Source organism: Rhincodon typus, chromosome 2 (assembly GCF_021869965.1).
Source record: "Rhincodon typus isolate 14 chromosome 2, sRhiTyp1.1, whole genome shotgun sequence".
NCBI lineage: Eukaryota > Metazoa > Chordata > Chondrichthyes > Orectolobiformes > Rhincodontidae > Rhincodon > Rhincodon typus.
In genome coordinates, this window is record NC_063333.1 from 110,501,332 (window position 1) to 110,645,510 (window position 144,179).

Genomic DNA, 144,179 nt, shown 5'->3' on the forward strand with positions numbered 1-144,179 from the left:
GTCTCCTGTCCTGCTGAGCCCTGATCTTGAACTCATAGTACTTAAGTATTAATATGGTATGTGCTCAAAGCATACAAAATATGACTGCTTTCTTCGCATCAGTGAGATTTTGTAGCACGCTTTCCCCAGCACTGATAGCAGAGTTGCTATTTTTATTTACTTTTTTAAAAATAATCCTATAGCCATTTCATAGTTTTGCTCTGAGAATGTAAAAATCCAATTCTGTGTCAAAAATATACTAACAAATCGTAACAGTTTCTATAGACTGTTAAAGACAGCATTGTGTTGTCAGCTTTTCTTTATTCTTGGAATGTGGGCTTTATTGATCAAGCTAGCATTTATTGCCCATCTCCAGCTCCCCTTGGTGGTGGTGAACTGCCTTCTGGAGTTGCTGCAGTCCATTTAGTGTAGGTACACCCACAATGCTGTTAGGGCAGGTGTTCCAAGATTTTGATCTAGGACAATGGAAGAAGCAGCAATATTTTTCCAAGCAGCTTAATGAGTGTGTTGGAGGGGAGCTTGCAGGCAGCAATGTTCCCATATATCTGCTGCCCTTGTACTTCTAGATGGTAGTAGGAGTCTTGGTGAATTGCTGTATGCATCTTATGGATGGTGCACATTTCTGCTACTGAGCTTCTGTGGTGGAGGGTGTGAATATTTATAGATGTGGTCCAATCAGTTGTGGCTTTGTCTTGGATGGTATCATGTTTCTTGCATTTTGTTGAACTCATCTAGGCAAGTGAATATTCCATCACAATCCTGACTTGTGCCTTGTAGATAGTGGACAGATACTGGAGAGTCATAAGGTGAATTACTTGCTGCAGGATTCCAAGCCTCCAACCTTCTTTCATAGCCATAGTATTTATATATATACGGCCAGACCAGCATCTGATCAATGGTAACCCCTAGGATAGTCAGAGTTTCAGGGGCAGTAATGTCATTGAATATCAAGGGGCAGATTAGCTTCTCTCTTCTTGAGTATGATTATTGCCTGGTACTTCTATGACATGAATCTTACTTGCCACTTGTCAGCCCTAGCCTGGGTATTGTCCATTTGGACACACATTGGATGCGTTCGGACAAGGTCTGCTTCAGTATCTGATTCTCAACTAGCGCTGAACATTGTGCTATCATCATTGAACATCCCGTTATGGAGGAAAGTGTAGTGATTGTATAAAGGTCAGCCAGGTGAACATGATAGAACATGAGTTTCCTGATTGGGGCTGTTAATCTGTTAGATATCCTGTTCATTCTGAGAGCTGGCTCCAAGGAAGCTGGATCAATGTCAAGGACTCTCCATGTGAAAATAAAGGATGACTTGGTGACAGGATACTGGCCTCTGTGGAGTAATTTCAGAAAGGACATTGATGAAGCAGCTGAAGGTGGTTGTACCTAGAAAACCACCCTGAGGAACACCTGAAGACATGTCCAGGAAGTAAGATGACTGACTTCTTCCAACTACAACCATCTTCCTTTATGCTAAGCATGACTCCAACCAGCAGAGAGTTCCTCCCCACCCTCCCTGATTCCCATTTACTCTACTTTGCTAGAGCTCCTGAATGCCACAATTATTCAAATGCAGCCTTGATGTCAACATGACCACTTTCACCTTCCCTTTGAAATTTGGCTCTTTTGTCCATGTATGAACCAAGACTGTAATGAGATCAGGAACTGAGTCATAGACTGTTGGACATGCACAGCACAGAAACAGTCACTTTGGTCCAAGTTGTCCATGCTGACCAGATATCCTAAATTAATCTAGTCCCACTTGGCCCATATATTGCTATTCTTTCTATTCATATACCCATCCAGAATGCTTTTAAATGTTGTGATTGTACCATCTCCACCACCTCCTCTGCCAGCTCATTCCATACACGCACTAGCCTCTGCATGAAAACATTGCCCCCTAGATCCCTTTTAAATCTTTCCCCTCTCACCTTAAACCTATGCCCTCTAGTTTTGGAACTTTAGTGAAAAGACATTGGCTATTCACCCTATCCATGCTCCTCATGATTTCAAAAACTCCTAAAGGCACTTCTGAGCCTCTGACGCTCCAGGGAAAATAGCCCCAGCATATTCAGCCTCTTCCTATACCTCAAACCCTCCAACCCTGGCAACATCCTTGTAAATCTTTTTGAACTCTTTCAAGTTTCACAACAGCTTTTCTATAGCAGGGAGACCAGAATTGAACAGTGGTTAGGCCAGTTTTGGTGTAATGTCCTGTACAGCCGTAACATGACCTCCCAACTCCTATACTCAATGCACTGATCAAGAAAGGCAAACGTACTAAGCACCTTCTTCACTACCTTGCCTACCTTTGACTCCACTTTCAAGGAACTATGAACCTGCACCCCAAGGTCTCTTTGTTTGGCCACACTCTCCAGGACCTTACCATTAAGTGCATAAGTCCTGCCCTGATTTGCCTTACCAAAATGCAGCACCTTACATTTATCTAAATTAAATTCCATCTGCCATTCCTCAGCCCTATTGATCAAAGTTGTACTCTGAGGTAACTTTCTTTGCTGTCCACTACACCAGCAGTTTTGGTGTCATATGCAAACTCACTAACTATACCTTCTATATTCACATCCGAATTATTTATATAAATGACAAAAAGTAGATGACCCAGTCCCAATCCTTGCTGTACACCGCTGGTCACAGGCCTCCAGGCTGAAAAGCCACCCTCCACTACCACCCTTTGTCTCCTACTTTCGAGCCAATTTTGTATCCGAATGGCTAGCGCTTCCTGTATTCCATGTGATCTAGCCTTGCTAACCAGTCTACTATGTGGAACCTTGTGGATTGCTTTGCTGAAGTCTATTTAGACAATGTCCACCACACTGTCTTCGTCAATCTTCTTTGTCATGTCTAAAAAAAACTCAAATCAAGTTGGTGAGACATGATTTCCCATGCATAAAGCTATGTTGACTATCCCTAAACAGTCCTTCCCTTTCCAAATACATGTAAATCCTATCCCTCAGAATCAGATTCAGGTTTGTCAACCTCAAACTGAATGTGAAATTATGTCATGTTATGATGACCTTTGCCTCCTGCTTCTCCATCCTTGATTATTTGAAGATTGTCAATCCAAGGCTTATGCTGTGACCTTACCATGGAGGGAATGAAAGGATGTGGGCTACTCCAGTTGAAATGGTGATTGACACCCAGATGTTGGCATTATTTTATGCCATCTAGTCAACTGAGCTAACTCAACTGCCCACCCTTCACCCTCACCCCAACATTCTACCCTTGATGATCCTTTACTGTGAAATTATTATGCGATCCTGTCTCATAACACATTAACAAGCCAAAAATAGACTGTACTCTTTTCCTAGTTAGTTCCAGAATGTATTGTTCTATGTTTGAATACACCCTGCACCCATCCTCAAGACTACCTTTGTCAATTTGATTTCTTCAACCTACAATAAGATTAAAATCTCTCATGATCAACACTGTACCTTTCTTACAAGCCCTTTTATTATTTTCTAATTTATTGTCTCTTCTATCATGTAACTGGTAGAAGTCCTTTAAACTTGTCTACCAGTGACTTTCTCACCTATTTCTTATCCTACTAAAGCTGATTCTAAGTCTTGATCTTCTGAGCAAAGATAATTTCTCACTTCTGAGGTAACATAATCCTTTATTGACAAAGCTACCCACACGTCCTTTTCCATTCTCAAATATTTTTGTTCCAGCCTTGGTCACAAAGGAACTATGCCTCTATAATAGTTATATCATACCTTTTCATTTATATATGTGCTATCATTTTTGCACATGACTACATAACAAGATAGACATTCAGGTGATAACTTTTTTTTAACCATTTCCTTACTCAAGCTTATTTCCTGGTGCACTCTTATGTTTGTATACTCTGTCTCTTACTATCACAGTCTGGTTATCTTTACCCCAGTTGCCTTGTCCTCTCTTGTTAACGTTCTAAATCTCCTCTGTATTTAGTTTAAATCCCTTTCTACCACCCTAGTTAGACAATTCACCAGGATCCCGGTGCCAGCACAGTTCAAGTGAAGCTTCTTTGTACAGCTTCTCTTTCACAGCTGGTGCTAGTGCCCTATAAAAGAAAAGCCATTTTTCCCAAAGCAATTGTCGTCATTGTCTGTTCCTCAATTTGCATATGACATGTAATCTTTATCATGGATTTCTTCTGTGGCTCTTAATCATAGAATTCTATACTACAGAACAGGCCCTTCAACCCATCAAGTCAGTACTGCCAAAACTACACTAGATCTACATAAGTGCCACTTTCCAGCACTTGGCCTATAGCCTTGAATGTCACAACATTTTAAGTGCTCATCCAAGCATATTAAAGGTTGTGAGGTAACCTGTTTTTATTGCCCTCACAGACAATGTATTCCAGACCCCACCAACCTCTGGATGAAAAGATTGTTCCTCAACACCCCTCTCAACCTTCTGTCTTTTGCCTTAAAAGGGTGCTCCCTTGTTATTAAAGGAAAGAGCTGTTTTTCTTTCCACCCTGTCCATTTCCCTCCTAATCGTACACACTTTTATCAAGTCCCCTCTCATCCTTCTTTGCTCCAAAGAAAACAACTGAGCTTATCCAACATCTCTTCATAGTTAAGATGCTCCATCCAGGCAACATCTTGGTGAATCTCCAATGCACCCCCTTCAGTGCAATCACATCCTTTCTGTCATGCAGGGACCAGAACCGCACACTGTACTCTAGCTGTGGGCTAACAAAAGTTCTGTACAGCTCCAACATAACCCCCCTCTTCTTATAATCCATGCATTGACTGATAAAAGTGACTGAACAGGCAAATTCTGGGTGCACATTTGGGCACACGAGACAGGATATCCAGTTGGGTACTTGGATATTGAATGCAGGATTTGTTTTATTTTCTTCTCTGAACTAATACTCTCCTTTTCAGTCAAAAATTGTGACATGAAGTGTGCTTGATAGACATGTTGTCTTTATTCCCAGCCATTAAGGTCAATGGTACATATTTCAAGGGCAATTTCAGAGTATCCTTGAAACACTTCCTCTGTCATTCTGAGCATTTATCATTTGAGTGTTCAGTGATTTGGATCTGGCCTAGGAGTTTGTTTGTTTGTGTCTAAACACAGTCCAGTCCAGTCCATCCAAATCCATTTACAAGGGATACAAGATACATTTTACGAATCAATTTTGCCTGAATGCTTTGTACACCTGTCTTCAAGAGGGACATTAGTGTTTTATTCAACAGTCAGCGCACTGAACCCGGAGGAGACATTGCTGATGTAATTTCTCTAGAACTGTTATGTATATTGATACACAATCCAGATGCCACTACAGTACAATAGCGTTGTGAAGACAACTATTCTGAACACCAGGAAATTTATTGATTTGTAGAACTCTTTTTACAGAAGGTTGAATTAGTGTCACTGATCTTGTCTTGGATCTTCTCATCAAATGTGGCCTTTTATGGGGCATGGCTGTCAATGTGTTTCCAACATATTCCAAATTCTCTTCTTCAAAATATGTTGAAGGTGGAACACTTGGCTGATCAGATCCAAGCTGATGTATGAGATTTGGAGGTGGTTACAAGATAAGGAGGGACAGGGTCATAGATTTTTTTTTTAAAAAGGAGAATGAGGATTTTCAAACTAAGGTGTGCCAGACTGGAATATATTGTAGGTCAGTGTGGGGATTGGTCCAACTTAGGATAAGACAGTACAATAATTTACATCACTTCAAGTTCATAGGAGATACACTTGAGTCTTGATGTAATAAAAGAATTGATGAAGGTTTCAGCAACTGCGGGGCTATGAGGCAGGGCACTATGAATGTAAGAAAGATTCTTTAAATAAGACAAACATGCCAATAAAGTCTAATTGATTTAGTGACATCTGTTTGAGAGCTGGTGGACTAGTTTATCATTGTTTATCATTATTGCAATGCATTGGTGGAATACAGAAGGAAAGGTGTAACGAGGAGGATTGGACACCTTTTTTAAAAAAATCCTTCTAAAGATAATGTTTGCCTCCTAAGTTCTCTTCCCTTCTCTAAATCATAAACTTCACAAATACGTGGCATGTAGAGCATGTTGGTAAAATTGTGCTATCTGAGATGAAGTACAATAAGCAATGGGTAGCACACCAGCCTTTAAGACCAGAAACAAACCAAAATAAGGACACAGTAATGCTAACCACTGCTGACAATGTAAATAGCAAAGACAAACGTTCAGAAATATTGGAAAGTTGTTATTAGTCTATGCTGTTAGCAGGAACCATTTTCGACAGCAGTAAAAAGGTCAATCAAATGCACACTACTCAATAGATTCCTCATAGTGGGAAGTGTACTTGAATATCTGACTTGCACTGATGCCATCATTTGAGTTTAAAATTTATGAGTCAAAATGGCTGCACATAAATGTGACCTGTTTCTTCATGTGTTGGTAAAATCATCTGTAAATTACTCTATGCGATTGGAAGTGACTAATGATGTCCATTGTGTGTCTTAAATGAACTACGTCTATCCACTAGTAATTCAAAAGATTGCAAACATGTTACCTACGTTGTCTTATAAATCTACAATATCAGTGGTCATTTTCTTCTAGCTTAGCCAAAGACCTACAGTGGAGGAACTGAGAGAGAGAAAAATCCTTATCCGTTTCAGTGACTATGTGGAGGTAGCTGAGGCCCAGGATTATGACAGACGTGCAGACAAGCCATGGACAAGGCTAACAGCTGCTGACAAAGTAAGATATTATGGTCAAACATTCAGAAATATAGGAATAGCACAGGTATTGAGAATTTTTTCGAACAGAATCTATTGTTTCAGTTTTTGAAGTTTGAATTAGCTGAGCTTCAACAGTTTCTTGAGGGATGAGAATTCTAAAGTTTCACTACCATTTGTACAAAGAATTGCTTTCTGATCTCACGTCAGAAATGAACAGGAAAAATAAGTAGGTACATCAGATAGAATACATAACATAGAAAAGGAGGAAATATAAAGTCCAGTATTTCTCTAACAATTCCAATGCCTTTTAAATTTCAGGCTGCTATTCGTAAGGAATTGAATGAATTCAAAAGCACTGAAATGGAAGTGCATGAATTAAGTAGGCACCTAACAAGGTATGGGTTTCCATCTTACAACATATTGACTGGAATGTCTTCACATCCTAAATAAGTGCCATCTAATAAATATTTGTTGCATTCCTTTCAGGTTTCATAGGCCCTAGCTGTTTATTGTGTATAACCATGGAGTCTTACAAAAACCAGAAGTGCTAGGGCTGTACAAGTGCCCACTAAACCCTCCAGGGCAGAACTCTTCTTAATTACCTTTGTGTATCAGATATTTACAGCAATGCATATTTTCCAGTTGTCTACTAATCTGCTGACCTTCAGGAGTTACTGTGTTGCTCCAGATCAGAAGTGCCACACCCGTAAGCTGCTGACTTCTAATACCATTATTCAGCACTATCTCCCATTGTTAATTGCACGAGATGATTCAAAAGGATGAAATCTAAATCAGTATGTGTGATGGAGCTGAGACAACACAGTACAGTTATTTCTCTAAAGGAATGCCAAGTTTCTCTGCTGTTAATGTTACTGAACTTTTACCATACTACCATTCTTTGGACCCAAACTCAGCCAGCTTGCATATGTAGGTATAGTTGGCTAAATTGCATCAGTTTATCAAGCATTGGTTGCAGGTTCATCAGGTTTGCTGGAAGGGGCTATATCTTTTATGATAAATATATGCTACATAAAAATAAATAGGTAGCAATTGAAATAAATGTTTATGTAATAAGCTGTAATACACCTAACCATGTTCTGATTGATGGAACACAAATTACCCCTGAAGATAGTCCTGGACTGGTAAATGAAGGAGTTTCTTCAGCACACAGATTATATGTTTTGGAACTTCATGTATGTAAGGAGCTTCTCTATGAATACAACTTGCTGGTTGAGCAGAATAAATACTTACAAGTTACTAATTTTAAAAAGCTGGATAAGAGTAATTATTGATTTATAACACTGTTAAGGTTACAGAGGCTGCACCATTTAATATTCAATCTGATTCTATTTTCACAGTTTGGAGGCAAATTTTACCCTAGGCAGTTGAACAATTTACAGCTTAATGCAAGTTTAATAGCCTGGTCATAGGAGAAACCAGTGAGTGCTCCTTTAGCTTGAGAAAAGGCTGAATGTAGGCTGGTGAAAGAAAAGGCCTGTGTCCACAGTTACCTGATGACATCAATTTGTATTATATAAGCTGCACTTTTCAAGGAAGACACTTTACTTTTGCCCATATTAAGTGCATAATTTTGTATACGAAAGAATTGAATTGTGGTGTAAATCAAATGAGACATTCATGTATACATAGTGAAGTATATATATGAATATGTACAAGTCCAAGGAACACTTATGACAGGGTCACAGCTACCATATATCTCTGCTCTGGATGGAATGTTTTCTAATATGAAGTACAGCAGCCAGCTATACATGCTTAGTTATTCTAACAACCTTATCCTGTACGTTGTGCCAGTTTTGCCTTTGACCCCAGATGCGGTGACTGTATCAGTTAGAGGCCTTTAATCTTAATCTGTACCTAACTCGGCTAAAGTCAGGATTTTAAAATTAAGACAAACTTAAAGATTTATTCTAATTTTTCTATTATTCCTTACGCATAATGAAAGGGAAACTCTACCCTCATAGAATTACAAAGAATGGAAAGGTTCCATTCACATCAAGGTTCTGTTTTAAAGCTGTAATTACCCATCAACCAGCAGCATGGTGGCTCAGTGGGTAGCATTGCTGCCTCACAGCGCCAGGAACACAGGTTCGATTCCTTGGGTTGCTGTCTGAATGTTTGCACATTCTCCTTGTGTCTGCATGGGTTTCCTCCGGGTGCTCCGGTTTCCTCCCACAGTCCAAAGATGTGGAGGCTAGGTGGATTGGCCATGCTAAATTGCCCATTGTACTCAGGTATGTGTAGATTAGGTGAGTTATAGGGGGATGGGTCTGGGTGGGATGCCCTGAGGGTTGGTGTGGACTTGTTGGGTTGAAGGGCCTGTTTTCACACTGTAGGGATTCTATGATCTATGAACCCATTACCATACAGTAAATGTTGCTGGTTTATGCTGTTATTTTAGCCAAAACTGTGACTCAATTTACTTTAAAAAAAACTGATGCTGTTGATGTTCAGCTCCTTGAGGTTGGAATCTAAACTGTACTTTTCTGTGTACATTCTCTGAACTGTTTGGAGTCTTTCCTGTCAGTTTAAACTCCAGTTGCTCAGTGGGTTTTCATGAACACATGGTTCTGAACAAATTGTATGAATTAATGAGTGTTGAGTACCTGTACATAATTGTCTTTGTAGAGGAGTGAATGTTTGGCTGTTCCCCCTGTGCTCTCTCAGTATTGTATAATAAACAAATTTTGATGTATGAAAACTGTAAATAACCATAAAAAATTGAGTCTCTAATTTGGGTTGCTCCAGGCGTTGTCATCTGTACATACCGAAATTGCATGTTATTGTATAATTTAAATTACTGTCTACAAGTTTGTTTCAAATGATGTATACAGTTTCTTAAAACTAAATTTTATTTAAAAAGTCTTTTTTAGTGGTTGGCATTCAACAACTGTTTTTACATAAAAGGGGCTTCAATTTAAAGAGTTTGGTTAAATCTAATTTTGCTAAATAACTCAAGCTTTGGTCCCATTAAAAGTTAAAACAAAGGCAAACTGGTGTCTTCATTTTCACTGTCATTTGATGCAAACTTCTTCAAGTTCATTAAGTTTGGAATGGTTAGATATTGTAGGTGCAAGTAATAAAAAGACAAAAAGCTAATTTGGGCAATGTGGCACCTGAACTTTGGCAAATGGAAAGTTTCCAAATGGTCAAAAGTAGCTTCCACCAAGCATCAACACATTTTGGGCGAGAAGTGCACTGGATGTCATATTTTCAAAGAGGTTTGCGTGTGTGCACCTAATGGTCAGCAGGACCATGCAGAACATGGAGACTGTGACGTTTATCACCATGTATGTCAGTACTGCTATTCCCAAACTTCATGCTTTAGCCAATGCAGAGTCTCCTAACCTTGCAAATGTTGTATTAAATGCACAAAAAACTAGTCTCACTATTAATTTATAGGAATCATAAAATATTTAAAGGTTGTTTGCTACAATATTTCTTCGGACTGTTGATGCAGTTCTGTACATTTTGGTCGCTTTCTTATACTTGCATATAGTTTCAATCATCCTTCCGAGACTGATCTGACTGGTGATCAGAGATAGTAGGATCTGACTGGTGATCAGATTTTTTTTGAGTCATAGAGTCAAGCAGCATAAAAACAGACCCTTTGGTCCAACTAGTCCATGCCGAAAAGTTTCTCCAAACTAAACTAGGCCCATTTGCCTGCATTTGCCCACAGCCCTGTAAACATTACCTATTCATGTACCTGTTCAAATGTCTTTTAAATATTGTAACTGTATCTACATCCAGCTCTTCCTCTGGCAGTTCGTTCCACATATGAGCCACACTACTGGAAAAGCTGTCCCTTGGATCACTTTTAAATCTTTCTCCTCTCAGCTTAAAAATATGCCCTCTAGTTTTGAAATCCCCTACCCTAGGGATTCAAAAGAATCTTACTATGCAGAACTGGCTAGCTCCAAAAGTGCAAATAGATTCAGCTCAGCAGGGGTTGCTGATACTGCTATCAGGTCAACTGAGATTTTATCTTGACAGCTTTATAGCCACTTCAAAGCATTATACGTTTTGAAGTGTTTTAACATGCTTGTTCATTTATCTCAAGTTCCCAATGTTATTATAGAGCTCCAAGTGTTCTATGTGAAAATGGATACTGCGTGAGTGGAAGTGGAAGGAATGCAATGAGGACATAGCAGGGGCATGGTAGCTGTGAAGGAGATATGGACCATCTTGGAGGTATGGGAGGTATGCTAATGAGATATACATTGGGGTGATTTACTCATCTGGGCTGATGCCCCAGTAAATGAAGACTGGAATTTTAGCAATTTGGGGCTATACAATGCAAGCGCAGAACCATTGAAGAGGCAGGATTTTGACGTTATGAGTTGATCTCAGCGAGGAAATTTTGGCCCAGTATGCAATTACCTAATCGATTTTCCCCATCCCACTTACCATCATCCTATCATCTCTTCTAAAATCTGAATGGCAAAAATGGAGAGAGCACTAGGAACAAGACACAAATAGAAAACACCATTACTCCACTTCACTCTGTACTCACCAACTTTGATACTGACACTGTGTATACACAGAGGGTCACATGGTGGCAGGAAATTGAAATCTGTTTTGTCAGTCAGTGGGCAGAAGTGGCCTGCTGCCACGATACACAGAATTTTTGCAGAGGATTCAGATGATGACTTTGTTGGGGTGGCATACAGGAAACGGCTGCTGGATAGGCACACTCACATGATTAGTGCATTGGAAGGTCTACCAGGAAGTCTACTACCACTATCAAAGAACATGCAAATTCGGGCTCCAATTTGACACTAGGCTTTGCACATAGCTTGAAATGAATTAATATGACTATGATGCAGCACCATAGCTACAGTGGAGACAAGACATATGTCACAGGGCTTAGCATGCTACAGTATAAATATTTTTGATATGATGCAGACTCAGACTGCTGTCATAATGGCTTTGGAAACTAGTACTCAAAATGGCACCCTCCAATAGATAAGTAGGTTTGCTGAAGCACCATCACAGTTATGCCTGCCTCTTTACGGGGTATGTGGAATGATCCTTGTTCCAATCTCACACTGGCCCTCCCACAACTCTTTTCTCAGTATATCAACAACTGCTTCGGTGCCGCTTTGTGCTCCTGCCAGGACCTTGAAAAATTTGTTTTCATTTTGTGTCCAGTTTCCACTACTCTATAACTTTCACATTGTCCATTTCCAACACCTTCCTTCTTTTCCTTGACCTCTTTGTCTCCATTTCAGGGAATAAACTGTCGACTGCCATTCGCTACAAAGCCAACAAGTTCCATAGCTACCTTCACTACAGCCATGATGTGGAGGTGTCAGTGTCGGACTGCGTTGGACAAGAGCAGACAATCACATGACACCAGGTTATAGTCCAACAGACTATATTTGAAAACATTATTTTTTGGAGTGTTGCTCTTTCTTCAGGTATAGTGAGAGAGGCATCAAGACACAGAATTTGTAAGTAAAAGATCAAAAGAACATACAACTGATTCAAATGTATTGATTAAACCTAAAATGGCTGGCTGACTGACTCCCTCCTGTTAAATCTTTAATCAGTTAGAAAGGAGATGCATTGATTAAAATGCAAATCCCAGAATTTCTTTCAAGTCACTGCCCCAGATAACTAAAGGTCTTATCAGTGTGTACAAAAGGTGAGATCTCAGGTCAGACTCTGCATTTATGCTTAGAATGTGTCTGTGTTTTAACCTGGAGTCAGACTGGTTTTATAAAATGTCCCATTGACTGACTGTCTATAAATTGTGTGCTTTTTGAACAAAATAGAATGTATCTGCAAATACAAATCTGCAAGTGCAAATTCACCCCTAGATTTGTGTGTGTGTGAGTGAGAGATTGTGTGTGTGTGTTTACGTGTTTGAGAGAGTGTGTGTGAGTGAGAGAGGGTGTGTGTTTGTGGAAGAGGGTCTGTGTGAGTATGTGAGTGCATTTGTGTGAGTGAATACGTATGTGTGTGACAGTGTATAGTGTGGTGGGGTCACCTGTAGTGTGACATGAACCCAAGATCACTGTTGAGGCCATTCTCATGGGTACCAAACCTGGCTATCAGCCTCTGCTCAGTGACTGCATTGTATCCCAAAGTCCACCTTGGATGATGTTACCTGAAAATCCAAGGCTGAATGTTCCCTCACTGGGAGACAGCACCCCTGTCTGGCGATTATTGCGTGCTGCCCATTCATCTGTTGTTGTAGCATCTGCATGACCTTGCCAATATACCATGCCTCAGGGCATCCTTGTCTGCAGTGTATGAGATAGACAATGTTAGCCAAGTCACATGGGTTTCTGCTGTGCATGTGGTGGGTGGTGTTCCCACGTGTGATGGTTATCCATGTCGATGATCTAACATGTCTTGCAGAGGTTGCCATGGCAGGGTTGTGTGGCGTCATGGTTGATGTCATTCCTGAAGGTTGGGTAGTTTGCTTCGAACAATGGTCTGTTCAGGGTTTGGTGGTTGTTTGAATGCAAGAAGTGGAGGTGTCGACAAGTTCTTGGCGAGGTGCTCATTGTCATCAATGATGTGTTGAAAGGCTGTGAAGAACATGGTGTAGTTTCTCCACTCCAGGGAAGTACTGGATGACAAAGAGTACCCTATCGGTCGTATCACGTGTCTGTCTTCTGAGGAGGTCATTACCGCTTTGCAGAACATCTATGTTCTGCTCGCAAAAAAGACCCTGAACTACCTGTTGCCTGCCACTTTAACGCGCCACCCTGCTCCCTGGCCAACATCTCTCTCTCTGGCTTGTTGCAGTGTTCCAGCGAAGCCCAATGCAAGCTGGAGGAACAACGCCTCATTTTCCGCTTGGGCCCTACAGCCCTCTGGACTCAATATTGAGTTCAATAATTTTCGGGCCTAAACTCTCTCACATCCCAGCCCCCTACCCAACACACGAGGCCTTGTTACCACTTAGCCTGCCAATACACACACTGTGTTGTTAGTCGCTAACAGTCCCTATTAACAACTATTCACCCTCCCAGCCTGATCGTTAGCAACTCCTTTGTCTGCCCAACTGTCTTTCTCTCTCTTTGGGCTCTATCCTATCGTTTACTCCCTACCTCACCCTCTTGTCTGCATATAAACTGACATTTTCCCAGCCACTATCCGTTCTGAGGAAGGGTCACTGGACATGAAACTTTGACTCTGTTTTTTCCTTCACGGATGCTGCCAGACCTGCTGAGCTTTTCAGCAACTTTGTTTTTGTTCCTGATTTACAGCATCTGCAGTTCTTTCGGTTTTCATTACGGTTTCTTGTGGCCCGTCAGAACTGGCAATCGATGAGTTGAGCATTGTATCCCGTTCTTATGAGGGCGTCCTTCAACACCTTAAGGTGTCTGTCATGTTCCTTCTCATCTGAACAGATCCTGTGTATGCATAGGGCTTGTCTGTAGGGGATGGCTTTTTTAATACGTTTAGGGTGGAAGCTAGAGAAGTGCAGTATCACGAGGTTATCCGTAGGCTTGCGGTAGAGGGGTGTCTATCCTTGATGGAGATGCATGTGTCCAAGAATGAGACTGATTCTAAATAGTAGTCCATGATAAGTCTGATTGATAGTGGGATGAAAATTGTTGATATTACTATGTATTTGTTTCAGTAATTCTGCGCCATGAGTCCAAAGGAAGAAAATGTCATTAATGTATCTAGTGCATAGCATTGGCCGGAGGTCCTGTGCAGCAAAGAAGTCTTGTTCTGCGAAGTGGTAATGACCTCCTCAGAAGACAGACACGGGATACAACCAACAGAGTACTCTTTGTCGTCCAGTACTTCCCTGGAGTAGAGAAACTTGCGCATGAAGATGTTGGCATTTTGGGGTGCAAATCTGGTTCCCATGGCTGTTCCGTGTGTCTGGTTTAAGAACTGGTTGTTGAAGGTGAAGATGTTGTGGCCGAGGATGAAGCAGATGAGTTGTAGGATGGCATCTGGAAATTGGCAGTTGTTGGTATTGAATACTGAGGCTGTTGCAGCAATGCCATCATCGTGCGGGATGCTGGTGGAGAGTGCCGAAATGTCCATTGTGATGAGAAATATTCGTGGTTCGATTGGTCCATGGGTACCTAGTTTCTGTAAGAAATCTGTAGTGTTGCAACAGAAGCTGGGGGTTCCCTGTACAATGGATTTCAGGATGCCCTCAACATAGCCAGAGAGTTCTCACATAGCCTGAGGTTCCATAAGCTGATACAAGGGACATCCAGGTGTGTATCTTCAGAAGGCAGAAGTCCTGTACATGAGAAGTATGTGGGATGAGTTTGTGGAGGGTACCCTGAAGGACTGGATCATACGTCTTGATCAGTCTATTGAGTTCACGGGTATGTTCTTTGTTTGGATTGGCAGGTAGTTTTCCACAGTGTTCCTGATTGTTATCTGTATACTTCCTTTCAGTAATCCATTCTATTCTGTATGACAATGGCTCCTCCTTTGTCTGCTGGTTTGAGAACAATGTTGTGATTGGTCTTGAGAGCATGAATGGCGTTGTGTGGTGCTTGAGTGACGTTTTGTGCTACCTTGTGAGTGCAGCTGATGAATCTGGTGTTCTTGCCTTCCCTGACGGTTTGAGCATACATGTCAAGCCTAGAGCAATGGTTCTGCAGAGGGGTCCAATCCGACTCCTCCTTTGGCCGCTCCACCATAGATCTCTCTGTCAACTGTTACAGTTTGTTGGTTGTCTCACTGGGCTCATTGCGAACATCTTGGAAGAATTCCCAGAGTCTCATTTGTTAGATGAATTCCTCTGTGTCTGCTGCAAGACCAAGGGGGTCCATTTTGGTGGTGGGGTAGAAATTGAGCCCTCGGCTGAGAACTTCGATCTTGCCTGGTTGAAAGGTGTGGTCAGATAAGTTGATGATAGATTTCCCCGTGGTGGTACCATTTTCAACTCTGTGGTACCAGGGGAGGCTTGGCTACTTCAAGTTTCTCCAGTTTCTTGTTCTTGGTGTGTATGTAGGTGGTGTAGTTTCATTGCCTCGTCTGTTTGACAGTGTCTCGTAACTGTACTGCTGTATCTTGAGCGTAAGCTGAGACTATGGACTCCATCCTGATTTCGAGGTTATGGCACGTGCTATAGAGTTGGTATACAAGATGATTGAGGAGTTTGCGAGAGGTGCAATGTCAAAGTCTCTCAGCGTAATCTGTGTTGTAGGTCGACTTGAGTGTGTTCGTGATCTGTGGTCCTTTTGGGATCTTCTTTGCTTTCTTGCATTTCTGTAGAAACTTGATGTCTGTGTTGATATATGCGATCTTCTTGGAGATCCTCTCCACTTTGAGCTGGCAGTTTGTGGTCAATGGTAGCCTTGATGTGGACATGCTAGTGTTGGACTGGGATGGACAAGGTCAGAAATCACACATCAGGTTATAGCCCAACAGATGTATTTGAAGACACAAGCTTTCGGAGTCTCGCTCCTTCTTCAGGTGTCAGGGAGAGAGGTAGCATCATACAGAGAATTTATAAGCAAAAGATCAAAGGGTCATAGAACTGATGCAAATGTTTTGAATGATCCTAAGATAACTGTTAAATCTTTAATCAGTTAGAAAGGATTAATATGAAATCCCAGCATTTCTTTCAAGTCACGGTCCCAAGATAACTAAAGATTTTATCAATATACTAGAGGCGACATCTCAGGTCAGACAATGCATTTGAGGTGTGAGGCCTTGTTTGGAATCTGGCTGTGTATAAACTTGGAGTCAGGCTGGTTTTATTTCCAAATACCTCACTTTATCGTAAGCCTATGGATAACCTCATGATACTACACTTCTCTAGCTTCTAGCCTAAACATAATAAAAAAAGCCATCCCCTATGGACAAGCCCTATGCATACATATGATCTGTTCAGATGAGGAGGAACGTGACAGACACCTGAGGGTGCTGAAGGACACCCTCATAAGAACGGGATACAATGCTCAACTCATCGATCGCCAGTTCCGACATGCCACAGTGAAAAACCATCATGACCTCCTCAGAAGACAGACACAGGATATGATTGATAGGGTACCCTTCGTTGCCCAGTACTTCCCAGTAATGGAGAAAATACGCAATGTTCTTTGCAGCCTTCAACACATTATTGATGATGATGAGAGCCCCGCCAACATCTTTCATACGTCTCCACTTCTCGCCTTCAAACAACTGCCAAAACTTAAACAGACCATTGTTTGAAGCCAACAACTCAACTTTCAGGACAACATCAACCATAACACCATTAAACTCTGTCATGGCAACCTCTGCAAGACATGTCAGATCATCAACATGGATAGTACCAATGCACATGGAAACGCCACCCACTATATACGCAGCAGATACTCATGTGACTCAGTCAACATTGTCTATCTCATACGGTGCAGGCAAGAATTCCCCAGGGCATGGTATATTGGTGAAACCATGCAGACACCACGATAATAGATGAATGGACACTATGCAAAAATTGCCAGACAGCGATGTACCCTCCCAGTGGGGAACAGTTCAGCGGTTAAGGACATTCAGCCTCGGATCTTCGGGTAAATGTCCTCCAGGCGGATTGTGGAATATACAACAACGCAGTCGCCAAGCTGAGGCTGATAGCCAAGTTCGGTACACATGAAGACGGCCTCAACCAGGATCTTGGGTTCATGTCGCACTACAGGTGACCCCACCACTCTAATCACACTCACATATGCATACATATGCACACACTCTCTGACACAAACACACTCAACACACATACTCACAAACTCACACAGACCCTCTCTCATACACACTCTCTCTCTCTCACACACACACACTCACACATTCTCTCTCTCAAGCATGCACACATAGACACACACACACACACTCACTCTCTCTCTCTCTCACACACACACACTCTGTCTCCCTCACACACACACATGCGCAAACACACACAGATACATGTATAAGTCTATGGGGTGAATTTGCATTTGCAGAATTGTAATTGTAGATACATTCTATTTTGTTCAAAAAGTGCACAATTTGTAGACAGTCAATGTGGCATTTTATAAATTCCTACTTTGAAACTAAAACCAGTCTGACTCCAAGTTGATACACAGCTAGATTCTAAACAAGGCCTCACACCGTAATGCATTCTCTGACCTGAGATGTCACCTCTGGTATACTGATAAAATGTTTAGTTATCTTGGGGCAGAAACTTGAAATAAGTGCTGGGATTTGCACATTGATCCTTTCTAACTGATTAAAGATTTAACAGCCATCTTAAGTTTGTTCAACACATTCACATCAGTTCTATGACCCTTTGATCTTTTGCTTATAAATTCTGTACCCTGATGCCACCTCTGTCACTGCCTGCTGAAGAAGGAGCAAAACTCCGAAAGCTTGTGTCTTCAAATGAACCTTTTGTACTATAACCTGGTGTCATGTAGTTTTTGATCTTATCAATCCCAGTCCAACACAATATGTCAGATCATCGACGTGGATATTACCATCACACGTGGGAACACCACCCACCACATGCACGGCGGATACTCATGTGACTCAGCCAATGTCGTCTATCTCATACGCTGCAGGCAATGATGCCCGAGGGCATGAGGGCGAAACCATGCAGATGCTACAACAACGGATGAATGGACACCGTGCAACAATTCAGACAGGGGTGTTTCCTCCCAATGGGGGAGCACTTCAGCGGTCAAGGGCATTCAGCCTTGGATCTCCGGGTAAACATCCTCCAGGTGGATTTCGGGACACACAACAATATAGAGTTGCTGAGCAGAGGCTGATAGCCAAGTTCGGTACCCATGAGGATGGTCTCAACTGTGATCTTGGGTTCATGTTGCACTACATGTGACCCCACCACATTATACAGACTCAGACACACACACTCACACCTTTACACAAATACACGCACATTCTCTCACACAAACACACACACACACTCATACAGACCCTCTGTCACACACACTCACACACATATACTCCCTCACACTACATGCACACGCACAAACACTCTCTCTCTTTCCATCACACACACCCCCGCACAAATCTATGGGTTTGATTTTGCATTTGCAGATTTGTATTTGCAGATACATTTTATTTTATTCAAAAAGCACACAACTTGTGGACACAGTCAGTCAGTGGGGAATTTTATAAATTCTTGCTTTGGAAATAAAATTTCTGGGATTTGCATTTTAATAAATCAAAACCTGCATCTCCTTACTAACTGATTAAAGATTTAACAGGAGGGAGTCAGCCAGCCATTTTATGTTTATTCAATACATTTGCATTAGTTGTATGATCTTTTGATCTTTTACTTACAAATTCTGGGCCTTGATACGTGTCTCACTACACCTGATGAAAGAGCAATGCTCCAAAAGGTAGTGTTTTCAAATAAACCTGTTGGACTTATAACCTGGTGTTCTGTGATATTTGACCTTCACTACAGCTCTTCACACCTTACGTCCTGCATGGATTCATCCAATTCTCCCAGATTCCTTTGCCTACATCACATCTGTTCCGATGATACCACCTTCTTAAACAGCGTTGCTGACATGGCATACTTCTTCCATAACCGTGGTTTCCCACCCACTGTGGTTGGCAGGGCCCTCAATCGCATCCAACTGATCACCTGTGCTTCCATTCTTGCCCCTTGGTTTCCAACTGTTGAAAAACAGTTTTTCCAGGTGAAGCTGCATTTCACCTGTACCTCCTCCAATTTTGTGTATTGTATTCGCTGCACCCAATGTGGTCCAATACACATTGGAGAAACAAAATGCAGACTGGGTGACCACTTTGCAGAACACCTCCAGTCTGTGCATAAGCATCATCCTGACCTTCCCGTAGCTGGTCATTTTAATACAGCGTTCTGCTCACATGTCCACTTGTCTGATCTCGGCATGCTGCAGTGCTCCAGTGTATCACAGCGCAAACTGAAGGAAGAACATCCCATCTTCAGACTAGGCACTTTAGAGCCTTCTAGACTTAATATTGAGTTCAACACATTCAAATTGCGAAACAACTCCCATTCCTTCCCTTTCTTTTGGCTTAACTTGTTACATTCTCTGCCACCATGTCCTCTCTCCCCTCCCTCCATCCCAGTGGGACTGTCCATTCTTTCACATCTGGCAGTTAGACACAGCGTTGTTCTGTCATTCTCACATTCGAGTTACTTAATCTGAACTATCAACATCTTTTCTCCCCCAGCATGAAGGATGTTTTTGATATAGAGGAAGTGCAGCAAAGGTTTACGAGACTGATTCCTGGGATGATGGAATTGACATATGAGGAGAGGTTGAATTGGTTAGGATTAATATTCAGTGGAGTTCAGAAGAATGAGTATATCATGGAAACCCATAAAATTTAAACAGGACTAGACATTGTAGACACAAGAAAGATGTTCCCAATGACAAGGGAGTCTATAACCAGGGGTTCAGTGGTCTAAGGATATGAGATAAACCATTCACGATTGAGATGAGGAAAAATTTCTTCATCCATACAGTGATCAGCCTGTGGAATTTGCTATCATAGAAAGCAGTCAAGGCCAAATTATACTGTGATTTCAACAAGGAGTTGGATCTTGCAGTTAGGGCTAAAGGGATCAAAAACGTGGGGGTAGACTAAGAACAGGCTATTGAGTTGGATGATCAACCATCATCATAATGAATGGAGGCACAGGCTGAAAGTGTGGAATGGCCCACTCCTGTTCCTATTTTCTATGTTTTTATGATAGGCAGAAGAGTTTCAGATGACCTTGGATGGTAGGCAAAGTAATTTGTTGCAGATGTAGTATGTGGATAACAATGAGCTCCAAATAGAAGCCACTTCTGTGGTGAGTGTGTGGCTCTAGGAACTTCAACTCAGAGTTAATGAGCTAGACACTGAGTTTGAGATACTGTAATACATCAGGAAGAGTAAAGGGAGCACTTTGCTCCACAAAGCAATCACATCCCTTTCGTGAGCGCCTTATGATTTAGGCCACGATCAGGGACAGGAGAGTGTGACTGCAAGTGAGGATCAATAAGGTAGAATGAAGAAACCTTGCCTGCCATTCCCATTGTGTTCCAATGAATTAATTATTTTGTTCATTTACAGTTAATTAATACCCCTAGCCCTTGTCATTTCCCTATATTTACTTATTTCTATTAACAGTATGCCTCCACCATTTAAATCCCCTAAATTGTATCAGAGAAAAAGAGAAAAAAAAACTTTGGCTTTTGCAATTGTTCAACCAGTTTAAGGTTCTTGCAGCTTGTGACAACAATAGGTGCTCAGGATTGATAAACTGCTGTTAATGCAGGAAGCTATTCAGTTGGAGAGAGTAACTTGAAATGTACTGGTAGCAGAAGATAATAGTCAGGGGGATAATTTAGATCAACATCAGTTTCTGCAGCAAAGTGTAAGGCCGACATTTGAAGATCCAAGACAGGGTGGTTGTGGAGAGAATGTTTCTTCTTCGAGGAGAATCAAAAAATAGGAGTTACTGTTTAGAAATAAGGGGTCACCCATGTAAAATACAAATGAGATAATATATTTTCTGTCAGACGATCATGAAAAGGTGGTGGAAGCAGAATCTTTCAATATTTTAAAGACCGAGACGGATACATTTGCGTTAGTGGGGGTTGAAAGGTTATTGGGGGGTAGGCAGAAATGCAGAGTTTATGTTGCAATCAGATCAACCATGACTTTTGTTGAATGGAGGAGCAGGCTTAAGGTGATGAGTGGCATACTGCTGCTTCTTTTTTGTATGTTCCCATGTTGTGCATAAACTTGAATGTACCAGCACATAAGGGCAGCGCATATAAGAATGCTGAAAAGATAGATTGAAAGCCTTTGTATCTAAATTCATACACCATTCTTATCAAAACAGTTGACTTGACAGCAGATTCTAAAGTAAATATGAATTTTTGGTGGGGACAGGAAATATGACAGGTGGCTAGCACAACACTTTTCCACCCACCCCAACTCAGCCCTCACTGGCAGCCCACCAGTCAATTTTTAAAAACACAATAAATGGACAATTGGGCATGTTAGTAAGCCAATTGGCCCAAATATTATGAAGTTTGTGCCATAATGTGGTTGATGCAGGCAAGCAGACGAGGCTTAGAAAATTGTTTTTAAGTCAATACCTTGGTGGGTTACCATTGACCAGAACTTGAAATGGACCAGCAAAAATGAATTTGGCTGCAAGAACAAATCAGAAGCTGAAATTCTGCAGTAAGTAACTCACCTCCTGACTCCTCAAAGCCTGTCAATCATCCACGAGGCACATGTAAAACACTATCATTTGCCTGAATGAGTGCAACTCCAACAGAACTCAAGAAGCTTGAACGAACCTGCTCAATTAGCACCCCATCCTTCACATTACTCTCTTCACAATGGCAGCACTGCATACAATCTACAAGGTGCACCAAGGTTCCTCTGATAGCACCCTCCAAACCTGCGACCTCTAACTCCTAGAATGACAAAGCTAGCAGATGCATGGAAACACCATGAGTTTAAAACAGACAATTTCCCTGTTCCAGATGAATTGCATCATTGGCTGCTGTGGGAGGCAAGGCAGGAAATTGCAGTGGTTCTGACACAATTTTTTTTATTTATCTCTGGCCACAGGGGAAGTGCTGGAGGACTGGGGCATGTCTAATGGGGTTCCAGTTTTTAAGAAGAAGGTAGAGATGAGCCAGGAAATTACAGATTAGTTTCACAAATTACATTAATCTCACATCAGTGGCAGGGAAACTATTGGAAAAAATTCTGAAGAAGCGAATTAATACCAACTTGGAAAGGCATGGGTTAATTAGGCTTTTTGAAAATGTGATCAAGTGCATGGATGAGGGAAGTTCAGTTGATATAGTTTATATGGATTTTAACAAAAATTTTGACAAGGTCCCACATGAAAGACTGATTGAGAAGGTTAAAGCACGTGGAATTCAGGAAAACTTGGCAAGATGGATCAGAAACTGGCTTAGTAATAGGACACAAACAGTAGTGGTAGAAGGCTGTTTGAGTGACTGGAGGCCAGTGTCTAGCGGTGTACTTGTTATATACGTAAACAATATAGATGAAAATGTGGGGAGAATTTACCAAGATTGATAGAGTGGTTAATAGCAAAGAAGGTGAAGTAGGTTACAGAAAGATATAGATGGGCTGGTTAGATGAGCAAACCAGTATTTAACCTTGAATAGTGCAAGTGATGTACTTTAGAAGAAAAACATGACGAAGGAGTATTTAATTAATGGCAGGACACTGGTAGCTTAGAGGAACGTGGGGATCTTGGGGTAATTATTCACAGATTCCTGAAGTTGGCAGAGCATGTGACTAGGACAGTTAAGAAGAGATATGGGACACTTGCTTTCATCAGTTGTGGGATAGAGTATAATAGAGAGAACACAGAGGAGATTCACTAGGGTGTTGCTGGGGATCAAGAAATTGAGCTATAAGGAGAGACTAGATAGGCTTGGATTGTTTTCTCTAGAGCAGAGAAGATTGATGAGGGACATGATTGATATGAGGGGTATGGACAGGATGAATAGAGAGCAGTTGTTCCCTTGGTTGAGGAGTCAATCATAAGAGGCCATAGTTTTAGGGTGAGGGGCAGGAGATTCAGAGGTGATCTGGGAAAAAAAATTCAGCAGGTGGTGTGACTCTGGAATGCACTGCCTGGGAAGGTAGTGGAGGCTGGAAATATTACAACTTTTAAAAAATATTTGGATGAGTACTTAAAATATCATAACATTCTAGGGTATGGGACAAGTGCAGGAAATTGGGATTAATGCACTTTTAATGGTAGTTGTGTTAGTGCAGACTTGAAGGGCCAAAGGGCCTCTTCTGCACTGAATGAACCTACGAAACAGTACTGTAAGTGCATATACACCATAATGGCTTCAGCAGTTCAATAAAGCAACTCACTGCTACATTCTCAAAAGGCATTTAGGAATGGGCAATGAATCCTAACCTAGTCAATCAGGTCCACATTTTATGACTGAGATTAAAAAAGGCAAGAAGGAAAGTGATATAACAAGGTGTAGAGCTGGATGAACTCAGCAGGCCAGGCAGCATCAGAGGAGCAGGGAAGCTGACGTTTCGGGCCTGGACCCTTCTTCTGAAGAAGGGTCCAGACCTGAAACGTCAGCTTTCCTATTTCTCTGATGCTGCCTGGCCTGCTGTGTTTCTCCAGCTCTACACCTTGTTATCTCAGACTCCAGCATTGGCAGTTCCTACTATCTCCAAGAAAAGTGATTTTTTTTTGTCCACTCAGGCAATTCTTCTCAAAATGATAGCCTTCCTTTTTTTCCCATCTACCCAGCTTCCAAGGTCTGTCTAAATACAACTCCCTCAGTCTGTCCGTAAGGTCCCTAATCACTTTACACCCTTATTGGCTGAGACTAACTTTAAGTCCTGTTGGATCCATTGCTGTTTTCTTCATGGTCATGCTTGCAGTCCCTGTAGCATCCACTACTAAGTTCTGCCACAATTGGCATTGTTACAACTCTTGAGGATGGAACTTCCTCCCACTGAGGGGCAGAAATCAAACACTCACCTCCACCAGGCCATCTTTAATATGTTCTTGACCTATTAAATGTCAGTTGATGCAACCCAACATCCCTTCTGTAAGTCATCAGTATGACCCATGATTTGAAAGTCATATCAGAGTTATGGTTGCAAGGTGCTAGGAATTGCCCCTGACTTTAAGGGTATTTGAGATTCAGATGGACAGGAAAGGAAAGAACAGGGGCGGCACGGTGGCTCAGTGGTTAGCACTGTTGCCTCACAGCATCAGGGATCCGAGTTCGATTCCAGCCTCAGGTGACTGTCTGTGTGGAGTTTGCACATTCTCCCCATATCTGCGTGGGTTTCCTCCCACAGTCCAAAGATGTGCAGGCTGGGTGGATTGGCCATGCTAAATTGCCCATAGTGTTCAGGGATGTGTAGTTTAGGTGGGCTATAGGTGTGTAGGTCTGGGGGGGATGCTCCAAGGGTCGGTGTGGACTTCTTGGGCCAAAGGGCCTGTTTCCACACTGTAGGGATTCTATGAAAGCTAAGAGACAGTGATGGGCAGCTCTGTTAATTAAGGACGATGTTAGTACAGAAATACAAGGGGACTTCAGTTCAGAAGACCATGATGTAAAATGGGAACTTCTCTACTCTAGAATGGGAATCTTCAAGTTCCCTGCCAAACCACTCACCATTCTGACTTGGAAATATATTGTCATTCCTTCAGTGCCACTGGATCAGAATCTTGGAATTCCCTCCCTCAGGGCATTGTCGATGTACCTACACCAAATAGAATCACAGCAGTTCAAGAAGACAGCTCACTGAAGGATAGCTAAGGATGGGCAATAAAAGCTGGGCCAATGAGCAAGGTCTACATCCCATGAATAATTGAAAAGAAAAGCTGGTTTGGATATAAAATAGCAAAGGTAAACATTATTTGTGCATGTAGTTTATAGGCCCCTAACCAAGGCCTACGTCAGAGGGTACATAGACACCAGTAGCAAGGTCCCAGAGCATTAGTGAGTCTGCTGTATACAGATCAGGGCAGGGTGCTGTGCTAATGTGAGGGGCTAGAAATCACAGCCAACAGCAGCACCAGGGCCCATGATTTCTGTTCCTGGTCTTGCCCTAATGGAAGATGCAGGGGGCTTGTAAGAGAGGTACACAATAATTATGAGCTGGTAGAGGTCTGCAGGCGACTCTCTATCTTGTTCACAGAGCCAAGCTGTTCAACTACCTCAGCACCAATAACATTGTTGCTGGCAGGTTGAAGGCTTTGTTATTGCAGATAACAAGGTGTAGAGCTGGATGAACACAGCAGGCCAAGCAGCATCAGAGGAGCAGGAAGGCTGATGTTTCGGGCCTAGACCCTTCTTCAGAAATGGGGGAGAGGAGGGCGATTCTGAAATAAATAGGGAGAGAGGGGGAGGCGGATAGAAGATGGATAGAGGAGAAGATAGGTGGAGAGGAGACAGACAGGTCAAAGAGGCGGGGATGGAGCCAGTAAAGGTGAGTGTAGGTGGGGAGGTAGGGAGGAGATAGGTCAGTCCAGGGAGGACGGACAGGTCAAGGGGGCGGGATGAGGTTAGTAGGTAGGAGTTGGGGATGGGGCTTGAGGTGGGAGGAGTTATTGCAAGCTGGTCACTACTCCACAGGCCACTAGGATGACAGCTAAATCTCTATAAGTCTACACCCCTTGGATCCAGTTCATCTGCAAACTACACTTCAACTACTGCTTCAACTCATAGATGTGTAAATAGTGTTTTCAATAAGTGTCAGGTTTCAAAATATTCAGTGGTCATCCAGCTAGCTTTGGATTTGAAGCATATCCTTTCTCATTTCAGTCCACAATTAAAAATACAAGAACATAAAATGACATGGCCTGTATACTTAAGAAAGGATATAATTGCATTAGAAGCAGTTCAGAGAAAATTCATTCACTGATTCCTGGGGTGAGTGGTTTTGTGAGGAAAGTTTATGCAGGTTGGGCAATGAAAGTACAGAGGAATAGGACATGATCTTATTTAAACATATAAAATCATGAGGGAATGTAACAATGTTTATGCTGGAAGATGTTTCCCCTTGTTGGAAATTAAGAACCATGCGATGCCACTTAAACATCGGGAGACTCCCAATTAAGACTGAAATGAAGGAAAGAATATTTTTCCGAGAGGATTCTTAGTCTCTTCCATAATTCAACAGTCACGATTATATGGTGTGCAAATAGATTTGAGCAGATTTGAGACCACAATCAGATCAGTAATGTTATTAGCAAATGCTGAATTGTGGAGTCAAATGGCCAAATCCTACACACCATTCTTGCATATTATTCGCAAAACTTTAAATCTATGTTTCAAATTTCTCATAGCATCAGCTATTATGAAGATTTCCCCTGTTAACTTCACTCAAACCAGCCATAAATTTGTATACCTCAATCAAATCTCTCCTCAATCTTTTTTGCTTCAAGGAGCAGAACCTCAGCTTCTTCAAAATAACCTTGTCGTGAAAATACACTAACGTTGTGACTATTCTGGTAAATTGTCTCTGAATCCTCCAAACATCCCGTACATCCTTCCTAAAGTGTGGTGACTAGAACTGAGCATAATACTCTAGTTCTAGCCTTATGAGAGTCTTATAAAGATTCAGCATAACTTCTTTACTTTTCTACTCAATCACCCAAAGTTTATTAAATCAAAGAGAACATTTCATTTGTTAATGACTCTCTCAAATTGTCTTGCCACTTTCAAAGATCGACAATCATTCCTTGTTATCCATTGATTTGCTACCCGCAGATTTGCAAGTTGTCTCCAGATCTGATTTCTTCTTTGCTTAATTGACAGATCATGATGGTTCGCACAGTTCTTCATGGTAGATAAGGGATTACTATTATAGCTCTATCCGCACTTTTATGTTGCCTGCAGGGGGTCTTAACCTCTATACTCTGCAGATAACATGGATTTGGTAATATGCACCAGCTTCCCCAGGTTCCTCTGTCCCTATACTCTTTACAACTGTGCCATTAAGTCTTTAATGCCTGTCTTTCTATCCCTTCTACCCAAATGCATCACCTCACAACTTCCATTTGTCATTTGCCTGCCCATTCTTCGAAAATGCATGGGGTTGAGGAGGTAATGTCAGGGGAAGCAGTCATTGAGGCGACTCGGGCTGCATTAGATGCCAGATGCCAGACTATACTCTAGTATAGTCAGTGAGGGAGCAGCCGATGTGGAGAATGTTCACTGAGGGGACTTGAGCTGCAAACGGCTATTTCCCTCGAGTGGCGGGAAAACAAAATGGCGGGACAATTTGGAGCAATGGGACCATTTGATGAAGAGGTTGAAAGTTGGTCGCTGTATACTGAACATCTTGATGTGTATTTAAAGGAAAATAAAGTGGCTGAAGACTGTTTTTCTTGAGCAAAACATTTTGATTCTAAGAAGTCTGGAGCAACCAGAGAAAGCCACGGAGAAGACAAACCAAGAACTATGTGAAGTATTGGGGAGTTATTTTGCACCAAAGCCTCTGATGATCGAGAATGTTTCTGTTTTTATAAATGGGTACAGCCCAATCTGTCACTGCCTTAAAGGGATTAACAGAATATTGTGAATTCAGAGGGTTCCTCCAAGAAACCTTGCAGGACCGTTTGTGGCATCTGACGCAAAACCATCCAATGGAAACTACTAACAAGGAAGGACCTGGATTTCAAGGCTATCTTTGAAATTGCTACCTTGAAGGAACTGGCTGCCATCAAAGCAATATTTTTGAGTGACCATGATTAGGTGCATAAAATAGCAACAGTGGCCACAAGGAGGTAATTTGTTGGACTCGAGAAGCCTAAAGTTGCGAAGTAAAACTCAAGCAAGAGTATATGCTGCCAGCCATGGAGTAGACCAATTCAGTCAGGGTTGCAGGAGAAGCAGAAGGGCAGAGTCAACAGAGTTTTAGTTAAACATCCTGTTGCATGGAGTGAAGCTGATTGTTTCTGGGTTCTTCCCAAATTAGAGGGTAAAACCGTAAAGATAGAAGTGGATATGGGTGCAGTGGAATCAATCCATAGAAAAAATTTAAGGACACTGCCAGTGAAGCCGACCAAGATTACACTATGGACATACATGGTACAAGTTGTGCCACAAGTGGCTATGTACATAGTGAAAGGTGATTACCCTTAAAAAATTGAATGCTTCTGGTTACAGAAATTATGGATAGGTATAAGGATGTCTTCAAGGAAACCCTGGGAGAAATGAAAGGAGTAGAAATTAAACTTTGGTTGAAGTGGAAGACTCGTCTGAGGAGTCTGAAGGCGTGTCCAGTATCAGACACCATTCGGCATAAAGTGGAGGCTGGTGAATTTGTGAGTGTTGGAACCAGTAACCACCGATGAATAGACCACTCTAATTGTCCTGGGTCTTAAAAACAGATGGAGCAGTGAGGACTTGTTGGAACGAAATTCTCAAAAATAGATCTGATGCAGATCTACTTGCATACTGGGATCGCCCAGCTGCTGCTATTAATAGTGACACATAGGGACCTGTTCCGCTACAAGTTCCACCTTTTGCACAGCACTGGCTCTATTCCAGAGGGGCATGGATCAAATTTTGAGTTGATTGCCAGGTATCCAGTGTTATATGGACAATATTTTGTCACTAGATCCTCTGAAGAGGAGAATTTGAAAAACATAGAATAAACGCTAAACACTTACACAAGTAAAAAGAGAGAAGTACAAGTTTTTTAAAGATTACACAGAGTACCTGTGCCATGTAATTGATGGCGAGGGACTACACAAAATGCTCAAGAAGATTGAAGCTATCATGAAGGCCCCAAAACCAGAGAATGTGTCTCAACTGTGATCATTCTTGTAAATTACTATGGCAAATTCTGGCAACTGTGTTACAACACATGCATTGGTTGCTGGGAAAAGGGAGACCGTGGCAATGGACCCAGGAATGTGATGAGCCTTACTGGGAGGTGAAGCAAGCCCTTTGATGGATGGAAGTGTTGACTCATTTTGACCCAAAGTTGCCACTGCAGTTGCTGTCTGACACCTCACTGCATGGAATTGATACTGCACTGTCACACATCTTGCTGAACAGAGGAGTGGCAAGGTGGATCAGTGGTTAGCACTGCTGTCTTACAGTGCCAGGGATCTGTGTTCGATTCCAGTCTTGGGTGACTGTTATGGAGTTTGCACATGCATCCTGTGTCTGTGTGGGTTTCTTCTCACAGTCTAAAAATGTGCAGTTAGGTGGATTGGCCATGCTAAGTTACCCATTGTATCCAGGGATGTGCAGGCGAACTGGATTAGCCATGGTGAAATGTAGGGTTATAGGGATGGGTCTGGGTGGGATGTTCTTCGGACAGTTGGTGTGGACTTGATTGGCTGAATGACCTGCTTCCACACTGTGGGGATTCTGTGACAGGAAAGGCTCATTGTGTTCGCATTGAGATCACTTTTGAAGACAAAAAAGGAAAAGGAAGGATTGAGCATCGTGTTCAATGTTAAGAAGTTCACTCATTTCCTCTACAACAGGCATTTGTGCTGCTGAGAGGCCATAGCCTGCTAACCTCTATTCTTGGCGCATATATTTGATTGCCATCAATACCAGCAGCATGCCTGCTAGTATGGGTCTTGGTTCTGTCAGCCTACACGTATGAAATCAGAGACTGACAGTCAGAGAAGCACAGCAATGCATTTGCTTTGTCAAGGTTATCACTACCAGGAAATAAGGATGTTCCCAACTGGAACCTGAAAACTTTGTACTTTTCCCAGGAAGACGAGGTAAAACTGTTTGCAATCAGATGTGGAACGCTACTCAGAATGATCCAGTCTCGAGCCTAGAGGTGGACTTAGTCCGGAGAGGAAGGACTTATCATAGAAACCAGAATTAAACACTTACCTGTCCAGGATGTGGGAGTTGTCCATATCAGACGGCTGTTTAATGTGGAGAATGTTGGTTGTTATCCCTCTACCGTTAAGAGGAAAAGTCAGGAAGAAGTCATGGGTACCCTGGCATGGTGCCAATGAAAGAAATAGCCAGGAGCTACTTTTGGTGGCCAAATGTGGATTCACATATGAGGATAATGTGGCTTCAATCACATGGCAGTGGATTCATGGTGATTCCTTGGGACCATCTAGTAGTTGTGGATGCCTACTCCAAGTGGCCCAAGGTGGTGGTCATGAAATTAGTATCAGTGGAAGCAATGATAAACTGATTGGATGAAATATTTGCCAGGTTTGGTAACCCTGAATAAGTCCTGATTGACAATGGTCCACAATTTGTGATGCAAGAGTTCAAGGAGCACCTGGAAAATCACAGAGTCAGACAGGGTGGCATCGTGGCTCATTGGTTAGCACTGCAGCCTCACAGCACCAGGGACCCGGTTTCAATTCCACCCTCAGGCAACTGCCTGTGTGGAGTTTGCACATTCTCCCTGCGTCTGTGCGGGATTGCTCCGGTTTCCTCCCACAATCCAAAGATGTGCAGGCTAGATGGATTGGCCATGCTAAATTGCCCGTAGTGTTCAGGTATGTGTAGATTATGTGGGTTATAGGGGGATGGGTCTGGGAGGGATGCTCCAATGGTCAGTGTGGACTTGTTGGGCCTGTTTCCACATTGTAGAGATTCTATGTGAGATCGCTCCCTATCACCCTGCAACAAGTGGCCAGGTGCAAAAATTTGTACAAACCTTGAAGCAGGCCTTAAAGGCATCATAAGGGGAGGGATTGTTAGGTCAACAACTCAACAAGCTCCTCAGCATGTACAGGACCATGCCATGTGTGATGGCCCACTGTAGGCCAGCATCTTTATGTTCAACTGCCAGCTGAGAATCATGTTTGACTTACAGCAGGTGTAAGAGACCAGAGAGGTGGTGGAGCAAAATCAAGAAGGACAGATAGTCGGAAAGGCAGGAACAGCTCAGGTATTCCGAAGAGGAGAGACTGTGTTGGCCTGGAATTATATGTGGGGGATAATGGATCCCAGCAGCAGTGGCGGCTCAAACAGGTTCGTTGTAATATACGATACAGATTTGGGATGAACTGGTCTGGAGGAGACGTAGACCAGTTGGTCATCACACCTCACCAACATAGTGGGGGAGGTTGCTCAGAATACCCAGCAGGTCGAGATGGGACCAGTGATTTTAACCAATTCATATGTTTCCAAGCCAGGGTTGGCCATGCCCAAGGAGGAGACAAAATAGCAGCATCACAGGACAACAACAGCCAATTAGATGGGGACATACCTGCAGAACAACAGGAGCTTCCAGAAGCTCGGGAGGCTACATTAGAAACGGTTCCTGAGACCAGGGGACGGTCTTCTAGGAATCACAATCTCCCTGACAGAGTTCAGGAAGGGTCACAGGATCAGAAACATTAACTCTGATTTCTCTGCACAGATGCTACCAGACCTGCTGAGCTTTTCCAGCAAATTCTGTTTTCATTTCTGTGTGTTGCCCCTTTAAGAGAGCAGGCCAGGTAACTCGGCATGGGAGCTACAGCAGCAGTCCAAGACCAAGTGTGGAGCTGGGAGGACACACAATGAAGTATTCCCTGTTCATGTTTACCCACCATCTACCTCGCATTCTATTTATGGTTCTAATGAATCACAAACATAATAGACCATGAGTTTGCAGATTGTGTTAGAGAATAATTTGAGGTCCTCGGTAGTATAGTGGTTAGTATCCCTGCCTATCACACGGGAGGCCACAGTTCAATGGGGCAGCATGGTAGCTCAGTTGTTAGCAGTGCTGCCTCACAGCGCCAACAACCTGGGTTCAATTCCACCCTCGGGCAACTGTCTGTGTGGAGTTTGCACATTCTCCCTGTGTCTGCGTGGGTTTCCTTCAGGTGCTCCAGTTTCCTCCCACTGTCCAAAAATGTGCAGGTTAGGTAAATTGTCTGTGCTAAATTGTTCATAGTGTTCAGGGATGTGTAGATTAGGTTGGTTACAGGGGAATGGGTCTGGGTGGGATGGTCTGAGGTTCGGTGTGGACTTGTTGGGCTGAAAGACCTGTTTCCACACTGTAGGGATTCTATAATTCTATGAATAATTCTGTTGCTGATGGCTCACAGCGCCTTATAGATGCCTAGTCTTGAATTGCAATCCATTTGAAGTCTGTCTCATTTAGCACATTGATAATGCCACACTGTACTGTGTAAGATATTCTCAATTTGAAGGTGGGACTTCATCTCCACCTGGACTCTGTGGTGATCACTGTTATTGATAGAGTCACGGACAGATGATTCTGCAGCTTGCAGATTGGTGAGGATGAAGTAAAGTATGTTTTTTCCACTTCTTGACTCCCCACCACCTGCTGCATACCCAGTTTAGAAGCAATGTCCTTAAGGACTTGATGAGCTGCCAAGCACTCTGGGTGGTGGACACTGAAATCTCCACCCAGAGTATATTCTGCCCCTTGTCACACTCGTTACTTCCTTCCCCTTGTCACACTCGTTACTTCCTTCCAAGTGTTGTTCAACATGGAGGAGTGGACAGTCATAGCTGAAAGACAGGAGTTCTCCTTGCCCACGTTAATGGTGGTAGTTAGTTAGCTGAGATGGTTAGAGTGTGGTGCCAATAATGCCAATGTCATGTGTTCAATCCACATTCTTGCCAATGCTGTTGATTTCTAACCAAGACTTCAATTTTCACATTTTTGTTGGGACCATGTGTTTGTAATGATATTTCCTCACATCAGTGATAGTGAAATTATTGGAGAAAATTATTTGGGAAAGGATTTACTCACATTTGGAGAAAAATGGACTTATTAGGGATAGTCAGAATGGGGAGGTCTTGTCTCAAAAACTTGACTGAGTTTTTTGAGGAAGTAACAAAGATTGAGGGTACGGCAGTCAATGTTGTCTGCACAGACTTTACTTAAGTATTTGACAAAGTCCTTCAAGGTAGGCTGGTCCAGGACATCAAGTCAGATGGGATCATGGTGAGTTGGCAATTTGGATACAGAATTAGCTTAGGCATAGAAGACAGACAGTAGTTGCAAAGGGGTGTTTTCCTGACTGGAGGTCTGTGACCAGTGGTGTTCTGCAAAGTTCAGTGTCAGGACCTTTGTTGTTTGTATTATATATAAATGATGTTAATGAAAATATCCATGGTCTGATTAGAATGCTTGCAGACATAAAAATTAGTGGTGTTGTGGGTTGTAATGAAGGATACGGTGGTATATAGATCAGTTGCAAAGTTGGGTAGAGAAATGGCAGATGGAATTTAATCAAGACAATTGGTGCATTTTGGAAGGTCAAATGCAATACAATAAATGGCAGGAACCTTAGGAACACTGATATTGAGAGGGATCTTGGGGTGCAAGTCTGTAGTTTCCTGACAGTGGCAAAACGAATGAATCAGGTGGTAATGAAGGTGTACAGCAAGCTTCCCTTCTTCGGTCAGGGCATTGAATATAAAAGTAAATCATTTTGCAGCCATGTAAAACTTAGGCTAAATTGAGTATTGTGTGCAGCTCCGGTCACCACACTTATAGGGAGGATGCGGAGGTACAAAAGAAGTATACCATGATGTTGCCTGGTTTGAAGTATATTAGCTATAAGGAGAGATTGGACAAATGTGGATTGTTTTCACTAGAGCATTGGAGGCTGAGAGGGCCACCTGATAGGTGTATATAAAATTATGAGGCATGGACAGGGTGGATAGCTGGAGTTTATTTCCCAGGATGTAAATGTCAAATACAGGGGTCATTCTTATAAGGTGAGAGTGAAAAAGTTTAAAGATGTGTGAGCAAAGTTTTTTGCATGAGAGTATGGTAGGTGCCTGGAATGTGCTGCCCAGGGAGGTGATAGAAACAGATACAATAGCAATGTTTAACAGGCACTTAGAACAGGCAGGGAATAGAGGGACATGGACCATGGGCAAACAGATGGGATCAGTTTAGAATGGGAACATGTTGGCACAGACATGGTGGGCCAAAGGGCCTGTTGCTGTTCTGTAGTGTTCAATGTTCTATGTCTGACTTGATGCTGTGAGATTTCCAGGCAAGTCTCTCTTGCCTGCATGCTATGTGCCTTCACCTGTCAGGACATATCCATGATGTGGTGTTTAAGATATTGTAAGGTATGACTGTTTCAGTCTGTTAGATAGTCATTCCAATTTTGGTCCAGACTACTAAGGAGAACTTTGCAGGGACATCAGAGCTGTGTTTACCATTGTTGTTCCCGGTGCCTAGTGGTCTGTCCATCTTCATTTTCTTCTCTCTCTAGCAGTTGATATAACTGAATGGTTGCTTAGGCATTCCTGAGGGCACTTAAGAGTCAACCACATTGGGTCTGGCTTCACATGTAGGCTAGACCAGGTAAGTTCAGCAGTTACCTTCCTTAAAGGATATTAGTGACCAGATCTGACAATCAATAGTTGTGACATTGTCATCATTAGACTCTTAATTCCAGATTTTTATTGAGTATAAATTCCACCATCTGTCCTATCTCTCTCAAAGACAATCACTATTTATAAAGCCATACCTTTGTCTAAACAGTACTGCTATCTCATCTCCCATTTCTTGTACACTATCTTTTTGAACACTTAATATCCTTGAATATCAAGCACTCAATCCGTACAATTTTGAAGATACCCTTCTGTTATTGCCACTACATTTCCACATACCTGTTTGTGCTTGAATCTCACGACCCTTATTCATCATACTCTCTACATTTACATAATTGCATTGTAATCCAGTCTTCAGTTCCTCCAAGTCCTTCTCAGTCCATTTCTATCTAGCATGGCACTTTGGGCTTCTCTAATACTTTCCAACACTCTCAATTTATGCACCTTATTTCTCTTTCTTGCTATTATGTTGGTGCCCATTCTCCCACCAGTTTGGTTTAAATAACCCCCATCACAACGTTCTGAAGAAGATTACTGGATCTGAAACATAACCTCTGCTTTCTCTCCACAGAAACGGCTAGATCTGCTAAGTTTCTCCAGCAATTTGTCTTTGTTCATAATGGTGAATTTCCCTGGCGAGGACATCAGTCTCAATTCCTCAATTTTTCTGAAGAAGGGTCCAGACCCGAAACGTCAGCTTTCCTGCTCCTCTGATGCTGCTTGGCCTGCTGTGTTCATCCAGCTCTACACCTTGTTATCTCAGATTCTTCAGCATCGGCAGTTCCTACTATCTCTCAGTCTCAATTCCCTCCCTTTTCAATAGGTGTCTCCTGCCCAGAACTAGCCCCAATGCCCAAGAATCTGAAATCATCTCTCCTCAATTGTCTTTATCCTTGCATTGATCCCCTTCCTATTACTACTCTCTCATACACATGGCACTGGGAAAAATCCAGAGATCCAAAGAGGATCTTCGAGATCCTACTTTTTAACATTTTCCTAGCACCTAAAAATCAGAAATGACCATATCCACAGGGACAATGGAAGTTGTGAGATTATATTATGGCAAGGTTAAAGGGGTGGCTGTGAACATGAGCTGTGGAGTTTGCATGGAGATTAAGGGAGAATAAGAGGGAGAATAGGAGAGGGTTGTAGTAATCTGGAAAGGACTGACTGGGAGGATAGCAGATGTGGGAAACCTCACAATCTTTTAAAAGTACATGAATAAGCATAACATTCAAGGCTATAGGCCAGGTGCTGGAAAGTTGGATTTGCGTGGTGTAGTGTAGGTTCAGACTCAATGGGCCAAAGGGCCTCTTCTGTGCTGTATGACTATTATTAATAAAAGAGTGAAAATAATATTGGGATCAAAATTAAAATCACAAAGCTGAGAAGTCATTTGGTGCAAAAGCTGAAGGAGGAAAGCAATAAAGACATTACAGCGAGAAAGGGGTGGCACGGTGGTTAGCACTGCTGCCTCACAGTGCCAGGGACCCAGGTTCGATTCCACCCTTGGGTGACTGTCTGTGTGGAGTTTACACATTCTGTCTGTGTTCGCTTGGGTTTCCTCCCACAGCCCAAAAATGTGCAGGCTAGGTGGATTGCCCATAGTGTTTGATGGATGTGTAGATTAGGGGGATGGGTCTGGGTGGGATGCTCTGAGAGTCGGTGTGGACTTGTTGGGCCAAAGGGTCTGTTTCCACACTGTTAGGATTCCATGATTAAAATGTTTATAAGCAGTGGAGCAGTTGGGATTGCCATTGATAATAAGGCAATGCTGAGTGCCTTAATTGATTACAACCAATCAGCTGCATTGTCTTGTGCCAGTCATGTGAGCATTCAAAGCAAGCTGTCTACTCTGAGCTTCATCAGGACAAGAGGAAGCCCTTTGTCTTTGTCCTCAAATTCTACCTTAAAAAAATGTAGTATTCTTGCTGACTGATCAGAATCTCAAACCCATGACTGTCCAAATTGGAGAAGGAGCAAATGCAAAGTTGCCGATATTCTTCATCAGGCCTAGATTGAAACCAAGTGTAAACAACAGGACAGTGTAAAAACTCAAGTAACCCATCCACCCACTTTATTAAACTCCACCAGCCTGATCTATGGCAGCCCAGTATTGCACTATTCAGTCACCTCAGCACCCACTGCATGAAAGTGGATGAAAGTCATCCTAATCCCAAGAAACTGCCGAAAATGAATTTTTTTTTGGAGGATACCAGGAAAGGCAGAGTGTAATCCTACAGGTTTATCAGGTTTACAGGTATTAGCAGCACTTGAAGAGGGTGGTGGAGGAGCACAGGAAGGTTACAGTAGGCATTTGGGAAAGCAGAGTACCTAACTGCAGAAAAAAAAAAGGGAGTATGCAGATAAGGGCATCTAAGGAGGTGTGAAGAGAAAAGAAGTTAGAAGGGAAGAAAATAGCAAAAATAGAACTGATGGACTCAGGTTCAGTGTGTCAACTGAAATGCCCACGATGGGATGAATTTTAAGGAAGGATGTATTCCTTGCCCTTTGGTCAAAATGTCAGTCTAAACCCAGGATAATACAAGGGATTCTCATAATGAGATAAGGGTAGGTCTTCTAGTCCTTACATTTCACCCTTGAAACCTGCCAAAGTGTAGTCCCAAGAGCACCAAAACACATTACTAACCACTACTGGGGATTTCTGAGTGTCCTGGAGAATCTGAAAAGATCTTCTGGTCACATTTTTGTGATCTGAGCAAGGGAGATAGTGGCTGGTTTGAATTTACAGGCCAGGAAAGAGGCTGCCTGTGTGCTGAGCACCGGGGGACCCTCCAAAGAAGATGCTCCCTACCCGTACCTGGCACCTTTATCTTGTATAGAGAACTCTATCGGGCTAATTGCTTACCTTCTGACTCTTAAGACTGCCACTGTACTGGTTTCACTAGTCTACCTCAACATGTTCTCAGCTCCTTTAAAGGAAATTGGGAATTCATGCCCTCCCCATTGTCCTGCAGACTCTGCTGAGCAGAAGGAGAATTGTGAAATAATGCCGATATCTTGATGAATGTAACATCTGTTTAACTCTATTGACGGTTGTTTTGTTTTTGTATAGAATCTAGGCAAGCCTGTTCTATTGTACAATAGAACTTTCCATTGAATGAGGTAACACAGTGGATGTGGTACAAAACAGAAATTGTTGGAGAAACTCAGTAGGTCTGGCGGCATCTGTGGAGAGAAAACAGAATTAATGCTTCGAGTCAAGTGACTCTTCTTCAGAACTGATAAATACAACTTTTTCCATATATTATCATGATGACAGGGAGTTAGGGGTGAGCAGACGGGTGTAGATAGAGCCCAGAGAGGGAGACAACAAAAAAGTTAGGATTTGTCAATATAAAGCAAGGAAGGAAAAAAAGCTGATAATAGGGGCTGATAGTGGGTGAAAATGGGTTAGCTGTCCTGAAAGCAACCCATGTCATAACAAGATCTGGGGTGTTGGGGTGGGTAGGTGGTGTTCGGGCTCTAAAATTATTGAACTCAAATAAAAAAACCTAAAGGCTTCAAGATCCAAGTAGAAAATGAGATGCTGTAACGTCAGCTTGCGCTGAGCCTCGCTGAAGCACTACAAACGGATCGAGACAGAAATGTTAGCATGGGAACACAGTAGTGTGAAGTTCAGGAATATTTTCTTGGACAAAACATAGGTTTTTGCAAGGCAATCACCCAGTTTGCGTTTCATCTCCCTAATATTTGTGTTTCATCTCCCTAATATTTGTGTTTCATCTCCCTAGCATTGTGAGCATCGAATACAATAGACTAGACTGAGTGAAGTGCAGGTAAATCTCTGCTTCACCCAGGTGTCTGGGGCCTTGGATAGTGAGGCAGGATTAGGTATACAGGCAAACGTTGTATCATTTGTAGTTGCACATCAAGGGGTCATGGGGACATGGGAAAGTGTTGGGAGTGCTGGGGTGGAACAGGATCTCCCAGAGTGAATGGTCCTGTGGAATGCTGACATGAGAGGGGAGGAGAATAGGTATCTGATGGTGGCATCCTGTTGGAAGTGGTGGAAATGGCACACTGTATGACCCACTGGATGTGTAGGCTGGTGCAGAGAAAAGTGTGGATCAAGAGGACCCTATTGTTAGTATGGGAAGGAAGAGAGGGTTGAGGGAAAAAGTGCAGGAAACTAAGGCTAAGGCTAAGGCTAAGGCTAAGGGCCCTGTCAGCTACGGTAGTGAGAAATCCTTGCGTGGGGAAAATGGAGTACATTTCTTAGGCCCCACTGTAGAAGGTGTAATCACCAGAACAGATGTGATAGAGACACAGAAACTGAGGGAATGTGATGGATCTTTTCGAGGAAGCAGGGTGTGAGGATGTATATCCAGGTAACTGTGGAAGTCAGTGGGTCTGTAATGGATATTGGTGGTCAGCCTGTTCTCAGAAACGGAAACAGAGATGTTGAAGAAGGGGAGGAGAGAGAGATGAACCAGGTGAAGGTGAGAGCTGGGTGGAATTTGGAAGCAAACTTGATAAAACTTTTCCATTTCCAAATAAGAGGGGGGCAGCAGCACCAATAATGTCATTGATGTACCAGAAAGAGTTATAGGGAAGGACTCAAATTAGAACAAAGAATGTTCCACAAAAAGACCAGCATTACTGAGGCACACCCATAGCTACACCTTTGATCTGAAGAAAATGGAAGGAGTTAAAGGAGAAGTTGTTCAAAATGAAGACAAGCTAGGCCAAGTAGAGGAGGGTAGTGGTGCATGGGGACAGTTCGGGCTTTCTTTTCAGGAAGAAGCAGAAGGCTTGAAAATTATCCTGAAGTGGGGTGGATATGTAAGGGATAGAATGTCCATGGTGAAGAGGAGGCGGTTGATGCCTGCAAATAGGAAACTTTATAACCAAAGTAAAGCATCAGAAGAATCTCAAATGTACATGGGAAGGGACTGGACAAAAGGAGAAAAGAAAATTGAGTCAAGGGCAGAAGAAATAAGTTCCATGGGGCAGGAACAGGCAGAAACAATGGGTCTGCCCCAGTAGTCCTGTTTGTGGATTTTGGGAAGAACTAGAAGTGGGCTGTGTGGGCTTGTTGGACTATAAGGTGGGAGACTTTTGGGGCATGGGTGGGGGGGAAAACCCCTAGTAGATGTAGTGACTGTTCCACCACTTGTCCATAAAAATCTTGAATGTATAATTTTGTAAACAACTATGATCAAGAATCTGTATTCTTGCCACCTCTGTGACTCTTTTCATTGCTGCCACCACTGTTTTCCCATTACACATTCATCCCTGTGTTCCAATTCTTCACCTGCTAGCATATTGTTTTCTAGGAGCAGTTGATAATCAAATTTCCACGTGTGACCTGACTTCACGTGCCCTCATATGGAGACTGTGCTATCTCTGGTGATTAGTGAATTTGGAGCATCGACTGATTCTTTCAGTATGGCAATGTCAGATTCTTTGAGTGACTATTTTCTGAAACTACTCTCTTAACTTTAGCACATACACCAGACATAGTGAGTATTTTCAAGACTAACTGGCTGCAGTGTGCCATTGTTACGTTTGTTGCCTGGGTCAAAATGTGATTTTCCGTTCAGTTTTATAGTTATGAAACATTTATGTCATTCTTTAATGCAATCAAGTAGCTTGCGAGGTGGTGCATTTCAGAAGGCAATTAAGAATCAGTGGCATTGTTGTGGGTCATTTTGTTCGAATTCTGGCTTCATTGCTCAATTCTCTGATTTCTCTCATTTGCCTTTGATTCCACCATCATGCCTTTCAATAATTTGTTTCTTAGTATCCCTACAGTGTGGAAACAGGCTGTTCAGCCCAACAAGTCCACACCAACCCTCAGAGCATCCCACCCAGACGCATCCCCCTATAACCTACCTAATCTACACATCCCTGAACACTACGGGCAATTTAGCATGGCTAATCCACCTACCTTCCACATCTTCAGACTGTGGGAAGAAACCCGAGCAGCTGGAGTAAACCCACACAGACACGAGGAGAATGTGCAAACTCCACACAGACAGTTGCCTGAGGTTGGAATCGAACCCAGGTCCCTGGCGCTGTGAAGCAGCAGTGCTAACCACTGAGCCACCATGCCACCCCAATTTAACCACTTCAATTATTTGCCCCTTAATCAGTGTTGTTCTATGATAAATAAACATGTTCTTTACGTTTATCTGCATGCTTGTATTTCTTTACACCACACAACACCCTAGTGAATTTGCATTGTGCCATATCCAAAAGATCATACCCACCATGGAATGCACAGCACCCTGATTTTCTGAAGAAGGGTCCCGACCCAAAACGTCAGCTTTCCTGCTCCCCCGATGCTGCCTGGCCTGCTGTGCTCCTCCAGCTCCACACTGTGTTAACCCTGAAGTCTTTTGACTTTTTATATAGGAATAATTCCCTCATGGCTTCTACATTTTATAACAGAGAAAGTGAACTACAATTACATTTTTTGGTGGTGGGGGGGGATTTGAGGTTATTTGACATTAATTATTTTTTGTTGATCCTCATTAAGTTAATGAGAGGTCAGCATGTTTCACACAAAGTTTTAGTTGCTAAGGAAGTGACTGTAAATAGTATGTTTTCTTTGATTAAAGTTTTGAAAGTGTTAATTACAGAACATTACCCCATGAAAAAATGGCCATGGTCCTTCTTAATCTATTTCCTTTGCATTCATCTGCAATATTAAGTATTTACAGAAGAATAAATGACTTGTAGGTATAAACTAAGGGATTAATTCGCTTGTCCTATTGCCAATTCTGCTTTCCATTTTTTTCTGGTTTTATGATAAATCCATCAGATAATTCTCTTTTCAACGGGCTTTTATTTCCTAGAGTATGAAAAATAACCCCATAGCATACAGAGAAAAAACTCAAATATTCTGCTCAGCTGATATGCTGCCTTGTTAGTTACAATCTATCCTTTTATTTCGTGATCTTAAAATATTTTCGAATTACAAACATTCCACTATCCCCAGTTCTCCTTTTGTGATCAGTTGGTATAGTCATATGGAAATTGTCAACACTACATAATGGTGAACTAGATATATACTTCAAATATCATAGACAATTCCCCATCACATTCAATCAGAGTAGCGGGATCTTCAGATATGTGATGAGAATATTTAAGTCAGTTTGGAATAGAATAAAAGGTAAAAGTTGCCATACTCCCAGAGGACCATAGGACTAATCTCTCATTAGAGAGATGACTAGTGGTGGTTTGACTTGTGGGTCACCACACCTCAGGTGAGCAGTAAAGTTGTAACCTCAGCCAGTGTGAGAGTTGAACCTGCATTGTTGGTGTCACACTGCATCGCAAACCAGCCAATCAACTGAGTTTACCAACACCCACACAATCCAACAGTTAACAAGTCAAACTTGTGCAAATTCACAACACATTCCCTACAGTACTGTTCATGTTTGACTACACTTGACGTGCATCAGGACCAGAGAACTTACAACAGGATTATTCTGAAAAACATGCATATTGTAGAAATTGCTTGCATTAATACAAAATATGTTGCACTTATACCGTGCTGTTCATGACCCCAGGACATTTCAAAAGTGCTTTTCACATAATAAAGCATTTTTAAATGTAGTCATTAATGCAATACTGTCTTTCACCCGCATTGCTTCATAATTGAAAGCATAGTAACTAATTTATGCACAGCAAGATCTTTCAAATGGCAGTGAAGTAATGACCAGATAATCTGTTTCTGGTAATGTTGGTCAAACAATATACATTGATCAGGATGCTAAGAACTCACCTACTCTTCTTTGAGATAATATCAGATAATGACAAATAGGATCTTAACTGAAGGTTGCGTTGAAAGGACAGCACAACTGAAAGTGCAGCACTCGCTCAAAACTGCACTGGAGCAAGTCTCTGGAATAGAACCCCATGTCTTATGTGAATAGTCAAATGTAATATGTCATTGAACTAGATAGTTATACTGAATTTTTGGGTGAGCAGTGAGTTCCTGACATTAGGCCATATGTGCAATTGTAGCCTGCTCACATCACGAGCAGCTCAACATTCCAGAAGACAGTCTCCCAACTGGTCACCTTCACATTAAATTGAGAGTGATGGATAGATTCTTGATGCTGAAAGCCCACAGGACCACAGTATAGGATGGCTAGTAGCCCCCTCAGGAAAGGTGGCCATTATTAAGCAGAAAGACAATCATGAGGGCACCTCAAAAGGAAGACTTCCTAAGTAGCCTGCATAGGAGTCAGGAACTAATAAGGTCTGAAGCCAGTAGTCTCTCGGCTTTGAGATGAAATCTCTCTGTAGAATTGATTTCGGACAGGTTTGACGTCTTTCATCCACGTGGCTTCATAATAGGAACCTCTGGCTCCAATGGTACCCAGCCTACCACCAATTAACCGCTAGGCTTTGCACCAGACAGGGACCTTGCCAACAGTTGGAAACAACTGATACGATTACAAAATAGTCCATAAGTGAGGAGCAAACACAATTCCCAACCATCCTCCTCCACAGGTGGAAATAATTCGGGGAATAGCCTGGACATACCTCATCACTACCTTCCCACACCATCAAGCTCCCTAACACCTCCAACATTGCTTCCACAAGGTCAGGAAATATAACTTTTTAACTTAATTTCTCTCTCTACAGTTGCTGCCAATATTTGTAGCAGTTTCTGCTTTTATTTCTGAAGTCTGATGTTCAGTGTTTTGCTTTTGCTACATCATTGTCTTGGTTTCTTAAAATCAATTACTCAAAATTTTGTGCAAAATTACTTTAATAAATTATTAAATAGAAGATTTATTTTTACATTAATTTCATTAGGTTTTTAACTACACAGTGTGCAGTGGGTTTCCAACATACTTGTGCCATAGGTCAATAGCCTTGCTGATGATGGCATCTGTATTCTCCTGTGGAATCTAAATGAACACACAATTACCACACTGTCACAATTGGGTAAGTAAAGTAATATTTATTTGGTGGCATAGAATTTGAGAATTGTTGAAAAGACATTTTGTCAAAGCTTTTCATCTTGTACTCATCATGACAATTCTCAAGAATACTAAAGTAAAAGGGCAAACCACATTTATACTGTATAAGGGAAGTGCGTTGGTTGGTTAGCACGTAGATTCTGACTGGTAGAGGCATTGACATGAAAATTGCACCAATTTATGATTTTCCACATAATCCTGAGTATGTGCAGAATTATATTGACAACCAATTTAGGATTGTCAGTTGAGCTTCCAGTGTGATACACTGTTTATACTAGTAGCTATGTATGTTAATACACAGGGCTTCAATCTTTACGGACTGAAAGAAGAAGCATTGAACCTTTTTCAACTCATCAAAGACAGTTACTCTCAGGTTTCATCTCTCATGAAAGTCCATGACCAGAGTTAACCTGCCCCATTTTAATTATAAACAAAGCTTTGCAATTAACTGTCAGTCATTATTAACTAGTGCATTCTCCAGGAAAATACTCTTACCAATCAAGTTCACTTACCAACCAATCAGCACTCTCCCATCACAGTGAATGTTGTTTACCCTTTACTTGCAATTGCTTTCATGAGTGCAAGACAAAAAGCTGCTAAAATGTTATTTTTCAGCAAAACGAAATTAATAGTGACAAGATCATAATTTCCAATTATTTCTTAAACGCTACAATAGCTAAATGACATTTTAAGACGTAAAAATGAGATCTAAAATTGGAGCTGGGGATAGCTGGTAAGGTCAGCATTTAAATTAAAGCAAAATACAACAGATGCCAGAATCCTGAAACAAACTGAAAATGCTGGAGTACCTCAGCAGATCTGGCAGCATCTCAGAGATCCAAAGAAGTATCATATTGGACTTGAAACATTAACTCTGTTTCTCTCTCAACAGATGCTGCCAGACCTGCTGAGTTGCTCCAGCATTTTCTGTCTTCGTTTAAGCTCAGCATTTATTGCCCACTTCTAACTGTTCTTGAGGTGGTGATGAGCTGCCTTCTTGTATTGCTGCAGCACACGTGAATAGATTCCAACAGTGAAGTTAGGAAGAGAATTTATGATTTTGATCTAGTGACAAAAAAAACTACAACATTTTCCAAGTCAGGATGGTGCATAACCTGGAGGAGAATGTGAAGACTTTGGTGCTCCTATCCACCTGCTGCTCGTCTTTCAAAGTGAAATCAATCCAGGGTTTGAAAACTTCTATCAAAGGAGCCTTAACAAGTTACTGCAGTGTATCTTGTAGATATAGCACAGTGCTTCAACTATGGACTGTTAGTGGAGTGCACTTCAGGCCGTTGATGGCTTCACAATTCCCGATTGTTGATCAGCAGACAAGGTTAGGGGGTAAGGGCAGGAAAGTGAATGTTTGGAATGTTTGATCAGCCATGATCCTACTGAATGGCAGAACAAGTTTGAGGGGCTGAATGGCTTACTCCTGCACCTATTTCTTGCGTTCTTATGGTCAATCAATTGGGCTGATTTTCCCTTCGAGTGTTGTTGGAGCTGAGCTTGTCCAGCCAGTTGGACAGAATTCATCATACTCCTGAACTGTTTCATGTAGATGGAAGATAGATTTTTGTGAGTCAGGAAGTGGGTTACTTCTGTGCAGTTCACAGACTCTGACCTGCTTTTGTTGATGTTGATATACAGTGGGAGATTCAGCAATGGCAATGTCAATAGTCAATAAGGGGAAATGCTTAATTTCTCTCTTTTGTTGGCTATGGACACACCTGGTATGCATTTTACCTGCTCATCAGTTCAAGCCTAAGTGTTGTCCAGGTCTGACTACATACTGTTTCAATATCTGAGGAACTACAAATGATAGTGAATGTTGTGTAATTATCAGTGAACATGCCCACTTCTGGCCTTTGGATACAGGGAAAGTGACTGATAAAGTAACAAAAAAAAATCAAATCCTTCCAAGCTCAACAAGATCGATGCAAGATATTTCCCCTGGCTAGAGATCTGAAACCAAAGGACAGTCACGGAATAAAGGTTGTGACTGAGGACTCAGATGAGCAGGAATTTCATCACTCAAAAGAATCTTTGTAAATTTCTACATCAGAGGGCTTTGAAAGCTCAGTCATTGAACATGTTCAAGACAGAGATCAACAGATTTCAACATATTAAAGTTATCACGGGATGATGACTGTGTAGAAATAAAAGATTAGTCATGAGGTAGCTGAATGGCAGAGCAGGCTCGTGGTCTAATGGCCTACTTCTGCTCCTATTTTTCCAAGATGATTGGACCTACAATACTGCCGTGAGGAACTGCAGTGATACCCTGGGGCTGAGATGGTGGAAATGCAACAACCACAGCCATCTTGGTAGCATCTGTGGAGGAAGAAACAGAATTAACGTTTCAAGTCCAATACAACGCTTCTTCAGAACAGCTGTTGAAGAATTGTTTGGAAGTCATATCAGACATTAACTATTTCTTTCTCCACAGATGCTGCCAGATATGCTGGGTTTCTCCAGAATTTTATGCATTTGCAGATTTCCAGTATTTGCAGTATTTTGCTTTTATTACTATGGTGAACTTCCTTTATGTGTGGCGTATTCATGGTCTGGGTGGGAGTGCACATACTGCACGGTAAATGGGGTCAAGCATGTGGTCTGCATGCGCATGTGGCATGCATAAAGGGTGAACGTGTACAGGTGGTATATGCATGGTGTTCGAATGTATATGCTCACCCGCAGCATCATAGTTCTCACATATTCTCAATTACACTATTTTGTAGCTTATGATAATTATATAAAGTTAATTTTTTTTATAATCAAAGACCAGCAATTGATAGAGAAAATCTAGTTTGATAACTAAAATTGCTTAATCTGCCGTCAAGAGAAAGGGACACTAGCTAAAAGATGCATTATGCAAAGCATTTTGCAATACAAACTCCAGACAAAATATTCAGCTTTACTTTTCAAATATCATTACTGGGGAGGCAATTTACACAGGCATGCTACTAATAAACCATAATGTAGTATTATGATGAATTCAAGGTTCAGTGATACTTACATTCTGCAAGAACTGTGCAATATTCTCTGCTTTATTCATGGCCATTAACTTAATTTTAAAAGTTAATAAAATCTCCATGGCTACAAAAACCAAAATTTTGCAAGATCCACTTATGATTTTGTCCCAAACCCTGAAAATTGAAAATCATAAATGCTGTTAGTATGGTTTCACAAACTAAGTAAATAAAATGCCTCATAACATTCATACAACATTTGGAGAGTGTTCATGAGATAACGGGGGTGGCACAGTGGTTAGCACTGCTGCCTCAGTGCCAGGAACCTGGGTTCGATTCCACCCTCGGGCGACTGTCTGTGTTGAGTTTGCACATTCTCCCCATGTCTGTGTGGGCTTCCTCCGGGTGCTCCAGTTTCCTCCCACAGTCCAAAGATGTGCAGGCTAGGTGGATTGGCCATGCTAAAATTACAATTACGAGGGGGCATAATTTTAAGGTGATTGGAGGAAGGTATAGGGGGAATGTCAGAGGTAGGTTCTTCACACAGAGAGTGGTGGCGTGTGGAATGCGCTGCCGGCAGTGGTAGTGGAGTCAGATACTTTAGAGACTTTTAAACGACTCTTGGATAGGCACATGGAGGATATTAAAATGTAGGGTATGCAGGGTAGATTGACCTTAGTAGGATAATAGGTCGGCACAACATCATGGGCCGAAGGGCCTGTATTATGCTGTACTGTTTTAAAATTTGCAAGAAAAAATGTCCCTGATGTTCTGTCTGCGTTTTCTCCCTCAATCTTTAATCCAGTCTTTCTTTCCTCCTCTGGCATGGTTCTATGTTGCCCGTAGTGTTCAGGGATGTGTAGATTAGGTGGGTTTATAGGGGGATGGGTCTGGGTGGGATGCTCTGAGGTTCGGTGTGGACTTTTGGGCTGAAGGGCCTGTTTCCTCACTGTAGGGATTCTATGATCTACTTGGGATTTTGGTGAGCAATGGACTTCATTCTAACCCAGAAGATTAAAGAAAAGACATAAACAGAGGAAGAAGGATGTATTCAAGACAGTCAGTTTAATGCCAGAGGAGGAAAGAAAGACTGGATTAAAGATTGAGGGAGAAAACGCAGACAGAACATCAGGGACATTTTTTCTTGCAAATTTTAAAATTTGATATTTTTAGTATTTGCAACAATTCAGTGCTGCAGTTGAAGAAATGAGATGCCATACTTAATTTCTCATTTTCTGGATACGGAATATTATGAATAACTTTCAATCAAAAACCATATTACAAGGATATTTACTTACATTGTTCATTACTTAACTTTCTGTGGTGCATTTTATGGGCAATTAATGTGCAAATACAGCAACTCCATAAAAATTATGGAAAAGTTTAAAGGGCAATGCAGTTTTCATCAAACATTGGAGTGATACATTGGCTGGCAAATTGCAACACCTTATAATTCATGAGTTACTGCTTCCTTGCTGTACATTGCTACAACTTGTACTTTAATAAAAGCATGCAATGTTTAGATATATGTTCAGCAAACCCGGACCTCAACATTAGCTTAGTCTATGGATGTAAGCTATGTGTGGAGCTCAAGAAGTTACACAACATCCTGCCACTTTTCTTCATCTCAGTTTGTTTTGGCTCTGTATCCACAAGTTGCAGAAGATTAAATATTTGGATTTTTTACAATTAGGTTGTCAAAAGTAACGGTTGCTGTTTTAAAAGTCTGTACAACTTTTTTTGTCATTTATATAAATGATTTGGATGTGAACATAGGAGGCATTGTTAGTAAGTTTGTGGATGACACCAAAATTGGTGGATTAGCACACAGTGAAGAAAGTTATCCAAGATTACAAAGAGATTGGGTCAATGGGCTGAGGAATGGCAGATGAAGTTTAAGTTGGATAAATGTGAGGTATTGCATTTTGGTAATACAAACAAGGATAGGAACCATACCATTAATGGTAGGGTCCTGGGTAGTGTTGCAGAATAGAGAGACCTAGGGGTTCTTTGAAATTTGCATACAAACAAGGAACAAGAGTAGGCCATTGATCCTTTGAGCCAGCTTCATTATTCAGTCAGATCACGGCTGATCTGATTTTAACTTCAACTCTGTATTCTTGCACATCCCTGATAATCATGTATGCATACAGTCATACAGAAATAAGCATGGAAACAGGCCCTTTGGCCCAAACTGGTCCATGCTGCCCACTCAGCTAGTTCCAATAGACCCACATTTGGTCCATATCTCTCTAAACATTTCCCATCCATGTACCTACCCAAATGTTTTTTAAATGTTGCTATTGTACCTGCATCAACCACTTTCTCTGCCAGCCCATTCCATATACGCAACACCCTCTGCGTGAAGAAGTTGCCCTTCAGGTCCTTCTTAAATCTATGCCCTCTAGTTTTCAATTCCCCATCCCTGGGAAAAAGACTGCTTTCATCCTATCCATGCCCCTCATGATTTTATACACCTCAATAAGGTCACCCCTCAATCTCCTACGTTCCAAGGAATAAAGTCTTATCCTGGCCAACCTCTCCTTATAACTCAGGCCTACTAGTCCTGGCAACATCCTCGTAAATCTTCTTTGCATACATTCCAGCTTAACTATGTCTTTCCTATAACAGGGTGACCAAAACTGTACACAATATTTCAAGCGCAGCCTCGCCAACAGCTTATACAATTGTAACATAATGTCCCAACTCCTTTACTCAATGCCTCGACCGATGAAGGCCAGCATGACAAATGCCTTCTTCACCAGCCTGACTACCTGTGATGCCACTTTCAACAAACTATTTACTTGTACTCCTAGGTCCCTCAGTTCCACAACACAAATCCATGCTGACTATCCCTAATCAGACCTTGACTATCCAAATATTGGTTGATCCTGTTCCTCAGCATGCTCTCCAAAAACTTGCCTACCACTGATGTCAGACTCACTGGCCTGTAGTTCCCTGGCTTGACTTTGCTACCTTTCTTAAACAACAGAACAACATTAGCCACGCTCTAGTCTTCTGGAACTTCATCAGTAGCTAAAGATGAAGCAAAAATCTCTGCAAGGGCCTCTGCAATTTCTTCCCTAGCCTCCCACAACGTCCGAGGATGGAGTTGATCAGGTCCAGGGGATTTAGTACCTTAATGTGATCTAAGGCTGCAAACACCTCCTTCTCTGGTAATATATATGCAGTTCAAAACATCCCCACTTGTTTCCCTTATTTCCTTCGCATCCATGATTCCCTCCTCAGTAAACACTGAGGAGAAATATTCATTAAAAATCTCCCCATCTTTGGTGGCTCCACACATAGACAGCCATGCTGATCTTTAAGGGGACCTATTCTCTCCCTAGCCATCCTTTTAACTTGTAATATAGCTATAGAACCTGGGATTATCTTTAACCTTATCTGCCAGCTTCATCTCATACCCTTTTTTTTCTTTTCTGCTTTTCCTCGTAAGTGTCCTTCTATATTTTTTATAATCATCTAGGGATTCACTTGAGCCCGATTGCTTACACCCCGCATTGCCTTCTTTTCCTGACCAGAGCCACAATATCCTCGTTGGCCAGGGATCCTTAAACCTGCCAGATTTTCCCTTACCCTCAGGGACATACTGTTGCCAGATTCTTGATATTACATTTTTAAAAGCCTCCCATTTGCCAGTTGTTGCTTTTCCTTCAAACAGATTCACCCAATTGACCGCTGCTAGATCCTGCCTAATGGCCCCAAAATTGGCCCTGCTCCAGTTTAGCACCTTAACCTGTGGACCCGTCCTATCTTTTTCTATAACTATGTTAAAACTAACAGAGTTATGGTCACTGCACCCAAAGTGCTCTCTGACTGAAACTTCAGTCACTTGCCCAAACTCGTTTCCTAAGAGGAAGTTCAGTGTTGCACCCTCCCAAGTAGGACCCTCTACATATTGATTTAGGAAACTTTCTTGGACACATTTGACAAATTCCACCCCAAACAGGCCTTTTACACTCTGGGTGACCCATTCAATAGAGGGGAAATTAAAATCTCCAACCAATACTACTCTGTTATTGCTACAGGTATCTACAATCTCTCCACACATCTGCTCGTCTAGTACCCGCTGCTATTTGGGGGTTTATAATACAGTTCCAACAGAGTGACCATCCCTTTCTTGTTTCTAAGTTCTAACCATATAGCCTCATTTGATGACCCCTTAAGAATATCTTCTCTAAGCACTGTTGTTATGTCCTCCCCTATCAAAAAGGCAACTCCCCCTCTGTCGCGTCTGTAGCTTCTGTATTCTGGAACATTGAGCTGCCAGTCCTGTCCTTCTCTCAGCCATATTTTTATTATGGCTATAATATCCAAGTCAATAGAGCCAATCCATGCTCTGAGCTCATCTGCCTTACCAGTCAGGCCTCGTGAGTTGAAATAAATGCACATTAAAGCAGAAGTCTATTCCCTCCCTTTACTATTCAGGATAGCCAGGGGCACAGTAAACTTTCTCTCGATGGCTAATATATTTTTCCATGACTTCTAGATGGCCCCTCTCTTATTCAGAGTCCCACCTCCCTGCCACGCTAGTTTAAACTCTCCCTGGTAACACTAGCAACTCTCTCCATAAGGATATTGGACCCCCTCCGGTTCAAGTGCAACACATCCCTCTTGTACAGGTCCCCTCTACCCCAGTAGAGATCCTAATGATCCAGGAACTTAAAACCCTGCCCCCCACACCAGCTTCTCAGCCATGCATTCATGCGGCATATCTTTCTATTTCTATCCTCGCTGGTGTGTGCCACTGGGAGTAATCCGGAGATCACTACGCTTGAGGTCCTGCCTTTTAATTTCTTACCTAACTTTCTATCCTCATTTCACAGGACCCCATCCCTTTGTCTACCTATGTCATTTGTACCAACATGCAATGACCTCTGGCTGTTTACCCTCCCCCTTCAGAATGTTCTGCGACCGCTCAGAGACATCTTTGACCCTGGCACCTGGGAGGCAACATACCATCCTGGTGTCTTTTCTGCGGCCACAGAATTTCCTTTCTGTCCTCCTCACAACTGAGTCTCCTATCAGTATCACTCTGTCTGACTGCATCCATTTCCTCTGAGCCTCAGAGTCGGTCACAGTGCCACTGACCTGTTTGCTGCTGCCAGTCCCTGAAAGGTCACCCCCCACAACAGTATCCAAAGTGGTATAACCGTTATTGAGGGGAATGGCCACAGGGGAATTCTGCACTATCTGCCTTCCCCCTTTAACTCTTCTAGTGATCACCCAGCCACCTCAGGAGTGACCACTTCACTATAGCTCCTATCAAAATTGTTCCCTGCACCCCGGATGATCCTGAGTGCATCCAGCTCCAGCTCCAGTTCCACAATGTTGTCTGTCAGGAGCTGTAACCGGGTGAACTTCTGATAGGTGTAGCTACCACAGACACTGAAAGTCTCCCAGATCTCCCACATCCTGCAAGAGGAGCATGCCACTGCCCCAACTGCCATTCGCCACTGCCTTCAGTCTAGAGAGAAAGAGTAGAGTTTAGGAGCTCTTACCTGTACCCCTGCTCAGCTTCCCCACGGCCAAACCATTCCAGCAAAAGCCTCAGCACTTCCAATCTAACAGTGGCTCACTCTCTTAATGGCTGCTCCCTTGTACACCTTTACCTTGCCAGTCGTCCTCCTCACACAGCCCTTTTTCTTTTGGTCAGAGGAGGGAGTGTGGGAAACATCAATGTAGTGTTTCAGGTCTAACCACACCTTGACACCAGGTGCCCTCTGACCTGCTGTACAGTCGAGATGCCTGTGGTGATGTCTCCCAGAATTCCGCTATGATAACTCTTAGCCGCCCTCTGATTCCCTTAGTAATTGAGAATCTATCTACCTTTGCCTAAAAATATTTAAAGATTCTCTATCTACTGCCTTTGGAAGAGAATTCTAAAAAAACACTCAACCCTCGGAGAAAAAAAAGTTTTCTCATCTGTTTTAAATGAGTGATCCCTTATTCTTAAACTACAAGACCTGGTTCTAGATTTTCTCACAAGTGGAAATACACTTTCAACATCTACCTGGTCAAGTCCCCTCAGAGTCTTATATATTTCAATTTAGTCACCTCTGACTCTTCTAAACTCCAGAGGATACGTTGACATAGAACAGTACAGCACAGTACAGGCCCTTCGGCCCGCGATGTTGTGCCGAACTTTTACCCTAAACCTAAGGTCTATCTAACCTCCACCGCTACCTTATACTATCATCCATATGCCTATCTAATAGCTGCTTAAATGCCCCTAACGAGGCCGACTCCACTACCCTCTCCGGCAATGCATTCCATGCCCCTACCTATTTATGGTCACTGCTACCCAGGGGTGCTTTCAATATGTGATCAGCAATTAATCCTATCTCGTTTGTCAAAACATACTGGTGTAAGAAATTGTCCCAAAAATATTCAACCAACTGCCAATCTAGACTATTTATTACCCATCTGACTTTTCTAGTTTGTATGTAGGTTAAAAATACACATGATAGTTGCTTTTGACAAGCTCCCATAGTTTCTTTGTTGATATTTTGTCCTACCATGTGGTTACTGCATGTAAGTACTTCTACATTTACAACTACTCTATCTCCCCTTCTCCCTCAAAGACACCAACTTCACAGATGTAGTCAGTCTAGTGGTTGTGGAATTCTTCCAGACCACATTTCCTTCTGACCTAGGAGATTGGCTTAAGGATAGTTGACCTTGATTAGGATTTTCTGTATATCACTTCTCCATTAGAGAATCTTTTCTTTCTTAGATATCCTTCATTGAGGATGTTTTCCTGCTCATCCCCATAGTTACCTCATAACATCACCTAGGGGATCTTTAATCTGACGAAGATACACATTGCAAGATGACTGCTCTGATGAAGTAAATACTTTCTTATGATATCCTCCACTCTGAACCAGGCAATTGCTGTTGACTTGAAGTATTCGCTTTTTCGCAGCACGCTGGATGTTCAGATAAGGCAAATTCTTTTTGACTATGTCCTGAATCTATGTATGTTGTTCTGACTTCTATGGAGTTTTACAAAATTCATCTCTACTTTGTACAAGCAAATGTTTACACCTAATCTGCGGAACAATCCAAGCTGAAATAAGTTCTTTACCTTGTTGATTTCATAAAGCATTAGATGTTGGCCCTAATGATCCTATTTGCAGAGTCTCCTACAGGTCTAAGTGCCAGTCTGCAGAATTCACATTTCTATCATGAGAATATTGTTCATTTCTCTGCGTCAGCATGGAAGACTGAACTTTAATATTTGTGTTTCTTCTTTAAAATTCTTTTCCAAGAATATTTTTTCTGCTACCTCTGTCCAACTTCAAAAAAATTTTAAAATCTGTTCATTGACTGTATTCACCTTGCTCCTAGTTTTTCAACTTCCTTTCACCTTATTAAAACTTTGCTTTCATCTAAGGGCTGCTACATGAAACTATGTTGTTAGATCCTCAACGAGTAGATTTGAAATCCGGCTTCTTAAAGGTCAAGTAGGTAAAGACACTACTTAATGCTGCACTAAACCCTACAGGCGTCCAATTTCATTTTCAATTCGTTTTGAGTTAATTCTGTGAGCTGGGACAACAAGTTTCATGAATGAGTTTGAAATTTAAAAATAAAAATTAACAAAAATTGAAGATCTCAAATTCAATCTTATGACTTTAGCAGGCAAATAGGTACGTGTACATGATAAAATAAAAGGATCAGCTTTGAACTGTGGTTGTTTCCACAATCAAATAATAGTCATTTACATACACTCTCTGGACTCAGTTGTCATTTACGGAAGATACTGAAGGCATCTAGTGGCTTCACTGAATGGTAGAAAATATCAACAATCAACATGGCCCAAGTGGAAAAAAGTATTAAAAGACTCAGATTAAAATCGCATTATCAACTAACATACTGACCAAATTGGTGCTGTATGTGCAGGAAGATTGCTGACAGTCTCGCCTATGTACAGGACAGGGAGGTAGACACTTGCCTCATCAGCCTGGACCAGGAGGAGGCCTTTGACAGGATATCTCATACCTACATTAAGGATGTGCTCTCTAAAATGGGCAGATACATTAGCAGGGAAGACAGTAAACAAGTAGCAGCGAACATTTAAGATGGTCATTCATGACTCTCAGCAAAAATACATCCCAGTAACAAGGAAAGATTCTAAGAGAGGGATAAACCATGGCTAACCAAGGAAGTTAAGAAGGTATAAAGTTGAAAGCAAAAACATATGAGGAGACAAAAGTCAATGATAGCCCCAAACACTGGATTAATTCAGAATCTAACGAGTGAGAACTAAAAAGATAATAAAGACAGGCAAAATAAATGAGACCAAACCAATGAGGAATATAAAAATTGACAATAAGAGCTTCTTTAAAAATATAAAAGGAAGAGAGGTCAAAATGAAAAAAGGTCCCTTAGAAAATGACTCGGGGAGTTAGTTATGAGAAACAAGGAAAGGGCAGAGGAGTTAAACAGATATTTTGCAACAGTCTTTATAGTGGAAGATAGTTCAAACATCTCATTAACACTAAAGAATACAGGGGAGGAATTAAGTACCATTACCAGAGAAGTAGTACTAGACAAACGAATGGGGCTAAAGCAGTTAAGTCCCTGACCCTGATGGCTTTAGAACTGAAGAAGTCACTGGACTTGAAACATTTCTTTCCACAAATGCTGTGAGGCCTGCTGAGTTTCCTCAGCAATTTGTTTTTGTTTCAGATTTTCAACATCTGAAGTTCTTTCAGGCTGTGTTCTGAGGAAGTGTCACTCAACCCAAAACATTTAAGTCTGATTTCTCTCTACAGATGCTGCCAGACCTTGCTGAGCTTTTCCAGCAATTTCTGTTTTTAATTCTGACAATAGGGCATACCTTTTTCATATGTTTGATACATACCAACATATAAAATGATTGCAGCGTCATTGTCGTATGTACAATTTTGCATACGATTCCGGTCGCCCTGATCTAGGAAGGATGTTATTAAATTGGAAAGGATGCAAAAATGATTTACGAGGATGTTACCGAGATTCGAGGGTTTGAGTTATAAGGAGAGGTTGGATAGGCTGGGACCTATTTTCCCCGGAGCCTAGGAGGCTAAGGGGTGACCTTATAGAGGTTTATAAAATCACGAGGGGCACAGATAAGGTGAACAGCCAAGGTCTTTTCTTCAGGGTAGGGCAGTCCAAAACTAGAGGGCATAAGTTTAAGGTGAGTGGGGAAAGATTTAAAAGGGACCTCGGGCAACTTTTTCACGCAGAGGGTGGTCCAAATATGAAATGAATTTCCAGAGAAAGTGGTAGAGGCGAGCACAATTACAACATTTAAAAGACAATTGGTCAGGTATATGGATAGGAAAGATTTAGAGGAATATGGGCCAAATGCATGCAAATGCGACTAGTTCAGTTTAGGAAAACTGATTTACATGGATCAGTTGCGCTGAAGAGTCTGTTTCCATGCTGTATGTCTCGACATATCACCATTTCATCCAGCAAACTACCTATTTACTGCTAATGCAATGCACACATTCATTTTTATTTTAAATAATTATGATATTTTGTAATTACTAATGCAATAGAACACCTACCTTTGAAGGCTGGATTCAGGCAAACAGCCTGCAAAACAATGCATGAACCACAAGTCATATGGGAGTTTATTCATAGCCAAGCATGTCTTAAGGTGGGTGAGAAGTTTGCTGTCTTCCAGATTCAGGTAATGTTCAAGGCTCTTCGGCTACTCCATTGGTCAAAGACAAATACATATTTTCAATGATTAGATGACAAGATTAAAGGAGAGAATACTAAGGATTATTGATTCGTTTTCTGCATCTCTTCAAAATATAATTTAAAGTAAGAATTAAGAGTTTCCCTTCTTGGAACAAAATATGAAGTGAACAAACTATACTTCATCAAAGAAATTCCAAAAGAGACAGTACTCAAAGCTGCTCTTAGAAATACTACTTTCATACAACAGTATTTAACAAATCTAGTCTTGCAGCAGGAGACTGAGGGGTGATATGATTGAGATGTGCATGAGGGACATAGACAAAGTTAACAGGAAGAAACCTTTCCCACTGATGGAGGAATCAATGACAGGGGGCACAGATTTAAGGTAAGGGGCAGGAGATTTAGAAGGGATGAGAGGAAAAAATTTTCACCCAGAGGGTGGTCAAAATCCAGAACTCACTGCCTGAAAATGTAGTAAGAGACTGAAACCCTCCTAACATTTAAGTCATATTTAGATGTACTCTTGCGATGCCAAGGCTACAAACCGAACGCTGAAATTCGGTGGTTGTTTTCGACCTGTGCAGACTCAATGGGCTGAAGGGCCTTTTTCTGTCAATGTAAACCTCTATGACCTAATGATTCTAGTATGCAGGGAAAGTTGGTAGTATATGATAAATTTGCAGCAAATTTGATTATTTCTCAAGGTAAAATTCATTTTAACACTTTGAAATAGCTGCACAGAGGACAGAATCCCAACACTAAGTCACCCTTTATTTATATGTACACAGTACATGGCCCTGACCATCCAGCTCAAAGCCATTCCCTAGACTGAGCAGACCTTCTGAATCTCCTGTTTACATCTGTCAGCCAGGACTCCCTGATTGGCCCACGTTAACAACCCAATCAAGGATCTCAGTCAATGATATCCACCTGGCCCTAGTTCTGATCACTACATCCCGTTCCCCATTCCCTGTCCCCAGTTTACCTAGACATTTCCATGAATATGGGAGCACTGCCAGTGGTAATATTTGACCTTACTGACACTCTGGGCACTGCCCTGCCAATACAGCTATGTTGGCATCCAATCCTGGCCACCAGACACAACTTATTGCTAACATCTTCATTTTGGAAACCACTGGATGACATTAGTAGAGTTCAGCCAATATCTGGTGGCAACCATTACTTGGGTCAAATCACTCTTGTTTCCCATAGTACATGCCATCCTCTACAGTGATCTGATCTCGCTGGGCCCAGAAAAGTTTCAATCCTGGTTGTGACGGCCCTTCTGTGTCCCCCATTAGCACCAGCTGTTTTAGTTTTTCCAGGACAGACTCTTTTTGATCCACAGTCGGATGTTGTCAGCAGTGACTGGAAGGGTGTCCAGCAAGTTTAAAACCAGAATGGACTCCTCCAGGGAAGGAACCACTGGTGAAGTATCTGCCAGTGGGAGGCGGCTTAAGGCATCTGCATTTGCCACTTGGCCTCCTGAGAGCGTTCCACCTTGTAATTGTACGCACTGAGAATAAGGGACCAACGCTGACTTCGACCAGAAGCTAAGGGCAGCACTGCCTTGGGGTTTGTGGTCCATTACTATGACGAATTTATGTCCATAAAAAGGTATTGGTGGAACCTTCTCATACCAAAGATGACCGCCAAACCTTCCTTCTCGACTGGGCATTTTTGCATTCGGCCAAAGTCCGGGAAACATATGCCATCGGGCGTTCCACTCTGTTGTGACACCAGTGAGTCAACATTACCCCAAAACCATACAGGGGAGGAATTGCATGTCAGCAACATCTCTTGCTTGGGATCGTAGTAGACCAACACCTTAGATGACAATAGCTGCTTTTTCACTTTCCTAAAGGCTACTTCTTGGCTACGCACCATTTCCACGGCTGACCCTTTTTCAATAGCAGTTGCAAGGGTGCCAAGATGGAAGCTGTGTTACATATGAATTTCCCGTAATTCTTCACCAATCCAAGCAAAGACCTAAGCTCCAGTACAGATGTGGGAGCTGGGGCACCTTTGATTGCCCCCACTTTATCTTCCAACAGGTGTAACTCGATTTGGTCGACTCTGTAGCCCAAGCAGGTCACTTGGGATGCCCGAAATACACATTTTTCCCTTCTAAGGCGTAGCCTACCTGGCAGAAATGTTTAAGCACTATGTGCTCTTTACTGGTCATCCAGATAAATGGCAACCTAGGGAAGCCCTTGTAAAACGTTTTCCATTGTCCATTGGAAAATGGTGCAGCCTGATGTTACCCCAAATGGAAGTCTTGTATATTGGTACAAACCCTTATGGGTATTAATTATGGCATACCTCTGGGACTCCTCATCTAGTCGCGATTGTACGTAGGTGTGGCTCACATCCAGCTTTGTGAAGGACAGCCCCTCTGCCAGATTCGTGTAAAAAGGTCTCTTATGCAAAGGACTGGGTATTTATCCAGCTGCAAGAAGCAGTTTACTGTTTGCTTAAATCCCCACAAAGACAAACTGAGCTGTCAGACTTCACAACTGGTATGACCGGTGTTGCCCATTCTGCAAACTGCACTGGTTTGATGATTCCTTTGTTTTCCAGCCTCCTGACTTGCACCTTTACTTTTGCCCGCAAGGCAAATGACACTGGGTATGACTTGCAAAATTGCAGAATAGCTTCCTGGTTAACACATAAAATGGCTTTGACCCCTTTGATAGCCCCTAGCCCTTCTGAGTATTTAATTAGGACTTCACTCAGGCAGCCGTTTTCTAGTCGAAAAACGTTGAGCCAATCAAGGTGAATCTTTCTTAACCAATTCCACCCCATCAGGCTTGGGTCTGAGCTTCTTACTACAATCAGAGATAACAGCACCAATTGCTTCTCATAGAAGACCAGAAACGAAGTCGTACCCTCAATGTGTAATGGATCCTGGTGTATGTTCTCAGTCTGGCTGAGGTCTTACGCAAACTTAAGGGGTGGAGTCCACAGCAAATCTTGCTAAAGTCTGGTTCTGCAACCACTGATATAGCTACATCAGTATCAACATCCATGAGAACCAGGTGACCATTTGACCAGACATTTATTTTAATTGCTTCTGATTTGGATGTTGCTCAGCAATTTAACATATAGATGGACTTTCCAGGGTATGCACTCTCCTAGATACCAGCCTCAGTTTAAGTCTAGGACTCATTTGCTGTCTCAAGACTGCATACTGGAAGCAACTACAATGGCTTGCCTGTCTGGATCCTGAAGACCCTTTTAGCATTTTGGATGATGCTTGGCTTTGTTATGGGGTTTTGCTGTGGGTTGACCTGGGGTCCCTCCGCTCAGCATATGCTCTGCTTGAGTGCCTGCGATTGCCCACACTCAGGTCGTGTTCCCCAAGTTCAGTTACACAGGTAAGGGTGTCCACTTCCATTGGGATGCCTTGTAAATCTCTGCTTCCGATATTTTCTAATAACAAAGTCAGTTGTAGTGCCTGTTTAAAAGTCCAGTTGGGCTTCAGCTGGTAGATGCTTTTGCATGGTTACATTAATCCCACATACCAAACAGTTTCTCAGCATCTCATTCAGGGTTCCCCAAAATCACATGCTTCTGCCAGTCATATTAACTTCATCAATAATTCTTATTGATTCCCCTCGTTCTCAAACAGCTGAATAAAACTGAAAGCTTCTCAGAATTAGAGGAGGCTTGGGTTTGTAATATTCCTTAACTAAATCCATCAACTAGAACAAAGAAAATTACACTACAGGATCAGGTCCTTCGGCCCTCCAAGCCTGCATCGACACGTTGCCTGTCACAACTAAAACCCCCTACACTTCCGGGTACCGTATCCCTCTATTCCCATCCTATTCAGATATTTGTCAAGACACCCTTTAAAAGTCACTATAGTATCTGCTTCCACTACCTCCCCCGGCAGCGAGTTCCAGACACCCAACACCCTCTGTGTAAAAAATTTGCCTCGTACGTCACTTTTAAACCTTGCCCCTTGCATCTTAAACCCATGGCCCCTGGTAACTGACTCTTCCACCCTGGGAAAAAGCTTCTAACTGTCCAGTCTGTCCATGCCCTTCATAATCTTGCAGGACCCTCCTCAACCTCTGTCGTTCCAGTGAGAACAACCAAAGTTTCTCCTACCTCTTCTCATAGCTAATGCCCTCCATAACAGGCAACATCCTGGTAAATCTTTTCTGTACCCTCTCCAAAGCCACCACATCCTTCTGGTAGTGTGGCGACCAGAACTGAACACAAAATTTGAAATGCGGCCTAACTAATGTTTTATAAAGCTGCAAAATTACCTGCCAATTTTTAAACTCAATGCCCCGGCCGATGAAGGCAAGCATGTCATATGCCTTGTTGACTGCCTTTTCCACCTGCGTTGCTGCTTTCAGTGGCCTGTGTACCTGTACACCCAGATCCCTCTGCCCATCAGTACTCTTAAGGGTTCTGCCATTTACTGTATACTTTCCATCTGGATTAGACCTTCCAAAATGCATTACCTCACATTTTTCTGAATTAAACTCCATCTGCCATGTCTCTGCCCAAGTCACCAACCAATCTATATCCTGCTGTATCTTCTGAAGGTCCTCATCGCTATCCGCAATTCCACGAACCTTTGTGTCATCGGCAAACTTACCAAACAGACCAGTTACATTCTCCTCCAAATCATTTATATATATTACAAACAGCAAAGGTCCCAACACTGATCCCTGAGGAACGCCACTAGTCACAGCCCTCCATTCAGAAATGCACCCTTCCACAGCTACCCTCTGTCTTCTATGACTGAGCCAGGTTTTTATCCATCTTGCAAGCTCACCTCTGACCCTGTGCGACATTACCTTCTGTATCAGCCTGCCACGATGGACCTTGTCAAAGGCCTTACTGAACTCCAGGTAGACAACATCCACTGCCCTACCCTCATCAATCATCTTCATCACTTCCTCAAAAAACTTAACCAAGTTAGTGAGACATGACCACCCCTTCACAAAACCATGGTGCCTCTCGATAATATGCCCATTGATTTCCAGGTGGGAGTAAATCCTATGTCGAAGAATCCTCTCCAATAATTTCCCTACCACTGTCGTAAGGCTCACTGGCCTGTAATTAGCTGGATTATCCTTGCCACCTTTCTTAAACAAAGGAACAACATTGGCTATTCTCCAATCCTCTGGGACCTCCCCTGTAGCCAGTGAGGGTAGAAAGATTTCCCTCAAGGCCCCAGCAATTTCCTCCCTTGCCTCTCTCACTATTCTGGGGTATATCCCATCAGGCCCTGGGGACTTGCCTACCTTAATGTTTTTCAAGACCCCCAATACCTCCTCCCTTTTGATCTCAACATGACCCAAACTATCTACACACCCTTCCCCAGACTCATCATCCACCACCAAATCCTTCTCTATGGTGAATATTGATGCAAAGTACTCATTTAATACCTCACCCATTTCTTCTGGCTCCACACATAAATTCCCTTCCCTGTCCTTGCGTGGGCCAACCCTCTGCCTGGCTACACTCTTACTCTTTATATATGCATAAAAAGCCTTGGGATTTTCCTCAATCCTGTTGGCCAATGACTTTTCATGACTCCGTTTAGCCCTTGACTCCTTGCTTAAGTCTCTTTCCACTTTCCTTGTATTCCACCCTTGCTTTGCATGCTCCCAGCTACCTAGCCTTGATAAATGTTTCCTTTTTCTTGTTGATTAGGCTCAGAATATCTCTCGTTATCCAAGGTTCCCTAAACTTGCCATCTTTATCCTTCATCCTCAAAGAAACATGCTGGTCCTGAGTTCCAAGCAACTTACACTTGAAAGCCTCACACATACCAGATGTTGATTTGCCCTCAAACATCTGCCTCCAATCTGCAGTCTTCAGTTCCTGCCTAATATTGTTGTAATTAGCCTTCCCCTAATTTAGCACCTTCACCTGACAACTACACCTGTCTTTATCCATCAGTACCTTAAAGCTTACTGAATTGTGATCACTGTTCCCAAGCTGCTCCCCCACTGAGATGTCAACCATCTGGCCAGGCTCATTCCCCAATACTAGGTCCAGTACGGCCCCTTTCCTAGTTGAACTATCTACACACTGTTTCAAGAAGCCCTCCTGGATGCTCCTTACAAACTCTGCCCCATCCGAGCTCCATACACTAAGTGAGTCCCAGTCAATATGTGGGAAGTTAAAATCACCCATGACAATACCCCTGTTATTTTTACATCTTACCAAAATCTGCCTACATATCTGTTCTTCTATCTCCAGCTGGCTGTTGGGAGACCTATCGTAAACCTCAAACATTGTGATTGCATCCATCCTGTTCCTGAGCTCTAAACATATTGCCTTGCTGTATGAGCCATCTGAGGTGTCCTCCTGCAGTACAGCTGTGATATTCTCCTTAACAAGTAGTGCAACTCCCCCACACCATTTATATCCCCCTCTATCCCATCTGAAACATCTGTATCCTGGAACATTAAGCTGCCAATCCTATCCCTCCCTTAACCAAGTCTCTGTAATAGCAACAATATTATAGTTCCAAGTACTAATCCAAGCTCTAAGTTCATCTGCTTTACCTGTTACACTTCTTGCTTTGAAACAGATGCACTTCAGTCCACCAGATCCGCTTTGATCAGCAACCACACCCTGCCTGCTCTTCCTCGGACGCTTACTGGCCCTATTCTCTAATTCCCTTTCAGTCAGTTCACCGTTGCATTGGTTCCCGGTTCCCGGTTCCCACCATCCCGCCAAGCTATTTAAATCCTCCCGAGTGACACCAGCAAACCTCCCAGCCAGAATATTTGTGCCCCTTCAGTTTAGATGCAACCCGCCCTTCTTGTACAGGTTCCACCTGCCCTGGAAGTGATCCCAATGGCCCAGATATCTGAAACCCTCCCTCCTACACCATCTGTTTAGCCACGTGTTGAGCTGTACTATCCTCCTATTTCTAGCCTCAATGGCACGTAGCACAGGGAGTAATCCTGAGATTACAACCTTGGAGGTCCTGCTTTTTAACTTTCTACCTAACTCCCTGAACTGCTACTGCAGGACCGCGTCACTCACCCTACCTATGTCGTTATTACCAATATGTACCACAACCTCTGGTTGTTCACCCTCTCCCTCTAGAATGCTTTCTGCCTGTTCAGAGACATCCTGGACCCTGGCACCAGGGAGGCAACACACCATCCTATTTATTTCACCATTTTATGTCCACAGAAGCGCCTATCTGTACCCCGAACTATACAGTCCCCTATAACTACTGCTCTAGTGCTCTTTGTCCTTCCCTTCTTAAGAACAGAGCCAGCCACGTCACTTGACAACAGCCCCTCCACAAACCACTTTCTGGAAGCAGTGACTGCAGTGATGCAGATCTTCTCCACGTCAGCCAATCAGCGTCACCACTCTGCTGGCCTCTTCAAGGTCAAACTCTTGAAAGGTTTTATTATCCAATGCTTGAGGGAAAGTTAAGCTCCTAATGACTGAAAATTCTGCTGGTCTGCGAGCAGTCAGAAGGATTACACGTTGCTTTTCATCTGCCCCAATGTCATTTGCCCAGAAAGAATATCACATTCTTTCCACATACTGGGCCCAGTCTTCAATGGCAGGATCGAACAAGTCAAGCTTTCCAAATAACAGCATAATTCCAGAAATGCTTACTCCAACACAAAGACTGTTGCGAGCAAATTTTCTTCGGGAACGTTGCCTCTGAAATAACTAAACATTGGCCGGAATCCCATCACCAAGTTATCATTTATTTATGGGTATCATTTCTTATCTCAGCCTAACCTGATTCTATTTCTAGTTCCTGAAGTTAGATCATCCCTAATGTACAGAGCAACCACACCACTTTTTCCTAGTTCCCTGTCCTTCCTAAATGGCCTATACCCTTAAAATACTCAGGTCTCGATTGATGTCATCCTGCAGCCGGTAATGGCTTTCAGGTTGTATTTATAACTTACTATTTGCACTAACAGTTCCATCAGCTTGTTGTTCCAAATGCTACATGTATTCAGATACAGAGCCTTTACTTATGTCCTTTGATCTATTTTGTAACCACTAGCCTTATCTGTTGATTTAATCTTAGATCTGTATCCTCCAACCGTTCCTGTCTCAATCACATTGAGGTAGTGTAGATTCCCCCAAATTCCTACTTTCCTTAGGCAAAATAACCTCCCCTCCAATCTACTTTCTTCCAATTCCCTCTTCTATTTTATTCCTCTCCAAATTCAAATCCAATTCACCCCACTTCACTGTACTTCAAGTCTCTTGGGAAAACCTACCTCCCTAATCCCCTCCCTCCAACTCAGAGCCCCTACAAAGCATTTTTCTCCAGCTACAACCTCATTAAAATATCCCCACTCCATCCAGACCAAACTTGCTCCCTGTGTCTCCTGCCAATCTCCTCCAATCAAATACTCTTCCCCTCCAAATCACCGTCTCAATATGGTTACCTCCCACCAGTCACAATATAAACTCCTCCATTCTGCCTCCCATACTCTCACATTCTCACCCACCTTCTCCCCATTTACACACAACGGGCATGTGTCCCTAACGGAGGGGGATTAATGCTCTCAACCACCCTCTTCCCATTTACGCACATTAGGCAGTCTGTTCCCCTTTATTTTGAAGATGCTTCCTTCTGCGAGTATCAGTTGAATGACCTTCTGTGAACCAGCCTCCGAGAGGATGAGTGAAAGCGGGTTACAATGACACAGCTCTCTTGAGGGATGTAGATAGAGGTTTTAATCAGAATGCTGCCTGTAATTGGGATGAACATAACTGAAGACATGAGGAGGGTACAGGAGGGGCCTGGTGTGGACTTCACTTTGATGGATTGTTACGGGATCAAGTCCTAGCTCAAGTGACCTCTCAAGGTGGGAAGTGAGAGTTTCAAAATGGAGCAAAGAGACAGAGGAATGGCAAGAGAACAGGAGAGATAGCAAGAACCCCTGAAAGCAGTAGTTATTAACTGACAGTCATTGAGATGCTGATACAGACACGAGATCTGCCTTAAATCCAGTTAATTCCACTCCATATTGCGAAGAGATTTCTGTAATCTTATCCCACAGTTAATCTAGTGAAACTGACTTATATTCATTTACCAAAAAACCTATTGAGTGAATGAACAGCTCCACTAAGTGCCTCATTATGTCACAGATCCCACTGTACAGTTTCAGTGCTGTTCCAATAGGATGGGATCCACCTGAATCATGCTGAGACCAGAGTCCTGGCAAGTTGTGTAATTAGGGCTGTGGAGAGGGTTTGAAACTAAATCACGAGGGCTGGGTCAACTTGCATGAAAAATTAGAAAATCAAAGGTGAAGGATAAGGTATGATTGCAGGTTAATGATGGAGCTGATCGTTATCAAAAAAATAAAAGGAAGTAACAGAACATGTCAGTGTCATATTGTACCAAGGAACATAGAAGTGTCCCAATGTGAGAAAGTTATAGAAAGGATATTATTAAGCTGGAGAGGGTTCAGAAGAGATTTACCAGGATGTCGTCAGATATGGAAGTTTTGAGTGATAAGGAGAAGGTGGACAGACTGGGACTTTTTTCACCGATGCCTAGAAGTTTAAGAGGTGACCTTTTAGAAGTTTATAAAATAGTGAGGGGTATTGATACGGTTAATGTTATTGGTCTTTTCCCTAGAATGAGAGATTTCAAAACTAGGGGGCATATTTTTAAGGTGAGAGGAGAGAGATTTAAAAAAGACGTGGGGGCAAATTTTTTTCACACAGAGGGTGTGGAATGAACTTCCTGAGGAAGTGATGGATGTCGGCACAGTTACAATGTTTAAAGGACATTTGGATAAGTATATGAATTGGAAAGATTTGGAGTGATATGGGCCAGGAGCAGGCAGGTGGGACTAGTTTAGTTTGAGATTATGGACTGAAGGTTTGTTTCCATGCTGTACGATTATGTGTGCATTGTATATGAGCTCTGAACAGCCAGCTCAAAGCTATTCCCTAGACTGAGGAGACATTCTGAATCTTCTGTTGGGCAGTGTGGTGGCTCAGTGGTTAGCACTGCTGCCTCACAGCTCCAGGGAGCTAGGTTCAATACCAGCCTTGAGTGACTGTCTGTGTGGAGTTTACATGTTCTCCTCGTGTCTGTTTGTGGCTACAGATGTACACTAGGTGCAAAGTGGCTGCTCTTAATTGCTGAGATTAAGCAAGCATGCAGTGAAGGCAAGGTTCTTTTAATGATGAATTTTAACTTTCATATAGACTGGGATTATCAGACTAGCATATTCTGGCAGAAATAAAAAGTAACAAATTTATTTAGTGCATCTCGAGTATTTTCTGCAGTAGTACAAACTTGAATCAGCAGTGGGAATAATATATCAATTCAGCAATCAGCAATGAAACACAATTAGTGAACAAACTAGTTGCTCATGAATGTGTAACCAATGACAACTGTGGTGATGGAAAGCGAGAAACATGCTAAGGTTCAAGTAAAATAAAAGTTCAAGTTAAGTTAAGTAAAAAACGAAAGGTTTTTAAGTAAGACTGTCTTCGACAGGATAAGATAAAGACTGTCCAGCATAAACTGAATTTCTTAATGGATAAAGTAACAGATAATCAATGGGGCGATTCAAACATAATTGAACATGAAACAGATCCAATTTATACACCCATTGGACAAAAGACAACTACTTATCAAAAAGACAACTAAATACATAAGAGACCACACAAAAATAAAACTGCTAATAATAGTACAAATTTGGGCCAAAGACTAGCTAAGGGTAACAAAGCACCTGGGACAAACTACAAAAAAGGAGCACAAAAATGAATCTGGCAAGGAACATCAAAGTCAACACATCAAAACATTAACAATTAATTAGGAAAAAGGACAGTTAGAAGTAATGTGAGCCTCTTGAGGAGTAGGGCAGGTTTGTCAACAACAAATTTTATAGCACCTTTAATGTAATATAACACCCAAGGCTTATCATACGGCTATCGCATGATACTGAGCCACATCAGGAGACATTAGGTCATCTGATCAAATTTAAAGGCATTGTGTCTTAGACACGTGTCTCATGTGTATAACATTTGCAATAAACTCCACAAAGACAGTTGCCGAGGGTGGAATCAAACCCAGGTCCCTGGTGCTGTGAGGCAGCAGTGCTAACCACTGAGCCACTGTGCTGCCCCAAGAATATTTTATCCATTTCCCTATTAGAAGCTATTCACAGGATCCCTACAGTGTGGAAACAGGTCATTTGCTCCAACTCCACACCAGTTCTCTGAGGAGCATCCCACCCAGACTCACCCCCCTACCCTATCCCTGTAACTCTGCGTTTCACGTGGCTAATCCACCCAACCTACACGTCCCTAGACACTATGAGCAATTTAGCATAGCCAGTCCACCTAACCTGAAGGTAAATGAATTAACACCACAAGTAAATATACATGATTATGCCATTACAGAGACACAGCTGCAGGGCGACTAAAGATGTAAACTGAATGTCCAGGCAACTTCAATATTTAGGAGGGATTGACAAATAGGGAACAAAAATGGGCTGTTAGTAATAGAGTAAATAATGCAATAATAAGGAAGCATATTGGCTTGGAAAATCATGGTATGGAATCCGTGTGCATGGTGATGAGAAATACCAATGGGCAGAAAGTATTGGAGGGGTATCACCTATCGGCCTTTAGATAGGTTTGGTGATGCAATGGAAGGCTTAAACAGGAAATGAAAGCCACATGCAGTAACAGTACATTTTTAATCATGGACTTCAATCTAATATATCGATTACATAAACTAAACTAGCAATAATACTGTGGAGGAGGATTTCCTGGAGTGTACACATGATTTTTTTTTAGACCAATACATGAAGGAACTAATTAAAAAGCAGGTTATCCTAGACTGGGCATTGTGCAATGAAAAAAGGATTAATTAATAAGCTTATTATGGGGAGTACATTGTGCAAGAATGACCGTGAAACAACAGAATTGTTCATTAAGCTAGAGTGAAGAAGTTGAAATTGAAACTCGGGCCTGAATCTAAATAAAAGGGAACTACGAAGGTATGAGGCACAGGTCAGCATTGATGTGATTGGGGAACCTTACTAAATGAATCAACGGTGGATATGGATTGGGCAATATTTACCGAACATATGCATGAATTACAGCAATTATACATTCTTATCTGGTGCACACATAAATCAGGAAAGGTGACTCAACTATGGCTTATAAATGAAATTACATACAGTATTCGATCCAAAGAGGAGACATGTAAAATTGTTAGAAAAAGCAGTTAGCCTTACGACTCAGAATAGTTCAAAACTCAACAAAAGAGAATAAAAAGATTGATCCAGAGGGGGAAAATACAATGAGAGTAAACTCATAACTAAATGCAGGAGGCATGATGGCACAGTGGTTAGCACTGCTGCCTCACAGCGTCAAAACCTTGATTCTATTCTAAACTCGAGTGGCTGTCTGTGCGGAGTTTGCACTTTCCCGTGTCTGTATGGGTTTCTATCAGGTGCTTGGTTTTCTCCCACAGCCCAGTGGTGTGCAGGTTAGGTGGAATGAACATTCAAAATTGTTCCATAGTGTCCAGGGATGTATAGGCTAGGGAGATTATCTGTGGATAATATGGGGTTACGGGGAAAGGGTGGGATGCTCTTCGGAGGGTTGATGGAGATTCAATGGGTTAATTGTCTCTATCTGCACTGTAGGGGTTGTATGATTCTATTCTATTTTATGATTCTATACTTGTAGTGGCCATAAAAACTAACTGTAAAAGCTTCTGTAAAAGCGAAAAAAGACTGCTGATGATCTTGTTAGAAATGTGGGAAATTATGATGGGGACCAATGAAAAGGCAGAAGAATCGAACATATATCACAAAACAGGACACAGATAATTTCCCAGAAATAATAGAGAACCAAAGATTCCTAGTGTGAGGGAGGGAATGAAGAAAACCTGTATTAGTAAGAAAAAGTGATGCTACAGCAATTAACAGAGTTAAAGGCCAACAAATCCCCAGCATAATGTACACTCCAGAGTACCAAAGGAAATGATCCTAGAAATAAAGGATGTATTGGTGGTCACCTTCCAAAATTTGATAGATTCTATAGTAGTTACTACAAATTGAAATTGGAAACTGTAACCCTGCTATTCGAAAAGGAGGGAGAAAAAACACACAGAATTACAGACTAGATTGCCTGACCTCAGTAATGGGGAAAATGCTAGAGTCTGTTATAAAAGTGGTGATAATAGAACACTTGTAAAGCATTAATGAGATTAGACCATAAGATGTAGGAGCAGAATGTGAGCTTATCTGGCCATTCGGCCTATCGAGTATGCTCTACCTTCAATCATGGCTGATATATTTCTCAACCCCATTCTCCTGCCTTCTCCCCATGACTCCTGATCGCCTTACTAATCAAGAACCTGCCTTTTTCTGTCTTAAATACAGGCAGTGACTTTGCCTCCACAGTCTTCTGTGGCAACCAATTCCACAAATTTGCCACCTCTGGCTGAAGAAATTCCTCCTCATCTCAGTTCTGAATGATCATCCCTTCACTCGGAGGCTGTGTTCTTGTGTCCCAGTCTCTCCTACAAGTGGAAACATCATCTCTATGTCTGGTCTATCCAGGCTTCTCAGTATTTTGTAAAGTATTCATCTTTCTAAACTCCATGGTGTACAGATACAGAGTCCTCACCGCTCCTCGCATAGGTTGACAGGCTGGAGATTGGGTATAGATATTGCAGGATTGTATGGGCAGAGAAGGCTACAAAAATGGAGAGGAGCAAAGCTATGGAGAGATTGGAAAACAGGGATGGAATTTTAATCAACAGGTTGCTGGGGCGAGAGCCAATGTAGCTAAGTAAACTGCACTTGGCGTGACTTAAAACACAGGCAGAAAATTTTGGATGACTTAAGTTTACAGAGGATAGGACATGGAGAAGCTAGTCAGAATGCACTTCAGTAGTCAAACCTAGAGATTAGAAAGATATGATTTGACATTTTTGGCAGGTGAGCGGAAACAGATGAAGTTGAACAATGTTATGGAGATACAAATAGACAATAGTGATGCAAATGTGCTTTTAATCTCACTGAGGTAAAATATAACAAAGTAGCAGAAACAGAGATGAACTTGATGGCTAGGAAACAGCTTGGATCTAACCAAAAACAAGTTTCAAGTCTATCATATATTAAAAGTCGAATTTTTGCTCACCCACTATTGGATGTTGACTCAACACCTTGATGTTGTCAGCAAACACTGGCAAGTTAACCAAGTCTAGAAGAAGGGACAAGGAATATATATTTTGGAACACTAGAGGTTACTATGTGGGAGTAAGAAGAGAAGCTGTTGCAAGAAGCATTTTGATTGACAGCACAAGGAGAATGGGAACCACATGACAGCAGACACATTAAGCTGGATGGCAGTGGGGAGTCATTGAAGCAGGATGGAGCGGTCATTTGCAACAAAGGTTACAAAAAATTGAGGTGGCTGAGAAAAGATATAGTTTACTTATATCACAATCACACTGGCTGAGATTTAGTGATCCATGTGAGATGGGGGCAGACACCTTCAAGGGTGAAGAACTCCCGAACATTAAGAAAGCACGCCAATCAAGCTCCAATTAGTTATTTAAGAGCTGAATAGTAAGATGCATCCTAGATTTCATCACTGCAGGGTGAAAAGACAAGTGCTTTTCTCTTTGGGTCCTACAGGGTAGTGTTCACAAAAAGGAAAGGGACGGGTCACAGGCAAGGACAGGGGAGTAACCTTGAGCAGCTATCCTCTTCCCACTTCCCCAACTCTCTCACTTCCCAAGATTGGGGCAAATTAAGTAGCCCCCTCCCCCACAACTTCCTTGGTCAATCTGGAAAGCAGGTCTCCCTGGTTTCACAGCTGGGAAAAATTGCCACTCTTCTTGCCTTAGGGAAAGCAGGTAATCATGCCAGTGTCGTCGAGGCCCAAAATTATAGCAAATCAGGAAAATTGGAACTCGTTGCTCAACACTTAATTGTTGAAGCTGCGGTGTTTGAAGAGCATTCCTCCAGCCCAATTATTCTTAACACCTTCCATGTCTCCTCCAGGGAGGAATTATCGCATCCAATGAAAATCTTTTATGATTTTGAGAAGAATTGTTTCAATACTGTAGGTGTAGTTTGGCAGATGGGAAAAACAGTGGGGTCAAAGATTTTTAGAGGAGAAGAGTAATGAAGGCAGATTTGTAACAGAGAGGGATAACACCTTGAGACAGAAACACTGGCAATATTGTTTACCACTGGTACAGGGAGAGGAAGTAGGATGGTCAGCAGTTTATGAAAAAAGGTTGACAGCATAGGAGATGCATCTCATGGATAAGATAGGACACGAACAGAAATGGGAGAGGAATTAGAGAAAGAGACAAATTCGGAACATGACGGGGGAAGCAGCAGTGCAGGTTTGGCCTAGTGGGCTCGTGGAAGGAATGCTGCAGAGGCAGCTGACAGAATCCCGTTATACCCATTGATGGAGATAAGCATGGAGGAAACATGTAGTGGTATAAGATGACACTTTGAAGGATAGAAAAAAAACCCAGGATTATCTATTCATTCTGGGACAATACTGGAGTTGACAGCAGTTTTAGCAAAGAAGGCCAGGACTTTTTTACAGTTCAGCCAAATATGTCAGTGAATGGTTAAACAACTTATCAATTATATCCTAGAAGGTTTGTGTCCTTTGGACATAAGGGAATGGACGTGGAAGTCATACCAGGGGAAAGATCAGGTGAGAAATGCTAGAAATACAGGTTCCAATGGAAAGTCATCGACCTGAAATGCTAATGCTGTTTTTCTCTCTCGGCAGATGCTGCCTCACCTGCTGAGTATTCCTGGCATTTTCTGTTTTTAATGCACAAATTGTACATGGAAGGTTAAAAGTGGTTTGATAAAAGTTTTCAACTTATTAAAGGTAACAGATAGAGTAGATTTGGAGAAAGTACTTCTTCACTCAAAGGCTAGGACTAGGGGACACCATTAAAAAATTAGAGACAGATCTTTCAAAAATAAATATTAGAAAACACCTCTTCACCCAAAGGATGATACAAGTTTCGAACTTCCTTTTACAAATGGCAATTGATGTGACCTAACAATTTTTGTTGGTCAAAAGTTTCAAGTCAGGTTTCAAATCAGACATGATCTCATCAAATGGCAGAACAAACTTGAGGAGCTAAATCCAATGCTCCTACACTCTGCATGAAGAGTACTTGATGTACAGCATCTCCACCAGGAAAAATACACTTGCTACAAACCACGGCTGACAATTTTGCTTCCTGCAATGAAAGGGCTGTCCTACAACGAAAGAATTAGTAGAAACAGGCCTATAGTTTCTGTAGGTTTCAAAATGAGAAACATTGAAACATTCCTAGGAGGACTGGATACTGGGAACTTGTATCCATTTCCGGGGGACCTTAGAACTACAGGTCATCAGATTAAAGAATCAGATAATTAGGACTAAGATGAGGAAAAACTTCTTCACTCAAGGTGGTGAATCTTTTTATGTCCCTACCTGACAGGACTATATTAATGAGAATAAGAATGGTACTATTTGGAAAGTGAACAAATTACAGTATAAAAAAATGAACTTGCAGTAGATTTTCAGCCATAATCTTATTTAATGATGGAGCAGGTTCTGGAAGCTATCATTTAAGCCTTGTTCCAATGACATATTTTGCTGTATGCATGTGCATCTATGCACAGTGTAATCAAGGTGTGCAAACTTGAAAGGTGTATGTCTGGTGTTGAGTGTAAAGAACTAATGTCTACTGACTGAATGTTGTTTGTTGACCCACAAGGAGGATTTCACTGGTCACCAAGTTTAATTCAGTAAGGTGTTTGACAAGATTCCACCTGGTAGATTGGTTAGCAAGGTTAGATCACATGAAATACAGGGAGAACTAGCCATTTGGATACAAAATTGGTTCGAAGGTACAAGACAGAGCGTAGCGGTGATGGGTTGCTTTTTGGACTGGAGACCTGTGATCTGGTGTGCCGCAAGGATCGGTGTTTGGTCTACTGCTTTTTGTCATTTATATAAATGATTTTGATGTGAATATAGGAGGTAAGGTATTTGCAGACGGCACCAAAATTGGTGGTGTAGCAGACGATGAAGAAGGTTACTTCAGAGTACAATAGGACCTAGATCAGATGGGCAAATGGGCCAAGGAGTGGCAGATGGAGTTTTAGATAAATGTGAGGTGCTGCATTTTGGTAGGGCAAATCTGGCCAGGACTTATGCACTTAATGGTAAAGTCCTGAGGAATATTGCCAAACAAAGGGGCCTTGGGAGCAGATTCAAAGTTCCTTGAAAGTGGTGTCACAGGTATATAGGATAGTGAAGGTGGTGTTTGGTATGCTTGCCTTTACTGGTCAGTGCATTGAGTATAGAAGTTGGATTGTACAGAACATTGATTAGGCCACATTTAGAACACTGTATTCAATTCTGGTCTCCCTGATGTAGAAAAGATGTTGGGGAGGTGATGGCCTCGTGGTATTATAGCTGGATTGTTAATCCAGAGACCCAGATAACATCTGGGGACCCGGGTCTGAATCCCGCCATGGCAGACGGTGGAATTTGAATTCAATAAAATATCTGGAATTAAGAATCTAATGATGACCGTGAATCCATTGTCGATTGTCAGAAAAATGTATCTGGTCCACTAATGTCCCTTAGGGAAGGGACCTGCCCTCCTCACTTGGTCTGGCTTACATGTAATTCCGGATCCACAGCAATGTGGTTGACTCTCAACTGCCCTCTGGGCAATTAGGGACAAGCAATAAATCCTGCCTAGCCAGCGATGCCCTCATCTCGTTAATAAATAAAAGAAAAAAAAATCTTGAAAGGTTTCAGAAATGATTTACAAGGATGTTGCCAGGATTGGAAGGTGTGAACTATAGGGAGAGGCTGAACAGGCTGGGGCTATTTTCCCTGGAGCATCTGAGGTTGAGGGATGACCTTATAAGAAGTTTATAAAATCATGAGGGGCGTGGATAGAGTGAATAACCAAGGTCTTTTCCTCAGGGTAGGGGAGTCCAAAACTAGAGGACATAAGGTGAGAGGGGCAAGATTTAAAAGGGCCTAAGCGGCAACCTTTTCACTCAGAGGGTGGTACATGTATGGAATCAGCTGCCAGAGGAGGTGATGGAGGCTGGTACAATTACAACATTTAAAAGACATCTGGATGGGTATATGAATGGGAAGGGTTGAGAGGGATACGGGCCAAATGCTGACAAATTGGACTAGATTCATTTAGGATATCTGATCGGCATGGACGAGTTGGACCAAAAGGTCTGTTTCTGTGCTGTACATCTCTGACTCTCTAATGACAGAACGGATCAATGTCATAACTGATTATCTCATGTTTCTGTGCTGTACATCTCTGACTCTCTAATGACAGAACGGATCAATGTCATAACTGATTATCTCAGTTTTGGCAAAACAAGGAGCTACTGTCACATACTGATTGCTACATCAGCATACTGGACAAGTCAGATCTAAAACATGAAATGTTAACTGTCACCAAAGATGTAACCTGACCTGCTGAGTACTGCCATGATTTTGAGTTGATGGTATTTCATCAGACCTGGAGGCATTAGAGATATATAGTTTATAAGCAAGAATGCGTTAACAGGGTGAGTGACAGCACTGAGTATAGGAGTTGGGATGTCTTGTTGCAGCTGAACACGATATTGTTAAGGCCACATTTGGCTTACTGGGAGCAGTTCTGCTTGCCCTACGACAGAAAGGAAATTATTAAACTAGAAAGAGTGCAGAAAATATTTACTAGAATGCTACCTGGACTGGAAGGTTTGAGTTATAAGAAGAGGCTGGATAGGCTGGGACTTTTTTTTCCCTGCAGCGTAGGAAACTGAGGGGTGACCTTATAGGGGCCTAAAATATCATGAGAGGCATACCTAAGGTAGATAGCCAACAGCTTTACCCCAGGGTAGGGGAGTACAAAGTTAGAGTGCATAGGTTTAAGGGTGAGAGGGGAGAGATACAAAAGGGTCCAGAGGTGCATTTTTTTTTCCCCACACAGTGGGTGGTGAGTATCAGGAACAAGCTGCTGGAGAGGTAGTGGTGGAGGTGAGTACAATTTTGTAAACTAAAAAAAAATTTGGATAGGTACATGGATGGGATACATATCGATCAAACGCAGGCAAGTGGGACTAGTTTAATTGTGAAAACTGGGCTGCATAGACAAGTTGGGCCAAAGGATCTGTTTCCACCCTGTAAATCTCTACGACTCTAAGTGTTTCAAGAAGGTGCAAGTGCCAGAATGATAAACAGCTGCCATCCAAAATGGAAGGAAATAATGGCAGAAAAGCAAACTAGGAAAGAAAAAGAAAACTAAATAGGTAGAGCTTACAATTTAAAATTGAATCTGCAAAGTTGTAAAATAGCCAGTTGAAAGATATGCTGATCTTGAGCTTATGTTAAGCCACTCTGGAAAACAAAGGAGCAGAGGACAGAAAAGAATCAGAGTTGAGAACTAAAATGGCAGGCCACTGAAAGCATGGGGTCAGGATTGCAAACTGAATAATCGTGTGCTGCAAAGTAGTCACCTAGTCTGTGTTTGGTCTACCCCAATTCAAAGAAGGCACAAGGCTGTGAAAAATATTCTGCATAATTGAATAGGGTACAAGTTAATCAAAGTTTCATCCTGAAGCAACGTTTGGAGCTTTGGACAGTGAAAAAGAAGTGGACAAGTAGACGCTGCATCTCATCTATGTGCTTGCAAAAATGCCAAGGAAAAGTAAGGGGTTGTTGGGGCATGACAGATAAAGCAATGCCTTTGAAATGTTGATAAAGGAATTAGAAGACCTGTTCAGTGGTGATATTACAATGGGGTTAGTGAAAGTATTGGAAGATAAAACTGTTAAATACAGAGTCTATTGGATTGAAGGGGAGGACAGAGGGATCTTGGGATGCTTGTAACCACAGATCCCTTAAGGTGGCAGGACAGGTTAATAGAGTAATTAAGAAGACATACAGGATCCTTGTCTTTATCAGTCAAGGCATAGATTATGAAAGCAGGCAAGTCATGCTGGAGCTGTACAGACTTTAGTTAGGCTACAGCTAGAGTAGTATGTGCACTTCTAGTCACCATGCTGTGATTGGATTGGATGGTGTGCAAAGGTTATTCACCAGAATGTTGCCTGGGAGGGAGCATTTCAAAGAACAAAGAACAGTACAGCACAGGCCCTTCGGCCCATCAATCATGTGCCAACACATGATGCCTTTCTAAACTAAAATCTTTTGCATCCATGCAATCCATATCCCTCTATTTCCTGCCTATTCATGTACCTGTCAAAATGCTCTTAAATGTCGACACTATATTTGTTTCTGACTCCTCCGGCAATGCATTCCAGGCACATACCGCTCTATGCAAAAGACTTGCCTCTCACGTCTCCTTTAAACATCCCCCTTCTACCTTAAACATAGTAATTGATATTTCTACCCTGGGAAAAAGATTCAGACTATCCAGGCCTCTCATAATTTTGTAAACTTCTATTAGGTAAACTCCACCTCCAATATTCAAGTATAAACAAACCAAGTTTGTCTAATTTCTCCTCATAGCTAATACCGTCCAAACCAGGTAACATCCTGGTAAATCTTTTCTGTACCTTCTCCAAAGCCTCCACATCCTTCAGGTAGCTACAAGAATTGTACGCAATATTCCAAGCTAAAGTTCTATACAAGGGCAAGAATATTTTCATACACTATGCCCCAAGCAACGAAAGCAATCATGCCATACGCCCTCGACCACCTTATCCACTTGTATTGCTACTTTCAGAGAATCATGGACCTATATGCCTAGATCCCTCTGAATGTTAATGCTTCTAAGGATTATGCCATTTACTGTATACTTCCTGGCTGCATTAGACCTTCCAAAATGCATCAATTCGCATTTGTCTGGATTAAATTCCACATGCCTTTTCTTCACCCAAGTTTCCAGCCTATCTATCCTGCTATATCTTTGGGCAATCCTCCTCACTGTCTGCAGTCTTCCCAATCTTTGTGTCATCTGCATTTACCCTTCCAAAGTTACTCTCTGTTTTATATGTTTCAGCTATAAATAGAGGCTGAATAAGTTTGTGTTGTTTTTCTTGGAGCAGAGAAAGGTGGCGGGGCGGGGGTACCTGATAGAGGTGTAGAAGATTATGAGGATAATCAGGGTGTATAGAGCTTATAAAATGTGATAGGGTTGGCTGAACAGTCAATAATAAGACAGCATAATTTTAAAGAGGAAGGAAAGAGGTTTAGAGGGGATTTAAGGAGAAAGTTTTCACTCAGAGGTGGGTGGGGTTCTGGAATGCACTGCCTGGAAGGGGTAGTTGAGGCAAGAAACCTCACAACCAGAAAAAAGTATTTGGATGAGCACCTGAAGTGTCATAACATTCATGGCAACGGGCCTAGTGTGGGAAAGCAGGACTTGTGTGGGTTTTAGGTATGTTTTTGGGCAATTCAGACCTGATAGGCCGAAAGATCTCTTCTGTATTATGAAGCCTATCGTTTTCAGAAATAGGGTAAGATCAGGGCAGAAGAGCTTGAAATAGAATGGACACTATCAAGGATTCTAACAACACAATGGAGCATAGGAGAGAATCATTGGTTAAAGGAAAAAGGGAGACATTCCACAAGTGCTAATACAGAAGACTGCATTATCGGAACAGATGTGACAGTGATGGAGAAAGGGAAGAATGAAATTGGTTGTGGGATTCACGGGACTTATAGTAAACAGTGTTTGAAAATCTTGCCCTGTAAAAGACAGAGAAATTGAAGGGAAGAGTCATCTAGTTGAGTTATGGTATGAGGGAGAGAAGAGTGGCTGTCAGTGTTAACCATCACAGCATTCGCAGTATTTTGCTTTAACATACTGGTTAAGTCTTATGTCTAGTGGTACCAAAAGTAGCTCGGGTAGATTTACAAATTATACTAATTTATAATTTTCAAAATTGAAGCAAACTAGGTGAGGCACTATAGCTTAACTAGGTATTGTCTACTCAGCAAATAAGGAATTGTTTGCATGCAGACAACACCATGACAAATTCTCCTCCTGCTTTTAGTAGTGAAGCCAGAATAGAAAAAGGTACATGGAAATGCTCATACTGTCTTAACCAATTACCATTCATGACAAATGCGAACTGTGTTAATTCATTAACTTAATTCTTGCTGGACACACAAACAATTTACATTTAGCATGTCACTTACCAAGTGAGCTACTGAATCGCTGTATTTATTATTGAATTGGTTCACAAAGTATTTGACTAGCCAGTAGGCATCAACATCATTTTCCACCATTTCATCCATTGCTTCTGCTATTGCAATAAAAACTGCATCTTCAGGTTCCTGAGTTGAAAAGATTTAATTATAACATTATTTTTAAAGTCAGCATGCCATAATTACTAGAGATGACAAGGTGTAGAGCTGGACGAACACAGCAGGCCAAGCAGCATCAGAGGAGCAGGAAGGCTGACCCTTCTTCAGCGTCAGCGGCCTTCATTTTTCAGTAGCAGAGGGAGAGGCGACAGCGAGGACCAGGGGGCTGCCGGGAAGGTAAGTTTTCCCTCTTAAAGGGCTTACCTCGAGCGTCAGTGGCCTTCATTTCTCAGCAGCAGATGGAGAGGCGACAGCGAGGACCAGGGGGCTGCCGGGAATATATTTGGGCAGCGGCTGAACCCAAGACACTAAACGTGTAGTTTCTCCCACCCGCCCTCCTCCTCTAACCAAAAAAAAAGGACTCTGTGGTATGTTGCTAAGGTAAGGCTTTTATACTTTTTCTATTTCTTCTGTATCGTGTAATTGTTTAAAAATTTACTTTTTTTTTTATTTATCTACGAATTGGTTATTTGAAAAGACCATAGCAGAGAAGTATCAGAAAGTATTTAACTCATAAATTGATATAAAGTAATAAACTAAGTAGAGATGACTGGGCAGGTGATGTGCTGTAGCTGTATGATGTGGGAGCTGGCTGATCCCATTGTGAACAGCAGTGACCACATCTGCAGCAAGTGTTGGTTGCTGGAAGAACTCCGGCTCAGAGTTGAAGATCTGGAATCTGAGCTTCAAACACTGCGGCACATGCGGGAGGGGGAGAGTTACCTGGACGCTTTGTTTCTGGAGGCAGTCACACCTGGTAGATTAAGTAATTCAAATTCAGTTAGTGACCAGGGACAACAGGGTGTGACTGCAAGTGAGATAGGTAGGGGGATCCTGAGTTCAGGAGTGGAGGAGCCTCAGCTTTTGACCTTATCCAACAGGTACGAGATACTTGCTCCCTGTGTGGATGAGGAAAAAGGCTGCGGGGAGGATGAGCCAGCTCACCACGGCACCATGGTGCAGAAGGCCATTCAAGAGGGGGGAGCAAAAAGACAAGTGGTAGTTATAGGGGATTGTATAGTTAGGGGGATAGATAGTATCCTTTGCAAGCCGGATTGGGAGTCCCGCATGGTGTGTTGCCTGCCCAGTGCCAGGGTGCAGGACATCTTTGACCGGCTTGAAAGGATATTGGAGCGGGAGGGGGAGGATCCAGTTGTTGTGGTTCACGTTAGGACCAACAACATAGGCAAGGCTAGGATGGAGGACCTGTTTGGGGATTATCAAGCACTAGGAACAAAATTAAGGAACAGGTCCTCGAGGGTCATAATCTCTGGATTACTGTCCGAGCCACGTGCAAATTGGCTTAGGGATAAGAAAATTAGGGAAGTAAACACGTGGCTAAGGGAGTGGTGTAGGAAAGAGGGGTTCCATTTCATGGGGCATTGGCATCAGTTTTGGAACCGGAGGGATCTGTACCGATGGGATGGTCTCCACCTGAACCGATCTGGAACCAATGTTCTAGCGAAAAGGATAAATAGGGTGGTCACTAGGACTTTAAACTAGTGAGTTGGGGGGAAGGGAAAGGGAAAACGACAGGGAGTATGATGGTAAATAAAAAGGTAACAGCAGGTTAGCATGTGCGCAGGAGGGTTTAAGTTCAAGGCAGAATATGAAAGAAGCAAAAAGGAAGGATAACTCAGGAGATATTATTAGAGATGTTGGAAATCATGTGGGCAAGAAAACTAGCATAAAGGCACTTTACCTGAATGCTCGTAGCATTCGTAACAAGGTTGATGAGTTAACGGCACGGATCATCGCGAATGAATATGATTTGGTAGCCATTACGAAGACATGGTTACAGGATGGTCACGACTGGGAGTTAAATATCCAAGGGTACCAGACTATTCGGAAGGACAGACAGGAAGGTAAGGGAGGTGGTGTAGCTCTGATATTCAAGGACGACATCAGGGCGGTGCTGAGAGATGATATAGGTTCTATGGAGAATGAGGTTGAATCCATTTGGTGGAAATTAGAAATTCTAAGAGGAAAAAGTCACCGATAGGCGTAGTCTATAGGCCACCAAATAATAACATCACATTGGGGTGGGCAATAAACAAAGAAATAACTAATGCCTGTAAAAAAGGTACGGCAATTATCATGGGGGATTTTAATCTACATGTAGATTGGGCGAACCAGCTCGGTCAGGGTAGCCTTGAGGAGGAGTTCGTTGAGTGTATCCGTAATAGTTTTCTTGAACAGTATGTAATGGAGCCGACGAGGGAGCAAGTTATCCTAGATCTGGTCCTGTGTAAAGAGACAGGAATAATTAATAACCTCATAGTTAGGGAGCCTCTTGGAAGGAGTGATCACAGTATGGTTGAATTTAGAATACAGATGGAGAGTGTGAAGATAAAATCCAATACCAGGGTCCTGTGCTTGAACAAGGGGAACTACAATAGAATGAGGGAGGACTTGGCTAAAGTAGACTGGAAACAAAGATTTTATGGTGGGACAGTTGACGAGCAGTGGAGGACTTTCAAAGCAATTTTTCAAAGTGCTCAGCAAAAGTATATTCCAGTGAAAAGGAAGGACTGTAAGAAAAGGGGTAATCTGCCATGGGTGTCTAAAGAAATAAGGGAGGCTATCAAATTGAAAGAGATGGCATACAAAGTGGCCAAAAACAGCATGAAACTAGAAGATTGGGAAAACTTTAAAGGTCAACAGAAAGCCACAAAAAGAGCTATAAAGAAAGGTAAGATAGAACATGAGAAAAAGCTAGCACAGAATATAAAGACAGATAGCAAAAGTTTCTATAAATATATAAAACGAAAAAGAGTGGCTAAAGTAAATGTTGGCCCTTTAGAGGATGAGAAGGGGAATTTAGTTATGGGATATGATGAAATGGCCGAGGCATTGAACAGGTATTTTGTATCGGTCTTCACAGTGGAGGACACTAATAACATGCCAGTAATTGATAAAGAGACGAAGGTAGGTGAGGACCTGGAAACAATCATTATCACGGAAGAGGTAGTGTTGGGCAAGCTAATGGAGCTAGGGATTGATAAGTCTCCTGGCCCCGATGGAATGCATCCCAGGGTGCTAAAAGAGATGGCAGGAGAAATAGCAGATGCACTGGCGGTAATTTTCCAAAATTCGCTGGACTCTGGGGCAGCCCCAGCAGATTGGAAAACAGCAAATGTGGCGCCACTGTCTAAAAAGGGAAGTAGACAAAAGATGGGGAATTATAGACCGGTTAGCTTAACCTCTGTAGTGGGGAAGATGCTTGAGTCTATTATCAACGAAGAAATAGCAAGGCATCTTGATAGAAATTGTCCCGTTGGGCAGACGCAGCATCGGTTCATGAAGGGCAGGTCATGCTTGACAAATCTTTTGGAATTCTATGAAGACATTATGAGCAAAATGGACAATGGGGACCCAGTGGATGTGGTGTACCTAGATTTCCAAAAGGCCTTCGACAAGGTGCCGCACAAGAGGCTACTGCATAAGATAAGGATGCATGGTGTTAAGGGTAAAGTATTAGCATGGATAGGGGATTGGTTGACTAACAGGAAGCAAAGAGTGGGGATAAATGAGTGCTATTCTAGCTGGCAGTCAGTGACTAGTGGTGTGCCTCAGGGATCGGTGTTGGGACCGCAATTATTTACAATTTATATAGATGATTTGGAGTTGGGGACCACGTGTAGGGTGTCAAAGTTTGCAGATGACACTAAGATGAGTAGCAGAGCAAAGTGTGCAGAGGACTGTGAAACTTTGCAGAGGAACATAGATACATTGAGTGAGTGGGCAAAGGTCTGGCAGATGGAATACTTGAAGCTTGTGAAATCCACACTGATACCATTGGGCTGCAGGGTTCCCAAGCGGAATATGAGTTGCTATTCCTGCAACCTTCGGGTAGCATCGTTGTGGCACTGCAGGAGGCCCAAGATGGACATGTCGTCTTGGAATGGGAGGGGGAGTTGAAATGGTTCGCGACTGGGAGGTGCAGTTGTTTAGTGCGAACTGAGCGTAGGTGTTCTGCAAAGCAGTCCTGCAGAATGGGAGGGGGAGTTGAAATGGTTCGCGACTGGGAGGTGCAGTTGTTTAGTGCGAACCCTGCAGCCCAATGGTATCAATGTCGACTTCACAAGCTTCAAAATCTCCCCTCCCCCTACCGCATCCCAAAACCAGCCCAGCTTGTCCCCGCCTCCCTAACCTGTCCTTCCTCCCACCTATCCCCTCCTCCCACCTCAAGCCCCACCCCATCTCCTACCTACTAACCTCATCCCGCCCCCTTGACCTGTCCATCCTCCCTGGACTGACCTATCTCCTCCCTACCTCCCCAGCTACACTCACCTTTACTGGCTCCATCCCCGCCTCTTTGACCGGTCTGTCTCCTCTCCACCTATCTTCTCCTCTATCCATCTTCTATCCACCTCCCCCCTCTCCCTATTTATTTCAGAACCCCCTTCCCCTCCCCCATTCCTGAAGAAGGGTCTAGGCCTGAAACGTCAGCCTTCCTGCTCCTCTGATGCTGCTTGGCCTGCTGTGTTCATCCAGCTCTACACCTTGTTATCTCAGATTCTCCAGCATCTGCAGTTCCTACTATCTCTGCCATAATTATTAGCAAGTTTTCTTTTATTTATTTACTCTCAAGTTGTTTTCGGGTGGCATGGCGGCTCAGTGGTTAATACTGCTGCCTTACAGTGCCAGGGATCCAGGTTCAATTCCAGCCTCAGGCAACTGTCCACGTGGAGTTTGGACATTCTCCCCATGTTTGCATGGGTTTCCTCTGGGTGCTCCGGTTTCCTTCTACAGTTCAAAGGTATGCCGTTTAGGTGGTTAGCCCTGCTAAATTTCCCATAGTATCCAGGGATGTGCGGGCTAGGTGGATTACACATGGGAAAATACAGGGTTACAGGATGGAGTAAGGAGGTGGGTCGGAGTGGGATGTTCTTCAGTAGGTTGGTGTGGACTCAATGGGCTGAATGGTCTGCTTCCACACTGTAGAGATTCTACGTTTGTGAAGTTGGCAAGAGTACATTTGTATCACTCTTAATAGTTAGCCTGAGAAGGGAAGGAGCTCAACTTTGCAGCAAATCTTATGAAGTTTGTTGGGCCACTTCACCGAGCACCAAAAAACACAATAATCAGAGAGGCTTGACTAGACAATGATGACAGGTTTCCTTTACTAAAGAATGTTAGTGAATGACTTGGAAATTTAACAAAACTTTATAGGTAGGTTTTGTACCATTTTTCTAATGTTGGCCCATAAGTTGGCTGATGTACTCAATTCAAAGATAATATATCGACTCATGACTCCTGGGTTGCTTGTGCAGTATCATTAATCATCATACTTAAGCACCCTTCAATAACGAATTAAATGATGAATTAAATGCAACAACGTGAAACAAAGCGAACATGACCCATAGTAATAAGGTATAGCAAATCAAATGCAAATATCGAACAAAAGCAGCAAATGCTAAACGTGACTGACCAGTGACTGAGATGGACGACGTGGCAGTGTACCAGACTCTAGTTGGTACATTCGGAGGTAAACCCAAACTTGTGGGGTGGAATCTTGAACAAACCGAATAACTTGCAATGCTTGCAACAAATCCTGATACTGTTCTTTTCGAAATGTCAACACAGCAGAGTGAGATTCATAATGAGGAGGAAGAATACCTTTAAAGAAATTAGGGAATTACATAGTTAAGCTTAAAAAAAAATCACCGAATCCACACATTTATTCCAATCCTTACAAAACATTAATTTAAAAATACATTCTACTTCATACTCAAAACTGATGATTGGTATCATATGATAAATGCGTGCATTCATTTGCACAGTATCAAAATGGAATTTCTAGCTACTCAAGAATCATATACAATGCTATTTGTCAGCTTTTGTTCAGAGGCACCACTTGCGTCAATCAGAAACTTAAAGGTTCAAACTCAGCTCCAGAGAATATGGATGACTCATAGACTTCATACAATCCCTACAGTGTGGAAACAGGCCCTTCGGCCCAACAAGTCCGCACCGACCCTCAGAGCATCCCACCCAGACCCATCCCCGTATAACCCACCTAATCTACGCATCCCTGAATACTACGGGCAATTTAGCATGGCCAATCCACCTAGCCTGCACATCTTTGGACTGTGGGAGGAAACCGGAGCTCCCGGAAGAAACCAACACAGACACGGGAAGAACGTGCAAACTCCACAAAGACAGTTGCCGAGGGTGGAATTGAACCCGGGTCCCTGGTGCTGTGAGGCAGCAGTGCTAACCACTGAGCCATTGTGCCGCCCCAAGAATATTTTATCCATTTCCCTATTAGAAGCTATTCACAGGATCCCTACAGTGTGGAAACAGGTCATTTTGCTCCAACTCCACACCAGTTCTCTGAGGAGCATCCCACCCAGACTCACTCCCCTACCCTATCCCTGTAACTCTGCGTTTCACATGGCTAATCCACCCAACATACACATCCCTAGACACTATGAGCAATTTAGCATAGCCAGTCCACCTAACCTGCACATCTTTGGACTGTGGAGGAAACTGGAGCACCCCGTGGGAAGCCAGCAGACATGGGCAAAATGTGTAAACACCACACAGACAGTCACCCGAGACTGGAATTGAATCTGGGTCCTTGGTACTGTGAGGCAGCAATGCTAGCCACTGAGCCACTGTGCCACCCCCTGATGTAATAACATGCCTCACTTCTGGGTTTGTGATCATTTTCCGAACTCTGACAAAGTCTCATTCTCTGGACATTCAAATTCCTCACAAAAATACAGCAAGTAATATGGAGAGAGCAAAACAACAGAGGCCCTAACGAAATATGGGAAATGCGGGGCAAGTCAAGAAAACAATCTGGAGATCAAAGAGAAAATGCTAGCAGATAAGACAGAGAATCCCAAGATATTTAACAATATTAGAGGCAATAATAGAGGGCCAATTAGAGACCAAGGGGGCAACCGCATTTAAAAGTGAATGAAACCCAGGTCTGGGATGAGTGGTATCTCAGGCTGTTGTAGAAGATCAGGAAGGAAATTAGAGCAGTCCTGATCCAAACTTTAACTCATATCTGGCCACAGGGGAAGTGCCAGAGGACTGGAGGACACCTAACCACTTTTCAAGAAGAGTGGCAGAGATAGGCCGGGGAGCGACAGACTAACTTCAGTGACACGGAAACTACTAAACAAAATAGTGAAGGAGAAAATGTACCTCCATTTAGATAGGCAAGATTCGATCAGGGATAGTCAGCATGGCTTTTTCAGCGGAATAAAAAAGGAACAAAAACAAAGTTCCTGGAAAAGCTCAGCAGGTCTGGCAGCGTCTGTGAAGTTCTGAGGAAAGATCACCAGACCCAAAACTTTAACTTTTTTTTCTTCACAGATGCTGCCAGACTGCTGAGCTTTTCCAGCAACTTTGTTTTTGTTCCTGATTTACAGCATCCACAGTTCTTTCAGTTTTATTCAGAGGAATGTCTGTCCTAATTGTCTCATTTCTCCTTGGTCTACCATCTTTCTCCATTCCTTCACTGTTGCTAAATTGTCAGACAGCCTGTCCAACATCCAGTACCAGATAAATGAGCAGAAATTTCCTCCAATTAAATACTTGGAAGACTTATGCCATTGTTTCTGGTCCTCGCACCAAGCTCTATTCCATAGGCACAGACTTCATTCCCCTCCCTGGCTAAGGTCTAAGACTGGGCTGATCTTTTTTGCAATTGTTGATTTATAACTGACACCAAAATGAGCTACTGCCACCCATTCACATCATCACAAAGACGGCCTATTACCAGTCAGACTTAAACAGCCTCAGCACATCTGAAACCCTAATCATGCCTCTGTTAACACCCAATTTAACTATTCCAACACATCTCTGGTCAGCCTCCTTCATTTCACTCTCTGTAAACTGAGGTTAACCAAAACGTTGTTGCCCTTGTCTAAACTCACATAAGGCCCATTCACCCACAGAATATGGCTGCCCATTGATACCTCAATTTTGTAATTCTCATTCTCATTTACAATCCCTCCATGACTTTATCTCAGCTTCTCTACCTCACTTTCCTTCTTCATAATGATCTTTTAGAAGGGTCTAGGCCCGAAACGTCAGCCTTCCTGCTCCTCTGATGCTGCTTGGCCTGCTGTGTTCATCCAGCTCTACACCTTGTCATCTTCGAGCTAATGTTTGGTCACTTGACCTAATACCTGCTTCTGTAGCCTGGTGTCAGTTTGTTTTATAGCACCTAGGTATATTTTTATGTTAAAGGGGATGAATAAATATAAGAGATCATTATCCAATATTTAGGCTTATGCTTAGTAAAATGGCATGAAATTATGCATTGCATAGTTGGTATCTAATTCTTTACGACATACATTTTGCTGCAAATCTGGCTGGACAACCATTTGGTCCTTTTCTACCAAAGCTGCCACTATTCCCAGATCATCCCAGATGCAAAGTTAACCTCCAGCTTTTTGTCTCCAAAGCAAACTGTTTTCTTAAACCTCTATATGTCTCTATTTTCATCTTCAACAATGGACATGTTTCCATTATTATAACCAGCAGATCATCTGTTAGGGCTGCCCATAACTGAGAAATTGTATAAGTTAAGATGCTTTTTGTATACCTGTTAGTCTTTTTGCTGTATGCTGTAACTGAACTGTAAATCGCAAACAAAGGTCATCTGAATCCACCCCGTGACTCATTCTAATTGAAAATATGAGATCTAACAATTTGGCATTATCCAGCAAGATCGCTGAAGGAAATGAGACCTTTTCACAGACTAGAGACCAATCTCGGTACCCACAGAGGTAAGGACACCTCCTATTAAAAGTCTTTGGTCAGTTCTCTAAACCTGATAGTCTCTCCCTCCACCTGATTCTGCGTTCTTGCGGGGTAGACAAGCTCAAGCTCCCTTAAATCTGATATCTGTTTACAGCGGAGCTCAGGTATAATCTCCAACTAGGTTGAATACAGCAGAGCTGAGGCATTCTCTGACCAAGGCTAATTAAGCACAGGTCTCAAGAACCAAAATTATCATGATGCCAAATGATAAGAATACAGAACTGCCAACAACTACCAAGGGTATGGCTGGCCCCACCTGACCTATCAGGAGATGAAACTCTACTGAAACTAAAGGAATACATAGAACAACAATTTGACCCACCTAAAACCTCTGTGAAAGTCAGAGAAAAGTACCATATCTCCATGGGATAATGGTCCATGGATGATATTAAAATGGTCTGTGAGAAAGAGAAAGGACGAGTAAGGTGGTCCCTCGTCTTAATGGGACAGATCTATTGTCGGAAAAGGAATGAGATAATGCAGAAGTCCAATCATGACTGGGAAAAAGCAGGGCTGAAAAGCCAATTAAAGATTGTGAGAAATTGAAAAATACCAAAAACAGTCAGGAAGAATGGGAGGAAACCTCCCGATAAAAGAATCCAGATCACCAACAAACCCCTCCTAATTCTAACATCCCAGACCCTGGTAAAAGACCACTTACCCCTCACTAAGCCAATTAGAAAACAAAATGCGAAACGAAGAAAGGCCCGAATCCTCCACTGACTGCAGCGACAACGAGGGGCTTTGTTCAGCCCCGTTACTGATCAAGCAACGCACAACTGGTCCCAGCAAAAATCTGATAAAGGGGGGAGGATTGAATACAATTACGAATGGGCTGACTAGCACAAGCATGATCCTGCACCATCAACGATGGTAGATAAGTGGTCCAAAAAACTGCCCACAACAACCCCCAACACTCCCAAAAAAGGAAGTTCTAAAAACCTGGGAACAACTTGAACAGCTGAGGGGTATTTTGATTCACACTTTTCATTCCCTGAAGCTCGAGATCTGGGAATGCTTTGCATTTAGTTTGCATTTTTGGAACCTATGGTGATTTGAAAGTGTGTGCCTGTATCAGTGTGGAACATGTACGGTTAATGCAACGTCCCTTTAAGGAACTATCAGTGGCTGTGTTAAGCAAAAACCTGTTATGAAATGTTGATTTAAAAATTTGGTTCATAGAGCTTGCTAAAGCTTTACCTCTTGGAATTTGAAATTAACGCATTTGGAATTTCATTTTCTGGCCAGAGTAAACTTCAAAATACTGTTTTAACACAAGTGAATCTAATTCTGGACGATAAGATTTGCCCACTGTAAACGTACTTCGGCGTGAAAGTATCCAAGTAATACGAAAACTTGAATTTTGGAAATGCAAATCTCTTTGAACAAAATTCTGATGATTTGTTCTAAAATCTAAGAAAACTGATATCAAAGAGTTAAAAAAGAAGAAAGTACAACTAACAAAGGAGGTGGGCTTTTCCTTTGTTAATTATAACACACTTATTTCTGTATAGGAGGAACAGAGATGGATGGTTGATGTAATTACATCCAGGAATTTTCATCCCGCACTTTAAACCAGCAGTAAATCACTACTAATTAACCCATTCTGCTTGAAGTGGAATGGATAGATACTTTTTATCTTTCAGAGATTGAAGATACCAAAGGCTTTCACCGATGGTCATGAACCGCTGAGCCTGTCTGCAGACTTTCAACGTTGCAACACAGTGGTGGATGAGGCCTCCTCAACCTATCAAGCCATTCATCAACAACACATCTCAACAGTTGGAGAACTATTGTGAATACATTAAATTTATTGGGTATCAGCGGTTTCAATACATAAAAAATTGTAAGTGACTTTGAGGGAGTAAGTGGAATTTTGAATTTGGACAAATTTACCTAGAGATATATCAAATGAATGGGTTATCAAGTAACTTTAAAAAATGTGGGTCATTTTAGAGAAAGAACAAATAAAGAATGTTTTACATAAGAACATAAGAACTAGGAGCAGGAGTAGGCCATCTGGCCCCTCGAGCCTGCCCCGCCATTTAATAAGATCATGGCTGATCTTTTTGAGACTCAGCTCCACTTACCCGCCCACTCACCATAACCCTTAATTCTTTCACTGTTCAAAAATTTATCTAGCCTTGCCTTAAAAACATTCAGTGAGGTAGCTTCAACCGCTTCACTGGGCAGGGAATTCCACAGATTTTGTCTGAATTAAACAGAAATATTGGACTTCTGTTTTAAAATATTATAAGATGATATTCCATGGACTACAAATCTCTCCAGAGCTCTAGAATTAGAAAGGTGGTAATAGTTAAATTGCAACATTGGAGGAGATGAAGTAATTAGATTTGGAAAGTAGTTGCAGAAGAAAAATGAAATAGAATAATAGGTTAATCATAGATCATAGAATCCCTACACTTGAAAACTTGCCCTTCGGCCCGGCAAGTTCACACCAACCCTCAGAGCATGCCACCCAGACCCATTCCCTCAAAGGCCACCTAATCTACACATCCCTGAACACTACAGGCAATTTAGCTTGGCCAATCCACCTAGCCTGCACCCGGAGGAAACCCACGCAGACACGGAGAGAATGTGCAAACTCCACACAGACAGTCACCCAAGGGTGGAATCGAATCTGGGTCCCTGGCGCTATGATGCTATGTACTAACCACAGAGCCAGTGTGCCGCCCAAAATACCAATTGACGTTAACATGCATTTCAGCAAAAGGGAAGTTTAGGCGAGAGTACTAAACTGACAGATTTTGTTTGGTGATGTTTGTGTCCTTGTCTTTCTTTTTAAGGGAACTAAAGTTGGTGATCTATCCACTAACCGAGGCGTCAGGACTATACGTGGAGAGATAAGTAAAATCTCATAGATCTTTTGATAAGATCATACGAGAGTTACTGCATGACATGGTCTTGGGATAGCAATGTAAGTGCGCAAAAATGATTGTTACCTCGGAAGTAACAAACATGAGGGAATGCATGGTAAAACAACTGCACTGATGAACGGGTCTCTGATATGTACACCTACTTTACAAACGGATTAGTATGGCCTGGAACAGCACAAAAACACAGTTTAAATGATAAGACACTGACACATAATCCATAGAGAAATTCCCTTTAAAACAGTGATAGTGGGTGGAGTGAAAGGGCCCAAAAGGATAACATACAGATACCACAGAAAAAGAGAGGAGAAGTATAAGCTGAAGATAAAGCCTGATGAACACACTGTAACTTGTTACAGCTGCATTGTTAGAGCTCTGATGGGATAATTGCAATGAAGGTAGTTACCACTCGATGACACGATCATTCATAAAATTGGCAAAGAAGGAAAAATATTGAATAAGTATCCTCAAAATTGATACAGATAAGAGAACTGGGGAATTTTGAGTCCATGTAGGATGTTAATGAGCAACCAGTGACTGAACTTGAAGCTTGATAAGAACTGTTACATTTTGCCCAAGATGGAAAAATTGATTGTATTGGTAACTGTGCGTATTTTGAGTGTTTGCTTACTAGTAACTTGCCAACCCCCTGCACCAGATGGAAGATGAAGAAAAAGAGAATTACATGTCAACACCCTTTTGTATATGTCCTATACTTATGCAAAACAAGCTAATGTTGTCAGTTGTTGGATATGCTCCCACGTACCCACGCACTCAAAAGACAGCATCCCCTTTTCTTTCCTGAGGAAGGGTCCCGACCCGAAACATCAGCTTTCCTGCTCCTCTGATGCTACCTGGCCTGCTGTGTTCCTCCAGCTTCACACTGTTATCCCCTTAAGATGCATCATTTTTAATGCCTCCGAAATGGCAGAATGGGTAATTCACCAGAACGTCTCCTTAGATATCTGGAACAATAAGCACAGCAGTTCTCAGCAGGGACATGGGAGTATTGGGTGCGCCTGACTAACTCCTGACAGCAGTGGGAGTCAGCAGGTTACAACCTGACCGCCTTTCAGAGGGAGCATCAGCCTAATTACAACACATCACAACAACCCCCATTCATGACCCTCTGAAAAGGGGAGACCAACAGGATGGATATGTTTATGTAAGACCCAGATAGGAGGACAGGATATCGGATACAGCAAGTGTTCCCACCATTGGAAATGTAACCCAGGATGTTGACTCTACCCTCTTGACAGACCAAAACCTCACCAGCTCCCTACCTGAGATACCCCACTGGCAAAGATTTAAAAGGGCCATGACTGAGACAGAGAGATTCTTTTGCATCTTGATCCCCTGATACAGGACTGCAAAACTGGTGAGGGAGTCTATCAATATGGCAGATGTCCTAGAACAGATGGCTAATGATACTGCAGAGGCCTTGAACAAAATAAGTGCTGAAATGGTAGCCAACTGTAAAACAACACTGCAGAATAAAATGGCTCTTGACTGGATACTGGCTGAAAAGGGAGGCAGCTGTGCTCTAATCAGGGCTAAATTATATCCCAGATTACTCCAAAGCAATCACCAATTTAGCAACACATATATGAAAAGATATGGTCAAACTAAAACACCCATCCTCCACTCTATGGAGTTGGGCAACAGGCTGGCTGGGATCCCTAGGAATTTCACTGGTGCAGGGTATAGCAGAATCATAGAATCCTGACAGTGTGGAAACAGGCCAATTGGCCCAACAAGTCCACACTGCCCCCTGAAGAGCATCCCACCCAGACCCATTCCCCTACCGTTTTCCCTGTAACCCTGCATTTCCTACGGCTAATCCACCTAAGTCACACACCTCTAGACACTACGGGCAATTTAGCATGGCCAATCCACCTAACCTGCACATCTTTAGACTGTGGGAGGAAACTGGAGCACCTGGCAGAAACCCACGCAGATACGGGGAGAATGTGCAAACTCCACACAGACAGTCGCCTGAGGGTGGAAACAAACCTGAGTCCCTGGTGCTGTGAGGCAGCAGTGCTAATCACTGAGCCACCGTGCCACTCCCCCAGCCATACAATCACCTGGATGAGCTGATGTCTGCTTTACACCGGATGGGACTCAGCTGTTCTGTGCATTGACAAGATGGTGAAGATGCTCGATACATCTCGTCCGGGCCGAGAGTGTGAGAAGAGACAAACACTGGTGAAGAAACGTGGGCTGACTGGGATCATCTCGTGTATCATCTTCAGCCCCAAGCATGACCTATAGGCCTTTGCCTCTTATTCTAAGAGAGTGGAACAAGGGGACTGTGTTTACCATTTTACAGGGCCACCAAGGAGGAGTGACACACGTTATATTTTCATCTGATGGGAACTTGCTCTACACTGGGGTAGGGGAAGCGGAAGGAACCCAAAATCCTGTGCTGGGACCTATGTCAGCCCAGCAAAGTGCTGTTCTCCAAGCTCTATTCAGCGACGACCAATCAGAGGACGTATTTTGATCTGGATGTTTATGGGCGCTATGTAGTCAGCAGGAACACTGAGGGAACGCATTCCACGTAGGACACCACATTAACACCAGCAAAGGGGCTGGACTCCATCCTCAATCCCACTCTTTAGTTACACACTCAGCAGGACTGTGTTAACGGGATCAGCCTACACCCACGTATGAACCTGCTGGCTACCACCTCGGGGCAGTGCAAGTTTCCGGAGCCTGCTGAGAACGAGGACGAGGGTGACAGGATCCTGATGAGCCCCTGCAACATCAGGGCTGAGAGCTCCATGAAGCTGTGGCTTTGCTCCCAGCGACCTACCCCAGCGACACAGCCAGCAGCCTAGGAGGTGGTTCACAAAGCAAGGGCTCCATGTTGGAGCTGGACTTACACTCACAGTGCTGCCTTATATGCACTGAGATTAGGATGAGGTTAGGATTGCGACAAAATAAAATCGCTACCAATTGAATGAGGTAACATTACTTTTCTTGTGTTAGGTTTTCTTTTGCTAAGGTCTGAGAGATTGACCTATTCTCCACTCTCTTCTGGGTTCTCACTTGAGCAATAAGTTGTCCTTCACATATTCCAAGAGGTAAGGGAGAGGCTACCCTTCATTTCTTTCAGGGTCTCTTGGGCTCTGGGAGTGACAGAAATGTTAATGGCATTGGGCAGAGGGGAGAGATGATAATTTGAAATTGCCTGCTTAGTGACTACAGCACAAGCTGACTCAGGCTGCAGCAGCATGGGGAATATTTGATGGTGGCAGTGCAGACGGAGCTTTACTTTTAATGTAAAAGAGTAGAGGAAACGTTACTCTGTATCACACTGTGCAGTCCCTGCAAAGGGGGTGTTTGATGGGCACAGTGTAGACGCAGCTTTACTCTGTAGCTAACCGCGTGCTGTCCCTGCTTTAGGAGTGTTTGATGGGGACAATGAAGAGGGAGCTTTACTCTGTATCTAACCCTGTGCTGTACCTGCCCTGGGAACGTTTGTTGGGACAGTATGGAGTCTGGCTGATCAATTTTCCAGTCTCTGTATACAGTCTTGCTGCCAAGCACAATATTTTCTGAAAGTTTTGAGAGTAAGAAGGTCAGTAACTGTTGGATGATGGATTTATTGTCCAACCTCACTGGGGAATCAACGGATGAAGTTGCACATCGGATGAAATGGCTGTGTGAGGAGGCCAGAGTTGTGCAGCTTTCATCAGCATTTGCTCCTTCGCTCCCATTCCCACTAGACTACACACTATTCAACTTCTTCTGGCTCCCACATTTGCGGATATAGTTCTCCTCACCTTTAACCCCTTCACTTTCAAACCTACAATGTTCACCCCTTATCACAAAACCAACCCCTGATCTCTGCATCCTCACAAATTTGCGTATCCAACACCTTTTCTTCCACAACGTCCTTCAGCCTGTCATTACCTCTCAAATCCATGCACATATTTCTGCTTAAATCCTCCAAACAGGTTTCCACTCTACCATGGTATTAATTTGGCTTTCATCAAAACCACAAATAAGATTCTATGTGACTGTGACACAAGGCAACTACTCCTCCTTACAAAGTAAGATGTGCTTAACTCCATTATCTTCCTCAGGCACTCCTCCATTTACATCCACCTAGATGAGGCTCCTCAAGGCTGCTTCAGAGTGTGTGCACATGCCCCAAGGGCGTTATTAGTTCTCATCCACATGCTACCTCTCAGTACCATCAACTAAAAACACAGCATGCTTTTCCATACGTTCAACCTCCTCTGACTAAATAAGAAGAACACCAAGGGCACTACACTATTTTGATTCCGACAAAATACTCTGTTCCCAACACCATCCATCTTACTATCAACTGGTTTTTGGGTTAAACCAAGTTTAGTGCTGCATGATCCTGAGGTAAGTTTTTGACCACAGATTGCCCGATGCTGTTCACAAATCAGGTTTTTTTAAATAATCTCCTTAATTAACTTATGAATGATGTTACTGGCGGTCCTGTTTGTGGATTTTGAGAAGGAAGTAGAAGTGAGCTGTGCGAGGTTGGGAGACTTGAAACTTGGAGACAGTGGGAGGAGTTCACCAGGTGAAATAAGGTTAGTGGCCACAGTGGACATTTACCTGCACTTCATTCACTCTAGTGTACTGCATTTGCTGCTCACAATGTGGTCTCCTCTACACTGGGGAAATGAAGCATGGACTGGGTGACTGCTTCAACAAACACCTACTTTTTGTCCATAAAAAAGACCCTGAGCTTCCAGTTGCCTGAACTTCAACACACACCTTGTTCCCTGGCCAACGTCTCTGCTGCAGGCTTGCTGCAGTGCTCCATTGAAGCTCAGTGCAAGCTGAAAGAACATTTTGGAATTTTGCAGCCTTCTGGACTTAATATCAAGTTCAACAATTTTAGGGCTGGAGGCACTTCTCCCATGTCCTTACCCTAACACCCCACTAACAGGCTTTGTTATCACATGGTCTGCTATTACACACAAACCATTGTTAGCCACTAACAATCCCCATTAGTAGCTATTCATTCTCCTCGGCTAATTGTTATCCACTCCTTTGTCTGTCCAGTTGTTTCTCTCTCTCTCTCTCTTTGGGCTCTATTGCCACCTATTGTTTACTCATTACCTCTTCCCCCCACCCTGTCTGCTGCATGAAAACCAACTTTTTCGTAGTTACCATCAGTTCCGACGAAGGGTCACTCGACCTGAAATGTTAACTCCGATTGCTCTCCACTGGTGCTACCAGACGGAGAGGCAATGGCCTAGTGGTATTATCACTGGACTGTTAATCCAGAAGCCCAGATAATATTCTGAGGAACCAGGTTTGAATCCCACCTTGGCAGATGGCGGAATTTGAATTCAATAAATATCTGGAATTAAGAATCTAATGATAACCATGAATCCATTGTTGATTGTTGGAAAAACTTATCTGCTTCACTAATGACCTTTAGGGAAGGAAACTGCCATCCTTACCTGGTCTCGCCTGTGACTCCAGACCCACAGCAATGCGGTTGACTCTTAACTGCCCTCTGGGCAATTAGGGATGAGCAATAAATGCTGTCTGGCCAGCGATGCTCTCATTCCATTAATGAATAAAGAACTTGCTGAGATTTTCCAGCAAAATGTTTTTATTTTTGATTTCCAGCATCCACAGTTCTTTCGGTTCTTTTCTAATGGAAACAATCCTGGCCTGTCTGAATTTTCCCCATAAGACAATCCACTCATTGAATGCATCAGTCTGAATGACTTACACTTCATTTAGATCAATTCTAAATAAGGAATCAAAACTGTACACAGTATTTGATATCGTCTCACCAATGCACTGTATAACTAAAGCACAACCTCTTTACACTGATGCTAATCCCTCTTGTAATACAGAATGGTATTTCATGAGCCTTCTTAATCACTTACAGTATCTGCGTACCAATTTTTTGAGAGCCATGGATAAGAATAACTAGATTCAAAGGCACTTTGGATTGCTTCAATCAATTTCCATTTAAATATTACACTGCAATTTCATTCTTCCTAGCAAAGTGAACAACTTTATCTCTATCCACCATATTCTCGCCCATTCACTTGACAGGGTTGCAGACTGATATAGATTGGTTGGCAGTTTCACAACATTACTTTCCTTTACGTCATCTGCAAATTTATCCACCGTGTCTTGGATCCCATCATCTGAGCACTGTCGTAAATTCTAACAGGTTGAGCCCAGTGGGACCCAACTCATCATATCCTGCCAATCTGAAAAAGATCCATTTATGCATTCTCTATGTAATAAGACCTGAAATAATTATAGGTTTTATCCATAATACTTATAATTGAGGCTATCAATGCAAACCATAGCATCATTTAGACATACCAAGCAGTACTTTCCATACAAGAACACGATACATGGAGGGAAGAGGATAACGTTGAGCAAAAGTACAGAGCTTCTCAACATCTGCAAAAAGAAAAAAACTACTGATCATACAGAATTGATATGAAGTTTACAAAGCTTAATTTGTTTTGGTCACTAATTTACACAAAGGACAGCATATCACCTAAACCATAAGAAATTATTTCATTTTTCACTCACTGAAGAACAAGATTAGAACATCAGAGCACTACAGGCTCCATAATTAAGTCAATAATTTGTCCATCCCAGACAAGAGGTAAAAGACAACAGACCATTTTACCACCACATTCAATTTTAGAGAACAATGCTACAGTAGTCATATTACTAGACTAATAACTGACAGCTCAAGGGCTCAAACCTCACCATGACAAATTATAGAACTCAGTTAAATCAGCCAAAACATGGAAAGAATGAGAAACATTGAGCGAATCAGCTTTTAGACTATAGTAAAAAGTCTTACTGATTAATTAATATCTTTCAGGGAAAGAAACCTACCATGGCTTTCCAGACTGGTCAACATACAAGTCCTACTGCACACCATGTGGCTAACTCTTCATGTTGAATTGTAATCCAGAAGAGTATGGTTTTTTTTGTGGGGCAGCAGGAGGCTACTTGGTGGTGGTGGTGATTAGACAGGCCCATCCTACTGACATCCATATTTGATTGCAGCATACTAGCTATGAGAACCACAACCACAGCTGATTTCATTTAAGCATTGGGTCTGTAAGAACTGGCATTTGGGACTCTCTTGTGGTGCAGTGATAGAGTCCCTACCCCTGCATCAGGAAACCTAGGTTCATGCCCTGCCTGCTACAGAGGTGTGTAATAACACCTTTGAACAGGTTGATTAGAAAAATAGGTTAAATAAAAAAAAACTTCCTGAAGCTAGCTGATAAAGGAGTACAAGGAAGATGTCAATCAATGTAAAACAGTCGGGGCACATTTAAGAGACAGTAATCGTTGTATCAGACTGTTTCGGATGACGATGAAGAAAGGGATCTAAATTCAGCAAGCGTGGATAATGAGGGATGCACACAATTGGACACAGAAAAAGAGAGGCTTACGGCAGATACAGGTAGTTCTGTGATAACGTGTGTTTCGTTAACGCGGATTGGTCGTAACGCGATTGATGAATAGTGGGCGCTGTTTGGATAACACAAACTTTCTGCTGTACAGGTATAACGACCTTCTATAGCGATTTCCCGAAAATGCGATTTTCTATGGCGATTTTCAATAGCTCGATTTTCTATAGTGCAAGGTCACACAAGAACGCAACTATTGCATTATTGGAGAACTACCCGTAGAGGTCTTAAAACGGCAGAAGTCCTAATGCAATATATAATGTGCAAGGGGTAACTTAAAAAAGAAATTAGGACATCAGAAAGAGCCGTGAAAGGATACTGGTGGAAAATCCTAAGTTATTTTACAAGTGCAATAAAGATAAAAGGATAACTAGAGAAAGAGTAAGGCCGTTAAGGACTACACTGGTAATCAGTGCGTGCAGCCAAAGGATATAGGTAGGTTTCTAAATGAATATTCTCTGTCAGCGTTCACTAGTGAGAGGGTCAATATAGGTATAGAAATTAATGAGAAGAACTGTGAGATAATTAACAAAATCAGCATAGGCAAGGAAGAGGTGCTGACTAGTCGATCAAGCTTAAAAGAAAATAAATCTCCAGGTCTAGATGAAATGTATTCCTGGCTATTGAATGAGGCAAGGGAGGAAATAACAAAGGCACTGGCCACAAGAGAGTGCCACAGGACTGGAGGACAGCCAATGTGGCACCATAATTTAAGAAGGGAGCACGGAATAAGTCAGGAAATTACAGGTCAGTCAGTATCACCTCAGTGGTAAGGAAACTACTGGAAGCAATTCTGAGGGACAAAATTAGCCTGCATTTGGAGAGGTAAGGATTAATCAAAAACAGTCAGCATGGCTAAGGGGAGGTGCTTGATTGAATTTTCCAAGGAGATGATCAACTGCTTAGATGAGGACAATGCATTTGACATAGTCTGCATGGACTTCTGTAAGACTTTTGATAAGGTCCTGCATTGGACACTGATAGTGAAGGTTACAACCCACAAAATGGAAATTTCGCTAATTATGACCAAGAAGCAAATGGTGATGGTCAACGGGTGTTCTCGTGACTGGAAGCTTGTCTACTATGGGGTGCTGCGGGTATCGGCACTGGGGCCCTTGTTGTTTGTGGTATTTATGTATCATTTAGATTTGAATGTAGGAGGGTTGATGAAAATTGGTGGGATGGTAAATTGTGAGCAGGATAGCCTTAGGTTACAAGGTATAAACAGATTGGTCAGATGGTCAGTGGCAAATGGAATTCAATCCAGATAAGTGAGAGGTGGTCCGCTTGGACAGGACAAAAAGCACCGAGGATCAGAATGACTTTGGTGTGCATGTAAACCGGTCCAGTGTTGGATGTGGGGGGAGCAAGGTCAGAAGTAAGATGACACCAGGTTATAGTCCAACAGGTTTATTTGAAATCACAAACTTTCAAAGCGCTGCTCCTTCATCTGGTGAAGTGAAGGGAAGCACACAGGCACAGAATTTATAGGCAGAGAAATCGAAAGATCGTATAAATGGCGTGAGTGGAGTATCGATAGGCTGAATAACAAGTCTCTGCAGGTGATCAAAGGTGTCAGACAGTGTAATTAAAGTGTCAACAGCTGAATAGCCAGTGAAGGGACGACCCATGATCCAATTAATTGAGGCAGAGAGATAATGACAAAAAATTAAAAATAAGGTGCTGCTGGAGACAAACCAAATGGCTGGAGTAACATGATTGGTATACGAGTTGCATGCCGAGGCTTTAACCAAAGTGACAAGTAATCCAAAACTGTACAAACTAAGGTAGAGAGATCATAACAAGTTATGAAGGTGATGGTGTCAAAACAGGATAATAAGGAAGATTTTACAAATACAGAACAGCATGGTGGGGTTACATGTAGCACGACATGAACCCAAGATTACGGTTGAGGCTGTCTTCATGGGTAAGGAACTTGGCTATCAGTTTCTGCTTGGTGATTCTATGTTGTTGCATATCCCGAAGGCTATTTTGGAGAATGCTTAGCCAAAGATTGGAGGCTGAATGTATCCATGTGGTGCACTGCAGAAAATCATCAAGGCTCCTTAAATAGCATCTTATAAACTACAGTTCATTCCATCTAGAAAGTCAAGAGCAGCAGATACATAAAAGAAACAGAACAAAAGGACACAGATTTAAAGGGATCTGCAAAAGAAGGACGAAGTGAAGAAACACCTTTTCACTCAGCGAGTAGTTAAGGTATGCAATGCACAGCCTAGAAGTGTGGTTGAGTTAGCCTCAACTGAATCATTCATACGAGCACTGGTGATTATTGTCAACCAAGACATTCATGAGGGCACTGGTGATTAGTTGGATAAAAATAACATGCAAGGATATTGAAAGAAAACAAATTGGCACTATGCAATAAGGTTCTTTTAATGAGCCAGTGCAGGCACAGCAGTCTAAATAGACTCCTTTTGTGCCCCAACACTTCTGCAATTCTGTAAAATTCTCAGCTAGTTTCATACCTGCTGGATTATCATGTTGGTTTTTGCTTTGCTATCTTAGATTGGACCTCAAAGACAGAAGATGATGACCACCTGCATGAGCAGCAGAAACAGCAGGTGCAGAAGTAGTATACGCTCACAAACCTGCAGTTGCACAGGGGAGAGGGAACCTCAGGAACAGCCCTAACCATGAAACATTTCTGAACACCAGTGTCTCAGGACATCAAGTCAGGTGGAAGAACATTTCTGCAGGTTCCTTGAAGAAAACCTTCTGCCTGCCAGTCAAAGTCCCACCACTGTGAATATTTTCATGTCTGGATCTTTCCCCTGCAGACTTGCAAGGATCTCCAAGCTTATCCCACAAATGCACAAGATAGTTGACTGATTGGTCATTTGCTAGAACTAACAATAATGTGAATTTTGCCACCAATGATGTCATTCAGAATGAGCAGGTGCTCAGCTTTCCAGATCAGGCTGGCATTGCCTGGGCGAAAGGCATCATTGGCAACCAGCCAGTTTGCAATCAAAGACAGTTATTTTTAATTCATTGGACTTGGAAGCAGATGTACAGAGTGGCTGTTGACCAACAAGAACTACAAATCTAGCTAATGTGATCCATCAGAAACCCAACGGTACTACAAAGAATGGTATAGCACCACCAGATGTGTCATTAAAATAGCCATAATGTGCAGTTTTAATAACAATATATTGGATCACCTTCTGTCCATCTTATGACACATCAGTAAAATTAAAATCAAGACTTTGATGTCCTAAGGGGGAACCAAGTAGTCTCAACTCTTTGTCATACTAATGATTTATCAAATGTACATATCGTTTAAAAAATTCTTATATACTAAGGGAATGATGCAAAATGGTTATTACAAATGTTTATGCAGGTCAACAAGTTTAAATTTACACAAAGGTTTTAAATTCTTTCTTCCTTCAATCTTCGAAAGTGAAATCTACATTTGATCATTTGGGTCAGATTTAGGAGCACCAACATCTTACAACCAGCAATTTCAGATGAATTTTTCAATTATTACCTGAGTTAACAGTATTATAGTGAATCATGTAAACACTCCAGGCTTACCTAATGGATCATCCTTCAGCAGAATCTCAAGGGATTTCTTTTCTTCAACACCACGAAATCCAACTTTTTCATAATAGTGGGAACGGAAGTTTCTCTGTGGGTCTTCAGCCATCTTCCTACTAAATAAAACTCATGGTGACCACTGCTTCTTAAAATGTACAAGGAGCAGGAGTTGGTCATTCAACCTCTTGAGCCTTTCTGCCATTCAATTAAATCATGGTTAGTTTGATTATAACCTCAAACCTGCATTCCCATCTGCCGCTGATAACTTCACCACCTTCCCCCACTTATCAAGAACCTATCCACCTCTGCCTTAAAAGTATTCAAGAACTCTGCTTCGACCACATTTCAAGACTCATGACCGATTGAGGAAAAAAAAATCACCCAATCTCTGTTAATGTGTTACCCCTTATTTTTTATACCCCTAGTTCTTGATTCTCCCATAGGAGGAAACATCCTCCTACATCTAACCTGTCAAGACTACTCAGAATCTTATGCTTCAACCAAGTCGTTGTTTATACTTCTACACTCCAGGTAATTATAGACCGGTGAGCCTGACATCAGTGGTGGGAAACTGCTGGAGAAGATACTGAGGGATAGGATCTATTTACATTTGGAAGAAAACGGGCTTACTAGTGATAGGCAGCGTGGGTTTTGTGCAGGGAAGGTCATGTCTTACCAACTTGATAGAATTATTTGAGGAAATGACAAAGTTGATAGATGAGGGAAGGGCTGTAGATGTCATATACATGGACTTCAGTAAGGCGCTTGATAAGGTTCCCCATGGTAGGCTGATGGAGAAAGTGAAGTTGCACGGGGTCCAGGGTGTACTAGCTAGACGGATAGAGAACTGGCTGGGCAACAGGAGACAGAGAGTTGTAGTGGAAGGGAGTTTCTCAAAATGGAGAACTGTGACCAGTGGTGTTCCACAGGGAGCCGTGTTGGGACCACTGTTGTTTGTGATATACATAAATGATCTGGAGGAAGGTATAGATGGTCTGATTAGCAAGTTTGCAGGTGACACTAAGATTGGTGGAGTAGCAGATAGTGAAGGGGACTGTCGGAGATTGCAGCAGAATATAGATGGATTGGAGAGTTGGGTGGAGAAATGGCAGATGGAGTTCAATCCAGGCAAATGCAAGGTGATGCATTTTGGAAGATCCAATTCAAGAGCGAACTATACGGTAAATGGAAAAGCCCTGGGGAAAATTGATGCACAGAGAGATCTGGGTGTTCAGGTCCATTGTACCCTGAAGGTGGCAACGCAGGTCGATAGAGTGGTCAAGAAGGCATACGGCATGCTTTCATTCATCGGATGGGGTATTGAGTACAAGAGTTGGCAGATCATGTTGCAGTTGTAGAGGACTTTGGTTCGACCACATTTGGAATACTGCATACAGTTCTGGTTGCCACATTACCAAACGGATGTGGATGCTTTGGAAAGGGTGCAGAGGAGGTTCACCAGGATGTTGCCTGGTATGGAGGGCGCTAGCTATGAAAAGAGGTTGAGTAGATCAGGATTATTTACATTAGAAAGACGGAGGTTGGGGGAGACCTGATTGAGGTCTACAAAATCATGAGAAGTACAGACAGGGTGGATAGCAAGAAGCTTTTTCCCAGAGTGGGGGACTCAATTACTCAGGGTCACGATTTCAAGGTGAGAGGGGAAAAGTTTAAGGGAGATATGTGTGGAAAGTTCTTTACGCAGAGGGTGGTGGGTGCCTGGAACGCGTTGCCAGTGGACGTGGTAGAGGCAGGCGCGATAGCGTCATTTAAGATGTATCTAGGCAGATACATGAATGGGCAAGCAGCAGAGGGATACAGTTCCTTGAAAAATAGGCGACAGGTTTAGATAGAGGATCTGGATCGGTGCAGGCTTGGAGGGCCGAGGGCCTGTTCCTGTGCTGTAATTTTCTTTGTTCTTTGTTCCAGCAGCTATAAACCTTGCCAGTTCAACTATTCCTTTTAAGACAACTCATTCATCCCAAATATTAGTTTGGTAAACTTTCTCTGAATTGTTTTCAATGCCCTTACATTCTGCTTTAAATAAGGTGACCAATATGGTGTATAGTGCTCCAGACATGTTTTACCAGTGTCCTGTGTAACTGAAACATAACCTCCTTATTTTTGTATTCAATTCTCCTCACGATAAAGGAAAACATTGTTATTTTTCCTAACCAAAACTGTAGAAGCCTTGAAATACAATCCAATCAGTCTGCTGCAATTAAATGGCCAGTAAACCACTTCAGTTGGTAAATTTAAAATAAGTATGGAGAATGGCACCAATTGTTTTAATTATTTTACGGGATCACTGGCTAGTCCAGCATTTATTGCCAATTCCTAATTACTCAGGGGGCAGTTAAGAGTCAACCATATTGCTGTGGGTCTGGAGTCACTTGATCTGGCTCCAGATGGCAGTTCCTTTTCCTAAAGGACATTTGTGATCCAGATGGGTTTTTTCAACAATTGACAATGGTTTCACGGTCATCATTAGACACTTAATATCAGATTTTTACTGAATTCAAACTACGCTATTTACCATGGTAGGGTTCGAACTTGGATCCTCAAAACATTGCCTTGGTCTCTGGATTAATAATCTAGCAAGGTCTCTCCAGAAAAACATCTGTAATCCTGAGACTTGGCATCTCTCACTAATATCTGCTAAACAATACAGCACAGAGTGTTGGAAGATTTTAAAACTTGCTAGAATAGCCAATTTTGCACTGAAATGTTGCATAAAATTAAATGATTGCGAAAACAGCGACTACAGCTGCAAAAAAATCAAGCCAAGTATAGCTCAAGACTTACATTCTGTAGATTATGAAAGAGAATAAAAGAGGCAGAATGAAGAATAAAAGGAAAGTGTTAAATAGTAGGACAAAAAGGATACATGACAGGTCATTCAGTCCATTCTGAAGAAGAAATACACCTGGTGTCACAAGTGCTGCTTTTTGCCTCATTGGGGTAAAGACCAGATAATGAACTAATTCCATTTTGAAAGCCTGAATTGACTCTGCCGTTCACCACATTCACAGGCTATGTATTCCAGATTCCAACCACTCACTGCATAAAAATGTCAAAATTGCAGTTTTTGTCAATGACCATAAACTTGTCTTCTGCTCCTCAACCCTGCCACCAATGGGAACAGAGCTTCCCCCATCTACTCTGTCCAGATCCTTAATGATTTTAAATGTTTCCTCTCAATTTTCTCATCTCCAAGAAAAAGTCATACTTTATTAGATTAGAGAATCCTCCTACATAACTAAAGTTCCTCATTGCTAAAAGCATTCCCACAGATCTTTTGTACATGCTGTCTGATGCCTTCACATCCTTTCCAGATCATAATACCAAAAAGTGGACATAATACTTCACTTGGGGGCAAACCAATGTGTCTTAGAGTCATACAGCATGGAAGCAGACCTTTCAGTCCAACTAGTCCATGCTGAACATAATCCCAGACTAAACGAATATCACCTGCCTGCTCCTGGCCCATATCGGTCCAAACCTTTCCTATTCATGTACTGTTCCAAATGTCTTTTAAATATTGTAAATGTACCCACATCAACCACTAACTCAGTGCCGTGATATGCTCTGAATCAACAACACATGCAAGTCTGACAATGTTATTGATCTATAGTTACCATAGCTCAGGCACAGAAGCTTGGTTGTAGAATATTGAGGAAATACATTGGACTAAACTAACTGTATATGTTTTGAGTAGGGAAAGATTAAGGAAGGAGTTAGGAATACGAGGGGAAGACAAGCAGTTTTGCTCATCACGGCTTTATGAAAAACGACACAAGAAAATAATATCAACTCAATTTATTCATGATGCCACATCTATAAAGCAAGAACTGAGGATATGGTGAGAAGCCAAGAAGAGAACAATTGAAACAGCAGGCTTACCTGGACCAAACAGTCTTCCCTTACCCCTCTATCAGAATGATCCTGTGCATCATCACTATCCTAGAGATGGGAGATGATCATCAGAGTAAATTATGAAATGAGATCACTATCAACTCTATAACATGCATAAAGAAATAGAAAAGCAATAAATTTATGCTTGGATTTCACTCACTGTTTCAAGTTGACTCGGCTTTGCAAAGCTTTTGAAAGAGGCAGAAATTATGATAATGTACAACTCCTGTATCATACAGGTGAGGTGTAGATTATCCAGTACTCCGTGGTCATTATCAAGGGCATTGGTCCTGAAGAAAGACTAAATCATATTGCTCTTTTCTAATAATTATAACTAAAACACAGACAGATCCTGCCATTTCAAAGAGAGTTAAGAGTTAATGACATTACAATCTGTTCCAATTACGGTGCCTGAGGGATAATATTGGTTGTAGAATCATATTGTACAGAAGGGGCCCTTCAGCCTATTGGGTCTACTAACTACACTTGTCCCAATTTCCCCACACTAGGCCTATAGCCTGGAATGTTGTGACACTTTAAGTGTTCATGAAAGTACTTTTTAAAGGTTGAGAGATTATCCACCTCAACTAACGTCCTAGGCAGTGCATCCTATATCCCACCACCCCGGGTGAAAAAGCTTTACCATAAATCCCCTCTAAACCTCTTGCCTTTTACTTTAAAAGCTTCATCCCCCCACCCCCGTTCTTGATCCTTTTGATTAAGGAGAACAGCTGCTTTCGTCTTATCCTTGCCTCTCAACCCTATACACCTCTGACAGGTACCCCCCAATCTTCTCTGCTCCAAAGAAAAGAGCCTGAGCTTATCCACCTTCTCTTCATAGCTGAAATGCAACATCCTTATGAATCGTCTCTGCACCCCTGCCAGAGAAATCACATTCTTCCTATACTGTGTTGACCAGACAGCACACAGCATCCCAGCTATGGCCTAACCAAAGTTCCATACAGCTCAACATAACTTCCCTGTTCTTATAATCTGAGCCTTGACTGATAAAGACAAGCATCCCATATGCCTTCTTAACTATTTCATTTACCTGTCCTGCCACCTTCAGGGTTCTAAGGACACGCACCCTAAGATCCCCTATTCCTGACCTTTCTAGTGTCCTGCCATTCAATGACTGCTCCTTTGTCTAGTTACTTCTTCCAAAGTGCATCACCTCACAGTTAACAGGGTTAAATTTCATCTGTACTGATCTGATCATGTGACCAATCCATTTAAATCCTCCTATAAACTAAGACTCCTCACTGTCAACCACTTGGTCAATCTTTGTGTCATCTGCAAAAGTTATCATCTCCTCCCCTCCTTCACACGATCACCATTTCCACCCCCAAAGAAAACATCATCACCCCAACATTCTCTTCTACATCATTAACGAACCCAGCACTGATGCCTGTGGTACGCAACTGCACACCAGGCTCCAGTCACACAAACAGCCTTCCACCACCATCCTCTGTTTCCGATCACTAAGCCAATTTTGGATCCTCCTTGCCAAGTTACTCTGGATCCCTTGACATTCTTTAATCAGTTTCCCATGTGGGATCTTGTCAAAGAACTTGCTGAAATTCATGTAGACTACATTAACTGTCCTACCCTCATCTACACATTTGGTCACCTTTTCAAAAAATTCCACCTGATTTGTTAGGCAAAACTATGCTTACTATCCCTGATCAAGCCTTGCCTCTCTAAACGGAGATTAGTTTTCTCCTTCACTATTTTCTCCAACAGTTTCCCTACCACTGATGTAAGAGTCAGGGCACTGGATTATTTTCTCTAATCTTTTAAATAACACAATGGAATCTTTTAGATCAGCCTGACGGCTAATGGTGCAGTGAATCTTTGAGCAATTTGAGAAAACACAGTGCATCTGAAAGATGGCGCTGCCAATAATGTAGCAACTGTACTGTCCACTCAAATCTTTGGAATAGGGCATGAACACATCACATGTCAAAGGCCACCACTAGAGCAAGACTTGAATCATACAATGACTAAACCCAACTTTGCAACTTTTTCGAAAATGCGTACAGTATCTTACATCAGCACATTCAGCTAGTCCAAAAGGAAAAAACAAATAGTGAAATATATGGCCTAAAGGCAGTTGCAGAGAAGTAGGCTTTATGTTTAGAACTCTCATCAACTCTCACAGGATTCTGTCCTGTTCTGTTCACTAGTGCTCTGGAGACAGTCAAGGATGGAGTCACAATCCTAAAGTTACAAATTTGCAATATGGGGATACGCTTGAAAAACAGTGGCTCTTCAATAGAATTAATTTTCAAGGGTAAAGTATATAAGATGCTAACAGTAATTAAAAGATATATATGTAAAATTATTGCATTCAAACTACACAAGGACAGGGGAGAGTAAAGTTAAAAGAGGTAAAAGAACTAACTAATATCAGGAAGTTTTCTTTGGTACTAAGAGCAATCACTACAGTACATGGAATGAACACGACTGAGGTGAAAACACAGAACTACTTGCGAAAACACCAAGTCAGTGATGGCAGGGTGACTATAGTTTGTTTGCACATGGATGATCTAAAATAGGCCAATTTTGTATCTACTTGTGAAAATCTGGATTGTTGTTGATTGTAACAATTCAAAAGTATCACCAAAAATTATTTGTATTATTTTATGGTTATTTATGTTCATATTGTTGAGAGACAGAAAATGGTGTTGAAGCTTTTCATCTTGTAGGATGACAAGAATTCAAAGGGAACAATTTCTACTGATGAGAAACAGGGTGAAGACTGACTTACATTCGGACTTTGATTGGTCAAGGCATTGCCATAGAGAAAGCATCAAGGAACAGTTGCTCCAAAAGATTTTGTTTAAACTATTAAAAATCGCAAGTCAACTCTGATTGGTTGAGACATGCCACAGGAATTCATCAAGGAACAGTGTCTCCCAAGCTTTTATTTAATTGAGAAGGTGCAACACCAAAAGAAATTCTTTTTCCCTGAAAATGAACATAGAGTCAAGGAGATGTACAGCATGTAAACAGACTCTTTGGCCCAACTCGTCCATGCCGACCAGAAATCCTAAATTAATCTAGTCCTATTTGCCAGCATTTGGCCCAAATCCCTCTAAAGCCTTCCTATTCATTTACCCATCCAAATGCCTTTTAAATATTGTAATTGTACCAGCTTCCACCATTTCTGCTGGCAGTTCATTCCACACACACATCACCCTCTATTTGAAAAAGTTGCTCCTTAGATCCCTTTTAAACTTTCCCTTCTCACCTTACACCTATGCCCTCTAGCTTTGCAATCCCCTATTCAAGGGGAAACACTTTGACTATTCATCCTATCAATGTCCCTCATGATTTTATAAACTTCCATAAAGGTCATCCCTCAGCCTCTGACCCTCCAGGGAAAACAGTCTCAGCCTATTCAGCCTCTCCCCATAGCTCAAACCCTCCAAACCTGGCAATATCTTTGCAAATGTTTTTTGAACCCTTTCAAATTTCACAACATCCTCCCTATAGCAGGGAGACCAGAATTGAATGCAGTATTCCAAAGGTGGCCTAACCAATGTCCTGTGCAACCGCAACATGACCTCCCAGCTCCTATACTCAATGCACTGACCAATAAGGGCAAGCATACCAAATGTCTTCTTCGCTCCCCTGACTACCTGTGATTCAACTTCCAAAGAACTATGAACCTGCATTCCAAGGTCTCTTTGTTCAGCAACACTCCCCAGGACCACCCTGATTTGCCTTTCCAAAATACAGCACCTCACATTTATCTAAATTAAGTTCCAACTGCCACTCCTCAGCCCATCTGATCAAGGTCGTACTGTGAGGTAATCTGCACTGTCCACTGCGCCAACAATTTTGGTGTCATCTACAAACTTACCAACCACATCTCCTATATTTACATCCAAATCATTTATATAAATGACAAAAAGCAGTGGACCAGGCACTGATCCTTGTGGCACACCGCTGGTCACAGGCCTGCAGTCTGAAAAGCAGCTCTCCAATACTACCCTTAATCAATGCTCTTTGTCACTTCAAAAAACCAATCAAGTTAGATGTTACATGTCACAAAACAAAAAGGCTTAATAATAGAATTCCTTGGCATGTCTCTGAATTCCTGGAGGCCTGGCATTCCAACCGGAACATCGTTAACAAACACAGTGAACTGGACCCGATATACAAACCACTGAAAAACAGAGCTGGAAGTAATACCCAAGAACTGAGGCATATAAATAACAAGCGGGACAAAACACCAACACTTCACTGGAGGCACACTGGCAATGTTACCTACCAGGGTGATGAAATGCCTGCAATTAAACACACTGGCTCGGCAACAAGTCTGCAACCTGAATCTAAAGGTGCGAGTGATCGTGAAAGCTGGGATCCAAATGCAAAGTAAAGAAAATAGAGAGCTAAACCAAACCATCCAGGAAAATGAATAGTATAATGGCAGATATTACAAATTAAAATGTTGAGACCAAAAGACTACACAATGTGCTGTAAAAAAATGAGGTGCATTTTGTTTCATTACCAATGCTGGAGGCCAAAGAACGAACCAAGGAAAGAGTGGAAGACAGGTGGAGAATTGAACTTACAAGCAACTAGGAGGTCAAGGTCATGCTCAGGAGCTTAATGGACATGTTCTGGAAAGTAGTCACCCAGACAGCATTTGATCACAGCCACAAAGAGTCTTTGTGAGTGGGATGGAATTCAGTCCACTCCCCTTGGATGAATGCAGCTCCACTTAAGGAGCTGGGATTCAGTATACCAAATTGAATGTAGAAATGGCATTCCAAGCAAAAGCTGTTCCAGTATAGCTACACACTAGCATTGATGCAGCAGTGTAAAAATTTGCTAGAGTACTTCTTTTGTACACAAAAAGCAGGACAAAATCTAACTAGGCCAATGGCTGCACTATCATATCTTCTTGGTCATCAAAGTGATGGAAGGTGTTGTCAACAGTGCTATCAAGAACACTCACTCAGCAACAAGCTGCCCTGTAACACTCATTTTGAGTTTTGCCAAAGTCACCCAAGCTCCTAACCAGCATTCTTACTTCTGCATGGACCTCCATGGTCCTTCTGTAGCAGCAAATTCTGGAAGTAGAAGTTGATACTGTAAGCAACATTGGCATGCTGATCACCAAGAGGAAATGTTGCTCCTGACCTTATTGCAGTCTTCTCCTAACATGGACAAACAAGTTGAACTCCAGAGGCGTTGACAATGACTGCTCTTGACATCAAGGCAGCATTTTATCAACTATGGCAGTAAAGGACTCTAGCAAAACTTAAGTCAAAAGAATCAGGGAAAACCTCCACTGGTTGGAGTCATATGTAGCACAAAGAAACATGATAGCTGGTTATTGGAGATCAATTTGCTCTGTACAAGAACATCACTGGAGTTTCTCAGGTTGGATGCACTATCTCTTGTATTCTATGAGCATTAATCTTTCTCACAAGCCTGTTGTGTGACACCTTATCAAATGCCTTTTGTAAAGCCATATCCGCCACATGACACCAACATTAACCTTCTCTGATACCTCATCAAAAAGGTAAACGATGGTCAGTGACCATCTGTGTCCATGGAAGGACAAGTTGCTGGGGGCCACCCATATCTGGGGCAGTGGGTGGGGATTTGATGTGAGTCAGTGACCAGCCATAACTGGTGGGGGTTGTGGAGGTGAGTAACTGCCATTTTTGGGTGACAGGAGGTTTGATGGGAGTTCTATGGTCAGCCTTATCAGGAAGAGGGGGTTGGGATGGTGAATTTATAGGTGTCAGTGATCAGCGTATATGGTGACAAGGGAGTTGCAAAGATGCAATGGGTATCACTAACTGGCCATATTCGGGGAGGGGGTTGAAGAGGGCCAGTGGCCAGCTATGCCTGGAAGAGGTTGGAGGTGCAGGGAGTGGGAGGAAATGGTTTTGCGTGGGTTACTGATTGGTCATATTGTGGGAGGGGGTAGATTTTGGGAGATTAGTAACTGGCCGAGTCCAGGAGCTGAGGATTTAATGGGGGTCAGTGACTAACCGTCTCCTGTGATGTAGGGAGTTGATGGGATGTGATTAGGTATGTCCATGGGAGGGGATGTTGATTGCATTGAGACCACATGTCCAGGGAAGGGCAAGTGGGTGGGGGTCAGTAACCAAACCTGTCAGGGAGTGGGTGGGGAGTTATATGGGTCAGAGCCCAACCATGACTGGGGCAAGGGGGTGTTTGCAGGTCAGTAATTGGTTGTGTCCAGGTGCTGGGAATTAATGCAACTTAGTGACTGGTCATGTCAAGGGGAGGGGTAGTGATCACGTGGGCTAGCATCCAGTTGTGTGTTAGAAGGGGTGGAGAGTTGATATGAGTCAGAGACTAGCCATACCTGGTGAGTGTGGGATGTTGATGAGGATCAGTGACCAGGTGTGTCTAGGGCATGGGTGACTGGATGAGGGTCAGTGATCAGCCACATCTGTAGGTGTTGGGGGTTAGGCAATTTGTGTGTGGCTGGCCATGTCATTGAGGGGAGTGCGCTTGAGGTCAATGGCTGGTCATGTCTGGAAGTGGTGGAGGTGTTGATGGGGGTCAATGCTTATCTGTATTGGGGGATAGGAGTTGATGCAGTTCAATGAACAACTGTGATGGGGATGGTGTTTGAGACTTTTCAATGACCAACCATGTCTAGGGGTAAGCAGGGCATTGTTCACATGTCAGTTAACAACCAAATCTGGTGTGGGCGTACAGGATTTGTGTTAATGACTGCTATGCCAGGGAAGGTGGCAGGGGCTGGAGTTGATACAGGCTCACGGACAGCTCTTTTGGAGGGCAGGATAAGCAAATTGATATAGGTTAGTTGCTGTCACTGTCCGGGGAAGCTGGTGGGTTGATTGGGAGTGAGTGACCAGACACTGGTTGGGGGGGTTGTGTGTCCAAAGTTGACGTTGGTCAATGGGAAGTAGACAGTGTGATGTTGTGGGTTAGTGACTGGCCACGTCAGGGGAGGAGGAGTTCATAAGGGACTGGTTACACCTATGGGATTGAGTTGACGTACACCAGTCATATCAGGGGGGAAGGAGGTGGTGCAGAGACCAAATCGAGACAGGGATGGGGGATGATGGAAACTGAGTGCTGAATTTAGAGTGAGTAATAGATGCAGGTCTGTGACTGGCTCTGTCCAGGGGAGGGGGAGGGTCAGTGACGGCCAGGTCTGGGAAAGGACAGAGTGGTATTCATGTGAATTAGTGAACAATAGAATCTGGTTGATGGAGTCAATGGCCAGCCATTTCTGGGTTGATGGAGTCAGTGGCCAGCCATTTCTGGGGTTTGGAGAGTTCATAGGGGTCAGTGACAAGCCATGCCGGGGAGGGGGATGGGTGGTAGGGCTGTTGGGGGGTAGCGACTGACGAGTTCAGGGAAATTGAAGGGGGTCAGTAACTGGCTATGTTCAGGATGGAAATGGTTTGATGGGGATTAGTCTCTGGCCATGACCAATTGCTGGAGTATAGGGACAGGACAAGGTGTTGGGAGTCAATGACTGGCCGTGTCCAGAGTTGGGGGTGGATGAAAGTGGCTGATCAGGGTTAGGGACTAATCACAGCAAGGGGTCAGTGATCGACCTTGTCCAGGCTTTCAGGAGTTAATGAGTGATTGGCTATGGCAACGGGAGAAGGCGGAGTTGTTGACAGACAAACTTAAGAGGCAGGGTGTTTATAGAAACATAGAAAATAGGAGTAGGCTATTCGGCCCCTTCGACCTTGCTCCGCCATTTATTATGATCTTGACCGATCTTCGTGACCAGGACAGAGGCGCAGGGAGTGACTGGTCATGGCCGGATTGGGGCGGGTGTGGCGTTTAGTGACCGGCCGTGCGAAGTGGGATGGAAGAGTTGATTGGGACTCATTGGGTTGGGGGCTGCTTGAGCGTTGATATCGATTAATGCAGTATCTGGAAGATCTGGTACGTGTTGCTGACAGTCAGTGATCGGTCGTATCCAGAGAGGGGGATGTTGATGGAGGCTAATGATCAGCCGGGGGTAGGGGATGGCGGGATATGATACCGTTTAATGGCTGACCGTGTTTGATGACAAACTTTTTGATGTAGCTCCATGACCGGGGCCTGACAATAAAACAAGGCTTCACTGCAGCCGCAATAGCGAACCCGAATCAAAGAATCACTATCCCATTTCCCTCACCAATGCGCCGCGGATCGCACTCACCGAGAACAGCTGCACATCCGGGGATCGACACCAAAGAAAAAAACCTTCTCTGCCGGAAGAGGTGTCAGGAAACTCTAGCCGGAAGTAAATGTTAAGGGGCGTGACTAACGAAAAGAGTATGCGGTATGTAATGAGCTGTAAACTGATACACTAAATGGATGCTAAAGACTGATCAACAAACAAGTATTGGTTAACTTATGGTCCGACAATCATATTCAAATATAGACTGATATGTAACAGAAGAATGTGAATAGACAGACATTGAATAGTTCACACAGATAGTGGTTCACCAAGATTTTATCAGCAATAGAGGATGAGTCAAAAGAATTTAAAGGCTGCATATACTGACTCCAGAACAAGTCCAGTATATTGACATTTGAGATTAAATGGGTTGAGGGAGATGCGGCCTAAGAGACAGAGGTTTTGTGGGCTGGTACGGAGGAGACGGCGGGGGTCGTGATGAGAGAAGGAAACGAGAGTTGGGGGTGTCGGTGACAAATGGAGGAAACGGTGAGGGGTTGGTGGTGTGAGAAGAGACGACGGAGTGAAGGTCAGAGAGGAGGAGACAAGGCGGGGGGGAAGAGGAAGAGGAAGAGACAAGGGTGCGGGGAGGGTGGAAGGAGGAGAGGGCAGCAGGGAGGGGAGGAGGAGACTGGTTCGGAGGCCAGGATCGAGGAGAAGACAGGCACTGGAGAGGAAGAAATGGTGGTTGGCGACAGGAGAAGGAGACAGAGACAGATGGGGGTAGGGAAGGGAAAGGACATTCAACCCACGAGATGGTGGGGGATGGGAACAGGGACATTTTGCACTTATGGAGAGTCGTCCAGCTCATGATTGAACCAGGCATGACTGTTTTAGCGCTTGCTCGTTCAGTGCCAACCTGCATTTTGCAGCCATCCCTACCTTGCCAATTAGCATGGTTACACAAGCATGCAGCTTGCCTTGTTAGTCAGCAGTCCTCCATCAAGAGGTTGGAGATCTTGCAGTATGGCAGTGTGCAATGTTAATTTCCCAACGGCTCCACACACCTTTTTTCTATTCATTTATGGGATGTGGGCGTCGCTGGCTGGTCGGCCAGCATTTCTTGCCCATCCCTAGTTGTCCTTAAGAGCTGGTGGTGAGCTGCCTTCTTGAACCGCTGCAGTCCTTCTGCTGTGGGTTGATCCACAATGCTAATAGGGAGGGAATTCCAGGATTTTGACCCAGCGACAGTGAAGGAATGGCGATATATTTCCAAATCAGGATGGTGAGTGATTTGGAGGGGAACTTGGAGGTGGTGGTGTTCCCAAATGCCTGATGCCCTTGTCCCTCTAGATGGAAGTGGTCATGGGTGTGGAAGGTGCTATCCGAGGATCATGCAAATACTTTGCATATGCAGTAAGCAAAGCAGCTATGTCCCAAAATCATAGGAGAATCAAACAGAGTTCCGGAAAAGTAAGTCAAGATCAGTCTTTGATATCACTCCAAGGGATTTGCCACAGTCCAACATTCGGTCAGACAGTTCTTGGTCAAGGGTTCTGTGTATTTGGCAATCCAGGGAGTGGACCATGCTCAGTCCAGTGGCTCTGTCATGACCAGCCTGGGGTGGAAGGGCATAGGTCAAACGTGGTCGGGCAAATGTACAGTTAGCAGTTTGACAAATTCTCATCCAATTAAATTGGTCAAGGGGATAAGCCACAGTCAGTCCATCGGCTCTGTCTGCCTAACCTCAGGCAAAAGTGTTGAGGAGGTCAGACAGAGTGGATTGCAAGGAGGGCTGTTGCCAGGGGAATTTAACCCAGTAAGTTAGACATAATGGACTGTGCGACTATAGACGTGGGGAGGGGGCACAAATGACACTTGTGAAGGGGGCCAATAATATTTGCAAGGGGAACACTTATGATAAAGCATGAATGATTCATGCAGGAGATCAGAGTTCATCCACAGCACCCTGGCTTCAAGTTTGAGCAGTGAATGACCATACTAGGTATGATAACCTCATTTGCCAGGGATTGCACTTCCTTTCCAGAAACATTACTGAACAACTGACTGACAGCTAAATTTTTGGACACAGGTACAAAAGAAAGGGGTTGTTGTACAAGGGGGGGCCAAAGGAATTAGTTTGACCTAATATCAGATATACATCTTGTTCCTTTCACTTCAAAATGAAGTTGCAGGCTCTGAGCACAAACCACCAATCATGGAGCATTGTCTGTGGCCATGAAGTAATGCCTGACATTCAAACAATGTCATTCGTGGCTACATAGCAACCAACAATTAGCATGATTCGCTGCATTGCTGCAGCTTCTGGGCACCTGTCTGCTGCTCCTGTCCGTTCCCGTGCATTTGGTTGAGGTCCCTGATTGCTGACACTACAGGGTCCTCTCATGTCTGGGCCTGACCAGTTAGCTGGTCTCTGGAAGTCCTCTAGATGACACGAACCTGGAGTGTTTCATCCTTGGCCAGCTGCAGAACTGTTGCGATGAGGTCCTTGACAGATTGTGGTCCCACAATCCCTTAAGCCTAACATTCCCACTTTGGTGGGGTGAGTGGTCAGGATGCAGCCTTGTCAATGATTTGTCTGAAGGCTTGGTACAGTCATCCTCAGAGGTCAGGGGGTGGTGGGAAGATCACCAGGAACTTTTCCAAAATACCCCATCTTCAAATCCACTGGTAGGCATCCTAATGCCTCAAAATTTAGGAGAAAGTTAAGACTCACTTGTGTAACTGTGGATTAATTAAGGAAAGCTAGCATGGATTTGTTAAAACCAAATCATGTTTCATAAACTTGTCAGTTATTTGAGGCAACAGCGAAGGTTAATTAGGATAACGTGATGTACATGGATTTCCAAAAGATATTTGATAAAGTCTCAGACAATGTGGCAATTTAGAGTGCATGGCCCAAAAGTGTCTATTCCTTCATAGATTGGAAATTGGTTAAGTGTCAGGAAACAGAGTCTAGTTGTGAATGGCTGTATTTTGGACTGAAAAAAAATATTAATGTAGGGTTGTTGAGTGCAAAAACAACAAATAATATGAACTGCATCAAGAAGACGTTTTTAGCCAGCACATAAGAGAGGGGGTGATTCTACATTTTTAATCTTAGGAATTGAAGCTGAGTAGGTGAATAAAGTAGCAATAGGTGATCACAATACAGTTAGATTTAGCATAATTGTGGAAATGACAAAGCTAGCGCAACAGTAAAAGGTAAATTGGGGAAGGCAAACTTTGCAAAGCTGACAAAAGTGAACATGTTACAGTACTTGATACAAATCCATGGAAAACATTCTCACAAAGAAAAAAAAGTTGGTATTGCTAAATCCAGATGCCCATGGTTATCCAGAGGCATACAGATAAGATAAAGCAAAATGTTTTTCTCAGTATGTTAAGAGTTAGAAGATGATTAAGGGTTGGATCTATCGGGTTTGTGGATGTAAAGGTGTGAGCAGCGTTCTTAATGAGTACTTCGTCTCTGGGTTTACAAAGGATAGGGTTAATGCAGACTTTCTAGTTGAAGAGGAGTGTGAAATATTTGATAAAATCAAAATTGAGAAAGTAAGTACTGGAGGGACAGACCTCCTCAAAGGTGGATAAATCACCAGAGTCCTGGGAAGAAATAGCAAATACTTTGATTATCATCTTTGAATCCTGACTAGATACAGGCAAGATACCAGAGGATTGGACATAGAGTCATAGAGTTATAGAGCTGTATAGCATGGAAACAGACCCTTCAGTTTAACCAGTCCATGCCAACCAGATATCCTAAACTAATCTAGTCCCATTTGTCAGCATTTGGCCCATATCTCTGTAATCCTTTCCTATTCATATACCCATCCAGTTGCCTTTTAAATGTAATTGTACCAGCCTCCACCACTTCCTCTGGCAGCTCATTCCGTACTGCTGCCTCACAGCACCAGGGACCCAGGTTCAATTTCACCCTCGGGCGACTGTCTGTGTGGAGTTTGCACATTCTCCCCGTGTCTACGTGGGTTTCCTCCGGATGCTCCGGTTTCCTCCCACTGTCCCACTGTCCAAAGGTGTGCAGGCTAGGTGGATTGGCCATGCTAAATTGCCCATGGTGTTCAGGGATGTGTAGGTTAAGTGGGTTACAGGGGTTGGGTCTGGGTGGGATGCTCTGAGGGTCAGTGTGGACTTGTTGGGCTGAAGGGCCTGCTTCCACACTGTAGTGATTCTGTGAAATAATGTCACCTCTCAGCTTCCAATGCTCCAAGGAAAATAAGCCCAGCCTTTCCAGCCTCTCCCTCTAACTCAAACCCTCCAAACCTGGCAATATCCTTGTAAATCTTCTGTGAACCCTTTCAAGTTCCACAACTTTGTTCCAAGGAAACCAGAATTGCACGCAGTATTCCAAAAGTGGCCTAACCAAAATCCTGTACAGCCGCAACATGACCTCCCAACTCCTGTTTTCAATGCACTGTCCAATAAAGACAGGCATACCAAATGCCTTCTTCACTATCCTATCGACCTGGGACTCCACTTTTAAGGAACTATCAATCTGCACTCCAAGGTCTCTTTGTTCAGCAACTCAGGACTTTACCATTAAGTGTATAAGTCCTGCCCTGATTTGCCTTTCCAAAATGTAGCACCTCACATTTATCTAAATTAAACTCCTCGGTCCACTGACCCATTTGTTCTTCGCTGTCTAATACACCTCCAATTTTGGTGTTATCTGCAAACTTACTAACCATACCTCTTATATTCACATCCAAATAATGTATATAAATGTTGAAAAGTAGTGGACATAGCTCCAATCTTGGTGGCACACCACTGGTCACAGGCCTGCAGTCTGAAAAGCAATCCTCCACCACCACCCTCTGTCTTCTACCTTCGAGCCAGTTCTATACGCACATAGCTAGTTCTCCATGTGTTCCATATAATCTAACCTTGCTAACCAGTTTACATTGGAGAACCTTGTTGAGGACCTTATTGAAGTCCATATAGATCACATCCAACACTCTGCCTTCATCAGTCTGCTTCATTACTTCTTCAAAAGACTCAATTACATTAGTGAGACATGATTTCCTACTGTCAAAGCTGTGTTCACTATCCCTAATCAGTCCTTGCCTTTCCAAATACATGTAAATGCTATCCTTCAGGATTCCCTCCAACAACATGCCCGCCACTGATGTCAGGTTCACTGGTCTATAGTTCCCTGGCTTTTCCTTACCACCGTTCTTAAATAGTGGCACCATGTTAGCCAACTTCCAGTGTTCCAGCACCTCACCTGTGGCAATCGATAATGTAAATATCTCAGCAAAGGGCCTCCAGCAATCACTTCCCTAGCTTCCCACAAAATTCTCGGATACACTTGATCAGGTCCCAGTCTGTGAATGTTGTACAATTATTCAAAAATGGTGCGAGAGCAACGTCAAATAATTATAGTCTGACCTTGGGATGATGGTCAAATTATTCAAAGCAATATTGAGAGATTGAATGAGATAACAAGACATAGAGCTGGATGAACACAGCAGGCCAAGCAGCATCAGAGGAGCAGGAAAGCTGATGTTTCGGGTCTAGACTCTGATTCTGAAGAAGGGTCTAGGCCCGAAATGTCAGCTTTCCTGCTCCTCTGATGTTGCTTGCCCTGCTGTGTTCATCCAGCTCTACACCTTGTTATCTCTGATTCTCCAGCATCGGCAGTTCCCACTATCTCTGAGAGATTGAATGGATAGGTCATGTCTCAGTAAATTGATCATTTTGCAATGTTCAGTTCAAAAGCTCATTTTGTGAAAGCTTTTCACCTCATATTCATCAGGATAATTTGCAAGAATGCCAAAAGCATATTTTGTAAGAGGAAAATTCTGATTCATTGGCTCTATCACAATAGTTGTAGGTGCTCAGCATCAATGGCAAAGCGAGAGGTTAACAAGATGCCTCATTCTCATTCCATGCCTCTCCCGGTCAGGGAGACAGCTTAGTACTAGCAGATACTCATAGGGAGAAGGACTCACACATAAGACCCCAGATTCTTTCTGTCAGGAAACTCCAGTGGTATCTGGCCACTCCACCTCACCCCTACATATGATGCCAATGCCTACAGAAGTCCAAGCTGAGGAGGATGAGTCTGCATACAGGCATAACACTCTTAACAGGCCTGAATTCTCTTAGTCAAAATGTCCCCACCAAAATGAAAATGAGTAAAAAAACTAAGTAATACTTAAAAATTAAGAAACTGGCCATATTGGAGCTCCATCTTGAAGTATACAAGACAAATCAAACCAGTGTGTGTCATTCACAGGTTTTACAAGGTTTTCCTAATGGCCAAGGACAAACAGGCAAGTCTTCCAGGCCAATGGGCCAACTGCAGAGCAGGCTCCCTCCAGCTGAGAAAGTCCAAACCCAACTCATTGTATTTAAGATGGATTCTGTCTAGTCTTTTACTCTCAACGGTGCACAACTATTATGGTTTCTTTGATGTTTGTCTAAGCTAATTTTCTGATCCTCATTCCCATCCTCAGAGGATTACTTCAATCCCCCATTTCCTGTGCATCCAGGAATTCCCCCATTTGTTCACTCTAGTCTTGAAGGGCATAACATGGTCTGTTCCACGATGATCCTGGTGGTAATATTGACAGTTTTGTATCCCATTCTGTGTCTGTCTGATGGGTTTGTAATTGTGTCATCAGCCATGTTGTAAGGTGTACTTCTTGTCTCCCAGGTGCCATCCCTATATGGTCTTAAGACCTTGGAAGGAGGTAGGAACCTGTGAGTTATTTAGTATGTATACATCATGGCAGCTTCCCAGGACACATGGTCTGGACTACACAAATCTGACATCGGTAATCACAGATACACTGGCTTGCATGACGTAGAAACCTTTTCAGTTAAGAAGCTCTGCAGATTGTTCATATTGTTCACACAGAACAGCATGGGTGAAATCTATCATGTCCTGCACTCAAAAGAAACCAGCAATTTTGAATATTCCCACTGCCCAAGTTTCTTGACTCTCCTCATGAAGGAAGGATAGAAACTGGTGTAATATGAAGAAAATGGCATTGGTAACATCCCTCATGCATTTGCATGCTAGGAGTTGTGAGATATCGCATAGGTCCTCAGTTCCTTGTTTTGGACAAGCTGTTGGCATTGATATTCAATGCAGATGTAATCTGGATGGCCTCCGATTCCTTCTAAGTGCTCCAGCAGTTGACATAGTTCAATGATAATAAATCTCCAGGACCAGATGAAATGTACCTCAGGCTGTTAAGTGAGGCAAGGCAGGAAATAGCAGGGGCACCTACAATAATTTTCAATTCCTCTCTGGCCTCAAGAGAAATACCAGAAGACTGAAGGACAGTCAATGTTGTACCTTTATTCAAGAAGGGACCTTGGGATAAGCCAAGAAACTACAGGCCAGTCAGTCTCACCTCAGAGGTGGGGAAATTATTGGAAGTAATTCTGAGGGTAAGAATTAATCTGCACTTGGAAAGGCGGGGATTAATCAAGAATAGTCAACATGGTTTTGTTAAGGATAGGTCATATCTGACCAACTTGATTGAATGTTTTTGAAGAGGTGATGAGGCAGTACATTTGACGTGGTCTACTTAGACTTCAGCAAGGCATTCGGTAATGTCCCACATGGAATACTATTAGCTAATGTTGGAGCAAAGGCATCCAAGGAAATTTGGCTAATTGAAACCAGAATCACAGAATTCAAAGTCTACAGAATCTGGACTCCAGAATCTGGAATCACATGTATACCAGACTGGGTAAGGATAGCAGTTTTCTACACCAAAGGGTATTAGTGAACCAGTTGGGGTTTTTTCCGACAATTGGCAAAGGTTTAGAATTAAATAGGATATCCTTTATTGTCATGTGTACTCCATTATAGGAGTACAGTGAAAATGTCTGCCTTTTATGGCGACATCTTAGGTACAAGTACTAAAGTACAAATCTTGGATACAACAGAGGAATAAAAAGTAGTTACATTACTTTACAGGGCTTAAAAAATAAGTTAGAAACCAGACATTAAGGGATTGATGCTAGAGTAAGGTTAAAAAATTTCAAACAGACATTACATTGTATGACCTCAGTGCAGAGCCTCCACACATGGTCTGACCAGCCATGGCAGACCCCAGTCTGACAGCCAGCTCCGCTCCACTACAAGCATCCAGTCCGCTGAAGTCCAGATTTTTTAATGTTGAATTCAAATTCCACTATCTGCCATGGATGGATCCAAACTTATATGGTCAGAACATTACTTAGGTGTCTGGATTAATAGTTTTGCAATAATTCAATAAAGCTATTGTCTCCTCATATATCCGTCGGAGGGTTGATCACTAAGTTTGCTGATGATATGAGGTGGTAAATAGTGGGTAGGATAGTCTTAGATTACAGGAGGATATAGACGGGTTGATCAGATGGGCTAATCAGTAATACGTGGAGTTCAAACCGACTAAGTCTCAGGCAGGCAGGACAATCAAGGCAGCAAAATACGTGGTGAACAATAGAACTCTAGGAAGCTCAGAGAATCAGAGGGACCTTGGTGTGCATGTCCATTGGTCCCTTAAAGGTAGCGGAATAGGTAGGTAAAGTGGTTAAGAAGGCATATGGCAAACGTGCCAATGTTAGCTAAGGCACAGAATTTCAGAGCATGGTGGTTATGCTGGAGCTATATCAAACATTGATTAGGCAACAACTGGAGTATTGTGTGCACTTCTGGAATCTACATTAAAGCAGAGGGTGTTTACCAGGATGTTATCTAGACTGGTGAGTTTTATTTATGAACAGATTGGATAGACTGGAGTTATTTTCTTGAGAGGAGAGGAGACTGAAGAGGAAACATGATTGAGGTATAAAATTATGAGGGGCCCAGAGAAGAGCCATTCAGCTTAATGGACAGATCAATAACCAGGGAGCACAGATTTAAGGTAAGGATCAGAAAGTTCAGAAGGGATGTGAAGAAAAATGTTTTCACCAAGATGATGGTGCGAATATGGAAATCACTACCTGTAAGTTTGGTAGAGTCAAAAGCCCTCATAAGATTTATAATTACTTAGATGAGCATTTGTCATGGAAGACTATGGGCCAAGTGTTTTAAAATGGGATTAGAATAATTGGGTGCTTATTTTTGACTGATGCAGACTCGGTGGGCCAATGGGCCTTTTTCAGCACAGTAAGCTTCAATGACTCTATGATAGTTTGGGACATCCTTAGACTCTGCCTGCACTGGTTTTCCAAACGCAGTAGATAATGACAGCAAGATCAATGGACTTGGTGATTTTTCATTTTCCTCCACTTCCTTGGGGGTTTTTCACCTACTACCTCTCCTTCTGAGGCTCTACAGCAGCTGCTGGAGGTTGCTGGTCTGGCTGGGCTTGCTGTCAATGTTGTAGATAGCAGGCCAGGCAGCATCAGAGGAGCAGGAAAGCTGAAGAAGAGTCCAGACCCGAAACATCAGCTTTCCTGCTCCTCTGATGCTGCCTGGCCTGCTGTGTTCATCCAGCTCTACACCTTGTTATCTCAGACTCCAGCATCAGCAGTTCTACTATCTCTGTCAATGTTGTAATTGTTTTCTTATTTGGTGCTGTTTTTGCCTATCATCAGAATCACAGGAATCCTCCATTCCTGGGCTCTATCTCTGATGGGCAAGCCCAAAATCTATGGGGAACTTTGGAAATTGGACATATCAGTAACAGCATTCGTGAGCCCTCACATGAATCACTATGAATTATCATGTTATATACTGACACAGTGTGTCATGGAGTCTTCAGAACCACAGTCATAATGCAACATTGAAGAAATGGATTTCAGGCATTTTCCCAATGACCGCACCCTCTCCCAAAAAGTCACTTTTGCAGACCATGTCCTTGCATATTTACTGTTAAAAATCAGAATGTGGCAGTTGTGAAGATTTATCTTCCAATATCAGGTGTAAGACGTGATGAAGAAATAGTAACCCCCTGCCATACACACATATACGCAGACTTTTAAGTTAGCATCTAATTAGATTTGTTCATTTGACATAACAAGGAGACAATTGAAGATGCAAACAGTGTAATGGTCATGATTGCTCGAGGCCATAATGTTTGAAGTTCATTCCTGCAAAAAGAATGCCTGGCAATGAATTGCATTTTGGTTCGAGATGTATGGCTTTACTGAATCAGAGGATGCGTAATTAATACAATTGCCCCTGCAGGACTCCACATTCAAAGAATTGTACTCTTCCCCTGATGAAATAAATGATAACTTACTCTGCACCCTCTGGATCTGGTGTCAGTCATTTTGTTTTGTTAGTTGCACTTGAATCAAAGATGACAAGATTTGAGCTCTGTATCCTTGTGGGTGACTTGCAGGCTCATGCAAGATGCACAATAATCACCCCATGGTTCACATTCCTTTTTGTATTCCCCTTCCTGTATTCCTGATTAATTTTCAGCCACCCTCCATTTCTGTTCATCCCTTTTTATAACTGTTAATGTCCCAAATTTACATTCTGTGTCTAAAGCTTTGTAAATTTCCATGTCCTCGGCCATATACTCTCCCCAGATAGAGGCTGGACCTTTCGCCTCCTTGAAAAAGCCCCATCTGCAACTTCCTGTCCATTCCTATGTGTTATGAAATCCCAGCCTTTAATCTTGAATTGTCCCCTTTCATTACAATGATTCCCTGAGTGACCCAGTCTATTGCAGCCAATCCCCAGACCTGAGATTATCACTTTCCTCATGACTCCATGGATTGGAACCTGATAAACCTTCTGACCTCTAATTCTAAAACCATGAGGACTGACCATGGTTCACTCCCTGCAATGACTTGGCTGGAACGTACCTATGATCCCAGATTGTTTGCACTAGACCTATAAGACTGACCGTGGCCCAGTTCCTGGAATATGAGGACATGGATCCTCAGACTCAGGTCAGACTTGATTGACTTGAGCCAACATCCTGGATTGAAATCAGACAATCCTCTGACTGACTGTGGAAGCACCCCGACTGACTCTAGTCCCTTTGACTTCAGCCATGGCATTATGTTCAAGCACATGCTTTGGCGTCTGCTGTGTAAGCTGCTGTTGTAGGTATAACTTTGACATAGCATGGCACCATATGGCAACATAACACCCCCTTGACTGTTTAGAGCTTCAAACTGTGACAAGCTGCCTGCCTCTCCTTTTGCACTAAAAAGCAATGCAAATGAGAGAGGCTGGACTGTGTTGCCAATGCCTAAAAGGTAATGCAAACCTAAGATTCTGGGAACATTTTAGTTAAGACTGAAAAACAATGAAAATAGAGAGACTGGCAGACCCCTAAGTATGAGCAAAGTGATTGAGAACTAAGAAAGCAAACCAAGATGCATCCTATATGGACGCATGAGAGGAGTGCCTGTCCTTGCATGTGAAGTGATCTGGTAGAAGCGCATAAGTCATCGGTGCCGCAAAGGTGAAGTCCTAAAGGGCTGAAGTGGTGTGTGAGTTGGTTCTGAGAGCAGCCATGACAGTCTGGTGAGGCTGCTAGTTTGGAGACAGCCCCTTGTGTGATTGAAGTGTAGCAGAGGATGGAGTCCATGAGCTTGCAAGGAAGTGATGGTGATGGTAGAAGTCTGTGAAAGCCTGAAGAAGCACACAGTGAGCTGTAATTGTCAGATAATCACTCTGAATTGCATACTTAGAATTAGTACCATTTAGTTTCTTAGGAAATTAGATTAGAAACTGTGTAGAAATTAGGTGGGTTTAGCTAATGACGGAATGTAAATGTCAGGAGGTAATGCTAAACCTTTATTAGACCTTCCTAGATTACTCTTGCGGTAAAACTGCTCTCAGCAATTCTAGTTACAATATTATAAGAAGGATATAGAGGCACTGGTGAAGATGCAAAGAAGTTTTGCAAGGATGATACCAGAAATGTATACCTATACATAGCAAGAAAGGATTTTTTTCAATTGAATCTAGAAGGTTGAGGGGTGACTTAACAAGACCTATAAATTATGAGAAGTTTTGATACAGTGGGTGCAGAGAGAATGTTTCATATTATGGGGAAAGGTATGGATCGACACCAGCAGTATAAGATAGTCACCAAGAAATCAATAGAAAGTTTAGAAGAAACTTCAGCCAAAGCATGGTAAGAAAATGGAACTCACCACCAATGGGAGTGATTGAAACAAATGGTACGGATGCATTTAAGGGGTAACAAGACAAGGATTTGATTCAGAGGGAATGAATGATTACGATGATAGGTTTAGATAAGAAAAGATAGGAAGAAGCTTCAATGGAATATAATACTATTGTGGACTGAATAGCTTGTTTTTGGTGCCACATTTCCTATATAATATAGTCTGATATGCAGCCAGGCAGATGTACAGAGTTAAAATGATACATGGATTGGTACAGATTGATTCCCAGATATGGATTGAAACACAGAGTGATACTGATACTTTGTTACATAAATATAGATTGATATACAAACAGATTATAGACTAATTCACCTATAAGGACGTTCATAAGAGACATGCTGCTATGGCTAAACAAGTACATGGAGAGCTTGGAGTTCATGTGCATGGGTCCTTGAAAGTGACTATTCAGATTGAGTGTATTAGTGAAACATATTGGTTCTTGAGCTTCATTGCTAAATATATTGAGTACAAAAGCAGAGAAATTATGCTGCACCAGCATAAAGCCCTGGTCAGGCTATAACGAAAGTATAACATCGAGTGTGATCACCACATTTTAAGAAGGATGCGAAGGTCATGAGAGGGCACGTAGGAAATTTAACAAATGGTTCCGGAGATGGGGTATTTTAACCACAAAGTTAGGCTGAAGAAGTTAGGTTTGTTCTCTTTGGGCAGAGGGGATTGAGCAGAGATTTGATAGAGGTATACAAGTTTATGACAGGTTTAGACAAGGGAACAATAAGTGTTTATGTTAACTGATGATACAGGGGATGATTTGAGGTTTTGCAAAAGAAACACGGCTGAAGGGGTTTATGTACACTGAGTGATAATGATCGAGAACTTAAGGCTAATGGAATACTTTCCCTTATTATGAGAGGAATTGAAAACAGAAGCGAGGATGGTGTGCTTTAGTTATAAGACCACATCTCAGAGAACCCCAACAATATACGAGGGGCCATTTGGCCCATCAGGTCTGCACTGACCCACCCAAAGAGCATCCCACCCAGACCTGCACCGCCCACCCCATCCCCATAACCCCACTTGGATTTTTACTTTAACCCACCTAGCCTGCATACAATGGGTCAATTTTTAGCATGGCCAACTCAGCAAACTGCACATCTTTGGACTGTGGGAAGAAATGGGAGTACCCAAGAGACAACTCGTAGGCAGAGCATGCAAACTCTACACAGATAGTCACCCAAAACAGGAATTGAACCCAGGTCCCTGGCACTGTGAGGCAGCAGTGCTAACCGCTATGCTGCCCTAATCTTGACTCGTGTGTACAGTTTTGGTTTCCGTACTTAAGGAAGGGTATGAAGACTTTGGAGGCAGTTTGGAAGATATTTAAACATTGAAGATAGGAGTAGGCTATTTGATCCCTCAAGCCTGCTCTGCCATTCATCATGATCATGACTGATCATCAAGCTCAATGGCCTAGCCCCCTGGTCTGCGCCAACACCACCCCCCACCCCCCGCCCAATATCCCTTGCCCTCTTTACCACAATAGCTATATCTACCTCCTCGTAAACAAATAGTGGTTTGGCTTCAACCACTTTCTATGGTAGTGAATTCCACTGGTTCACCACTCTCTGGGTGAAGAGACTTCTCCTTATCTTAGTCCTGAAAGGTTTACTATTTAATTAATGAACACTGGTTCTGGACTCTCCCACCATCTGGAACATGCTTCCTGCATCTAGCCTATCAGAATTTTGTAGGTTTTTGTGAAATTCCCCCCTCATTCTTCTAATCTCCAGTGAATACAATGCCAACTGACTCAGTCTCTCCTCGTGCAATGTCCTGCTATCCCATCAATTATGTAAATCTTTGCTGCAATCCCTCCATTGAATCCCTATAGTGGGGAAACAGGACATTCAGCCCAACAAGTCCACACCAACCTTCCAAGGAGCATCCCATCCTGACCCATCCCACTACTCTGTAACCCTGCATTTTCCCACTGGCTAATCCAGCTAGCCTTCAGATCCCTGGATACTATGGACAATTTAGCACGGCCAACCCACCTATCTTCCACATCTTTGATTGTGGGAGGAAACCAAAGCACCTGGAGGAAATCCACACAGATACAGAGAGAACATGCAAACTCCACATAGTCATCTGAGGTTGGAATCGAACTGGGTCTCTGGTGCTGTGAGGTAGCAGTGCTGACCACTGACCCACCATGCTGCCCAGAGTAAGAACATTTTTGCTCGTATAAAGAGACTGAAACTGCACACAATATTCCAGGTGTGTTCTCACCAATGCCCTGTCTAATTGCAACAAAACATCCTTATTCCTATACTCGAATCCTCTCACTATGAAGGCCAATATACAGTTTTCCTTCATTGCTTTCAACAACAGGTGTACAATGACACAGGTCTTGTTAAACATTCCCCTCTCCCAATTTACAGACAATGAAATAATAATTTGTCTTCCTACTTTTGCTGCCAAAGTGGATCACCTCACATTTATCCACATTATACTGCATCTGCCACGATTTTGCCCACTCACTCGGTGTGACCAAACCACACGGCAACGTCTCCTTATTCTCATCACAGCTCACCCTTCCACCCAGCTTTGTGTCATGTGCAAATTCCCTCAGCTAAATCATTAACATATACTGCAAATAGCTAGACCCTAGTACGAATGCCTGCAGTACTTCACTAGTCATTGCCTGCCATTAAGAAAGAATATTCCTAATCTTTGTTTCCTGTCTGTGAACCAATTTTCTATTCATGTCAATACACTACCCCCACTCCCGTGCACTTCAATTTTACACATTAATCTGGTACGTAGGACTTTATTTAAAGCCTTTTGGTGGCTCCTCTGATGAACTCAATTAGTTACGTTGAATCCCTGCAGTGCGAAAAAGGACTATTCAGCCCATCAGGTTGCACATCAACGCTCTGAAGAGCATCCCACACAGACCTAGCCCCCTATCCTACCCCTAAATTTACCATGGCTAACCCACCTAGCCTGCACATCCCTAGATATTATGGACAACTTACCATGACCAATCCACCTAACCTACACACTTTTAGACTCTAGGAGGAAACTGGAGCAGCCAGAGAAACCCACACAGACACAGAGAGAACATGCAAAACAGACAATCACCCAAGGCTGGAATTTGGATATTGGTCCCTGGCTCTGCGAGGCAGCAGTGCTAACCACTGAATCACCATGCTGCCCTACATCCTCAAAGAATTCCAGAAGATTTGTCAAGCATGATTTCCTTTTTCTAAATCTATGCCTACTGCCTGCTTCTACCACTGTTTTCTAAGTTCTCTGCTGTAAAATCGTTGATAATGTACCCTAGCATTTTCCCCATACTGACATCAAAATCTCTGGTCTGTAATATCAAGTCCCAATCTCACTTTTTAAGTAGTGGGGTTATGTTAGCTACTCTCAAATCTGTTCCCGAGTCTAAAGATACTTGGAAGATGACCGCCAATGTATCCATTATTCCCAAGGCCACGTCCTTAGTTATCCTGGGATGTAGATTATCAGGCTCTGGGGATTTATCAGCCTTCAATGCTATCAATTTCTGTAACACTATTTCTCCATTAATACAGATTTACCTCATTTCTCCCTCTCACCAAACCCTACATTCCCCATCATTTCTGGTACATTGTTCATATCCTCCTTTGTGAAGACAGAAGCGAAGTATGAATATAGTTCATCAACCATTTCTTTGTTTCCCATTATAAATACCTCATTTCTGACTGGTGAAAATTAATGTTACAATCTTTTAGTCTTTATTAACCTTTATTAGATTGTTTATTAGATGGACACTAGGAATGAGCAGATTGTCTTATGAGGAACAATTGGGCGGCTCGGTGGCTGAGTGGTTAGCACTGCTGCCTCACAGCGACAGGAACCTGGGTTCAATTCCACCCTCAGGTGACTGTTTGTGTGGAGTTTGCACATTCTCCCCATGTCCGCGTGGGTTTCCTCTGGGTTCTGCAGTTTCCTCCCACAGTCCAAAGATGTGCAGGCTAGGTAGATTGGCCATACTAAATTGCCTGCATGTGTAGATTTGGTGGGTTATAGGGGCAATGGGTCTGGGTGGGATGCTCTGAGAGTCAGTGTGGACTTGTTGGGCCAAAAAGCCTGTTTCCACACCATAAAGATTGTATGGTTTACAGACAGCCCAGGTTTGTTTTCACTGGTGTTTCGAAAGCAAGGGGTGATTTGATTGAAATATATAAGATTGTGAATGGCATTGATAAAGATGCAGAAAGGATGATTAGTATTGTGGGTGAATCCAGAACAAGGGGACAAACTTTTAAACTCCTCATAGATGAGGAGAAGCTTTTCTTCCTCGCAATCTCCCTTTTTAAATAGTGGGTTTATATTAGCTACCCTTCAATCTGTTTCACAGTATAAAGACCACAAATGCATCCATTACTTCTAAGGCCACTTCCTTAGGTACTCTGGGATGTAGATTATCAGGCCCTGGGGATTTTGATTTGCATGACTTTGGAACTCTCTGTCTCAGAAAATGGTGGAGTCAGGGTCATTGAATTTTTTTAACGGTGGTACAATTTTGTTAGGTAAGGTAATTGAAGGATATGGGGGCGGTGGGAGGGTGCAGGGGTAAATGGAATATGAAGTTCAGAATACAAACAGTTCAGCCATGGTCAGTAAGCTTTGTATAGAACATAGAACAGTACAGCACAGTACAGGCCCTTCGGCCCACAATGTTGTGCCGAACTTTTACCCGAAACCTAAGGTCTATCTAACCTCCACCGCTACCTTATACTATCATCCATATGCGTATTTAATAGCCGCTTAAATGCCCCTAATGAAGCCGACTCCACTACCATCTCTGGCAATGCATTCCACGCCCCTACCACTCTCTGAGTAAAGAACCTACCTCTGACGTCTCCCCGATATCTACCTCCTTTCACTTTAAAACTATGTCCCCTCGTAAAAGCTATCTCCACCCTAGGGAAAAGTCTCTGGCTGTCTACTCTATCTATACCTCTGATCATTTTGTACACCTCTATCAAGTCACCTCTCATCCTTCGTCGTTCTAAAGAGAAAAGCCCTAGCTCTCTCAACCTTTCCTCGGAAGACCTTCCCTCCATTCCAGGCAACATCCTGGTAAATCTTGTCTGCACCTTTTCCAACGCTTCCACATCTTTCCTGTAATGAGGTGACTGGAACTGGACACAATACTCCAGATGTGTCCGAACCAGGCTCTTGTATAGCTGGAGCATAACTTCACGGCTCTTGAACTCAATCCCTCTATTAATGAAAGTTAACACACCGTACGCCTTCTTAACAGCTCTATCCACCTGGGTGGCAGCTTTCAGGGAACTGTGAACATGAACCCCAAGATCCCTCTGCTCCTCCACACTGCCAAGAATGTTTCCGTTAACCCTGTATTCTGCTTTCAAGTTTGTCCTTCCAAAATGAATCATCTCACACTTTTCAGAGTTAAACTCCATCTTCCACTTCTCAGCCCAGCTGTGCATTCTATCAATGTCCCTTTGTAACCTAGAACAGCCCTCCGCCCTGTCCACAATGTGACCCACCTTCGTATCGTCTGCGAACTTGTTAATCCACCCTTCCACTCCGTTATCAAATCATTTACAAAAATCACAAATAAAAGAGGACCCAGAACAGATCCTTGTGGTACAGCACTGGTAACTGAGCACCATGTTGAATATTTTCCGTCCACTATCACCCTTTGTCTACTAAGGGTCAGCCAATTCTGAATCCAATCTGCCACATTTCCCCCTATCCCATGCCTCCTTACCTTCTGCATGAGCCTACCGTGGGGAACCTTATCGAACGCCTTACTTAAATCCATGTATACCACATCCACTGCTCCACCTTCATCCACGTGTTTGGTCACCTCTTCAAAGAATTCAATAAGGTTTGTGAGGCATGATCTACCCCTCACAAATCCATGCTGACTATCATGAATCAAACTGTGCCTTTCCAAGTGATCATAAATCCTGTCTCTCAGAGCCCTTTCCAATAAGTTGCCGACCACTGACGTAAGACTAACTGGTCTGTAATTTCCGGGGTTATCCTGTTCCCTGTTTTGAACAAGGGAATGACGTTTGCCTCTTTCCAATCTTCCGGCACTATACCCGTGGACTGTGAGGACGAAAAGGTCATCGCCAAAGCCCTGCGATCTCGTCCCTTGCTTCCCACAGAATCCTTGGATAAATCCCATCAGGCCTGGGGGACTTATCTATCTTCAACTTCCTCAGAATTCCTAGCACATCTTCTTTACTAACATCAACCTCCTCTAGCCTACCTGCCTGTTTCACAATGTCCTCCTCTCCGACTGGGTCCCTCTCAGTTGTGAATACTGAAGAAAAGTATTCATTAAGGACCTCTCCTATATCTTTAGGCTCTGTGCACAAATTCCCTTTACAATCCTGGATCAGCCCTACCCTTTCTCTGGTCATTCTCTTGTTCTGCACACACGTGTAAAAAGCCTTGGAGTTTTCCTTGATCCTATCCACCAAGGTTTTGTCATGCCCCCTTATAGCTCTCCTGAGCCCTTTCTTCAGCTCCTTCTTGGCTAACTTGTATCCCTCTCGAGCCTTTTCCGTTCCTCTTTTCTTAAACCTTACATAAGCCTCCTTCTTCCTCTTATTCAGTCGTTCGACCTCTCTCGAGAACCATGGATCCCTCACTCGACTGCATCTTCTCTGCCTGCTAGGGACAAACATATCGAGCACAAGCAGTATGCATTCCTTAAACAATCTCCACATTTCTATCGTGCTCTTTCCTGACAGCATCTGTTCCCAATTTATGTTACCCAGTTCTTGCCTAACTGAATTGTAATTACCCTTCCCCCAATTATAAACTTTACCCTGCCGTATGTACCTATCTTTATCCATGACTATCATGAAAGAAACAGAGTTATGATCACTACCGCCAAAATGCTCTCCTACCAACAGGTCTAACACTTGGCCCAGTTCGTTGCCGAGCACCAAATCCAAAGTGGCCTCTCCTCGTGTTGGTCTATCTACATACTGTGTCAGGAATCCTTCCTGAACGCACTGGACAAAATCTGCTCCATCTAAACTGTTACAATTAAAATGTTTCAAATCAATATTTGGAAAGTTGAAGTCACCCATGACTTCAACCCTGTGACTTCTGCACCTTTCCAGTATCTGCCTCCCAATCCGCTCCTCTACTTCTCTGCAACTATTAGGGGGTCTGTAAATAACCCCCAACAAAGTGACTGCTCCTTTCCTGTTCCTGACCTCAACCCAAACTGACTCTGTAGACGTATCATTCTCGAACTGCCTTTCAGTAGTTGCTATACTCGCCCTGACTAGCAATGCCACTCCCCCACCTCTTTTCCACCCTCCCTATTTCTTTTAAAGCATCTAAATCCCGGAACTTCCAACATCCATTCCTCTCCCTGAGTTACCCAAGTTTCTGTAACAGCCGCAACATCGTAGTTCCAAGTACCGACCCATGCTCTAAGTTCATCGGCTTTATTTCTGATACCTCTTGCATTGAAGTATACACACCTCAAGCCATCTCGGTGTCCGCAATTACGGTCCATCGACCGCATTTCTTTATAAACCACCTCACTCCTGTTGGAAGGCCGAATACCTCATCCTCTGAATTATAAATCCGGTTCCCCACCCCCTGCCAAACTAGTTTAAACCATCCCGTACAGCTCTAGCAAACCTCCCTCCCAGGATATTTGTGCCCTTCTGGTTCAGGTGCAACCCATCCTTACTGTACAGGTCCCACCTTCCCCAGAATGTGCTCCAATTATCCACATAATAGAAGCCCTCCTTCCTACACCAGCCCTGTAGCCACGTGTTTAGCTGCACTCTCTTCCTATTTCTTACTTCGGTATCACGTGGCGCTGGTAGTAATCCAGAGATAACTACCCTGTTTGTCCTGGACTTCAGCTTCTATCTCCCTGTACCCGTTTTTCACATTCTCAGTCCTTTTTCCACCTATGTCATTGGTACCGATGTGTACCATGACTGCTGGTTGCTCACCTTCCCCCTTAAGGATCTTGAAGACACGATCTGAGACATCACGGACCCTGGCACCCGGGAGGCAACATACCATCCTTTCATCTCATTCGCGTCCACAGAACCGCCTGTCTCTGCCTCTTACTATTGAATCCCCCACTACAATTGCTCTCCTATTCTTCCCTCTTCCCTTCTTTGCGACAGGGTCAGGCTCAGTGCCAGAGACCTGTCCGCTATGGCCTTCCCCTAGTAGGTCGTCCCCCCCAACAGTATCCAAAACGGTATACTTATTATTGAGGGGAACGGCCACAGGGGATCCCTGCACTGTCTGCCTATTCCCTTTCCCCCTCCTGACAGTCACCCAGCTACCTTTTTCCTGTACCTTGGATGTGACCACCTCCCTGTAACTCCTCTCTATCACCCCCTCAGCCTCCCGAATGATCCGGAGTTCATCCAGCTCCAGCTTCAGTTCCAGTTCCCTAACATGGTTTTTGAGGAGCTGGAGTTGGGTGCACTTCTCGCAGGTGAAGTCAGAGGGGACACCAGCAGTGACCCTTACCTCCCACGTCGTGCAAGAGGAGCATGCAACTGCCCTAGCTTCCATTCCCTCTACTCTAGGTTTCCAGAAGAAGAATAAAGAAAAAAAAAAGCCTTACCTTACCGAACCTCCACACAGTCCTTTTTGCTTAGAGGGGGAGGACGGGTGGGAGACACTACACGTGTAGTGTTTCAGGTTTAGCCAATGCCCAAATTTATCTGTTTCTTCCTGGCTCGCGTTCCCTCCACACACCCGCCACTGAAAACAAGAGGGCGGCTTGCTGCACGAGGTAAGTTTTTATACAGGGAGAAACAAAAACCACCTTACCTTCCCGTCGGCACTCTGGCTCGTGCTGCTGCCGCTGAAAACAAAAGGCTAATGAGCAGCTGGGTATGAGCAGCTGGGAGAGAGCACATCTGGATTAGGGCACAGCTCAAGTAAATGTATGTTTTCAGGAATTTGGAGCAGCATGGAAATTGAACTGCTAAGTCTTTTCTTTCTCATAAAGTTTAGTAGTCCAGATAAAAGAAGAATAAGGTAGCTGCTGCAGCTGATTGAGGAACTGTTATCAGTCATGTAGACAAACAGGAGGCCAGCAGAAGGCAGCAACAGGCAGCACCTGGAAGAAAGGAACAGTCAATGTTTTGGGTACTAAGAAGAAAGGTAATTCCCAAAACGTCGACTCCTCCTTTCCTCCCAATGCTGCCTGGCTTGCTGTGTTCTTCCAGCCTCCTGTTTGTCGACCTTGGATTCCAGCATCTGCAGTTATTTTTGTCTCTAACCAAGTTATCAGTCATGAACCTGAAGCCTGAAGAAGATGTTGATAACTATTGAAGCTTAATGAGTGTGAGTCATCTCAAATCACCTATGCTATATTTATGAGAGGGTCTGTTGAAACCACACAATTAATAAGCATTGCATGAGCAGTTGGATGCGAGCGCTTTGGGACTGAGACAAACCCTAAGCGAGTGTGCTCTGGAAATGAAGAGCACTGAGGGAATTTGGTGCAGAGGGGAAGAAGAGCTTTTTATTTTTTTTGGTTCATCGTTTATGATGTCTTTTTAACAGGATAAATTGAGGCCCAAGATTGATAATCCAGCATACAAGAAAGAGTGACATCACAGGAAAACTATAATTCGTTAGTTGGTAATAGTTGTGAATTTGAATATCTATTATAATTTGCTTTCAGATTAAATGTAATTTTTTTTATGGTGATAGAATTTTGTTAGGTAAGGGAATTGAAGGATATTGGGGATAGATGGAATATGAAGCTCAGAACACAGATAGTGCAGCCATGATCAGTAAGCTTTGTTTACATAGTTTACAGATTAAAAACTAAAGACTGATAGGAAATTTTAGAAAAATCAAATCAAGAACTAAGTTTAAAAAAACCAGAAATATGGGGCCAATGGTGATGCGTTTTATTTGTTTGATGTGCGAGATGGTGGATCCCATTGTGGTTCTCAGTCACCACATCTGTGGTAAGTGTTGGTTGCTTGAGAAACTTCGGCTCAGAGTTGATGTGCTGGAACCTGAGCTTCAGATGCTGCGACACATCAGGGAGCGAGAGAGTCAGACAGCGTAGTCTCCCAGCCGTTCCTGTCCTCTATCATGGAGGTCTTAGATGACAGCATGTGGGAGAGGCTGGACCAGCTGTTATCTCTGGGTGAGTTGACCAAGGCCCTCAACCCTTAGAAAAGAATAAAACTCCTGGAAGCTACGGCTTACCAGCTAAGTTGTGTTCAGCTCTGTGGGACTTGATTGGCCAGGACCTGCTGGAGATGTACAACAGAAAGCTTCGGGAAGATAGCACGTGCAAATACATGAGGAAAAGTATCAGCACCCTCATCTACAAGCAGAAGGGGGTGAGGAAGGAAATTAGAAATTGACAACCAATTTCACTGCTGAATGCAGATTACAAAATCCTGTCTAAGGTCATTGCCAACTGGATCAGGCCTGCTCTGGGATTGGTGATTCACCCCAACCTAATCTGTGCCTTACCAGGCAGGACAATCTCTGAGAGTCTCGTGCTCCGCAGGGATATGATCGCCTACGTGTAGCAGAGGGAGGTGGATTCCCGCCTTATCAGATTGGACCAGAAGGAGGCCTTTGACAGGATATCGCATACCTACATGTTGGACGTTCTCTCCAAAATGAGCTTTGTGGAGGAAATCCGCAATTAGATCTGACTGTTATACGCCAACATTGTTTGCAGTCTCAATCATTGGGTGAGAATGAGAAAGCTTCCCAATCAGATCTGGAGCGAGGCAAGGCTGAGCACTCACCCTGTCTTGTTTGTGTGTTATGTAGAGCCTTTTGCTGAGTCCATCAGGAAAGATGTGAGCGTGAGAGGCGTGATGATTCCAGACAGTGGAGGCCTGCAGGTCAAAGCAGTTATATGAATGATGTCGCCATTTTCTGTTCAGATCTCCTGTCAGTACACAGACTCATGAGCATCTGCAACCAGTTTGAACTGACCTCAGGAGCCGTGGTAAATGTGGGCAAGAGCAAGGCCGTATTCTTTGGGGACTGAGCCGATCGATCCTTTATCCCCTTCACTGTCAGGGCAGATTACCTGAAGGTGCTGTGAATATGGTTCGGAGGGGCCAGGACCTACGCAAAATCTTGGGAGGAGCACATCGCCAAGGTGAGGCAGAAACTGAGCTTTTGGGCGCACCACTCCCGCTCAGTTGTGGATAAAAACCTGCAGTCTCTCCGTTGTTTTACGTGGTGCAGGTCTGGCTCATTCCCAGAATCTGTGCCACTACAGGGACACCATGTACAAAACTCTGGATAAGGTAGTGGAGAGCATACCCAACACCTCCATTATCCTGATGGCCACAGCATCAAGCTGTGCATAGACCCTTGGTACACAAACACCAAGTGTCACGATGCACTAAAGTTCTACCTGTGCCCAGTGTTGCAAAGGATGGGTCTGGCCTCATTGCCATGGAATGCTCCAAGTAGTTTGACCATTCTGTATCACCTGTTGTTCATTGAAAAACTTGCAAAAAAAAGCACCTTCAACCAGAAATCCATCAGGAAGTGGCCAACACATAGTGTCCTCGAGATCTTGTGGGAAAAGGAGAGGGTGGATCCTGTCAGGTTGCTCTCTCAGCAGACTGTCAAAGTCATTTGGCAGAATGCTCATCACCAGAACTTTCCCTGGTCAACACACCGAGACAAACAATGACAGTGAGACAACAAGGTGCAGAGCTGGATGAACACAACAGGCCAAGCAGCATCATAGGAGCAGAAAGGCTGATGTTTCGGGCCTAGACCCTTCATCAGAAATGCTTTTTATGATCAAGGGGGCGGTAGGAGGAGGTGTCAGAGAGTTGGCGTCTGGCCTCGGCGATGTAGAGGTCAGTGCGCCATACTGCAATTGCGCCTCCCTTGTCTGCGGGTTTTATGGTGAGGTTGGGATTGGAGCGGAGGGAGCAGAGGGCTGCACGTTCTGCGGGGGAGAGGTTGGAGTGGGTGAGAGGGGTGGAGAGGTTGAGGCGATTGATGTCTCGACGGCAATTGGAGATGAAGAGGTCAAGGGAGGGTAGGAGGCCTTGGGGTGGTGTCCAGGAGGAGGGGGTGTGTTGGAGGCGGGAGAAGGGGTCAGTAGAGGGAGGGTTAGGCTCACAGTTGAAGAAGTAAGCGTGGAGGCGGAGGCGGCGGAAAAACTGCTCTATGTCCAAACGTGAGCGGTATTTGTTGATGTGTGGGTGGAAGGGTACAAAAGTAAGCCCTTTACTGAGGACTGACCGTTCGTCCTCAGTAAGGGGGAGGTCTGGGGGGATGGTGAAGACGTGGCAGGGCTGGGTGTTGCTGTTTCCTCTGGAGCTGCTGGCTGTGGAGGCGGTGGGCGGAGTCGGCTGTGGGCGGAGTTGCGTCGGCGTCAGCGGTGGGCGGAGTTGCGCTGGCGGTGGGGGGAGCGGAGTAGGCGGCGGCAGCAGCGGTGACAGTAGGCGCGACTTCAGTGTCTGTGGTGCTGGTCTCGGAAATGGAGGCGGTGGCATCGGCAGCAAACATGACTGTGCTTGGAGGACCATCAACTTAGTGAAAGATTCTTTGGTCTGCACGAAACTAGTTGGTCTTCCAGAGCAAGGAGATGACCTCGACCAAGTGTTGCAAACTGGCATGTGCCAAGATCCAGGACTATGTGCTGTGGGACACACTAAAGCTTGGAGCAGCTGCCACCAAGGCATAATGGAGAAAGACCACTGTCTAAGCTCTTTCTGCCAGAATTAAATGGAGGTCCGTTCAGTTATTGGACCCTCCCAATGCCTGAAACATATGTATATATAATCTTGTACAAGTAAGAAACTTCTTCATCAATAAATGTGGAGCTGGAAAAACACAGCTGGTCAGACAGCATCCAAGGAGCAAGAAAGTCAACGTTTTGGCCTGAAACATTGACTTTCCTGCTCCTTGGATGCCGTCTGACTGCCTGTGCTTTTCTAGCTCCACATTTACTGACTCTAGCTTCCAGCATCTGCAGTTCTTGCTGTGTCTAAGAAATACCTTTGATTTGATTGGATAGAATCAAACTCCAATGTTTATTTGTTTTTTCATATGCTACAGTATAGAACTGAACTGTTTCAGTGATTACATACGTATGGAATGATATTTTTATGAATAAAGTATATTTTTGAAATAATAAAACAGGAAAGTTACCTGAATGCTGTGTTTCAGAAGACAGTTCATCTAAGCCCTTAAATTAACTATTTTACATTCAGTCAGTGGTGAGGGACAGAAGGGTGTGACTATGAATGAAGCAGGTAGAGGAATACAGGAGATAGTGTTACAGGAGTGCCTGCCGTTGTTCTTGTCCCTGAGCAAGGATAGCCTCGGGAGAATTCATTGAATGTATTGGAGATTGTTTCTTGGAGCAATATGTTGTGGAATGAACCAGGGAGCAGACTATTCTGGATTTTGTATTGCATAATGACGAGGGATTACTTCATGATTTCATCGTTAAAGGATCCTTAAGGGAAGAGTGATCATAGCATACTAGAATTTTAAATTCAGTTTGCAGGTGAGGAACTAGAGTACCACACTAGCAATTCTGGAGTTAAACAAAGGTAATTATATGGGTGTAAGGAGAAATTTGGCCCTAGTGGACAAGCCAGGAAGGCTAAAAGATAGGACAGTTGAATAGCAATGGCAGATGTTTAAGGGGATACTCAATTGTCCTAACTAATATATATCTCAGAAAGGAAGAAAGATTGTCAACAGGGGAAAATGCATCCGTGGTCAAGCAAGGAAGTTACAGATAATATAAAGACAAAAACTGAGACATACCATATGACAAAGATGAATAGCAGGCTGGAAAACTGGGAAACTTCTTAAGATCAACAAAAGATAACTAAAAAAAGTAACAAAATAGCAAAGGTAAATTATGAGAAAAAAACTAGTGCAAGATATTCAAACGGATGGCAAAAACTTCTGTATATAAATAAAAAGGAAGAGAGTAGCAAAAGTGAATGTTGATCTCTTGGAAAATGAGACTGGGGAGTTAAGATTGGGAAACACAGAAATGGCAGAGTCACCAAATCAATACTTTATTTCCGTTTTCACGGTGGAGTACACAAGTACCACACCAATAGTAACAGATAATGCAGAAATTATAGAAAGGAAAGAACAATCAGGGAAAATGTAGTGAGTAAACTATTGGGATTGAAGCAGACAAGTCTCCTGTGTCTGATGGTCTACATCCTAGCGTCTGAAAGGAAGTGGCAGCAGAAGTAGTAGATTCATTGTTACAATATTCCAAAATTCCCTGGATGTGGGAAAGGTTCCAATTGATTGGATAAAGGCTAATATAATACCTTTATTCAAAAAGGGAGAGAGGCAGAAAACAGAAATCTGTAGACCAGTTAGTTTAACATGCCATTGGGAAATTTGATATGAATTATTGTTGCCACATGCACTGAGATACAGTGAATTGTTGTTTTGCATGCTGTGCGGGCAGATTATATCATACAGAAGTGCATCAGGTAGCAGAACACGGCACGGTGGTTAGCACTGCTGCCTCACAGCACCAGGGATCCAGGTTCAATTCCACCTTCGGGTGAATGTGTGGAGTTTGCACATTCTCCCCGTGTCTGCATGGGTTTCCTCCGGGTGCTCCGGTTTCCTCCCACAGTCCAAAGATGTGAGGCTAGGTGGATTGGCCATGCTAAATTGCCCGTAGTGTTCAGGGAAGTGTAGATTAGGTGGGTTATAGGGGGATGGGTTTGGCTGGGTGCTTGGAGGGTCGGTGTGGACTTGTTGGGCTGAAGGGTCTGTTTCCACACTGTAGGGATTCTATGAACAGAATGCAGAATACAGTGTTACAGCCAAAGAGAAGGTGCAGAAAGCGAGAGCTCAACAATAACATTTGAGAGGTCCATTCAGAAATCTGATAACAGCAGGGAAGGAGCTGTTCTTGAATCTGTTCATATGTGTATTCAACCTTTATATCTTCTGCCGAAGGGATGAGGGTATAACTGGGCTGGGAGGGGTCTTTGATTATGTTGGTTGCTTTCCCGAGGCAGTGGGAAGTATAGATGGAGCCAATGGATGGAAAGCTGGTTTGCATGATGGACAATGCGTTCACAACTCACTGTAGTTTCTCGCGGTCTTGGAAACAGCAGTTGCCAAACTACAGTGTGATGCGATGCTTTCTGTGGTGCAGCTATAGAAATTGGAAGTCACACGGCACCAGTTATAGTTCAACAGGATTATTTGGCGGCACACTGGCTCAGTGGTTAGCACTGTTGCCTCACAGCACCAGGGACCTGGGATCGATTCCAGCCTCAGGCGACTGTCTGTGTGGAGTTTGCACGTTCTCCCCGTGTCTGCGTGGGTTTCCTCCGGGTGCTCTGGTTTCCTCCCACTGTCCAAAGATGTGCAGGCTAAGTGGATTGGCCAAGCTAAATTGCCCATAGTGTTTAGGGATGTGTAGATTACGTGGGTTATAGGGGAATGGGTCTGGGTGGGATGCTCTGAGTGTCGGTGTGGACTTGTTGAGCCGAAGGGCCTGTTTCCATACTGTAGGGATTCTATGATTCTATGATTTGAAATCACAAGCTTTCATAGCGCTGCTCCTTTACCTGACTATAACCTGGTGTCGTTTGACTTCTGGCTTTATCCAGCACCGGCATCCATACGTCAAGTCTATAAAAATTGGTAAGAGTCTATATGGATATGACAAATTTCCTTAGCCTCTTGAAGAAATAGAGGCATTGTTGTGCTTTTTTGACCACTGCGTCGACGTGGGTGGACCAGGAGAGATTGTCGGTGATCATCAGGAACTTGATGCTACTGACCATCTCCACCTCAGCACCATTGATGCAGACACGGGCGTGCCCTCTACTCTACTTACTGAAGTCAATGACCAACTCCTCCATTTTGCTGATGTTGATGGAGAGATTATTGTCTTTACACCATGCTATTAAGCAATCAATTTCTTTCCTATACTCTGTCTTGTCTATTAAGGTAGGAATAACAGAACCTTTGGAAAGTTAAAACAAATTCCATCAGAGTCAGCATTGTTTTATGAAGGATAATTCATGTTTGATTAATTTGCTAGAGTGTTTCAAAGACATAATCATCAAAATGGTTAAAAAGGATCGAGTCGATGTTGTACATCTCGACTTCCAGAAGGCATTTGATAAAGTTCCACACAAAAGGTTCATAAATAATGTTAGATCACATGGCATTAGGGTAATGCATTAGCTTGGAAAAACGATTGGCTAACCAACAGAAAGCAGTGAGTCAGGATAAATGGAGTTCTTTTGTTGCCAAGATATAATTAATGGAGTGTAACAGGGTTTAGTCCTTGGACCCCAACTATTTATAATCTATTTTAAGACTTGGCAGCAGGGATAGAAAGCACTTCAGATAAATTTGTAGATGCCACAAAAATAGGTGTGAAAATAAGTTGCAATGAAGAAATGAGAAATTTACGAATGGATATGGATAGATTTGGTGAATGGGCTAAAATTTGGCAGATGAAGTTTAAAATGGATTAATGTGAGGTTATCCATTTTGGTCGGAGGAATAGAAAGACAACTTATTATCTAAATGAACAGAACCATCAGAGTTCTTCAGTGCAGAGGGATCTGGGTATGTAAGTAGGGAAGTGTTGCTGCAAATTTGCAAGCTGTTAGTGAGACGGCACCTGGAGTATTGCCTGTAATTCTGGTCCTTATGCTTGAGGATGTATGTAGTTGCATTGGAGGCAGTTTGGAGGAGGTTTACTAGATTAATTCTAGAGATGAGATGTTTGCTTTATGCAGAGAAATTGAGCATTTTAGGACTACAGTCTAAAGGGAGTGGACAATGTAGACGTAGAAAGATATTTCCTCATATTGGTCAAACTAGAATGAATAGTCATAATTTTAGGATAAGGGGTAGATAGAGACTCAAAACAGAGATGAAGAGAAATTATTTCTCTCAAAGGTTCGTGAATCTGTGAAATTCATTACTCCAGACGGACACTGAAAAAATGTAAGTAGGAAATAGATTTTTAATTAGTAATGTATTGAAGCATTATGGAACGTAAACAGAAAAATGGAGTTAATGCTGAGATGATATCAGCCATGATCGTATTAAATGGCAGAGCAGGGTTGGGGATTTGAATTGCTTAGTCCTGCTCCTAGCTCTTATGTTCTCACGATCTTACTGAATGACAGTACAGGCTTGAAGAACCAAAGGCCTACTTCTGCTCCTAATTCATATGTTCATAACTGGCTGCTTTCAAGAGTGGTGGAGATGAAAAGGATTGACTATTTAGAGAAAATTGGATGGGCACTTAAGGAACATGGGGATGAGTAAATGAATGAGACTGACGGGATTGCTCTGAAGAGAGGTGGTGACAACTTCTTGGGCCATATGTGCTCCTTCTGTGTCATAATAATCCTGTGACTGAATTAAATCTTACTTGTGTTTGATGGTAAAGTCTTTATTTCAATTAAATTGGATATGAAGAATGTAGAATAAGCCCTGATTCTATTGAATGGTAGAGCAGTTTTGAAGGGCTGAATGCTGTACTCCTGCTCCTATTTCTTATGGTCTTAAAGCAGATTTGCTCCCTCCCATGTAAACTAGCTTACCTCCACTACATGTTAACTGAAGCAAATGACTTTTTTAAAAACTGTTTCAATAATGTCCATTGCACTGCATTAGATAGTCTATTCTTGCTCCCAGAAATATCAATTTTCTCACATTTTTAAATTCATAGAATCATAGAATCCCTACAGTGTGGAAACAGGCCCTTCGGTCCAACAAGTCCACGTTGACCCTCAAAGCATCCCACCCAGCCTCATCCCCCCTATAACCCACCTAATCTACACATCCCTGAACACTATGGGCAAGTTAGCATGGCCAATCCATCTAGCCTGCACATCTTTGGACTGTGGGAGGAAACCAGAGCACCCGGTTTGAAATTCTTTCAAAGGATATGGTCATTGCTAGTTATGCAAATATTTATTGTCCATCTCTCACATTGAGCTTGTAGTAATGACCTTGAATGCTGCAATCCACTTGGTGTGGGTACTTACACTGTTCTGTTAGGAAGTGAATTCTATGTCTCCAAATATGCAGATGACACTAAGCTGGCTGGCAGTTTGTGCTGTGAGGAGGACGCTAAAAGGCTGCAGGGTGACTTTGACAGGTTGGCTTGTGGAGAAATATCTAGTAAATGCAATATAATGTGGATAATTGTAAGATTATCCACTTTGGTGGCAAAAATAGGAAGGCAGATTATTATCTGAATGGTGGCAGTTTAAGAAAAGGCAAGGTGCAACTAAACCTAGGTGTCATGGTGGAATAGTTGATGAAGGTTGGCATGCAGATGCAGAAGGTAGTGAAGAAAAATAATGGCATGCTGGCCTTCATATTGAGAGGATTTGAATATAGGACTAGGGATTTCTTGCTGCAGTTATACAGGGCCTTAGTGAGGCTACACCTTGAGAATTGTGTGCAGTTTTGGCCTCCTAGTCTGAGGAAGGACATTCTTGCTACTGAGGGAGTCCAGTGAAGGTTCACCAAATTGATTCTGGGGATGGCAGGATTGACACACGAGGAAAGACTGGATCAATTGGGCTTGTACTCATTGGAATCTCGAAGAATGAACGGGATTTCATAGAAACATATAAAATCGTGATTGAACTGGACAAGCTAGATGCGGGAAGAATGTTTCCAATATTGGGGAAGTGCAGAATTAGGAGTCACAATCTAAGAATAATGGGTAAACCGTTTAGGTCAGAGATAAGGAAGAATTTTTT

The 144,179-nt window shown here is 42.8% G+C and overlaps 2 protein-coding genes across 6 annotated transcripts in view; one reads left to right on the forward strand and one right to left on the reverse strand.

Moving 5' to 3' along the window:
- LOC109934509 (phosphatase and actin regulator 1-like) overlaps positions 1 to 8,921 on the forward strand; it is a 254,101-nt gene extending 245,180 nt beyond the window's left edge. Inside the window, exons 11-13 of the mRNA XM_048613033.1 lie at positions 6,573 to 6,713; positions 7,013 to 7,089; positions 7,181 to 8,921. Coding sequence (XP_048468990.1) covers positions 6,573 to 6,713; positions 7,013 to 7,089; positions 7,181 to 7,196 — 234 coding nt within the window. The 3' untranslated portion in view covers positions 7,197 to 8,921. The remainder of the gene's footprint in view (positions 1 to 6,572; positions 6,714 to 7,012; positions 7,090 to 7,180) is intronic.
- Positions 8,922 to 43,222: 34,301 nt separating this feature from the next.
- Positions 43,223 to 113,526, reverse strand: tbc1d7 (TBC1 domain family, member 7). 5 transcript variants are annotated; one of them, XM_020512216.2, is made up of 9 exons: positions 113,314 to 113,519; positions 105,114 to 105,173; positions 101,208 to 101,323; positions 96,532 to 96,612; positions 83,934 to 84,121; positions 78,332 to 78,469; positions 56,005 to 56,150; positions 46,474 to 46,603; positions 43,223 to 43,382 (listed from the first exon to the last, which is right to left on the reverse strand). In XM_020512216.2, exons 3-9 carry the CDS (start codon positions 101,317 to 101,319, stop codon positions 43,296 to 43,298), a joined length of 882 nt encoding a protein of 293 aa, XP_020367805.1. In that variant the 5' UTR covers positions 101,320 to 101,323; positions 105,114 to 105,173; positions 113,314 to 113,519; the 3' UTR covers positions 43,223 to 43,295. The 5 variants fall into 5 exon arrangements, with proteins under 5 accessions (XP_020367805.1, XP_048470761.1, XP_020367804.1 ...); XM_048614804.1 differs by having other exon boundaries at positions 101,208 to 101,405; XM_020512215.2 differs by having other exon boundaries at positions 101,208 to 101,326; positions 113,314 to 113,517.
- Positions 113,527 to 144,179: the final 30,653 nt, after the last annotated feature.

Bases quoted from the DNA above. Each gene is read 5' to 3' on its own strand.
- tbc1d7 (XM_020512216.2), bottom strand. From the start codon at position 101,319: ATGGCTGAAGACCCACAGAGAAACTTCCGTTCCCACTATTATGAAAAA. The intron at 96,613-101,207 runs GTAAGCCTGGAG...TTCTTTTTGCAG, and splicing joins GCTGAAGGATGATCCATTAG to ATGTTGAGAAGCTCTGTACT. The intron at 56,151-78,331 runs GTAAGTGACATG...CCAATGGAGTAG, and splicing joins GCGATTCAGTAGCTCACTTG to CCGAAGAGCCTTGAACATTA.